The 135,604-nt window shown below is 42.2% G+C and overlaps 9 protein-coding genes, 1 long non-coding RNA gene and 2 other non-coding genes across 17 annotated transcripts; 6 read left to right on the forward strand and 6 right to left on the reverse strand.

Moving 5' to 3' along the window:
• Window positions 1-8,958: 8,958 nt before the first annotated feature.
• LOC131464600 (uncharacterized) lies at window positions 8,959-17,053 on the reverse strand. Its single transcript, XR_009241188.1, has 3 exons — window positions 16,988-17,053; window positions 12,398-12,520; window positions 8,959-9,642 (listed from the first exon to the last, which is right to left on the reverse strand). It is a non-coding gene; the product is annotated as an uncharacterized LOC131464600 (long non-coding RNA).
• ccdc92 (coiled-coil domain containing 92) lies at window positions 12,177-21,543 on the forward strand. 3 transcript variants are annotated; one of them, XM_058637174.1, is made up of 4 exons: window positions 12,177-12,327; window positions 16,793-16,964; window positions 17,418-17,459; window positions 19,139-21,543. In XM_058637174.1, the coding sequence occupies exons 2-4, from the start codon at window positions 16,829-16,831 to the stop codon at window positions 19,948-19,950; spliced, it is 990 nt and encodes a 329-aa protein (XP_058493157.1). In that variant the 5' UTR covers window positions 12,177-12,327; window positions 16,793-16,828; the 3' UTR covers window positions 19,951-21,543. The 3 variants fall into 3 exon arrangements, with proteins under 3 accessions (XP_058493157.1, XP_058493158.1, XP_058493156.1); XM_058637175.1 differs by lacking the exon at window positions 12,177-12,327 and adding an exon at window positions 13,073-13,294; XM_058637173.1 differs by lacking the exon at window positions 12,177-12,327 and adding an exon at window positions 13,076-13,371.
• Window positions 21,544-22,431: 888 nt separating this feature from the next.
• chmp7 (charged multivesicular body protein 7) lies at window positions 22,432-26,718 on the reverse strand. The gene is made up of 10 exons (XM_058637289.1): window positions 26,136-26,718; window positions 25,827-25,992; window positions 25,417-25,602; window positions 25,188-25,315; window positions 24,293-24,341; window positions 24,088-24,207; window positions 23,910-24,008; window positions 23,762-23,819; window positions 23,029-23,250; window positions 22,432-22,946 (listed from the first exon to the last, which is right to left on the reverse strand). Exons 1-10 carry the CDS (start codon window positions 26,396-26,398, stop codon window positions 22,891-22,893), a joined length of 1,347 nt encoding a protein of 448 aa, XP_058493272.1. The 5' UTR covers window positions 26,399-26,718; the 3' UTR covers window positions 22,432-22,890.
• A 3,403-nt stretch (window positions 26,719-30,121) lies between these two features.
• trnaw-cca (transfer RNA tryptophan (anticodon CCA)) lies at window positions 30,122-30,193 on the forward strand. The gene has a single exon. It is a non-coding gene; the product is annotated as a tRNA-Trp (tRNA).
• Window positions 30,194-32,206: 2,013 nt separating this feature from the next.
• trnaw-cca (transfer RNA tryptophan (anticodon CCA)) lies at window positions 32,207-32,278 on the forward strand. The gene has a single exon. It is a non-coding gene; the product is annotated as a tRNA-Trp (tRNA).
• A 1,752-nt stretch (window positions 32,279-34,030) lies between these two features.
• Window positions 34,031-42,015, reverse strand: lgi3 (leucine-rich repeat LGI family, member 3). Its single transcript, XM_058637081.1, has 9 exons — window positions 41,424-42,015; window positions 40,860-40,931; window positions 40,222-40,293; window positions 38,770-38,841; window positions 38,603-38,674; window positions 37,411-37,580; window positions 36,735-36,899; window positions 36,556-36,646; window positions 34,031-35,614 (listed from the first exon to the last, which is right to left on the reverse strand). Exons 1-9 carry the CDS (start codon window positions 41,624-41,626, stop codon window positions 34,885-34,887), a joined length of 1,647 nt encoding a protein of 548 aa, XP_058493064.1. The 5' UTR covers window positions 41,627-42,015; the 3' UTR covers window positions 34,031-34,884.
• Window positions 42,016-51,721: 9,706 nt separating this feature from the next.
• On the reverse strand, window positions 51,722-77,257 carry fgfr1a (fibroblast growth factor receptor 1a). Of its 3 annotated transcripts, none has more exons than XM_058635248.1 (18): window positions 76,705-77,257; window positions 71,475-71,655; window positions 66,619-66,861; window positions 65,905-65,994; window positions 64,633-64,805; window positions 62,901-63,024; window positions 61,863-62,053; window positions 61,444-61,594; window positions 58,357-58,547; window positions 57,719-57,864; window positions 57,035-57,156; window positions 56,824-56,934; window positions 55,991-56,181; window positions 55,785-55,907; window positions 55,621-55,691; window positions 55,390-55,527; window positions 54,211-54,316; window positions 51,722-54,118 (listed from the first exon to the last, which is right to left on the reverse strand). In XM_058635248.1, the coding sequence occupies exons 2-18, from the start codon at window positions 71,626-71,628 to the stop codon at window positions 53,942-53,944; spliced, it is 2,502 nt and encodes an 833-aa protein (XP_058491231.1). In that variant the 5' UTR covers window positions 71,629-71,655; window positions 76,705-77,257; the 3' UTR covers window positions 51,722-53,941. The 3 variants fall into 3 exon arrangements, with proteins under 3 accessions (XP_058491231.1, XP_058491233.1, XP_058491232.1); XM_058635250.1 differs by lacking the exon at window positions 61,444-61,594 and adding an exon at window positions 60,517-60,661 and having other exon boundaries at window positions 76,705-77,256; XM_058635249.1 differs by lacking the exon at window positions 61,444-61,594 and adding an exon at window positions 60,517-60,661 and having other exon boundaries at window positions 57,719-57,863; window positions 58,350-58,547; window positions 76,705-77,256.
• A 9,642-nt stretch (window positions 77,258-86,899) lies between these two features.
• On the reverse strand, window positions 86,900-89,522 carry ankrd39 (ankyrin repeat domain 39). The gene is made up of 4 exons (XM_058636431.1): window positions 89,256-89,522; window positions 88,316-88,419; window positions 88,015-88,218; window positions 86,900-87,915 (listed from the first exon to the last, which is right to left on the reverse strand). Exons 1-4 carry the CDS (start codon window positions 89,353-89,355, stop codon window positions 87,769-87,771), a joined length of 555 nt encoding a protein of 184 aa, XP_058492414.1. The 5' UTR covers window positions 89,356-89,522; the 3' UTR covers window positions 86,900-87,768.
• Window positions 89,523-90,180: 658 nt separating this feature from the next.
• Window positions 90,181-97,143, forward strand: kctd9a (potassium channel tetramerization domain containing 9a). The gene is made up of 12 exons (XM_058635084.1): window positions 90,181-90,361; window positions 91,055-91,176; window positions 91,260-91,303; window positions 92,346-92,442; window positions 92,527-92,585; window positions 92,657-92,785; window positions 92,877-92,944; window positions 93,037-93,132; window positions 93,540-93,689; window positions 94,646-94,751; window positions 94,849-94,982; window positions 95,668-97,143. The coding sequence occupies exons 1-12, from the start codon at window positions 90,314-90,316 to the stop codon at window positions 95,782-95,784; spliced, it is 1,170 nt and encodes a 389-aa protein (XP_058491067.1). The 5' UTR covers window positions 90,181-90,313; the 3' UTR covers window positions 95,785-97,143.
• A 972-nt stretch (window positions 97,144-98,115) lies between these two features.
• LOC131463800 (progonadoliberin-1-like) lies at window positions 98,116-98,582 on the forward strand. The gene is made up of 2 exons (XM_058635841.1): window positions 98,116-98,334; window positions 98,430-98,582. The coding sequence occupies exons 1-2, from the start codon at window positions 98,197-98,199 to the stop codon at window positions 98,580-98,582; spliced, it is 291 nt and encodes a 96-aa protein (XP_058491824.1). The 5' UTR covers window positions 98,116-98,196.
• A 12,621-nt stretch (window positions 98,583-111,203) lies between these two features.
• npy8br (neuropeptide Y receptor Y8b) lies at window positions 111,204-115,625 on the reverse strand. The gene is made up of 3 exons (XM_058636281.1): window positions 115,363-115,625; window positions 114,908-115,031; window positions 111,204-113,386 (listed from the first exon to the last, which is right to left on the reverse strand). The coding sequence occupies exon 3, from the start codon at window positions 113,247-113,249 to the stop codon at window positions 112,146-112,148; it is 1,104 nt and encodes a 367-aa protein (XP_058492264.1). The 5' UTR covers window positions 113,250-113,386; window positions 114,908-115,031; window positions 115,363-115,625; the 3' UTR covers window positions 111,204-112,145.
• A 10,912-nt stretch (window positions 115,626-126,537) lies between these two features.
• klhl22 (kelch-like family member 22) lies at window positions 126,538-132,306 on the forward strand. 2 transcript variants are annotated; one of them, XM_058637189.1, is made up of 7 exons: window positions 126,538-127,225; window positions 128,202-128,367; window positions 128,439-128,762; window positions 128,860-129,269; window positions 130,091-130,283; window positions 130,620-130,853; window positions 131,018-132,306. In XM_058637189.1, the coding sequence occupies exons 1-7, from the start codon at window positions 126,981-126,983 to the stop codon at window positions 131,351-131,353; spliced, it is 1,908 nt and encodes a 635-aa protein (XP_058493172.1). In that variant the 5' UTR covers window positions 126,538-126,980; the 3' UTR covers window positions 131,354-132,306. The 2 variants fall into 2 exon arrangements, with proteins under 2 accessions (XP_058493172.1, XP_058493174.1); XM_058637191.1 differs by having other exon boundaries at window positions 128,439-128,750.
• Window positions 132,307-135,604: the final 3,298 nt, after the last annotated feature.

Consider the following 135,604-nt stretch of genomic DNA (forward strand, 5'->3'; position numbering starts at 1 on the left):
CATTTTTGTCACATTTTGGACGACATACTATACTATGACATTTTTGGGTGATTTTGGACTCCATACTATACTATGACATTTTTGGGTGATTTTGGACGACATACTATACTATGACTTTTTTGGGTGATTTTGGACGACATACTATACTATGACTTTTATGTCACATTTTGGACGACATACTATACTATGACATTTTTGGGTAATTTTGGACGACTTTTTTGGGTGATTTTGGACAACATACTATACTATGACTTTTTTGTCACATTTTGGACGACATACTATACTATGACATTTTTGCGTGATTTTGGACAACATACTATACTAAGACTTTTAAGTCACATTTTGGGAAACTAGCAGTTTGTTTCAGTTGGCCGAGCGGTTTGTAACGCTCCCATTTGGATGTTAACTTGCCCTAGAGAACCCTGGTTCGTATCCCATGGCTGTCAACTAACTTAGATGCTTTTGGACGACATACTATATGATGACATTTTTTACAAATTTTGGACAACATACTATACGATGACATTTTTTTCACATTTTGAACAACATACTATACTATGACATTTTTTTCACATTTTGAACGACATACTATACTATGACTTTTTTGTCATATTTTGGACGACATACTATGCTATGACTTTTTTGGGTCATTTTGGACGACATACTATACTATGACTTTTTTGTCAAATTTTGGACAACATACTATACTATGACATTTTTTACTCATTTTGGACGACATACTATACTATGACATTTTTGGGTGATTTTGGACGCCATACTATACTATGACATTTTTGGGTGATTTTGGACGACATACTATACTATGACTTTTTTGGGTGATTTTGGACGACATACTATACTATGACTTTTATGTCACATTTTGGACGACATACTATACTATGACATTTTTGGGTAATTTTGGACGACTTTTTTGGGTGATTTTGGACAACATACTATACTATGACTTTTTTGTCACATTTTGGACGACATACTATACTATGACATTTTTGCGTGATTTTGGACAACATACTATACTAAGACTTATAAGTCACATTTTGGGAAACTAGCAGTTTGTTTCAGTTGGCCGAGCGGTTTGTAACGCTCCCATTTGGATGTTAACTTGCCCTAGAGAACCCTGGTTCGTATCCCATGGCTGTCAAGTAACTTAGATGCTTTTGGACGACATACTATATGATGACATTTTTTACACATTTTGGACAACATACTATACTATGACATTTTTTTCACATTTTGAACAACATACTATACTATGACATTTTTTTCACATTTTGAACGACATACTATACTATGACTTTTTTGTCATATTTTGGACGACATACTATGCTATGACTTTTTTGGGTCATTTTGGACGACATACTATACTATGACTTTTTTGTCAAATTTTGGACAACATACTATACTATGACATTTTTTACTCATTTTGGACGACATACTATACTATGACATTTTTGGGTGATTTTGGACGCCATACTATACTATGACATTTTTGGGTGATTTTGGACGACATACTATACTATGACTTTTTTGGGTGATTTTGGACGACATACTATACTATGACTTTTATGTCACATTTTGGACGACATACTATACTATGACATTTTTGGGTAATTTTGGACGACTTTTTTGGGTGATTTTGGACAACATACTATACTATGACTTTTTTGTCACATTTTGGACGACATACTATACTATGACATTTTTGCGTGATTTTGGACAACATACTATACTAAGACTTATAAGTCACATTTTGGGAAACTAGCAGTTTGTTTCAGTTGGCCGAGCGGTTTGTAACGCTCCCATTTGGATGTTAACTTGCCCTAGAGAACCCTGGTTCGTATCCCATGGCTGTCAAGTAACTTAGATGCTTTTGGACGACATACTATATGATGACATTTTTTACACATTTTGGACAACATACTATACTATGACATTTTTTTCACATTTTGAACAACATACTATACTATGACTTTTTTGTCATATTTTTGACGACATACTATACTATGATTTTTTTACACATTTTGGACGACATACTATTCTATGACATTTTTGGGTGATTTTGGACGACATACTATACTATGAGTTTTTTGGGTGATTTTGGACGACATACTATACTATGACATTTTTGTCACATTTTGGACGACATACTATACTATGACTTTTTGGTCTCATTTTGGACGACATACTATACTATGACATTTTTGTCACATTTTGGACGACATACTATACTATGAGTTTTTTGGGTGATTTTGAACGACATACTATACCAAAATGTGACAAAAATGTCATAGTATAGTATGTCGTCCAAAATGAGTCAAAAATGTCATAGTATAGTATGGCGTCCAAAATCACCCAAAAAAGTCATAGTATAGTATGTCGTCCAAAATTAGACAAAAATGTCATATTATAGTATGTCGTCCAAAATCACCCAAAAAAGTCATAGTATAGTATGTCGTCCAAAATCACCCAAAAAAGTCATGGTATAGTATGTCGTCCAAAATGAGACAAAAATGTCATAGTATAGTATGTCGTCCAAAATGAGACAAAAACATCATAGTATAGTATATTGTCCAAAATTACCCAAAAATTTCATCGTATAGTTTGTCGTCCAAAATGAGACAAAAAAGTCATAGTATAGTATGTCGTCCAAAATCACCCAAAAAAGTCATGGTATAGTATGTCGTCCAAAATGAGACAAAAATGTCATAGTATAGTATGTCGTCCAAAATGAGACAAAAACATCATAGTATAGTATATTGTCCAAAATTACCCAAAAATGTCATAGTATAGTATGTCGTCCAAAATGTGACAAAAATGTCATGGTATAGTATGTCGTCCAAAATGAGACAAAAATGTCATAGTATAGTATGTCGTCCAAAATGAGACAAAAACATCATAGTATAGTATATTGTCCAAAATTACCCAAAAATGTCATAGTATAGTATGTCGTCCAAAATGTGACAAAAATGTCATCGTATAGTTTGTCGTCCAAAATTACCCAAAAATGTCATAGTATAGTATGTCGTCCAAAATGTGACAAAAATGTCATGGTATAGTATGTCGTCCAAAATGAGACAAAAAAGTCATAGTATAGTTTGTCCTCCAAAATCTCCCAAAAGTGTCATAGTATAGTATGTCGTCCAAAATGAGACAAAAATATCACAGTATAGTATGTTGTCCAAAATCACCCAAAAAAGTCATAGTATAGTATGTCGTCCAAAATGTGACAAAAATGTCATCGTATAGTTTGTCGTCCAAAATGAGACAAAAAAGTCATATTATAGTATGTCGTCCAAAATGTGACAAAAATGTCATAGTATAGTATGTCGTCCAAAATGAGACAAAAAAGTCATAGTATAGTATGTCGTCCAAAATGAGACAAAAAAGTCATAGTATGGTATGTCGCCCGAAATGTGACAAAAAAGTCATAGTATAGTATGTCGTCCAAAATGAGACAAAAAAGTCATAGTATAGTATGTCGTCCGAAATGAGACAAAAAAGTCATAGTATAGTATGTCGTCCGAAATGTGACAAAAAAGTCATAGTATAGTATAACTTTAAAAAAGTCATTTAAAGTTTCAATCCACCCAAAATCAGCAGCAAGAAGCAGGCCTCTCAAATATTGCCACAGAATTCCCTAGCTGATAAATCACATCCTCTCATCCAAACAGGATGTTTTCTTATTTCAAAAAGCAAAATGACAATCACAAAAATCAAGGCTTCAAATCCATTCTTTGTGCTAAACTAAAGCTAACCACCTTTGCCGCCCTAAAGATCTTTATATTTACTGCCTTTAACTCTAAAATAAGTCATTTGTTTCCCCCAAAATGTTCAATGTCTCGTTCATGGTGGAGCAAACACGTACTTGCTCCAGCTGTTTCAGATTCAATGAACTTCATTCATTTCATTTTTGTAAACTGTCCCACTACTGTGAATAAATGAATGGGGTTTAATTAAATGACTATACAAATTAACTACAGTTCATCCATGTTCATGAAATAGTTTTAATGAATTAAATTCAAATAACAATATCATAAATGTGTAAAGTTACACAGTGTAGTCAACCTTTTTCCTCTTGTCCCTCTTGCTCAGTAATTACCATTTTTTTAGACAGGCGCCGTCGATCCGTTGTTGTTCCTGCCATGTTCGGGTTGAAGTGAACATGGCAGGAACAACAACGGATCGACTCGCTCGCTCACTGACTGTTTGCTCAGCAGAGAGCCGGCATTTCAGTTTACACAACCCCCAATTTCAGCTTTCCCCCACCATAAAAGTCTGTCATGTCATACTTTCCTTCATCGCTGGCCGCACCATTCAACGTTTGGTCTACGGCGACCACAATTTTTCAACGCTAAGTAAGTCGGAACACCTCGTCATCACAAAGAGAAAAAAACACACCATGACACAGTGTGCAGGAGTCTAATTATCAGAAATGATCAAATAAACTTTTAATGGCTTTGTTCTTTACGAGAAAGGGCACGGATTTAGTCGGCACAGCAGAGAGATGACACACAATCGTTTCTGGCAAGGTGTCGTTCACTGCAGAGTAACAGCTGAAGATTCTTTTCATTATAGGCTACACACTGTGAAGCACTGAAGTGAGCCTGTCATGACGTTTCACAGTCAGAGCAGTAGTGCCCCAGACTGAATGAAAATCCTGCATGGAAAGAATTTCCTGAAATGAAACTCAAGCGCATTTGCCACTGGAGGAACCATCAGCACAGTCTCGAAGTTTCAATCAAATTGGTTCAAGATGAAAGGGGAAAGCTGAGAGGCAGAAACAATAGCGACATTATAGATAATAAATAAAACACCAAATACAGGTTTCCCGCTTTAAAGTACACCCATTACTTCAGACACATTGATATATTCTGACTTGTTGTGAAAGGGCCTTTCCTTGGAATTGAGACTCGGAGCCAAGGGCAACACTGGCATTACTGAAGACGGTGTGGCATTGGAGGCCATAATCTGCGGCTTTCCTGTGTTGACTGGTCTCACAGAGAGCAGCTGGTGTTAGGTTTCCATCCAAGCAGCTGGGTTGGGGATTTTTCTGTCGTCCTCCTTGAAAGAGGATAGTCAAATTGAGTCCCTCCATGAGACCCTCAGGACCCTGATCCTGCAGCCACACCAAGGAGAGGCGTCCTTGTCGCAGACGTCTACAAAGACTCCGAGAGACACTGGCGACAGGCGAACACTGCACCAGTGTGAAGGAGATATCTGGCTCATGACCTGGACGGTCTTGAAGCAATGTGGGAAGTCTGGGGTGTTGTCGGTATGGATGAAACTGGTCTGACTCAAATGATGGGAAAATATAAGAGACACTTGTTTTCAGTTCAGGGAGGTTTCTCAGACAGGGTGAGGCTCATGGAGCTACTGAGGCACTGCTCCTGCTAAAAGAGGTGCAATGTTTGGTGAAGCTTTTCACTTACTCCCTTTCGAGGAAGTGGACAACTCAAAGAAAGGCCTTGACGGTGTGTTGATTGGGCCTTTTTGTCAATCTCAGTGATCTAGTGTTTCTCGTTGTGGGAAGGTCTCAGGGTTGAACTGGTTTCTTTGTGTTTTGTCTGGCCACACAGATGGTGGAAAATAGCTCTGTAGTGGGTTTTGCTTGGCTAGGCAGCCCTGTTTTATTTGGAGGCCGGGCTAAAGGATGAGTAGCCCAGCTTGACTGGAGAAGGCCCAAGGCCTTTGGAGATCACACAAGCACTAAAATCCATATGTGAGATGTATAAACAGCAGGCAGTGTTTATTTACAGCATTTGATGCTTCAGCGTGGAGCCCATGCTTGCCAACTCCACATTCTGGAAAGAGGAGCTTAAGTCTGACATACCTGGGTGGAGTGAGGGCAATAAATACATAGAATAAACCACAAACTGAAGCAGGTTTCAAACCACAAACTCAATCTGTGTCATTGTATTATAACTTGCTGGAGTTCAACAGCATCTAGTTATTTTGGCAGCAGAATTTGAGGTTAGAGCTATTAAAGGCACATCCTGATCTCATGTAGATTAAAGGAAAAGCTTGACTTTTTTTTGAAAACACACATTTTAATGTTTTACAGAGTGGTACCTGACACATTTAAAGTTTGGGTAGGCAGCATGTTTTGGAGATATGACTGGACATACACTGCCTATGCTGCAAAGCAACCTGAAGGAAAACAGAACTTCAGGGATTGAGCACTTCCCTGGGTCATCTGGATGTCTTTCATCAAACTCTTGACAAAGACAGAAGGAGCAGCATCTGAAAGTGCCAAACCAAAAATGAATGAATGATATTTGCTGTGCAGATAAATAAACCGAGAATGGAGAATTGATACTCTCTTCACTCACCGCAGCTTTGCTTTTTGGAGAATCCTCTCGTTCACAAACTGATTCAGAATCTTCGGGAGGTTCAAAGTTTATTTCAGAGTCGACAAAGACTTACTTCTTTGGACCGTGTATCACGAGATGTGCTGAAAGCACTTTCTATGGAAAGCCGTTTGAGTATTTATTCGATATCCTTGATATCGGACTTAAGGTCCATGTACTAGTAAGCTTTTTGTCCTCAGTAGTAAGGCAATTTGGCGCACTAGTAGACCGTGTCTTACTAGTTTTTCCTTTTGGCCTACTAGTGCGCAATCAAACCTTACTAGTAAACTACTGTGCTGCACTAGTAACACTACTAGGCCCTACTAGCAGGCATGTGTCACCAACTAGTAGCCTCCTGGACCCTACGAGTGGCGCCGAAATGCCCACTACTAGCACTAGTAAGTACCAAAATGCCCACTAGTAGCACTAGTAAGGTATGTTTTACCTTACTAGTACTACTAGTAACATTGAGAATGCCCACTACTAGTACTAGTTGGGCAAAAGTGTCCACTAGTACTACTAGTAAGGTGTTTTTGGCCTACTAGTAGCACTAGTAATGGTCCAAATGTGAATGACATTCTGAGCCTCACTAGTTCTACTATTAAGGTCAAAAACATCTTACTTGTGCTACTAGTGGACATTTAGGTTCTCACTAGTACTATTAATGGGCATTCTTAATGTTACTAGAATTACTAGTAAGGTAAAACATACCTTATTAGTACTAGTGGATATTTTGGTACTCTGGTCAAAAATGCCTTACAAGTGCTACTAGTGGGCATTTTGGTGCTAGTAGTAGGGTCCAGGAGGCAACTAGTGTGTGGCAATAGTTTATTAGTAAGGTTTGATTGTGCACTAGTAGGTCAAAAGTGGCACTAGTAGTGGGAAAAACGTTATTTGTAAGACACGGTTGTTCTACTAGTGCGCCAAATTGTCTTACAAGTGAGGACAAAAAGCTTACTACATGGACCTTAAGGCCGATATCAAGGATATCGAATAAATTCTCAAACATCTTCCCATAACTTTTATTCATTTCAAAAGGTTTTGTTATTTTCATCTTTGTGTGACGCGCCCAGAAAAAACGCCACACGACAATGGACGCATATCATGATTACTGAATGTCACTCTTGTGTGTGTGTGTGTGTGTGTGTCTGACATCAGTCTCCGTTGAAAATAAAGTATTTATGCACAAAAAAAAAGATGCTGCATCTGAACGACTTCTAAACGATGTGGTTTTTGGGGGAACGTGAGCATTTTCACTTGCCAAGTTGCAGAGTTTAACGCTTGTGTTAAGGTGAGCTTTGAAGGGGACGGCTCAGAACCTTTAAAGCTATTACTCTGCAAAACCACAACACCACATCTTACAAGGCTCACTGTGATATAACAGATACCCTGTATATGTATAGATTCCTCTCTGCAAACACATAATTGGCCACAGCAGTAAGAGTTTGACAGCTTTCGGTGCCCTCTCCATGAAGTGTGTTGACCTGAAACTTAGGTCGTCTACACATGCATCACTGCTGGCGGCAAACATGTGCTTTACATTTAAAAGACTCTCTGCTCAGAAATCACTGATTACATACTTCAGCAGTGTTCTGACGCTGGGGAAATGTGGGGACATGGAATGAAGATGTCTGCCGTCTTCTTCTTTTTTTTTTGTGACACCAGGATTAAATGTGTCTAACATACAACCAGTTTCATGTCTTTGGAAAATCAGAGAACCTTTGAGCTGTTTCTTGGAGCAGTGATTATGGTGGCGCAGAGGCGATGGCTGAGGTGGTCGAAATAGGAGCCTGGAGGATTTTATTACTGCTCTGAATCTGGGAAAGGCATGTCTGCCTCTGCTTCTTTTCTGGTTGTCAACCAAACTGGGATATTCTGAGAGAGTAAGAGTGTATCACACTTAGACTATGTGGACTAGAACATCAATATCAACCTCAAACCAAATAGGGCTGAGGCCTGAATCAAAATTATTAAGATTTATTGTATCGTCTGCTACATTTCTTCCTTATAGGATACAGTAAATTGATGGTCCTCACTCTGTGTGTACCTCAAGGATCAGTGTTAGGCCTCTATCTATTTTTTTAGCCTCCATACTTTCTTGATGATCCTCACAGCTGTGTCACGGGACAGAATATAGTTTATAATAAACAGCTGAATCAGCTGCTGCTGCTGCTGCTGCTGCTGTGGAAAGCATCACACTGTGGCCTTTTTTTTTTACCTTAATGATAAGAAATAAAAAACGTTAAATGCAGCTTATTATTATTCTTCATTGTATTGCACAATGTAACCTTGGTACAAGATGACCATTGTCGACTCTGACTTATCAGTTCTTCACGTTTCTCTGACTCTCAGTGTAGTGGTGTTTAAATCTTGTGTCGTCCAGACAGGAAGTGTGCGCGCCGACAAGCGCTCCCTCAGTCAGGTCTGATAGTATTTCTTGACACAATCCCTAATCAGCAGAACACAGCACACAAACAAAAGCAGAGGCAGAATAACAATAATAATATCAACAACAAAAATCACCATAAGTTATACACTGCAACGTTCAACATCAAATAAATAGTCATTAAAAAAATAAACTTTTTTATTCCTATGTTTATTATATGTTGTCTACACATGAGAGAAATGATGATGCTAGTCTCGAGCAGAGTGCACATGACCCTTTCCTCTCATTTCCTGTCCTGTCTATAACTCCTCCCCCTTCTGCGGGAAGGAAAGCTAACATGTTTATTATCGGAGTGAGATCACTACAAGTAATCAGTATCAGTAACAGTATTAGAGCTCATTACCATGTGCAATGACTCTCAATTTCATGTGCAATATTTATTTTTTGTATTTCAATATTATTGGCTTTATTGTGTTTGACAAAGAATGACATCATTACCACTCTTTTTTTTGTATTTCACTTTTGATGCATGAAATCTTGTATTGTTATTGTTATTTTTGTACTTTTGGAGCAACCTGGAACAAGAATTTCCTTCAGGGTTAATAAGGTTCTGTCTTATCTTATCTTATCTGTGAGCTTGTATGTTTTCTTCCTTCACTCGCTCATTGGAGCTGAGTTATGTCTTATCACAGCGTGTCACGCACCAGTATGTTTGGAGGGATCATACCATGGCAAACACGTGTCCCTCGCCGAGGCCCGTGTGTGCGGGCACCTTGACTTACAGCCACATCAAAGTCTGCCATTAGTGGTCCATTAACCGCTCGTGATTAAAGTGTCACTTTAAATGGCATCGAGTGCTGCTGCTGCTGCTCTCTCTGGACTTTAAATAGACTGTAAAAGAGAAGAAAAAGAAGAAAAAAATAAGGTTACATTGAAAGCATGGATTTTCCTGCAGAATAAAGACACTGACAGTTTGGAGTGATTCCATCGCAGGTCTTTCCATGTATGCAACACGCCGGCTGTAATTCCCTGTGTTTTTTTTCCACATAGTAAATTTGTCATGAAGTAATAGAAAGGTGCAAAACGGTGTCAGGGAAGATGATTAAATGTTGAAAATAAGCTTTCATTTAAGTGCTCATTTCACATATTCTGGGCTCTTTATTTTTGAAGTCCAGATGCTACCGGCATTCGGCCTGTAGATCCAGTGCGAGAACTTGAAAGGACAAATACTTTCCATACCGCGCAGGCAACGAGCAAATCAAAATAGAAAAAAAAAAAAAAAATCTCTGGGTCCATTTACCATTGGACAGGGAAGAGGATTCAAAAGTATGTTGTAGACGTGAGACTCGACATCTGGTTAAAATATGACGAGCAGCTCGGTGGAGTGGGCTGCACTCTGTACTCTTATACAATACTCTCAACATCTGATTGTGTCCATTTTTTAAAGCCTAGCTCAGGTCCAATAATAGGTAATATTATGAAAATGTATATACAGTAGATTTAGAGATAAAACAAGTCACTCTTTTACATCGATGACACACTTTACAGTATATATATAAATATATACTATAAAAGGGTCTTGGAAAATTAAATTGGGGTTTCAGTTAAGTTAAGAGTCAACCTGTCTTGCCAAATACAATATAATAACTGTAAAACTATTACAACCTGAGAAGTGTTGGTGTTGGCGGCTCGTCAGCGCAGGGGCAGTAAAACAGAACCGTTTGAAAGGGGCTTACATTTCATCTCAAAACCTGTGCGATCAGCTCATTGTCCAGCAACTATATACCAAGTGGAAAATCTCTGACGACTAAAAGTCCACGAAAAGACTAAAAGGTATACGCTTAAAAAAACAACTTGCAGTCCCATGTCCAGAGCCCTTTCCACTGTCTGCACAGCGTCAACTCTGAGTGCATGTGTCTGAAAGAATGTATTTCTCTTGCCTTCTTCATTAAAAGAAAAATATCAATCTCACACACACAACAGTAAATCACAGACACATTTATGAGGCATTCCAGGTTGTTAAAAGATCCCACTGTGGACACCTCTGCAGGGAGAGAAGCTGCGGTCAGCTCGTGTGAAGGACATTTCTCTGCTGGATTCTTCCCAGCGCCGGATCTCCCGCGAGCAAAGGCCAAAAAAACAACAACCACAAACTCGTCAGAGTCACAGGAGGAGTCCAGAGTCGGTGCCTGTTTGTTTTGTTTGGTCGGTGTCTCTCACTGGGGGCGACTTTACTACCTGTTATGATATATGGAGATTACTAGTGGTGAGTAAGTAAAACAAATCACCAGGAAGGCTGCGGTCGCTGTCGGGGAATTAGTTTTCACCTCACTTCTGCTGAGGTGAAGATAACTTACCTTTCCGTTGGCAGCCGGGCAGTGAGCCAGAAACTCTAAACATAATAAAAGGAGAAAAATTTAATCCCGCCCCCCCCTCCATCACAAACATGCCAAAGCCAGGGGGAGATTAAAAGCTGATTCAGAAAAATAACATCTCTGGAGCTGGACAATAATTTCATTTATTCCATGAGATGTTTTGGTTTGACATGCGAGACTCGTTCCTCAAGTGGGAAATGAAAATGGATGCTTTTGTTTTTGGTTTCTATCGTTATATAGCAGTAGCTGTGTCACCGGGGGGGAATTCCTTTTGCCAGAAATAATTAAAAGGTGATACTTTGGGTCAGTGTGCAAAGGCTACTGTACCCAGACTGACTTACTTCATCACTGTAATCATTTCTGAAGACAAACAAACACGCATATATGAAGATTGTACATGGTACAACACATGAGACATACATACCGTTTGTAATCTGGAAAAAAATTATTCTGGTTGTGTAAAAAAACAACAAAAAAAACACATATTTAAGTATATAATATTGAGATGAGATGTTCAAAACGGTTCAAATCAAAATTGACAATATCCTTGTTGGTTATTATGATATAATCCAGAGATCTGTTTACATGTTTTGTCATGATAAATCTGGCCGGATTGAACCCACAGTGAATTTTATTCATAATTCATAATCTGTACTGGCCAAATGTTTCTTCCTGTTAAAAAATCTCCACTGTTGTCAAGTACTTTCTCTCATAATATGAAACCGCCTTCCAGAGGAGATTAGAAAAGGTTAAATGTGTCATTTAATTTAAGGGTTAAGGGAAAGATTAAAGTTTTAATTTACAGAAAACAAAAGGCAAAAAAACTCAATTATTGGACATGTGGACATTTTATTGAAATAATTCATTAATTATTTAATTTTTCATCTTGATGTTAGGACTGATGTGTGATGGCAGCATGGGAGGAGTTTCCCCCACTATGATGATGATGATGAAGGGCCTTCACTGTAATTAAAGAGCAACATTGCCCTCTGGTGTCCACCCAGACAATTCCATCAATTATCTATTGTATTTTCTTTATTTATTTTTTTTTACTTGATCAAAGCAGTTTGACTCACAGTGGACATGAAAGGACTCACTGAACCCTTTCATTCTCCCACACCAGAGTTCATAGAGAAACTCTGTGTTTTTACCTCACAGCGACACAGAAGCTGCTCCTGCTGCTGCACTCGTGCTCTTCTTGGTAAGTATGTGTCACTGAGGTCAATCTCAACAAATATTCAGAAACATCAAGATAACACGGTTAAACTTACTTGTGGAGGCAGCAGGGGATTAACAATCTCCTTTATGGTTAAATCGCTGATTTTCTCCACGGACTTTGGTGCAGGGAGTGAGCGGCGTACAAACGTGTTTCCAACTGGAAGATTGTTTTCGAACTGCAAGAGAAAAATGCAGTAACTTATGAAGAGCTGCGATACCTTTATGAAGCTCTTTCACAATCGATTAAATTATTAAAAATGCTTTTTTCTCCACATGTTACTGGGGGGCCCCAAGCAGCCACTTAGTTCACTTATGCCTTGGGCCGGCTCTGCTGTCTAATCCACAGTGGATTTTTTCTTTTGTGACAGTGCATTAAATCATTCGTCACAATCAGAATTTTAAGCAACACAATAAAATAAATGCTCCAGAAAATGATCTCTCACCCCACCTTTAAAAAAAAAAAAAAAAAATTATTGCAGTAACGCTATATTGCAAAACTTTCACTAGATGGCGTAAACGCATCGCCATTTACAGGGTTCACAAATACTGTTGCTATGGTGATGACGCTGGTTACTGGGAGCTGTAGGACGTCCGGACAATCGTTTGAGCTAAATTTCATGTCCTATCAGGTCAGGAAATTATTTTTTCACTTGTGTTGGAATCTTTTTTTAATTGTAAGTTTCTAGATATCAAAAGCTGTTGCTGGTATTAAAAGACAAGGTTAATTTAAAAAAAAAAGTGTCCTTTTTAAAAAATGCCTTCAGGCCAAAAGATACTTTCCCTGATTTCCCATCATGCACCGCTTTATTTTGTCTCGTAGCTCAGGGAGATGAGAGGACAGTGACACCGCCTCAGTCTCTGCGCTCTCACCGAGGACCGAGCACCGAGGCGAGGCTCTGTCACACAGCCGCACCGACATGTCCCGCAAGGCGGAATAACGCACTTAGCAGGTGCGGCTCGTCCGTTCAACGACACTTTTACAACCTTATAAAATACTCGACGTTTGCGTCTTTTCAGCCATAATAAGGTAAGCGCCGCTAGCCTTTCAGCGAGGCTAAAGCTAAGTTCATTCATTCAAACACATTTTAAAATGTCCACTGTTTAGTGTTATTTTGAGGACACATGTCATTTATTTCATTAATTCGGCGCCAGTTTAACAGGTTTACTTGAATGACATGTAGCTGTCACAGTGGGTTTGGCTGCTCCTTTGTGAGGTAAATAACCGTTACATTCAGAATTTCTTTTTTTTATTATTATTGTTGCTAGGTAGGTTTCAACATACAAGCCATTTGCGTTGGTGTTTTTGTAACAACACAATATAAAGGAGGCTTAGGGTCACACAATACATGATTTAAGTATGAATGTATTAAAATGGGAGTGGAAATAGGGCAAGCAATATGTGCAACGATGTGTTGATAAACCTCGCACTTTAATTGGAAACATTCCTCGGTACAAATAAATTATATGCCGAATTTTCCAGAACACGTCCCTTATCAAAATAACCAGCGTTTATATTATGCCAATGCCACATTTCCTTGTGTGTGTGTGAGTGAGTGAATGTGTGTCGGATTGTGAAAGGGGCTTTGGTGTGACGTTGTCAAGTAGCGGTTAGCTAGCTTGCTTTGCGGTTGCTGAAAGTGAGCAGCTTCTGCTTGAACACGGCATTAGCTGCAAGGACACCGGGATAATGATGATGATGATATGATGATGATGATGATGATGACATCCTAAAGCACAATAGGTCATAAAAGAACAACAACAACGAACGTCGCCCAAACGCGCCTGGTCCTCTCGTGCTTCTTGATTTACGATCATGAACGTTGTCTCTGGTAGAGATAAAGAAGGTCACGTCACGTCCACGGTGATGCCACTGCTCGAGTCCTGATGAGCTCGTGTCAGTGTCCGCCACGAGCCACGAGCAGCTGCTTTAAAAACAGGAGCCGTGGGTTGTGGGTGCTGTCCGCAATGCAGGTGCTGAAACTGAAGCATCGAACGTCCCTGCCGGCAAACACGTAGCTCTGTGTCCTGTTACAATGCAGCCAGTGTTTGTAACAGTTACACTGGTTTTTGCTTTAGTTTCTTATTTTGACTAAATATCGTTGACGAGGTATATACATTCAATGGCCACTTTATTAGGTACAGGGCAGGGGACACTTGCACCTCATAGGAGTGGCACCTGCAGCCTGATTCAAGGTTTATTAACATGTTGTGTGTGTAGAGATTGTAACAAGTAGTTATTTCTATTGTTAGTCTCCTCTGGCAGAAACATTGTATTTTTGCTTAGGGAACTGCGACTCGATAGATTGGACCGTTTTTGTAAACACTAGGGATGGTTGTTTGTGAAAATCCCAGTAGATCCGACCTGCCCATTTGGCCCAAACAACCATGTTATGTTTAAAGTCACTTTTCTTCCCCTATCTGATGCTCAGTGTATGGAGGTGGTAGGTTGATTTTTCCTTATTGTGTTTTAAGTGCCTTTGATGTAAGGTTGCAATGATTTATCAATTGTTAATCATTTGATAATCGATTCATTGCTTTATCTGATTTTTATATAATATTTTGTGATTTATCTGCTCCATATCATGTGGTTTGTGGATGAAACAAGATTTGAGGACATTGTAATTTTGAGTTTCTGGGAACACTGTTCCTCATTTTCACAACTTATTAATTCATCAAAAGGCTAAAGATGAGTTTAGAAAAGAGAAGCAGTGGATGCTAAGCTTGTGTTAGCTCGGCTACTAGCTCTTGTTTCATGTTGCTGCAATTCATTGATTATTTATGTTTCCTATGAGGGGAAATGCTGGAAAATGAAGACACAGAGTGATGCATCACACTGGCTCCAGACAAAACCTTTCTGTCTTTCAGAGCAGACGACTGTCGATATAACCTGTACATTGTGCCTGAACAAAGGGAGGTAAACTGTAACTGTAACCGCTGGGTTGTGGCCTGAGCTCTGTTGTGAACTTGACTGAGGTGATGATGTCTTTGCAACTGGAAAGCCATCGAAGCTATTCTAGGAAGGGGCTGGGATGAGAGATATGCTTGCGACGCAGGCTTTACCGGAAGAGCACCACATTGCTCATCAATAATAGATTATCTCATCATTCTTTCTGGCACACCAAGTTGCTCTATTTGTGATGGCCACTCTTGTGTTTTGGTTATCATAAGCTTTCCTTCTTGTAACTAATGAAAATTAAGAAAAATATACATAGACAACTTCTCAAACTGGAGAGTGTGTCCAGGGAAATGGGATATACTGGATTATTCATGCTAGTGAGCTGATGATGTAAGGAGGAGAAGCGCTGGGATGTTTTATTCAAGCACACTGAGTGTGTGTGTGTGCAGGGAGAGGCTTGCTCTGCACTTAGGGGGGCGGGTGTTTTGCTTCACTGGGATCAATGTGCTCTGAACTCTCAGCCCATTACAGTTGTGAGGCTGGAGGGTGGAGATGCTGGGATTGTGTGATTGTTGCTCTCGCTCTGGGGCTAAGGCTGACCAGTGAATAGAGGGATGAGCGGGGTGGGGCAAGGCAGACTGGCAACCTCCATGCCACACGCAGTGTCATCGTGATGTCTGTTTGTGTGTCCAGTGATTTTTGTTAGGTGTATGTGTGTGTGTGTGATATTTTCAAGTGGAGGAAGACCCATAGACTACCCATAGATATGTTTTGTATAAGTGGATAATCACTTTGTTTGTAATTGTTTTAGAATAAACCTTTTATGTGTACTTTAATTGTCTCCATCGCAGCCCGAACAGCCAGAGCGTGTGTTTTGAGATGGAAGTTTACTGTGCAAATGAAGAAGAGGAGAAATGAACAAAATGAACAAATGAACAAAACTAAATAAATTATACTTTTCTTTGAAACATCTGTACAGCCGATAGTTCCTCATGCTTATTGACATCCTTCGTCTCAACATTAGATTTTTAAATTGATATTAGCAAATATTGTGTATGTGCCTGATAGAGTATTTCATAATTAAGACTTTCTAATTTGCCAGTTGAATTACAGTTTAAAACGTAGTTTTCCTATCTTTGATGCTAAGGGAGATAGTTTGTTACGGATGTTTTAATATATACAGTGTAGATTAGATTACCATGTATAGTCTATAAGATTAGTGTCACTGTTCAGATGTGCACTGCTCGACATCAGGCTCTCAAATCAGCAGCTTCATTTCAGTGATCGGTCGTAAAATTACTAGAAGACTTTCTCTACCTCAATTACAGTCACATTCTAATTAATTTTCCAGTGGTGATTAGAAAATAGTATTTCATCTAAAAGCAAATTGTGTTGGCCAGTTTGCAGACAACACAGAACTGGAGCACATCCTATAACCCAGATGTCTATTAGCTGAAAGGGTGAGAATTAACAGCCTGTTTGTCAGATCACTTTTTTATTGCCTGCTCTCTCTCTCCCCGTCTCTTGTTTACTCTCTTCTCTTTTTCTGTAGGTTGAAATCCTGGTGTGAGTCCTGACGTTGTTAGCTATGGCATCGGCAAACGTTACTTTGGAAAATCAGCTGCATAGCGCACAGAAGAACCTGCTGTTCCTGCAGCAGGATCACGCCAGTACCCTGAAGGGTCTGCACGCAGAGATCCGCAGATTGCAACAGCAATGCACAGGTGAGCAGCGTGGTCACAAATACCTGCAATTCTTCTCGTCATGTTCCGGTAGAAATCCAGCACGTTCTTCACCTTCTTAGGCGATATCTGAAAACAATAGAGCAAATTGCACATGTTAATAATGAAAATTGGTGTAAATGTACAATTTAAAGGGAAATTTGTGGGACATGACATCACTGTAGTGGTGCAACATGAAATAAATGTAATAAACACAAGCAAAATGGTGACTTAGTTCTCACGAATACCAGACACAGTAGGCTTAAGTCTTGCGTGTGTGTATCCTTCTGACACTAACCTGTCACCAAAGCTACAGCGGAACTCTCACTAATCTTGTCAAATGAATACATCACCATATGGTGGACGATGTGTTTCCCACCACACATCCGTTGCTGTTGTGCGGGTGAAATGTACACACGGCACAGACATGTGAGTAACCCTCCTTTCTCTTCACAGACCTGACATACGAGCTCACTGTGAGAAGCTCCGATCCCTCTGGTAAGACACCATTACACGGTAAAACACTGAAGCACATGAGTTTAAGCAGTAAAAACTCAGTGACTTATTCTCATTAACAGCCATTAATATTTAACTGTCGCTGAGGTGTTGTTATTGTTTAGCTTCTGACGACATTGCTGCGGTATGACTCGACTTATTACTCTTGCAAGGGAGATCGCATCGTTTCCCAGTTTACAACAATAGGTAAACCTGTTAGTGTGTTTGTTTGATTCAGAAATACTTAATATGGTGTACACTAAGCAGCCACTTTATTAGGTACAGTACACCTAATAACACCTGGTACTCTAACTGTCGTGCAAGAACAACCACGCCACATTTTGAAGTCACTTAAATTACTTTTCCTCCCCAATCTGTCAGCAGACAGACCACAATGCAACAGTCAGGGCTTTAAATTTGTGTTTTCTGGACTCGCTTCAGTGGATTCTATCCGTTCCCTGGTAACAAAGTCCCAAGTCCCACCTAAAAAGCATTGCATTGTGGCACTCCCACATAGTCCGCTAGCTACCCCTCCCCCACGTTACCATGGCCGGGACATGGAGTCACAACACTGATGTGATTTAGGACTGGCTTCACTGTCTCAGCACAGTACAGTCATGAAGGCCCCCCCCCCCCCCCAAAGGGCTGCATGAAGTTTAGCTTATTTGCAGGCTACTGATGACCCCACTGATGCGTCTCACCAGGAGTCACAGCATGGTTGGTTAGAAGCTTTGCAACACGGTCCAGCCCAGCCCATAATATCTGAGTAATGTTGGAGTGCAGGAAATTAGATTATCTGCCACTGCGCTAATGCACGGCCGGCAACCTGCTCGGTGCAGCAGGGCTCAGCTGCTCCAGCTGGGCTGAAAGTCTAAAGCAGTAAGATATAGAAGACTGACCGTAGGACATTTACATGTATAAATCAAACATTAAAAACTACGACATACAGAGATGTATATATATGTAAAGCACAACAGACTGTATATGAAAATGGAAATTTTTTCTTGGATTCGTGGATTGATCTCAAGTAGGCTGGACCAGTCAAATAATAGCATAATAACCTATTAACAACAAGCACTCCAAATGTTTCCCTTTGTTTTACATTACATTAAGTATCTTTTTCCAAAACAACTTTCTTGAGAAAAACAAGTGTCATTTCAACAATGTCACACCTGTCTTAACCATTTACAAAGGCGCAAAACATTTAACCACAGCTATCTGTACCTGGGGGCCGGATTGGACCCACTGGTGGGACTGAGAAACCTGTCCAGGGTGTACCCAGCCGGCTCCAGCACAGATTTTTCTAACTGACATTTTGTGACCCAATGCACCACTCTATAGTTTGTTTTGTCATGTGGGCACAGAAGCAGGCACGGTTGCTTCAGCTGTAACAGGGTGGGGCAGCAGTGATGAAGGTCAGAGGAGCGGTGCCCTTGTTTTCTATAGCGCTGTAACGTGAGCCTGATGTTATCTGTCCACTGCAAATGAGTCTCTATAGGATCATATAGTCTCCGTCAGACAGGCTGCACATATTCAGTGGCTGCACCTAATGCACTAATGATCGGTCCAGTCTGGGTGTGCGGGGGTGTCGGTGTTGCTCACCTGACTGTGTATCGCCAGGATGCATCCGTGCAGACAGGTAAGAGGCTGCTGATCTCACTCGTCTTTTACTGTGTGTGCAGACAGCAGCGAGGTCCGCTGCAAGGAGCTGCAAAGGAGGTGCGAGGAGCTTGAGGCCGAGCTGAAGAAGAAGGGGGAGGAGAACACGGAGCTGCTGAGGGACCTGGAGCAGAAGAACGCCATGATCTCTGTCCTGGAAAACACCATCAAGGAGAGAGAGAAGAAGTATTTGGAGGAGCTCAAGATGAAGAGCCATAAGCTGGCGATTCTCTCCGGGGAGCTCGAGCAGAGAGCAAGCACCATTGCTTACCTTACCTCACAACTTCATGCCACTAAAAAGAAGTTGTTAGCTGGCAGCTCCTCTGAAGCCAGCCCCAATGTCAGTCCAGTAGCCTCATACAAGCCCACGCCTCCTCCAGCCAAGGACAGACAGCCTGAGACCCCCCGTCGCCGCATGAAGAAGAGCCTCTCCCAGCCTCTTCACCCAGAGTTAACAGAGGTGTACCGGGTCGGCTCAGACGGAAGGCGGCTGGTTTTGCGGGAGACGGTCGATGCCATGCCTGACCCCACGCCCTTCCTTCAAGCGGGCAGAGAATCCCCAGAACCGCAGGTCGTGCGCGAGCGGCCCGCCGTCATCCCTCCCATCGCCTCTGATCGCTCCTCCGTCCCGTCCCTGGGGGGTGCCATGGCCAGCCCTCGCCACAGCCCCGCTCGAGACCGCCAGTTCAGGGCTCACGTGGGTGTCGCACACCGCATCCCGCACGGCAACCCTCCAGTGGCTCCGCCGCAGGCAGAGCTGGAGACGCTGGCGGTGGACCAGGTCAGCGAGGAGAAGGTCGTGCGGAAGCGCTCGGGAGCCGACAGGACAGTTTGACACTGCTATGCTGACATGCACATCAACGCACACACACACACACACACACACACATCTACTGTATATACACTACTACTGCAAGAGCAGGAAGGAGCCTGACCCACTGTGTAGCCTGCTTTTTACACAACACTGCAATCTAAAAAGAAAACATCACCTTTTTGTTTATGGTATTCCATAAATATTCTTTCAAAGACTACTCTAAAGCATGCCAAATGTTTCTCATACAACAAAATTGAAATCTTGTATTACACACATGTTGATTTTTGTTTTTTGCTTATACCTTATCGTCAAACCCCATTCAGACTTGTTAACATCCGACCAAAGTGACCTGATCACAAGTGGACTGCACCGGGCGCAGGTCTGAAGGTCAGGTCCTCGTGCTTCCTGAATTCGTCTCCACATCTGATCCATCGAGTGTAGAACACGGACAGAGTCCATTAACTTCCTCACTCACTAGTTTCAGAACATGTCAACTTTGTAAACCATGTTCCCATTTCAAGGAAAGTAGATGATACAGCACAGCACACGCGAGTGTGACTGACACCTGGTGCTTATTTGTAGGAGACGTCTATGTCCATTTTATATACAGTCCTCGGGAAGCATTAGAGGACCCCTCCTCTGACCTGCCGCTGCAGTTTCACAGTATTTTGACACTTTTCAGCCCCCTTACATCACAGTAACATTCTTAATTCATGTCGCAGCAGTGAGAATAGTACTTTTCCCGTCTCTCCCACGAGACCGGACTCCGAATCGTACTCCAAAGAAATGATTTTCAAATCGCACCACTTGTGACGGGACGTCTCTGGACGGATGTGGAGTCTGAACGGGGGTCTTCATGTGGTGCACACACACCACACTCTCAGCCAAATATCTGCATCAGTGCCTGCTTGACTGGTTCAACGACAAAAGCTGTGTAGTGTTGGTGACGGCTATAGTAGTTAACTCGACATATCACTGTCTCCTCCGCAAAGGTCCGGGCATAAACAACAAACTATATAACAAGATGTCTGCCGCCTCGTAGGATAGAAACGACATAATCAAACTTAAATGCTTCCGAAAACCTCTCATCTTCTCGTGATATCAGTATAAAAATCGCTATCTTCGGCGGAATCTGCAAACGTGCAATTGAATCCAAAGTGACGGCAAAAACAGAAGCTTGCGTACATGTTTGGATGCAGGACGGTGAAGTGGGAGGATGTTTGTGTGTCTTTGTGTGCGTGTCACAGAGAGAATGGAAGTGTGTGTGTGTGTGTGTGTGTGTGTGTCGGGAGAGAAACAATGAAGGCCATTGAGAGAAGTGGCTTCGACGAAATGCATCGATGTTATTTGTGATATGAGGGCATTTTTGACAACTGCTGTTACATGATTTTGTGATATTATCTGTACTTTATAAAGGCTGTGCATTTGTAATGATTTTTTTTTTTTTTATTTATTGTTAAAGAACAAAAGCACCTCTGATAAATCGACAGTAGTTAACGGCACCGGGAACATGTGATGAGAAATATAATCACTCCATAATCTGCATTTCACTTTAACATCCTTGAAGTATCGGAAATCAATACAATAAAGCTGTGCTTTTTTTGGGTTTGGTTACTTTGTTTCTTGGTTACTTGGAAGTAAAAGACGACATGAGGTGAGGATTTGTTGACCTTCAGGAGTTGGCGCTTGGTAAGTGGACGTTTCACATCGCTGACGTGGCGATAGAGTACCTTTTTAAGAAACATCTACCTGAGTTTGAGAGTCTGCTGTTAATGAAATGGGACGTCTATCTCGGTTTAAGTGCACAAACGTGTGTAGTTCAATCATCTGGCCACTGGGTGTCCTCGTTGAGTCGCAGGGAAAGCAGCGTTATGGTTACAGAAAGAAGTTGCTTAAATCGTGGTGTGGGACAGACTAAAGTCATCCATGTAAACAAATCAAACACTAAACTCACTTGAGAGAACAGACCATGAACCTGCTTTCTACCGTATGTTTACACTGTTTTGCTATATTTAAATAAATCAGTTTACTGCTGCTCGGTGGATGTGGAACAAATTAAAAATATTTACACGTCAGACGAGTTGAATTGTCCTACTTTTTTTTTGTTAGAATATTAGTCGGCTCAGGTTTCTCTCTTGCCAAAACACCACTCAGCTATAAACATCGAAACCAGGTCAGTGTTTTAATCTCGTGTCTCATTTGTGTCTAGATTATTTAGTGAGGTATTTCAGTCAGTGATTGTTAGTGACCTCTGGTGGCCAGTACGCTACAAATACTTGGATTAAACAATGAGGGCAAAAAAAAAAAAAGGTTTTATAGTTGAAACATTCCACCTTACATTACAGTTTAATATGTGCATTGGAGATTTTTAGGCTTTTTTAGGCGAGACGAGATGAGCCGCTGGAAACGCGCCATAAGTGTTACCACCAGTAAAAACACCCACGACCGCTGAGTGGATACCGAGTCTCCTTAACTCCAAACAAACACCACCACAGACAGAGGAGTGATTAAAATAAACTTTACTCTGAGAAACACGCGGGGTTCAACTCACGGGAGATTTAACTTCTCAGTTCACACACACACATTCTGTAAGATGTCGTGAGACTGATCGTACACACATTTAGCACAACATTCTGTTTATATTTACACTTCAAAAAAAGGCCACTTAATTACATTTTATAGAACGACCAAAGACGGACGCTTTCAATCAATACATCACAATAAACCAGAAATGCTGCTGTTTGTAAGAATGAATTGAGAGCCATTTAAAAAAAATAGGCATTTCTAAAATTCCATCCAGATCAATTTACATCATTTTACACACATTTTATTTAGATATTTATTTTTATAAACTCTCTTTTTTCTACTTAAGTGCATTTGTTTAAAAGTGTGGCCCAAACAAGATACAGTTTTTGTTGATGTGTTAATGCAGAGACCTTTTTCGTACGGTCGGTGACGTCGTCACTGCAAAGGCTCTAGTCTCTTGGCAGGCGACGATGCTTTCTTCACTCCAACTCCTGAGTACAGAGGTGACGGCGTTACTTTAAGACATTTATGTGCCATTTGTAGAGGATCTCGATCACTTGCGAAACAACAAACCTGAATCGGTGAGAGTCAAGTGGCTCAGCTCGTCCTCCAGCTGCTCGGTGGTGACGTTGACGGGACAGTGAGGGACAGCGGGCAGTAAGCTGGACAGCTCGTCCACCGAGAGGCCAGGCCCCACGTAGGGTCGCACAGGGTTTTTCGGAACTTCGGGTAAATCGGGCTTTGACTCGTCCAACAAGGCTTTCAGTTCTTCCTCCAAATCATCCAGGTCCACATCTGTAAAAGAAATACACAACATAAGCTCTCATGAGCAGCTCACAGAAGAACGATTTTGACTTCATTTACAATATTTTCATCACACTCTATTGACTAAAAACCTCAGACTAGCGACTGAACTCCTCAGGAAAATGTTTAGTGACTTTAGAAACCGAGTGAAAAGGAGTGGAGTCACCCCCTGGTGGCTATTCAATATATTCTGAATTGACACTGACACAGAGTCAAATGTCGTGGCTGATCAAAGCATAATCTTCTTTATAAATATCTTCTTTAAAAATCTCTGCATATTTGTTTCAATACATTTAACATTCCAATGAGACTTCAAGCGAATTTCATGTTTACTCACACGACTGAGACCTAAATGTGCATCCTGAATATCATAACTCAACTAAACAAATGACATTATAGATCATGTAGCTGTATAATATGTACACATTTGCATAAATAAACAGCTTACTCATGTTTTGGCTGAACTCATTGAATAAAAGTAAACAGTGACAGAAGGACATACCTGCGCTGGACACACCGCTGGATAAAGTCTGATTCACCTCATCTTGGGTGTCACATAACTGGTCAAAAAATAGAAAGGTTGCATGAAGATGCTGGCGTGAAAACATCCATTTAAATTCTTTTTTAAAGTAAAACATGTAAACAGGTACCTCTTGGATTTGATCCACGAGGTTCTCCGCACGTTCCACAGTCACATCCTTCAAAGAGAGCCTGAGGGCAGACACTCCAGCCTGATACGCCTGCATCACCTGCACACGTGGTCATCGCACGCGTTAAATACGGACAACAAACCTGGTCACAGAGTGTTGATACAGGGAGGTTAATTACCGTCTTATCAGTCTGCGACTGGGCTATTCTCTCCAGGATTCCTCGGATCGTCTCCAAACTGGCAAGCAAGTTGTCTGCTCTCTTTTCTAACCTCTTGCAGCCTCTCAGACTCTTCAGTGCCTGGAACATAAATGGTGAATAAGACTTAACTGAACTGAGTGCTATGAGGTACTTGGATTTAGAAAACGTTAGCATTAGTATAAACCTGTGATTTCTTCCCTTGGCGCAGCAGAGCCCTCGCCTCCTCTCTGCACCTGGACAAAGGTGATGTAAAGCAGTTAGAGTTGGCTAAAAACATTTTAAATACTCCTCTGCTTTGACTAAATACAGGGACATGAAGTACTGCGTTTGTGACACATGTGACAGATGCAGACACTGAAAGGTCTGCAGTGAAAGGTCTATTATTGCTTTGAAAAGACCAAACTTTTTTGGGGTAATGCATGTATGACTGTGGGAAAGATCTTAGGATATTCAATTCCTAACAATGTGACGGTCCTCTATTTTTGTGTTTTAAACGAGAATGTGATTATTAAAAAAGACGGGTATCTATGTAAAATACTGTTGATAGCTTGTAAAAAAAAAAAAACTGTAACAAAGTGCTGGTATAAAACTCAATCTCCAACCCTTAACCAATGGATGGACAGAGAGGGACACGGGACATTAAATATAACATTATCAACAGATAATGCATTCATTTTTGTTTATTTTATTTCGTTTTATTTCCTTGTTAGATTGTTGTGCACCCTTAATGTGAATATACGAAATAAAATGTATCAAAAAAACAAGTTGTATTGGTAAGTTCTATCATAACAGTTCGATTGTTTGGTCATTTTTATTACTGTGTACAGATTAGCCACTTTACAGCCTGTATTTGCTATGTTGCCTCTTTTAATAATGCTAAATTTATAACATAGAGCTGAACGCAGTGCAATCAGTCTCCATTGCTTGGAGTAAAGGAGTAATTTAATTCTGAATATGTCATAGAACATGTTTAATACTATTTTCAATAATGATATGATGTTGAATTCACCCTAACAAGCACCAAGTACTTTACTCTTTTAACGGATCAATAATAAAAGGTCATATTTGAGAAGACTTACCTGTCAGACTCCAAGCCCAGTTTGTTCACCTGCTCCTCCAGCAGCTTCTCACTGATCTGCAGCTGGTAGACGCCTATGTCCACATCATTGACTGGAGTGATGCTGAGACGCTGGCGAAATTTAACAATCTGTGAAGAAGACACAGAAAGACTGAAGGATTATACCGTCCTGCGACACCTCCGCGGAGTCTTCGTTAAGAGCCGGTGGGCTGTCAGGTTACACTTCACACCTTTTCGCCTTCGTGCAGTGACACCATCACTTGTTTCTCCCTCTGCAGCTGCAGTAGAGCCATGCACAGGGTGCTTTCATCGGCACAGACTTTAGAGGAGAGAACGCGGAGCTCGTGAAATGACAGGAGGGAGCGACACGCAAACTCACTGCTCTTGTACGCCTGGAGGAGTTCTGCTGCTTTCTCCTGAAAAAACAAAACAAGTCAATTTAAGTCAAGTCGAATTTAACTTTCTTCAATACTTAGTATTGCAATATAAATGCTATACACGAGCATTTGTAATAAATGCATTAATGTGCAGTGAGCTACAGCAATAACTGAAAGCACAACCATGAGAACAACAATGGTGTTGGCTCCACGACATTATGTTGTGGAGCGTCTGAATCGCTCCATCATCACCAGGCACAAACCTTGACAAGTTCGATGACAACAAAGGACTCCTCCATAGAGAGACGTCTGCTTCCAACCAGAGAGGAGAAGGTCCATTTCAGAGGTTTGACCAGGAGCAGGCCGACCGCCCAGGACACCCAGCCACAGTCTACAGCGAACTCTGACTCCCTCTGGATCTTCCCACATCTGACACAAGTCAAAACACAGGCAGTGGAATCAGACTGATGACTGGGGAGGAGACTGGCTGACTGAAATCGTTTTAAAACCTATTCTATAATTTTACTTGAGTAAAACTTAAGTTGAAGGGGGAATATTTCAAGTGACCTGACCTGATCATGGACTGGAGGACAGTGGACAGGCCCAGTGGGGATTTCTCCTTTCTCCTGAAGATGCCGTTGAGCTCCTGCAGACTGACACACACGGTTCTTCTGTCCCTGCAGCTCTTCAGGATCGCAGTTGTCCAGAAGTCCATCTTACTGTCCCAGTCCGTCGTGTTCACGTCTCGATTCTCCTTGAAGTCAGAGAACATGAAGTTCATCCGCTCGTCGTCGTCCCAGTCCGGGGGCAGCGTCGTCCCGGTGGCGTCGGACATTTGTAATGATGATGTGAAACTGGAACCAAACCCGGGTCTCGTTCACTTCGTGTCCACACACCAGGCTCCAGGAGGCACTGGCCACTGACGTTAGCTCGTTTATTAGCCGTTAACCTCCGTTACCGTGTGCTGAGTCACAATTCTGAAGTAACTCAGAACGACGCGGTGAAACTCTCACTTTATCATGGTTTATTTAAACGGAGATACAAGACAAGCTAACACCACGTTACTGACAATCATAACAACAGCTTCTTTTCCCTTTTAATGGCGGTTGGTAAACAGCCTGTTGTTGCATTAGGGCCCCCTGCTGCTCCGGAGTATGTACGACAGTTTACACTACAAGAAGAGAAGTTTTTAAAAAAATGTCGTGTTTTTTTGCAGGAAAATGTCTCTCACCTCATTATTTCTTTCCAAGTGTGTTGGGGGGAATCTATGCAGCCATCAGTCTGCATCAAAGGTCAAAAAGATGATGAGTTTGTCCATTGTGAGTAAATCTATCGAGGTAAATAATGGCTGCCTGGCTCCTGATATAAATGTAGTTGCAGAAACTGCAGTTTCTTCAGTATGTTTTTTGGAATGATTGAACTTTACTACATTTTTAATCCCACAAGTTATTGAGAGGACATTTTAATAAAAAAAAAAAAAAAAAAAAAAAAATGCAAATAGACAGTAAGTTTCCACCGCTTATCATGGGCAGGAGACCAAACTGTTTGTGATGTTGTGATGTGACGCAGTTGTTATGTTTGTGTTCCACCACAAGATGTCACTATGTACATCGTGGGCTCAGAGAAGTGGGGATGTAACACAATAATAAAAGAATCAGTCATTTCTCTTTGTTGCTGTGGCTGTTTACATGCCAATCAGCAACATATCAGAGCAGCAGACAAATGTAGAATAGTCTGAGAAAGATGAGTTAACTATAACCTCTCTAGTCTTTTTTTTTAAAGATATTCACTGAACTCACCTGTTTGATGTACAGAGGCAAGTGTTCCATAGTTTTAGGGCATAATGGACAAAAGCAGCTTCCACTTTGCTTGTGGAGCACTTTGGGTACAATTAAAAGATTATCATTATAAGATCTGAGTTTCCTTTGTGGTTGCTAAGATATTAAAAGCTCAGAGGAATATGAAGGTGCTATGCCATTCAGAGCTTTGTAAGTAATTAGCATAACCTTAAAATTAATTCTATACAAAACAGGGAACCAGGGCAGTTCAGCTAACACAGGTCTAGCAGAGTTCCAATTTCTTTATATATTTATTGGGGAGACCCTTAAAAAATGCTTTGCAGTAGTCTAACCTGCTAGTGATAAAAGCATGGATTCGTTTTTCTGCATTCAGTAGTATGCTAGTTGACGGGCTAGCTTGTTTGTGTTGGATAGCTTGTTAGCAATGTAGCTCCTTAACAAATGAGTCTGTGAACTTCATGACATTTGTTTGGTTACTTCTATGTAAAATCATCAACGTAATAGTACTCGAATAGACCATTTTAGTAGTTTCCAGCTCTGGTTACACGACGGTCTCCGTAACCTGAAAATGCTCACATAAACCAGTTGAATGCTATATAGATTGTGCTGTTTAAATTGGTATGAACTGGTTTTATACTGTAAAATTACATTGTCTTGTATTGCGCTCTTCCTATATTTCTTATTATTGAATTAAAGTAATCGATTAACCTTGCGGCCTATTTTTGTTCCACTTATTTTGCCGCTCCATTACTGACATTATCAAAAAAAGCTGTTTCATCTGTCTACAAGTGCAAATAGAAATATCAAGTTTCGGTGCCCACCCCTATCAGACACTCTTTGTTTATAACAACACCTGCTGAATAGTTATTTTATTTTAAGGTTCTGAGACAGCACCGTCAAGTTACGTAACTAAGTACTGCCACACACTTGAACCAACGTCAGCCAAAAGCGCAGTAACATTGACTGCAATATGGTCAATGATTTTTCAGAAGGCTGTGGTGCCGGAAGTGACGTACTGAGGGCCGTTGTGTGCAGGCCCAAGGACTGAGCTGAACGATATGGCCGCCGACGCCTACGAAATATAGCCATCCCATGTCATCTTGGCCCTAACCCTAACCTCACTTCTTCTCCAGGTCTAACCCTAAACCCCAGGGCGCTCTTTTCCCTGAAATTGAGTTGTTTCTTGTACGTAATACACTTAGAAGCCGTCTCTTCTTCCAATTTTTTGAGATTTCTCTCAAAATCCTCTATTGTAGTGAAAACTTCGGGACTTCTACCTTGGGGAACAGTTGCCGGCGCCCTCAGTACCTAACTTCCGGCACCACAGCCCTCCAAACGAACTAAAATTGTCCCTGCATATTTAAATCAGCCACAAATAGTTACGTTAATTAAACAACCTAACATTAGCTAGTTTAGCCAACTCTCCACACATGCAGTCTTTGCTATTTTACAACAAAATCACCCATCCACATGGACAATGTTAAAAGTTTCCTCTTTCCGACGTTAGCTTATTTAACATATAGAGTTATTGTTAATTACATTACCTTAATGTTATCAGCGTATATGTACTTCAGACCAGTGGTTCTCAAACTTGCATCACCTACACACAAGGTCATCACACACATTAAGTACTGACAACAAACCTGGTTACAGACAGGAGACACAGGGTGTTGATTTCCGGAGGTTTATTATCGTCTTATCAACTTTCTATTGTCAAATATGCTATACACATGCACGACATACAGCACAGATGAAATCAGTCCTCTCGGACCCACGGTGTAAGATATATAAATAATACAATATAATAAAAATAAACACTCAGAAAGACATAAGCACAAGACACAGAGCTGAGAGGTTTGACCAGGAGCAGACCGACCGCCCAGGACACCCAGCCACAGTCTACAGTAACCTTCGACTCCCTCTGGATCTTCCCACATCTGACACAAGTCAAAATACAGGCCGTGTAATCAGACCCAGACGACTGGGGAGGAGGTCATATTCGAGTAGACCTACAGTTGTGTTAAAAATAATAGCAGTGTGTTTAAAAAATGTGAATAAAGGACAACATCCTTAAAATAATTTTTATTTTGATGCATTGAGAACACTGCACATTGTATTCTAAATCAAAACATGAAGAAAAATGTATCCATTTTTTTTAACTACTTTATAGAAACTTAAGAAAATTGAATAATTGGCTGTTCAAAAAAAACAGCAGTCTGCATTTTTCTTTACAAACTGAAATATTTATTGTACAAACTGATCCATGATCCCTGGTATGCGATAAATACTGCTATAATATGGTGTTAGTCGAAAAGATGTGAAGTGTATAACCTGACAGTCCACCAACTCTTAATGAAGAGACCGCAGAGGTGTTGCATGATGGTAATCCTTCAGTCTTTCTGTGTTTTCTTCACAGATAAAATGTTAAATTTCATCAGCGTTTCAGTATCACTCCAGTCCTGGAGCAAGTAAACAAACTGGGCTTGGAGTCAACATGTACAGTAGATAATACTGACAACAATCCTGGTTACAATAGGAGTAATAATGTGTGAACTGTAAACTGGAACCAAACCCGGGTCTTCACTCCGTGTCCACATTATTAGCCGTTAATCCCTGTTACCATGTGCTGAGTCACAATTCAGAAGAGTAACTAACCGACAGGACACTGACGCGTTGAAACACTCACTTTATCATGGTGTGTTTAAATGAAGCTGCAATACAAGCTAACACAACATAGTAGTGTTAGCAACATCTGAACAGACTCTGTGGCGCAACGGTAGCGCGTCTGACTCCAGATCAGAAGGTTGCGTGTTCAAATCACGTCAGGGTCAAAATTCTTGGGCAATGTACATAAACGTCTGTGTCCGTCACAAATTCTAACAAGCCTCTGTAACTCATATTGGCAAGTACGGAAGCACAGAGCGACCAAAAATCAATATTTCACTCCTTTTCCTTGGGGTGAAGTAACAATAGAGCGCTGTTTGCTTCACAAGTCAAAATACAGGCAGTGTAATCAGACTGATGACTGGCTGACTAAAAATCACTGTCCTCTTAACCAAGTACACAGGAGGACACCTGGTGTCATCTGCTGGGACATAACTCATACACTATTATTATCATGTAATGATGTATATGTGTATTATGTACGTATGAGCAAGCACACCACACACTAACAAGTCTGCCAGGGTTTGCATCGTGAGATTTGATGATGATAGTTACTGAAATGTACCAGTAACATCTTTTATCATTTAACGGAGCCCGGTACTCGTTAAATATCGAGTTTCAGTGCCCACCCCTATCAGAAACTCTTTGTTTATAACACCTGCTGAATAGTTTTTTTAATTATAATAATAATTAAAAATATAATATAATATAATAATAATTTTATTTTAAGGTTACTGAGACAACACTGTCAAGTTACGTAACTAAGTACTGCCACACACACATTAGGGGGCTGCCAACATAACGGTAACGTTACTTTGGAGAAAAAATGTAAAAATGTAAATGTATGTAATAAATCCCCGATAATGTGGAGTTGACCATTTACTCTCAGATATCTTCACTGACATGTGTTGAAAACTGTAAATAAAGAAACAAAAATATAAAAACAATCTGCGTTTAAGAAAATATCACATTATAAACAACTGAAAATATGAATTTACATATTTGTAGGCACATTGAGTAACAATAATTTTGTCTTTGTACTAAAAAACTATCGCTATTCATGCTTTTCAACACCTTGAACATCAAACATATACACTTACGGCGTTGCCTGAACACAGTCTCACAGTGGATGGATATGGATCACATTCAGAGCATGTACAGCATGTTAGCCTCATCCTCAGAGCAACCAGAAAGAGGGATACAACAGGAAATTAACTTACACAGGTGATTTTGCAGGAAGTGATGTCATCAGCAACTCCACTGTCAAAATAATATTCCCTTAGATACTTGACATAAATGCATTAGAGGCAACACACTATGTTATGTCCTTTCTAAAGCTTGAAAAAATTAAATATTCATTGAGATCTGATTCTGCTAAATGTTATTCTAAGTGGCATTCTTTCTTAACTTTTTTCAGGTCTCTTCCATCCTTATCTCACGATTGACAGATCCCCCTGTAGTTAGTTAGTTTGATTATATTTTATGTTAGTTTATTTATTTATTTTTCATTTCCTCCTTTTATTTTTTTAAAAATGTATAAGCTTTGTTTGGATTTCGCTCACCTTGAAAGACAAAAAATAGGAAAGTAATATGGTCGTTCTATTGCTCCTTTGTGATGTATGTAAATAAAAATATTAATCAAAAAAAATATAAACAAATAATCTGTGTTTAAGTCAATATCACATTATAAACAACTGAAAATGTGAATTTACATGATTTGAATGAGTAAATAATGTTTTAATGACATCATTAGTCAGCAAATAAATCAGCAGATCATGTGCATAATAGATGATGGTGATAATGATAATGATGATAATTACTGAAACATACCAGTAACGTCGGAGCTTTCATCATTTAACGCAGCCCGGTACTCGTTAAATATCGAGTTTTGGTTAATAACGACACCTGCTGAATAGTTATTTTATTTTAAGGTTACTGAGACAACACTGCCAAGTTAAACGTAGTTAAGTACTGCCACACACACATTAGGGGGCTGCCAAAGTGTTTCACTGCTCTTGTAGGCCTGGAGTAGTTCTGCTTCTTTCTCCTGAAAAAACAAGGCAATCCGAGACGGCAGACTTCACCCCATTCATGCAACAAGCCTCTGTCGGCCTCTGCTGTTGAAGTTAAATATTCTGAGTTTAGACCTAAGATTTCTGATATGTTTTAGATGTATAACAGGCTCTGTGGCGCAACGGTAGCGCGTCTGACTCCAGATCAGAAGGTTGCGTGTTCAAATCACGTCAGGGTCAAAATTATGCATAAACATGTGCCTGGTGTGTGTCTATCACAAGTGTCTGTTGTGCATATTGGCAAGTGTGGATCTTGGCATACAGATACCTTCACCTTTAGCAGTGGTTCCCAAACTTTATCTGTTGGGCCCCCCTTTGGAGGAAGAAATTTCCCGGGGGCCCCGCAACATTTTTGCTTTAGCGAAACAAATAACCTCAATATTTCTTTGTGAGAAAGCAATTTTAAAATAAAAATACAAAATGTGCAATTATAACTATAATAGCATCATTTTTTAAACAATAAATACATTCGGATAACAAAGAATACTTCACACATTAAATTTTTTTGTTTTAACAATACAAATGCTGCCCCCTGCCAATGTTTTGAGACAACACACAGAGAGGTCTTTGGTGGCATTTTCTGGTCTTGGGTTTTGGTCGTCGGGAATCATTGTTCCGTTCGGCTGACGTAGTTGCACAGTTTTCTTTTTGCCCCTCAGAAACTTCTCTATTATCCAAATCTTGTCACCAGTGTAGGTTTTGTTGTGGTACGTCACTTAAATGAGTCCAGCTTATAGCAAGACCAAAAGTTCCGCCTGCTAAACTTTAGTTAGGACTTAAAAAAAAAAGAAACAGAACTCGCGCCCCCCCCCGGAGAGTCTCCACGCCCCCTCCGTTTGAAAAAGGCTGACCTATAGCATTACGCTACAAGACTGGGTATTTTATCTACTGTAAACTCTGCTGAAAGAACTTTGTAAGGAGCAACATGGCTGGGATGACAACGTTGATGAAAAACATGCTGAAGACTGGAAAAGATGGAAAGAAGATGTTGCTCACCTTTCCAACTTCAATGTAAACAGATGTTTGAAACCTTCAGACTTCGGAGGTACAGTCACAGCCCGTCTACATCATTTCTCAGATGCCTCAGAGTATACATACGGCACTGTGTCCTATCTACTGCTAGAAAATACGCACATTGGTCACAATTCCCCGACTTGAGTTGACAGCAGCAGACACTGCTGTGAAGATAGACAAGATGTTACGTCAAGAACTTCAAGTTCCACTGCAACCATCTGTCTTCTGGATCGATATTACAAACGTGCTCAGGTACACTGACAATGACACTACTCAATTCAAAACCTTTGTTGCAAATAGAGTCACATTGATTTGAGAAGGCTTGGAGGCTTCATTGGTACAGCAGAAAATCCTGCAGATCAAGCTAGCAGGGGCCTGAAGGCCAAGAGTTTGGTACAAGGAGGAACATGGATTAATGGACTGGACTGAACGTGATTGGCCAAAACAACCTGTGAAAAGGAATGAAAGCCTTCAAGATGATCCGGGGATCAAAACCACAGTTACAGTCAACGCTATCAAGGTCAAAGAGAACGTGGACCCAATGGATAAGTTGTTCAACAACCACTCGGACTGGAATAAACTAAAGAGGTTGATTGCCTGGATTTTAAAGGCAAAGGAAACTTTGAGGCAATCAGTCAAACTGAAAAGGACCCAGAAAGGCAAAAGTTAAAACTAAAACAGCACATGGAAAAATACAAGATGACAACAGAACGGAAATCACTTACCTTGGATGATCTGGACGCTGCAGAGACGGAGATAATTCAGTTCAGCCAAAGACAACAGTTCAGAGAAGAAATCGAAGCTCTGCAAAAAGGCAAACAAATCCGTGGCAACAGTCGGCTGTTCAAATTAGATGCGATTCTCCAAGATGGTACATAGCAACGATTAAACATTACAAAGAAGATGCCACAACAAAACTATTTTTAAATATAACTTTTATATACATTCCTTAATCTCATAGCTCCCACACATTCCCATTTTCTATCAAAACAAACAAACAGTCAAGCCACGATACAAAGCATTACACTAAACAGACAATACTCAAATAGGTTCACATTTTCAGTTCATTTTGGGGTCCCTTGTTTAGTTCACTAATGTCCCAGGTCAGCTCTGATCCCATGTTATTGTTGAAAGACAAATCTTAAAGGGACAGTTCAGATTTATTGATGTGTTAGGTATTGGACATTTTGTTATCACATTGTTCCCACCTTAACGGGTGGCATGCTTGGCGAAGTCAGTGTTAAATGAAGTAAATTCAAGAACATTTCAAATATAAAGACATACATAATCAAGGATTTTAAGTATTGCTTATTTGAAATAGTTGCATTATTTGTCCATCCATCCATCTTCATTCATTAAACCCGGAGGACACACACACACACATAGGGAGAACATGCAAACTGCATTATTTGTATCATGCAAAATGTGAACTGTTAAACTTCACTGTGTAACTTACAAAATCGTCCTAGTTTTAAAGTTAGTTATCATTTCCAGTCTCATCCAGTGAATAAGGTGCACATGCACACAATTCTAAAGTCAGTAAAGTACAATATACAACATAATACTTTGAAAAATAACAGCCTGTGTGGTTGGCTGTACAGAAGCAGTAATATGACAGTGGCACAGAATCCATGTTGGCATTCACTCAGATTTGAAGGGATAGTGCATAATAGAATTAGTTTCCTCGCTTAAAACAACAAGTGAAACAACAAATCTTTCATTACATGGCTTAGACACGTTGTTTTTGGCACATTACTTGTACAGCGACATGTCTACTTGGCGCTGAGATCCACCACCAGGTGCTGGTAGGCCAGGGTGTTGCCTTTGAAGGTAGCAGCCAGCAGAATGTCCTTGTTGTCAACGGTCACCAAGCTGAACGACCTCGGGGCCCTCATGTTGAGCTCCTGGAAGGGCTGGAAACGCTGCGTGAGGTCATCCCACAGATAAACCCTGGAGAAGGAGAAATCACTTCCAAGAATCAGGTACTGGTGGAGGCCCACGGTGAAAGGATACACGGCCATGGAGCCACGAGACGGCAGAGTCTGGATCTCTGTGAAACGCTGACCTTCCCAGCGGAGGATCTTAGAGTCGCCAATGAAGCGCGTGACGCAAAGGTAAAGCACTCTCCTCACCACAAAGTGCTTAACCATCTGAACGTCCGGCAGCTCAGTGATTTGGGTGAAGAAAGCAAACTGCTTCTGGCTTCGGCTCCACTGGTATACAACCGGGGGTTGGGAAGCGCTGGACAGGATGAGGTGAGGCTTTCCCGCCACATCGAGAAACTCCACATGAGTGTCCCGATGCCAGGGATGGAGGGACTGGTGGGAGTAGAAGCCATTGCTGTTCCAGCGGTAAATGCTGGTGGAGCCCGCCTTGGAGCTGTCTGCGACCACAAAGTACCACTCTTCGTCTATCTGGAAGGTCTCCACAAAGTTTGGCTTCCTCACGCGAGTGGTGTCTATGTCCTGGATCTTCACAAAGCGCAGTGGGCCTTCTTCCCACCTGAGATAACACAGTATTCATGAAGTGTATTAGTTCTTTTTGGAAAATCTGCTTTATTGAGTATAGACTCTGAACTTAGCACGCTAGTCAATAATTAGTACATGACATAATGGACAGTATACATAACATTAAGGCAGTTTTATTAGCCAGAATTAAATATACTATCCACAAGTATGTTTGTTTAAGTGTATAATAAAAATCATGTGATTTTTGTAGCACTAGAATAAACCTTTTATGTGTACTTTAGATCAGTGGTTCTCAAACTTATAAATAAAACATTGAGCTCTTGAAACAACACCATTATCACCAACGTTAAATCACAGTAGTGTGAACAGACCAAGCTTTTCACAGACACAGCTTATCACCCTCCTCTTCCTCACATATACTGTACTTCGCACACTGGTATAGTGGAATTAGGTTAAGATGGAGCGAGAGATAAGAGACTCTAATTATTATTATTTCATTTATTTTCCTCCTGTCAGAATTCCTCAGCTCTACTCCGATCACATACCCTGGTTTATATACAGTAGAACAGTATTTCTGAGTATTTTCCTCCAAGTATCACCACTGGTGGTACACGTACCACAGTTTGAGAACCATGGCTTTAGACAATGGACCTGATTAATGGTCCATACAGCAGCCTGAAGAGATAAACCAGCTAGAGCGTGCATTTCAAGAAGTGCTATCGAAGAAGAACAATATAGTTTCTTGGGAAAGGGAGGGGTGATTTGTTAATAATCTGCAGTCTCATCATAAGAGGTAACTTTTTCTTACACACCAGACCTTTAATAATATATATATACATATATGTATATACTTTGGCATTTATTTTACTTATTTGTTTTTATTGCCCCTTTGTAATATTTAATGCCTATAAACTAAATTTCAGGCAATTTTCCACATTGACAGATGAGCTTTAAAGATTAAAGATCAAGTCTCACTTGTAGATATGAGATCCACCAAAAAGTTGTGCGACGACCATGTAAAGTGTGTTGTTAATCACCACAGGTTTGCAGTACACAGCCGAGCGAGCTGCAACACAAACACCAACGAGTACAAATCACGATCAGTGTTCTCGTGAAAACATTTCACTTCAGATTGTCATACAGTAGCAACTTACAGGTGATGTTGTGAAACTTCCTAAAGACCAACTCCACGTGATCCCAAACATACACGGCGCAGAAGCCCGTGTCAGGCTGAGCAAAGGCCACATACTGATCTCCACCGAACTCATAGGACTCCGCAGACACGGAGTGGAATGGGAAGGTTTCATAAACTGCAAAATCTGCAGGAAGAAACAGGAACAGTGCGGAACTCACATCATACCCTGTGGAAAACACTGCCAGCATATCCACATGACACATAAACAGGAAGACAGAGAGAGCTCTTTGCCTTCTGCTGTGCAAGACATTAGATATTTATTTCTATGTTCTTTTATATGTCGTACATCTGTCATATAATGCAGCATTACCCAGACGGCAGCTAAAAACTTGGAGCTGCGTGGTGCAGGAACAGCAGCAGCTTTAATTGACAAATGCAGGCTTATTTTTAGCAGTAGAATCTAGTTCTTAAACTTTTCATGGGTGCTTCTTGGCATGTTGCAGCCATAGTCCAACTGTATGACATGTGACATACAGTGTGTCACTCTCAGTACAGCCACAGACAGAAAAACAAAAATACTGCTATACTGAGAAACACAGAAAGGCTCATATGGGCTTCATCAGCATTGTGTGAGCTCAGTTTCAATGTAACTGAAATGATTAAAATGTTCAGAAGAGAAAGTACAAAAGCAAAACCTGCGCTGATGCAGCTGAAGTCTCGTGGCACGAGATCCTGGATTCTGCGTCCCTGGAACTCGAAGGGGCTGGCACAGTAGATGGCAGGAACAGACGTGTTGGTCTTCTCCATCCAGTCGACCAACCATTTGATTTTACAGTCACAGCGAAAAGAGTTCCCACGCAGGTCTCTGCGTAACACGCGGAAAAACGCAAGTTTATGCCCTAAAATCACTTAATTTCAATCATGAGGCTAATAATTGACAGATTATACCTCACCCAGTCCTTTGTACTTGTTGGAATACACTTAAAGGGCCAGTACAACTCATAAAATGTACATTCCCACTTGCCAAAAAGTGAATGCAACTCTGACCTTGTGACCTTAAGGGTTCTCTTGCCTTATAATCACTTGGTTTCATTCATGAGGCTACGGTCTGGCAGATTATACCTCACCCAGTCTTTTTTCTACTTTTTGGCATACACTTAAAGGACCACTACAAGCCATAACATGATTTGTTGCACTTGCCAAAAAGTCATTGCAGCTGTGACCTTGTAACCTAAACATTTTCCTGCCCTAAAATCCCTTGAGGCTAATATTTGTCAGATTATACCTCACCCAGTCCTTTGGACTTGTTGGAATACACTTAAAGGGCCAATACAACCCTTAAAATGTACATTTCCACTTACCGAACATTGATTTTGGTATTTATTTTGCCTCAAAATCAATTGGTTTCAATCATGAGGCTAATATTTGTCAGATTACACCTTACCCAGCCCTTTGTACTTGTTGGAATACACTTAAAGAACCAGTACAACTCATAAAATATGCATTCCCACTTGCCAAAAAGTGATTGCAGCTCCTATCTTGCCTCAAAATCACTTTGTTTCTTACATGAGGCTAATATCTGGCAGATTATACCTCACCCATTCCTTTTACGTGTTTGTGTACTGTATAGTAAACGTACTGTAAAGTCACATAATCTTCACTTACACAGTAAACACACAACAGAAAGGGTAAAGAAACCCACACACATAAATCAATCTGCACGATCTGATTCAGAAACAAACCACACACTCGAGCCAGAAGAGTGTGGTTGTCCACTAAACCCTTGTGGGACTCCAGTAGACCAGTGTTTTACAGAGACAGATTGCAGGGTCAAAGCTCTGGGAGACGTCGAGCCATTGTTTTAAACTTCAGTGTCGGCACACTTACAAATCTGTGAGGATGTCGAGGTGTTTGAACAGATCTCTGGGCAGCTGTTGCAGGTTGTTGTTTGAAAGGGATCTGTGTGTGGGGAGGGGGGGGAGAAGACAATGTTCTTATCGTCTATAATTGGCAAAGAAACCGTCTTTATCATCTTAGCCTGAGAAAATACTCACAGATGAGTCAGCGATTTGAGTCCTCTGAAGGTGAACTTTGACAGAGACTGAATGTCATTATTCTCAATGAACCTGGGGACGAGAAGAAAGTGATCACCTGACACACAGTGATGGCAACAGATAGATAGATAGATAGATAGATAGATAGAGAGAGAGAGAGAGATAGCGTTTTGTTTACATTTGTTTATTTAATTATGTTAGCTTGCTATCTAAAATGATGTCATGCTAGCAGATAGATAGATAGCTTTTTGTTTGTTTGTTTATTTAATTATGTTAGCTTGCTAGCTGATAGATAGTGTTTTGTTTATGTTTGTTTATTTAATTATGTTAGCTTGCTAGCTGAAAGTGTTTTGTTTGTGTTTGTTTATTTAATTATGTTAGCTTGCTAGCTGATAGTGTTTTGTTTGTGTTTGTTTATTTAATTAATTATGTTAGCTTGCTAGCTGATAGTGTGTTGTTTGTGTTTGTTTATTTAATTATGTTAGCTTGCTAGCTGATAGATAGTGTTTTGTTTATGTTTGTTTATTTAATATGTTAGCTTGCTAGCTGATAGTGTGTTGTTTGTGTTTGTTTATTTAATTATGTTAGCTTGCTAGCTGATAGATAGTGTTTTGTTTATTTTTGTTTATTTAATTATGTTAGCTTGCTAGCTGATAGATAGTGTTTTGTTTGTTTGTTTATTTAATAATGTTAGCTTGCTAGCTGATAGATAGTGTTTTGTTTATGTTTGTTTATTTAATAATGTTAGCTTGCTAGCTGATAGATAGTGTTTTGTTTATGTTTGTTTATTTAATTATGTTAGCTTGCTAGCCAAAAATGATAGCATGCTAGCAGATAGATAGATAGATAGATAGATAGATAGAAATGAGATGAGATGAGATCATTTCTAATGGTTAAGGTGAATCTCTTGGCTTTAAGGGATGTGATAAAATAATCATAATCGTAGCTGTGGATGTGCAGAATGTTTCCATCCATCTGCTGTTATGAAAATATGACTTTATTAGCATTCACAGCGAGTAGCAACCGTAATGGCAGTGATGCAGTGAGGCCTGATGCTGCAGCCACACACACAGACTGAGAGGGAGGGAGAGAGAGAAGAACACTCTCTAAGATAACTACTTTGTAAAGCTCATCAATTACAGAATATGCAGCTTCATCACTCTGCAGACGCAGCAGGGGAAGATTTACTGTTTCTTTCACTGAAGGCCCTGAAATCTTAGGTTTTTATTCACTATCCACAAATGAGCCGACCTACACTTACTGTCATTTTCACCAGTTCTGTATATATATCACTCGATCTCACTCACTAAGGTGCATAAGTACAGCATCACATGATGCAGCAGCAAGCACAGGAAGAGGGGAGAGTTTTGAGTCTTTGTTAGGAAGTCGTATGGAAGATTCATTTACAGATAGTCATGTTTTTCGTTCAGTATCCGACAGTGAGACACTCACAGGTACTGAAGGTGAGACAGACCAGCGAAGGCATCATCCGATATGGTGGTGAATGTGTTGGAGTTCAATAGCCTGTAAAAGAAAAGGAGAAAATAATGATCAGGACAAGGAAATATGGTGGTTTTAAGTTCAAGTATCTAAAAAATCTATTTCTACAGGTGATCTATAGAACTCAAAATAACCTGCAATGTTAAGTCTAAACAACATAAAACTATGGAATTTAGGGGGAAACCACAAGTGTTAAGTTCCGAACAATAAGAGGAGTGCATTCCAAATGTACACAAACACACACACACACACACACGCGCACATGAAAACACTCTCGTGATCGCATCTGAGGAGATAAACAAGCCTTTGTCTGTGCAGAGCACAAACTGAAGGGAGTCAGTCATTGGCAACGACACTGATACAGAGCCACTTTACACTTATTACTGCTATGTCACCACTGCTTTCAATAACCATTCATTTCAAGCAGCTCAAGTCCTTTCATTGTCACAGCCGGAGACAGAGAGTGTGTGTGTGACTGTATTTTCCTGTGAAGGTAACTTAACTTGTCGTGCGAGAGTTGCTGAGTGAAAAGTTTTTTTTAATGAATGAATGAATGAGAGCTCTGTTGTGTGGATTTCAGCAGCACTCACAGGAACTGCAGCAGGTGCAGGTGCGAGAACGCTCCCTCCGGGATGGCGGTGAAGGCCGCGTTCACCATGGTCCTGTTCAAACAAGCAACATCAGTTACCTTGTAGATAAAGACGACAGAACGCGGCGTCATTGACAGTTAACGGTGTCCTTTTTAATCCCTTCTTGACTCAGGAAAATATCACTTTAATGCACTTTAAATATCAAGGAGTCTTTTTTTTAAAAACTAGGTCACACAACTTCCTTCTTTACTTCTCTTCATTTGTAGAATGAGGCCACCTCCACCAGCCCGTGCTCATCGAGCCCCTTGTGTTCGAGTCCCTGGATACCCCCCCCCCCCCTCCAATGCTTAGCTTTCCATTTTCATTGTCCATTTATCAAAAATGTTTCTGTACTTTCTTCAGCTCTCCTGCAGACCTACCTACATAAGCCTGTAGTCCAGCATGAACTGGCTGCTCTGCATCAGTGTGAAAACACTGCAACATACCTACAGAATGTACAGTATATTCCACGTTGAATAGTGAGGTAGTCACAGTAAAAGACACACAAGGCATTTTTCTACTTACAAAGAGATGATTCCAGGAGGGAAGCTCTTGGGAATGGCCTTGGTGTCCACACAGAAGGCACTGTCTTTGGTGCAGGAGCAGGTGGCAGGGCAGCGGGGAGTCTTCGGGGCTCTCCTGGCGTTCAGCTCCCTCGGCAGGCAGAGACACAGGCACAGGAGGGACAAGCAGATCAGCCTCCATCGCTCGGGTCCGAGCTCCAACATCCTGAGGCAGGAAGGGAAAGGGAAGCGGTGAAGTTTCGGCTCCTGGATGGTGGTTTGTTTAGAGGTGGTGATCAGGACACTTCAGCACTTGTGATAATGCTGAGCACAGATTTAAGAGAGAGGAAGAGAGGGATGGAGTGAGAGCAGTCCTGTGGATCCTCCTCAGTGGGCGTGGGAGCTCTGCTGCTGCTGCTGCAGCTTCTCTCTGTTAGTGCGAGGAGCTGCTGCCAGAGTGCAACACTGCAGGAATGACGAGCACAGCCGTTTCTCCCGCACCAGGACTTGTAAGCAGCGTCGCTGACAATGAATTATTTACTGTTGCACACGCGGAAAGCATTAAAACAACTGCAGCGGGGACTGAGGAGATGAGGAGGAGGAGGGGGAGGAGGAGGTGGTGGTCATATCAGTGCTGGTAGAAGATTAAATTGCCAGGATTCTGCATGTTCTGTGCAAAAGTGTCAAGCTGCTCCAATCAAGGAAGAGCAGACACACACACACACACAAACTTGTTTTTATATTTTAGTGAGCACACACCATAGGCATAATGCATTCCCTAGCCCCTTACCCTAACCTTAGCAATCACAACTAAGTGCCTAACCTTAACCTTTAACCTTAACCTTACCCTGACCTAAACCCAATTATAACCCTAATCCTAAAACCAGGTCTTAACCCTGAAAAAAGCCCTTTAAAGTTGTGGGGCCAAGACAAAATGTCCTCAGAGAGATAGGTTTGTACGTTTTTTTAGACCTCACAATGATATAAATACACACACACACACACACACACACACACAGAATAAACACACTTTCATTTACTTAAAAGGACCAGTGTGGAAGTATTAGTGCCATCTGATTGTAAAATAAATAAATAAGTATTTGTAAACAAAAAATCAAGGCCTTTTCTTAGCGTCTCTTTCTGAGGCTCTGAAAACCAAACTATTCTCATTTTAAAGCAAACATACACTTACACAAGCATACGTATGGATAGTACATTTCATGTCCCTCAATAAACCCTCCTACATGTTACACACTGGCCCTTTAAAACACCTGCGTTTCATAAACAGCCGGGATTTTTCCCGGGGGTTAACGTGCATAAAAACTCCTGAAACTTGGCATGGAGGTCAAGTCCGGCAGAAATGTGATATTGACATAGTTCCCGAAACCCATGCGTGAAACATGGATGGAGCACGCCAACATCAAGTTGCGCCGAATTTCACAAAACTTGGTGGGAAGATTTTATAGCCCAAGACGAACAAAAAAGTCCATTGGGACCACTGCCTCAACTCAACAGGAAGTCAGCCATTTTGAATTTGGCGTCCGTCTTTGCACGCTTCGTCTGAGCGTGTTTATCATACCGACTTAATAAAAATGCGACAATTTGTACTGGACACGTCAAAGGCAAAATGCTATCAATAGGTTTTACGGATTCAAAAGGGCGTGGCCCGGTCAGCCATCGGTAGTTTGGCGAATTTCGACCGTTCGCCACGAAACAGAAAGTGCCCCTATAACTTCGCCATACATTGACCGATCGCCTTGAAACTTCATACGTGACACGAGAGAGCGGCCCTGAATGTGTCTATGCACACAAAGTTCACCCAACGTGATGTTGGCGATTTTGAATTGAGGTCAGGGAACTGCTGCACTCTCCAACTTGCGTGGTGACGCGAGGGCCCTGCAATGACAGTGCGCAGTCCTAGTTTCATATGCAATCTAAGAAGAAAAAAATACTATCAGGAACCAGTTAATCTTTTATACTTTATTTAAAAAAATAATAATAACTCAATGGACTTTTATTTATATATACAGTATATATCAATTGACTAAAGAAATGCCTCTGGTCTTTAGAACCCCTGATGAGGACGTGGTCTGTGCTTGACCCCAGTCGTTGCTGGTTATTCATTAAAATTTAAGAGGTTAAAGATAAAAGGTTAAGATATAATAAAACGGACAAATTAAAAAGTAGGTTGTAGATGGTCACAGATGGTTGAATAAGCTTATGGAAATGTGGATTTTGAAGCCATGCCCAAGTAAGATTATATTCCAGCAGCATGTTGCTTTTCATGTTTTCTGTTATTCCGCAAACTCAAATACCTAAAGACATCTCATCTTACCGGGTGTTACTGACGTAGAACAGCAGAGGGCGCTGTCGCCTGTGAGATAAAGTCAGTTGAGTTCAGGCCACAGTTGAGTCCAGTGAGCGAGTGAGAGGCTGAGTGTCAGTGCCAGGCATCACCAGCCTGTCCTGCACAACCGCTCTGTTGTCTCAGACAGAGACAGGGACACTGTAACTGGTGTGTGTCCACGTCACAGACACACAGACAGAGGTGTTACATATGATGCAAAGCATTCTGGGATGTTTAAATTAGATGATTGTCCAACTTCACATTTCTGAAGCCCCCTGAGTGTTAAGACAGAAAATGATGGGCGGTGCCTCCTTGAGCCTTATCCAGTTAAGGAATGTCATTTCCTGTATGGCAGCTATTTTTATGCTTTATCTTCTTTTTTGCTTTGCTGCAGCGTGCCTGCGTACGCCTCGGCTTCCTCTCTTTTAACTGCATTTGGGAGGGTTTTTTTTTCCCTGTGTAAGCCGTTCTCAGTGAGGAGCAGTTAATGCCCGAGCTTTATTCCTTGCAGAGCTCCACCCAACGCAAACCTCCGGTGGGAACCGGCGTAATTGGCATGGCGCAGAGATTGGAGAGCAGCAGCTGGAGACCCGAACATGCCCTGTGCTGGGCAGAGGAATCTGAAAACACTGCTCGAAATTAATCCACTCCATATAGCCCCCATCCAAGTGTGCTCACTAAATCACATGGAAAATGTGCCGTGTGAAATGAATCAGTTAGACTTTGTGTGCAGAAACAACTGCTTTTACAGAAGCTACTGCAAAGTGATAAAAGTCACAGGTCAATAAAATGCATCATTCACCTTTGACTTATTATTGCTCTTTCAATTTCTTGGGAGAAAGAGAGGAGACAATGGAGAAGGAGAGGAGACAAGGAAGGAAGGGTACAGCAAATTATTGGCTGACATACATGTGACTACAGCACTGTTTGAAATACAGTGGAGGAAATCAGGCAAGACAGATGGAAATGGAAGTTTTTGTTAGTTGACCTCATCTGGCCCTCGACTTGGACAGTTTTTAATTTCGACCCCCTCTCTTATTGAGTTTGACAACCCTGGGTTCCATTCTCTTGACCAAATGTACTCAATTAAGAACATTTGTGATGTAATTCAGTCAAAAAAAGAGAGATTTGCCTTCATAAAGTCAACTGTGCTGCGTTTGGCTTTAACTAAATAAAACAAACTGACGGCATCAACGTCCAGATTAAAACAATGAAACTTGATCTCAAAAACTTGTTCTCACCTAGTTTATCAGGGAGTTTAACTGTTCCCAATAAACTGAGTCTGCATAAGAACCGTATACAAAGAAACCTATAATCCTGTCTATGTCGTCTGTATGTCATTAGGTCACTAAATGTGTCAGCGGCCTTTCCAGCAACAAGGACGCGTGGACAAGTGCGTGTGCTTAATACATCTCTCAGTCAGGTACTGTATAGCATTAACAGCTGCCTTGTTTCATATCAGCGTCTCGAGTAATAAAGGCGAGTTCAGCCAAGTCACCACTCACTCTGAGAGCTCGGCATTACACGGAGCAACTTGGCCGCGCATCACAAAGTGTTCCCGTTTCCCGTGCCAGACTCTGTCTCATCATGTCCTCTGCTGTCTGGCAGGTAAACGTGTTCTAAAATCAGAGCTTTTTACCGTCTGCCTCAGCGCTGTTTAAAGAGCTTTAAGTCTACGTCACCAGCGCTTCATTCGCCTCACTTTCAAACCCACATCCTACTCTGACTGCGGGCCAAGGAGCCTGAAAATACAGAGGCCGCACTGTGTTTTGGGTCGCACTGGAATGACCCAAAACGCATGCAGGAGGAGAAACAAGCTGCATATTCACAAATGCTGCGGATTCCCAAAACACTGGCAAGTCCCAAAACACCGGCAGGTCTCAAAACGCCAGCAAGTCACAAAACGCCAGCAAGTCACAAAACGCCAGCAAGTCGCAAAACGCCAGCAAGTCACAAAACGCCAGCAAGTCACAAAACACCAGCAAGTCACAAAATGCCAGCAAGTCACAAAATGCCAGCAAGTCACAAAACGCCAGCTAGTCACAACACACCAGCAAGTCATAAAACACCGGCATGTCCCAAAACACCAGCAAGTCACAAAACACCGGCAAGTCCCAAAACACCGGCAAGTCTCAAAACGCCAGCAAGTCACAAAACGCCAGCAAGTCACAAAACACCAGCAAGTCACAAAACACCAGCAAGTCACAAAACGCCAGCTAGTCACAACACACCAATAAGTCATAAACCGCCAGCAAGTCATAAACCGCCAGCAAGTCACCAAGCACTGGCAAGTCCCAAAACACCGGCAAGTCCCAAAACACCGGCAAGTCCCAAAACAATAGCAAGTCACAAAACATCAGCAAGTCACAAAACACCAGCAAGTCACAAAACACCAGCAAGTTCTAAAACGCCAGCAAGTCCCAAAACATTTGCGCTTGTCCCTCTGGGCCGACAGAAATGACAACAGAAGGGTACTCAAAAACGGAAGTGCTCGGGTCTGTGGGAGCTCTCATTTTCATGCAGAGGGACTACTTAATTGTTACTTTATTAAAAGGCCTTTATTAAGAGGTTATCCTCCTATAACCCTGAACCTATATAACTGAACTGAACTACAACCCGGCATTTCGGGACTTGCCGGCGTTTTGGGACTTGCTGGCGTTTTAGGACTTGCTGGCGTTTTAGGACTTGCTGGTTTTTTGGGACTTGCTGGTGTTTTAGAAGTTGCTGCCGTTTTGGGAATTGCCGGCATTTTGGGACTTGCTGGCGTTTTGGGACTTGCTGGCTAATCTAAAAATACAAAATCTAAAAATACAAAATTCAAAAACCCAAAGAAATAAAAATGTCCACGAAATGGTTATGTGTGATAAATAGGATCATTTATCATGGGGACTTGCTGGCGTTTTGGGACTTGCTGGCGTTTCGAGACTTGCCAAAGTTTTGGGACTTGCCGGCGTTTTGGGACTTGCTGGCGTTTTAGAACTTGCTGGCGTTTTGGGACTTGCTGGTGTTTTAGAACTTGCTGCCGTTTTGGGAATTGCCGTCATTTTGGGACTTGCTGGCTAATCTAAAAATACAAAATCTAAAAATACGAAATTCAAAAACCCAAAGAAAAAGAAATGTCCACGAAATGGTTATGTGTGATAAATAGGATCATTTGTCATGGGGACTTGCTGGCGTTTTGGGACTTGCCAGTGTTTTGGGAATCCGCAGCGTTTGTGAATATGCAGCTCGTTTCTCCTCCTGCATGTGTTTTGGGTCGTTGCAGTGTGTTTGCCCCTGTCGGCCACCATATGAAAAGGCCTCCGTGTCCGTCTGTCTGTTTCCATTTTCATGGATGAAACAGGAAGCAGGACAAACAAAAATAGGGAAGAGAGGTAAAAAATGTGCTTCACCTCTCTTCTTTTCAGGGAAAGTCCCAAAAGCTCCAGGGAATGTGTCTCACACGGGACTCACAAAGGCGCCAAGCTTTTCAGTCAGACGTGTTTGCACACGTCATGCGGGGTTTCCGTCGTGTTATGGAGGCATTATGTACGATTAACGGAGGTAAACCTGGGCACAAATAAACACTTATTCTCACTTATTCTTCATGTGCCTTCATGAGGCCTCGGGCTGAGGACAAGATGATGTCACATCATGTCGTGTAACTTCTGAAGTGTTTGTCACAGCAAGCGTCGCCGCATGCTCGTCTGTCCCTGCAAACATGGCAATAAAACGCACAATAATTTCATGTGTGAGGGGCGGACGCAGCTTGTAGGAAACCTCCAGGACTCGAGAAAACAACCGACACAAATTGCTGTTATTCCCTCGCTCGCTCTGTAAGTCACCAGAAGGTATGTCAGCCAATCTCATCCCGCGCACAATTCAATTAAAGAGAGTACAAAGACGTACGGGCTGCAGGGCGAGTGATATGATTATGGTGACGCTGTGGCTTTGATTCGTTCCCCAAGATTCGTCCCCAAGATGGCTCACCCTCAGGTGGCTTTTTATCCTCATGACTTAAAGCTTAAACGTTGGGTGATTTTCTGCTGCTGCTTATGTTTAGTCGTTGTGAGAAGAAACAAAGGGGCCTGACTTGAGGGAGCGTTTGTGTGTATACAGCAGCAGCAGCAGTGCAGGGGCAGGCAGGGACAAGAACATGTATCCGGTCAAGCTGCTCAAAGGGTTCCTCTTGTTCCGCGCTCTTCTCCTCAGACAGGGATCGATTCAGGAGAATCCCTTAAACCGCTTCGTTTTCAGCCAGGACAATGCGGAGAGGAGCAACTGTAGCCTTCGCCGTCCATGCAGCCTCCAGCCTTGGGCCGAGCTGCCATAAAGGACAGGCGATCCGCCACTCGGGACACGGACGTGTCAAAGGAATGCGTGTGCAGGTATCCAGCTGCCTGTGGGGACGGTGGAGAAAGGCCCAGTGCACCAGTTGATCCTGTTTGATAAAGGCCCTGACAGACCCCGATTATATGTCTCAGCCTGGAGGAGGTGTCTGTGTCTCATTCCTGCACTGAAGAAAGTCGATCCGGTGGGAAAGAGGCGGGGCCATGCCTTTAGGCGTCAGTTTTTGTATGGACGCCAACACACACACACACACACACACACACACACACACACCTCGTCAGGCAGACACCACTACACACCGCCACCCCCCCTCTCTCTCCATCGCTCCTGCCGCCTCCACACTGAACAAACACCCTCACCCATCTCATTTACCTGACCACACCCGGCCCTCCAGACACCATAAATACCATTTCCACAAGTCATGTCAGATATATACTTTGCAGCGAGAGCGCAGGGACTTTTGCCTCGTTACGGCTCACTCACCCAAGAAACACATTTTCATAACAAGTCATCTTCACTTTTATTTATTTGTTTGTGATTTTAGGAGACAAGGACAAAGGGGTCGGTGATAATGTGGCGACGTTAGCAGCCAGTTCTGCACAAATCTGGTTCACTTCATAAAGAACTGTCACGTGTGTGAGGCTGAAGTGTATTAACTTAGATGAGCACATTAACACAGCTAAATTTTGTCTTGAATGTGTTATATATATATATATACACACATATATAAATATATACATACACACACATATATGTATGTATGTATGTATGTATATATATACATACATACATATATGTATATACATATATACATACATATATACATACACATATATACATACATATATGTATATACATATATACATACATATATACACATATACAGATACATATATACATATATACATACACATATATACAGATACATATACATACAGTGGGTATGGAAAGTATTCAGACCCCTTTAAATTTTTCACTCTTTGTTTCATTTGCAGCCATTTGCTAAAATCAAAAAAGCTCATTTTATTTCTCATTAATGTACACTCAGCACCCCATCTTGACAGAAAAAAAACAGAAATGTAGACATTTTTGCAAATTTCTTAAAAAAGAAAAACTGAAATATCACATGGTCATAAGTATTCAGACCCTTTGCTCAGTATTGAGTAGAAGCACCCTTTTGAGCTAGTACAGCCATGAGTCTTCTTGGGAATGAAGCAACAAGTTTTTTCCACACCTGGATTATGGAGGCCACTGTGCTCTTAGGAACCTTGAGTGCTGCAGAAGTTCTTTTGTAACCTTGGCCAGATCTGTGCCTTGCCACAATTCCGTCTCGGAGCTCCTTGGGCAGTTCCTTCGACCTCATTATTCTTATTTGCTCTGTGAGCTGTAAGGTCTTATATAGACAGGTGTGTGCCTTTCCTAATCAAGTCCAATCAGTTTCATTAAACACAGCTGGACTCCAATGAAGGAGCAGAACCATCTCAAGGAGAATCAGAAGAAATGGACAGCATGCGAGTTAAATATGAGTGTCACAGCAAAGGGTCTGAATACTTCTTTTTTAATAAATTTGTAAACATTTCTACATTTCTGTTTTTTTTCTGTCAAGATGTGGTGCTGAGTGTACATTAATGAGAAATATAATGAACTTTTTTCATTTTAGCAAATGGCTACAATGAAACAAAGAGTGAAAAATTTAAAGGGGTCTGAATACTTTCCGTACCCACTGTATATATACATACACATATATATACACATATACACACACACATATATATACATATATACATACACATATATATACATATATACATACACATATATATACATATATACATACACATATACATACACATACACATATACATATATACATACACATATATATACAAACATACATACACATATACAGTATATACATACACATATATACATACACATATATATACATATATACATACACGTATATATACATACACATATATACATACATACACATATATATACACATACATACATACATACATACACATATACATATATACGTACATATATACACATATATACATATACATACATATATATGTATATGTATATACATATGTATATATATATACGTATATATATACACACATACATATATATATACTGTATATACATATATACACACACATCTTTATATACATACACATATACACGCACATAAATATATACATACATATATATATTTTAGCAACTATGCTTGTTTTTCAGGGACGAGGCACCTGGACAACTGGAGACAGAGGGGGACCATGTTTGGTCTCCTCTGTCTATCACTAGGTGGCTTCTATATTAAGATAGAATACCTAAAATGGGCAAATGTGAGGTCAGATAACTTCTAAAAGCATGGCTCTGCTCTTTCGCGGGCAGAATTGTTCGGCGATTCGGCAGGAACACATTCTCCCGAGCTGCTGCAGAGCTTGGTCTGATGCCTGACTTGTAACCAAATAAAATCCCTTTTGCTCGGTACGAGTCCTGTGTCAGAGGGGTTTCCTTCTACACCATCAACTCATCACGTATCATTCGTAAGAAGGAAGGAGGCCTGACTTAGAAAACGACAAGGCCAGTCTGCATTGAAGCGGGAGATACTGCAGCGAATGAGTGGCTTGAACTCTGCTGTGGATCTTTGTCAATGATGTCAACACTGGGCACGTTCTGATTCTGACTCCTCTCGTCCAATCCTCATGACCACGTATTGATCTGAGACCACAGATCATTCAGACCCCACTTCTGAACGTAGGACAAGCAGCGAGTGTCCCTCTTCACTCCTGTCTGTCCCACAGAGCAGCCAAGGAGTCATGTCCTACAGACAGCAGTCTCACAAAGAGACAGAAACATCACCGGCCACAGAGCACAGGCAGGGAGACAGGGACGGAGACAACTTTGTCTGTCGTCAGCACCGAGACGACAATGGATGTCCACGGACAAAATATGTTTCTTGTTTTCCTGCTGCAACCAGAAGCCGTTTGTCATCTCGGGGCTATTGTTCAAGAGGAATCTGTTGCGTGGGAGAAAAACAGAAAGGAAGAATAAAACGCTTCCTGTCGTGGTTTGAGTAACTTCATGTGTCAACTGTCAACGTGGAGGACAGAGGCGGGTCTTCTCCTCCCTCCTTCCCATAAATAATCAGTTCATGTGTGAGGGGACAGCAGCAGCATCACGAGTGCCATCACCTGCATCCCCACCGCTCTCTTCCAAGGCCGCTGACTCTGTGATGGATGACGTGCCCTCTGTGCCGTTGAAGGGCAGGTCGTCCGTCACCGCTGACGGGAAACACGCCGGGACCAGAGATTAATGCGCCGGCTCTGGCTTCTCTCTGGACACGGGGATGATAATCCTGAACGGGAATAAATCAAACCATCTGTGGTGAACAAGAGAATGAGAGCGACGCACCCGTCGGGCTTCCGTTGCACGTGATGTGGAAGTTAAAAAAAAAGAAGAAATAAAAAATGTGAGGGGGAAAATGAGAGCATTTTTATATCACCACGTCCTGTTTCACTCCCTCACAGTTCGATCGCATTATGAAACCATTAATGACAGTGGTAATAACAACAATATTACACAGCATTAAAATATATTAATAAGTAATAACAGCAAAACTTTTCGAGTTCGGTTGAAAGAAAATTGGGTTTTATTTTGGTAAATTGAATTAAAAATAAAATAAAAATAATGTGCTTTTAATATTTAATTCCTGACCTTGTTCTGTGTGACTTTATTGTCTCGATTCGAGTGCCTTCTCACACATTCTTTCCAAGTCTTTTTCAGCCTTTTTTTATTACTTACAACTATTATTATTGTAGTTTTATGCCTTTTTGGGGGGAGGGGGGGCATTTCAAGACCTCAGCTCTTGCAATTCATTAACGTGCCTCACACACATCCTGCATTTGGCCACAACAGAGCTCTTTAAAAACTGGTTTTCTAGGACATGGCTGAAATTCCAGAATTCCCAAATCAATTTTCCATTCCCTCAGTTCGTCATCAGATAGTCATTCTCACAGCACGTGTACAGACACTTCCCTTCTTTTTTTCCCCCATCTCTGTGATTGATGAGAAACCACTAATTATACTCGTGTCATATTCACCAAAATATAACAACACACACACACGAGTCACAGCTACTGTTGCGTTATTAGATCACGGCCGATGAACTTTGCTCCACACCAAACTCTTCCTGTGCCATCTGTCAGACGTGATAACACCCTCCGCCTGCAGCTCGGCACCATTAGCGGGTTATAAAGCCGGAGCTCTCCTCTGCCTCTTCTATTCCTGAACGCGGCTCTTCATCGTCACCCGAACCACTGCGGCTGGGATGCTTTTCTCTTTTTTTTTTATTACGCCCCCGTTTCCAGGAGTGGATGATATGTCGAAGGGGGAAAACAACAAGGTTATCCTCCCATGTTTGTCTGAATCCTGGCAGCCTGTGTGTGTGTGTGTGTGTGTGTGAAGGCGACCGACGAGATGTGACCTTGCATCCTTGAAGGCCGAGACGTGGTTGCCAGATCCACGGCCTGCACAGCATGAACAGAAACTGGTTCTGTCCTGTTGCGTGGAGACTGCGCTCCAGGTGATGCATCAACCAGTGGCAGGGAGCCAGAGTGAGACACGGGGCGGCTGATGGATGGATGTGTAGCACCAGCCCTCGCCATAAATGACATGTTTACTGCCGGCTGCGGCTCTCCTGGGGGCCGCTGGCCGACATGTGGTTAATGGGTGGGCGATTGGACGCGGGGGCCTGTAAACATGATTTACATCGCGATTAACATTTTATTTATTAAATGTATTTATTTATTTTTTTTCCCTCATTACGTATTCTGCAACTCTTCGTCGGGGAGTTACACGGCAGCGATTGAAGGCGTGTGCACAGCGGAAGTGCGCAACGCCGACGGAAGCGAGCGACATCCGGAAAAAGAACCCGGAATATTTACAGTTGTGGCCGCGCAAACGGATTATCTCGATAAAACCAGATTAAAAACTCAACACACACTCTCTCTCTCTCTCTCTCACACACTCACACACACACAGTCGCATATACAAGAATTTATAAATCCATCTCTTTATGGAGAGACACCCAAACACTGAGCTACACTGTATTGCAGTTGGTGTCATAAAAGTCATGTACAGTTAATAAAAAAAAAAAAACACATATTTTTTTTTAATCCATTGACGACTGGCCGTGTAATCCTCAGCAACTTCTTTTTTCTTTTCTTTTCTTTTTTTTTTAAATCATGTAACAACTGCTACTGACGACTACATTCAATAACGGGTCGAAAAACAAACCTTGTAGAAAAGAAAATAAATCAATTATGGTATTAAAAATAAGAGTACAGTGTAAATATATATTCATATTTATAATTTTCTAACTGTATTTACAAGAAGAGAGTGAATGAATGAATGAATGGTCCTGTTTGTTTGTGTCTGGGTTTGGTGTAGAAAGCGGAACGTTGTCCTCCACTAATGACGGCAAAAAAAACAAAAAAACATAAATCACAGTGGGTCCAGACCGTGGAACGACCAAAGTGAAGCGTTCCTGTGACGCCGTGACCAATCGCCACCTCCCCCGTTAACACAAAGTGCCCCATTAACACCCGTCACCGCCACGAACCCGGGGGAAAAAAAAGACGCGGCACTCTTCAGTCCACGCGATGCGACGTGTTCCACGAGGTGACTCCCAGCTCCTTCCTCGCAGAGCACAGAGTGTTTTCTTGTTTTTTTGTTATAGCTTCATCTCTGGGAATACCAGGTGTGGGTGTGGGGGGGGATAAAGACTCCTACCCTGCGAGGGAGCAAAAGGAAATGTCAAAAGTTTGTCTGAGCGGAGAGATGAGGTATCAGCGTTTCTTAATAGCTGCCCCGTTGGAGTGGGGGGGGAACTTTGGCAGGCACGGCTCCTCGGCGCCGGCGTCGTGGCAGAAGACCGAGTCCTCGCCGGAGGAGCAGGTGGAGCTGCGGGTGTCGGGGTAACTGGGGGAGTATTGGTCCAGAGGCACGGAGAGCTCCAAATACTCCTGGCGAGCACAAGGGAAGGAGAGAGAAATCAACATTTGTGTTCCCACATTTCTGCGACTTGGAGAAAAAAAAACAAAGGAGGAGAACAGACCTGGTTGGAAGTCATGGCCAGGCAGCGATCTAGATCCTCTACCAGCTGTTTGAATGTGGGTCTATGTGAAGGCACGGCGTGCCAGCAGTCCCTCATCATCATATACCTGCAGACATTCACAAAAACGACCGTCAAGATCAATACGATAGAAATCGGCATGCCGAGTGTCCAGAACCCTCTCGTCTGCAGCCGCATAAACAAAGGCTGAACAACATGTTCCAGTGGCCGCTGACTCAGCCCTGGAGCAGGTCATTACACTGGTCATCAAACAATAGTGTGGACCAGCGCGACGTTGCTAAGCACCTGGAATTTCTCTGATATACAAGATGGAGTGGAATATAAATATTGATGCCAACTGTTTTGGGGGCAACGCTGAGACACAGAGCAGAATCTGACTTCTAATGATTCAGGTTTATAGTGTGAACGGTTTTTTGTTTACAAGACAAAACTGTTGTCAAATGAAGGGAGTATTTAAATGTTTCAGCAGACGTGGGTTCTTATTTTGTTACGCCGTCACTCAGTAACTCTCGAACTCTTTAAATAACAAGGAAATGTAAGAGACAGCAGTCAGTCTTGTGTTAGTTTGACTGAAAACATCACATTCCAACTCAAATGCTGCTAAATTTCATTTCTCCCAGGACAGTACACAAAAGAAGAAGAAAAAGAATAAGAAGAAAAGGGAATAATAATAATAATAATAATAAGAGGAATAAGAAGAATACGAAAAAATAAGAATAAAAAGGAATAAGAATGAAAATGAGGTCATGGTCCCAATGCGATACGAATTTCGGCCTGCTCCATAGGCATGTGAACTGAGGGGTCGCTACTGAGCCATTTTGCATCGGTTTTTCGCATTTAAATAAATGAATAAGTAAATAAATAAATTAATAAATTATAAAATAAATTAATAATAAAATAAAATAATTTGAGGCACCTGGAAATAAAAAAAGAATTTGAGCAATTTCAATAGGTCCTCGCTCAGTCTCAGTCTACCATATTCTCAAATGAATGGACAGTAGAAAGACAGCGAATGATGCTGGACAAGCTTAATCAAACATAATCCGTCGACCGGGAAAAGCCTAATCCCAACAAATTGCCACCAAGTGTAGTGGAGACACATTTCATTCACTAAACTGATTCCCTGTCGGCCAATTATACGGCTTAAATTTGATTCCTTACAGCTCGTGTGTGCACGTCGACGGCTTGTCCATGCGGTGACCCTCCTTCAGCAGCTTGAACAGCTCCTCCACAGGGACGCCGGGGTACGGCGAGCCTCCCAGGGTGAAGATCTCCCAAAGCAGCACCCCGAACGACCAGCTGCAGACACAAGCACACACACATGCACACGTTCACCTCGCGTTCCACCGAGGCTGAAGTGGAGAAGCTTAAAAAGTGAACGCGGATACTCACACATCACTTTGGTGCGTGTATATCCGGTCAAACAGAGCCTCGGGGGCCATCCACTTGACTGGCAAGCGACCCTGCAGGAAAAGGAAGGAAAGGTTTGCGCGTTACAGCTTTGAGCGGCAGTTTTATCCACCGTTAACGTCCACGGATTGACGGGGAGCACTCACATTGGTCGTCTTCTTATAGTAATCGATGTGGTGAATGTCTCTCGCGAGGCCGAAGTCGGCTATTTTCATCACGCTGTCCTCGGTTACCAGGACGTTGCGGGCGGCGAGGTCTCTGTGGATGCACTGGACACACACACACACGTTACAACAGATCTGCTTTAAATACAAAGTCTGACGAGTCAAAACACGTTTTTTTTTTTTTTTACCTTTTTAGAAGACAAATACTCCATGCCTCGAGCCACTTGGTAAGCACAGGACACCAGGTCTTTGATGGACATGTTCTCGATGGGGACCTGGTCTGGGTTGTAGCAGTACTCCATGCCCGGGGGCCGCCGAGCTCTCAAGTACTCGCGCAGGTTCCCCTTGGATGCGTATTCCACGATCACATACAGGGGACCTAGGAAAATGGTGACTGTCCATGTTATTTTTGCAGTGAACAAACATCACATCACATCATTAGAGACTCATTTGAAAAGGGAGAGAATGGAAGTGGTGGTGCAACAGTACACAAGGTCACAACTATACAAGGAACGCTGCTAATAAAGTTGCATACACAGTGGATTCACGTTTATTATTATACTTAGAAAATACCAGTAAAAAAATAAATATTGTCTTGACATTAAACCGGGTCCGTGGCGCAAAAAAAGGTCTATGGGAATTTTTGTGTCCCAAGTCAGGCCTCAAAACAACATCGATTGTAGAATATTTAAAAGAAAATGAAACATTATTACATGAGATACCATAAGAATACAAAGCGCTACACTCTTACTATGATATACGAATTGTTTCTAATGCTACACATTTTTAAAAAACACACGGACATAAAACCGGGTCCGTGGCACAAAAAAAGGTCTATGGGAATCTTTGTGTCCCAAGTCAGGCATCAAAACAACATCGATTATAGAATATTTAAAAGAAAATGAAACATTATTACATGAGATACCATAAGAATACAAAGCGCTACACTCTAACTATGATATATGAATTGTTTCTAATGCTACACATTTTTAAAAAACACACGGACATTCTCTGGTCCTACCGTCCTGTGTGCAGGCTCCCAGCAGATTAATGATGTTCTTGTGCTTGCCAATGATCTTCATCATCTCCATCTCTGAGATCAGGTCTGACAGGTCTTTCTCTGTGGCATCAGCTGGAAAAGGAAGCAAGAGAGGGGGGTGGAGTCATAATGAGATGGTGAAAAAGACTAACTTTATCAATCCAAAACTAGAACACATGAAGAACTAACTTACATTTCAACATTTTGACGGCAACCTTGGTCACGCGGTTTGGCTTCTCCTTGTCAAGACCCAGCACCTCCCCCATCACCACCTGACCAAAGCAGCCTTCACCAAGTGGCTTCCCGAGGACGAGTCTGCGAGAGACAGAGAACGTGTGAAGAGTTCATCTTCAAATCTCAGGTAAACTTAGATTTATCCAATTTCTAGTCAAAATATCTCACCCACACTTAATATAAGACAAAATCACAATCAAAGAGTGAGATTTAAGTGAGATAAATGAGCTTGTTTTTGACACGTCAGAAGGTTTTTAAGCTCAGGAATGTCAGGAATGCTATCTTCAAGACATTTTGTCTCAAAATGCCAGTTTCTTATCTTATTAGGTCTAAGTAGGTGTTGGACTCAAATCTAGAACAGTGTCACAACTAAACTAAAAATGAGTTAAATACACTTGAAACAAACAGGAAAGATGCTACTTGAGGGGAAAATACTATTTTTGAGCATCACAAGCTTATTATGAGCCACAAAACCTCACAATATTAGTCAAATATAGCTAAAAATGAGTCACCCTTATCTTGTAAGGCTTAAATATAGTTTTTTTTCATTCATTACAAGCAAAAAACATCTTATATTGTTTTTTTTTTTGCTTATTTAAACATAATTCTACCGCTAGGATGTAAAGTTTTCTGGAGGACAAACCTGCTGCGAGAAAACTCCCAGCGAGGATCCTGGGGCAGTTCGTACTCCGACACCCCCGACAGCATCGGAGATCCACTCGAGGAGAGGCGGGAGGGGCGAACCAGCATCACTCCGGAGTGGATGGAGGCGCTCGAGTCCACGGACACCTGAAGTGAATTAGACTGACATTATTCCCCTCGAAATGAAACGGACGTCGGGGGTACGAGCCGATAACAGCGGAGAAGAAAAAGCTAAAACCCACCCACACACCACATGGCGTCTAACCCTCCTTTGAATAGTCGTACTTACCTGCTGCACAAGACCTCCAGGCTCTACAATGAACTTTAATTATGATTAACTGCAGAGAAATTGTTCAAACAAGTCAAAATGCATCATAAAAAAAGGTCCAGTGTGCAAGAATTACTGTAACAAACACATCAGGAGTAAACCTTAAGTACTTAAATACAATCTTTTCTTTTATTTTAAAGCAATTGTACAGTATGCAAACATATTTATGGGTAGTTTACTCAATTACAGCCCAAAGAAAAATCCAATTAAATGTTACACACTGGACCTTTTAGTGCTGAATTAATAGAAATCTAAGAAGGAAGAGGTGAAAAGGTATAAATGTTCCAAACCCCCTATCTACTTTCTGTTACCTGTCTGCGCAGCGGGATGCTCTTGGCCAGCTTGTGCACGGCCAGCTGACTGTTGAAGTCGCTCTTCTTGGACGACGTGCGGATCTTGACGATGACGGCGATGGCGATCATGACGGCGATGAAGAAGAAGCCCACGCAGTAGATCACCACCTCCAGGTACGTGTGGCTGGCCGGCGGGTAGTGCGTGACGGCTACGTGGGTGGAGGGAGCGCAGGGCGACAGGGAGGGGCTGGGGTCACTTCACATACTTAAGACACACCATTGCCATGCTTTCAAGTACATAACAACACAAATAAACACAACTAAAAACACACACACTGTGGCTAAAAGCCAGAGCCTTTGACACGGACACAAACTCCCCGAGCGTCGGGTTTCACTCCGTCATTGAATCGCAGCTTAATCCAAAGAGCCCAGATCTGGCATTTCACTCATTGTGTGTGTGTGTGTGTGTGCATCAGTGTACAAAGGGTCTGACTTTTACACAAATCAACATTTCACAGTGTTTTGAACTCGCTCGTCTACAAGTCGGGCCTCTTATCGGCTCAACACAGCGATAGCAAGTGCCCATATAATGTTTTTTTTTTTTTTTTCCCTGTGCAGTGTCAAATCTCATCTGTGCATGTTATAGCACGTTTTAAGGCGGAATGCCTAAATGAGTCGACACAGAAAACGCTGCTCCCAAAGAGCATGAGACTACGTGAAAACATCAACGCTCCCCCAAATTAATATCATGAAACCCGGAAATGTACAAAATATAGGCACTTTATTTAATATCCAGTATATCTACTAACTTTTTCATTGTATTTTTTCTTTTTCGGTGTGTTGGTGCTGGTAGTGCAATCATTATATGATTCTTAAATGAAAACCTATTTATTGATGTGCTCATTTTTATTCTCCTTTTTTAAAAAAAAGCCCTAACATTTGTGAAACTATTCAATTCAGATCTTGTTTTTTTCCTCCCACTCAGTGAAAACACCGACATTTATTCATACCAACACAGGGGTGTAACGGACTCCCGGTCGCAGTGGAAATGACACCTTGGCCTGGGATGTGCCCTTGTGTACAGGAAACATCACATTAAGCTCATTTTATTCTGAATTATTCTCTTTAATCCTTGGGGTAACACTTAAGATTAGGGAACACATATTCACCATTAACTAGGCGCTTACTAACATGCATATAAGTAGCCTTTATTAGTAATTATTAAGCACGTATTAATCAGGAAAAATCTTAATTCATGTCGTAATAGAGGTAAAATAAGATTATGTAGTATAAGGTGTTGCTTAATAATTACTAATAAAGGGCTAATGTGCTATTTATGCATGATAGTGAGCACCTAGTTAATAGTGAATATGTGTTCCCTAATCTAAAGTGTTACCATCGCTGGAGACGGAACAGCACATCCCAAACCAAGGGGTCCCAGACTGACCGAAGGGGCGCCTTTACACCCCCCCAAAACCAACACCGGCGACACAAGCTGAGCTGCACTTGTGCGAAAGAGGCTGACTTGACAAGCGGCGCGATCGCTGGACGAATGCCCATTCCCGAACCTTCAGGAATGAGACACCGAGCCAATTATCGACGCCGGCCACCGTGCCCGCGGCAGGAAATGACATCGGGAGTGCGTGTCATTTGCGGCGCTTGTCAAAGGAAATCAGCCTCACACCAAAAATCGAATGCAAACGCCAATTAGGGAGCAGAAGAGCGGCAGAGGCGGTTCAAAGTAAAATCGCATCAGAGCTGCCAAACAACCCCTGGTCAATGTGCAATGAGAAGTCTTTTCTTTTTTAGTAAACCATCAGGGGCAATTTGGGATTCAAAAACAGACAGGGAGCCAGGGATTGAACCACTCAGGTTTTTAAAACATTACCGGCTGGCTGGTTGACGGGCAGCACATAGGTTGTTTGGCGCTCTGCGATTTTATTTATGAAACGGCACAGACATGGCCCGACCTCGTCCATCTACAGAGTCTAGATGGAGCAGGAGCCATGCTGAGAACAGGAGAAGGGGGGGAGGGGGAGGGTTTTAGTTGCACTGGCTTCCTTTGACATTTTCTCAAATGAAGTCAGAAAAAGGACCTCGCTCTGGAAAATGTGACGGGGGAGAGCCAGGCTGGGGTTCGGAGGGAGAAGTTGGAAAAAGAGACAGAACTACTGATACCTTCGTAAACGGTCAACCATGCAGAGTGATGAGAGAACCCGATAGAATTTCCCGCCAAGCAGGTATACTCCCCAGCGTCATCAAAAGACACATTCCTCAGTTGGAGGATTTCCATTTCCTTGTCCGTGGTGTTAAGGCCAGCGGTCTAGAAAATAAAGGAAGCAGACCCAACAACGGGGCGAAGAGGGGGGGGAAAAGGAACCATGAGTAAAGGATTCTGAAAGAGAAAGGCGATGGAGGAGCGTTCTCCTCCACGATCCAACACCATCTGCCCAAAAGGAACCACAGAGCGCCCCCTGCAGGGGTCTCCCAGTATCTGTTAGTGGAGGAGTTGGTTAGGTTGAGTGTGCACTGCTGAACCATACAGTGGTTCACCCCATCACCACATCAAATACCTCAGTCTCATCTCTACATGCAAGAGATGGGCAACATGGAAAATTCCACGGCAGAACAGGTCGCGCTCGGATTTTTTGCTGACGACAAACAACAGGAGGGTCTGTGAAGCATACGTGAGCAGGGGGGAGGACAGCTGGAAAAGAGGAGGAGGAGGAGAGGGAGAGAGAGAGAATCTGTGAGCCAAGCACACAGGACTTTGAAGGGCAAGGGAGCGAGAGTAATAGAAGAAGATGGCAAGAGAGGCCCTTATTAGGAGGGCACAGCACAGGCATGGAGCAGGAATGAAAACAGGTCCAACATAAACCGGAGACTGAACACTTTCAACTGTTCTGCTGGGAATTTTCCATAGCGTCATTTACAGTCAGGAGCACTGAGGCAGGAGGGAGAGACGAAGGGAGGGAGGGAGGGAGGAGAGAAACAACTGAGGTTTTTCTCAAGTTATATGCTCTTAGGTTTTCCAGGTGGTCCCAGAAGTACTTCCAGTGTGGCGTCCCTATGCAGCTGCGTGGTGGTGGTGGTGGTGGTGGTTACCTGTGGGCTTATATTTGGTGACAGTCAGCCAGGCCGACTGATTGGCCTCTCCTATATAATTGGAAACTTTACATATATATTCTCCGCTCTCCTCCTCAGTCACATTGTAGAGGGTCAGCACCTGAGCGTCCAAGCTATTGACCCCAGAATGCTGGAAATAAAAATAGAGTCGTTTGCAGCACAGACAAAACAAGCAGACACAACAGCGTGGATTGGTTCATGTCGGTTATTTACAACAGCCGTATTTAACTGATTTGGACCAAACGTTACACCCTGGACCTTTAAAACGGAGACGTTAGGACCTTGTTTTTAATTCAAACTTAAGCCATTCTCATTTACAGCAAGTGACACGGCCATCAGGGGAAAAACAAACAAATGCATTACAACAAATAAAAAGCTTGGTTAAACTGGACACATACCTTAAGGACACGGACATACGGCAAACCATCGGGACCCACGCGGCTCCCGTTGACCTCGATGTGCTTCAGCCACTGTATGTGAGGCTGAGGGTCACTGAACACCTTGCACTCGAACTCCACGTCGCTTCCCACGGGCACGGTGCGATTGGCCGGCAGACCCGCCTGCAGGATCGGCCTGTGGGGAGAGCGCTCTGCGGGGGGAAGGTGGGGAGACAAAGCTCTGATATGTGCACGTGTCGCAGACTTTATCAAAACCACAGACACCTCAAAGTTTTCACTGGTCAAACCAACTTTGACTGTTAAACAGTATTTTGATGTTTTACATGATGATTAATCGGTTTGAAGCTTTTTTCATGATTAAAACAAGATTTCTGATCTTTTAAGCTTCTTAAATGTGAATATTTTCTTAATTTCTTGGCTCTGGATAACAAAGAAATCATTAAAAGTGAATCATGTTGGTTTGTGGATAAAACAAGACAAGATTTCCAGGGTTGATCAACATTTTTTAAGATTTTCATTTTATGGACCAAACGATTAATCAAGAAAATAATCAACATATTAATCGATTATGAAAATAATCGTCAGTTGCAGCTCTGGTTTTAAATCATATTGACCTGCATGCTGCTCGCGTGGCCATAAAACAGATGATCAAGCACAGTTCACCCGCCTCATCTGGAGCTGCTGCTTTGAAATGAAACCATCTTATAGCCCTTCTGTGATGACCGATGCGTCTCCAAAGTAAACACATGAGCCAAAAACCTGGCCGAGATTCAACAGAGTCCTGTGGGGACTTGGTACGGAAGTGAAGGGATCTCCCCCTTCATCAGGCTCCAGACGTCTGGGGTCGAGGTGGAACGCGAGGGACGGCGCGACCGGGGGAAGCGGAATTTGCGATTTATACGAGCGGTTGTGTAAGAGCAAGGCATGGGGGCAGCTCCTGGGGGAGCAATCGTTTCTTTCTCAGAGTTGATATACTGCTAAAGCCACGAGTACACGGGCTCAGTTCACCCGACATTAATCCAGGATGGAAGTTCTTACCGACTACATCGAGCTGGTAGGTGTGGTTGATGCTGCCGTACTGGTTCTCCACCACACAGGTGTAGTTTCCCTTGTCAGAGGGGACTACAGACTCCATGATGATGGTCCACACGTGGTCCCGGACCTAAACACGTGGGGGAGAAGGCGTTAGACAAAATATTGCAGTTTGTTATCATCCTGTAATTTGTTAGAGCTATAAATCTTTTTTTTTGACATCATTTTAAGCGAGGTCAATGTGAAGATTTCACTTCCTTCCTTTAACAGCCTCCAGTATTTTAAACAGTGGATATTTATTCTGCTTAACAAAGAGTATAAGGAAAAAGAAAGGGTAGTTTTTGTTTTATGTATTCCTGCCTGAACATGTCTTATTAGCGCCAACTCATGTCTGGCTCTCGTCATAATTTTCCTTCCATAAATCTGCCAGGACCGGCAGTATGTGATTAACCGAGCAACCACTAAGGCAGTGGCAACATCAAACATGCGTGCACGCAGCCGACCGCGCCGTACGGTATGGTTTCCCTCATTTAAGGTACAAAACACGATGAGGCCGAGCAGCTGCCACGGCTGCCAGATGTGTTGCGCTTGGCTTCGTATGCATGTGGTCTACATTATTCCCTCCCTCCTGTACGTTCCCCATGTCCACGATATGAACAATAGACTTTCTGGCCATAAAAAGCAAGAGTGTGGGAGGGATGGCGGACGTCCCTGGCCCGCTGATGCAGACCTTTTGCACCAAAAACCCCGAAAAAACAGCAGCCAGGTGGTTAAATGTGCTGCCCGGCTGTGTGGGGGAGAGAGAGGTGCAGGCAGCTGAGAGGAAACTCCTAAATGTGTCCCAGCTGGGAATGGAGACAGGCTAGGGAAGCACAAGACAAGGCTGGACGAGCCCACACCTTGATGCGAGGAGCAGATGTCGGGAAGGCCGACTGTTTGTTTCCGAGTCTCCGAACACGCACAAATATCCCACACCTGTAAGGCAACGGCCACAATTTCGGCAAACAGAGCTCGGCCTCGCGATACGTAATGAACACATCACGCTTTGTCTGATAAGGCTGTGGATGGAGACCATAAATTATATTTGGCAACGGGAAACGACAGTAAAAGGCTGATTAATCATGTTTATCTCTCGCGCGACGCGTGATAGCATTTACAGTAAAAGACAGATAGAATAGATCCTGTCCACACCTCTGCTCTGTAAACCAAGAGACTGGTGTAAACTGTCTTATCGACCTTTACAGCGCCGCACTTTACGAGCAGTTAGCGTCACACTTGAATTCAACCGGTCTGAAAATGGGAAGACGCTGACAAGAGCGATCGCGCACGTCGTATATAACTGATACAGTGGGTATCGGGGTTAATTTACCTCTGCGTGGATGTAATTACAGTAAAAGGCGATGAAATGACGAGCAGAATGAGGGCAGCCAGTGCTAGTTTTCATCCCCGCAGATAGCTAGGATTGCTCACCTGGAGGTACTACACCTATTTGTGGTTTAGGGTTTCATCTTGTATTGTTTGTCAGGTCAAATCTGGAACTCGTCGCTGCGTTCCCAAAGTTCAGAAAGTGTTTCTTACTCCAGGGGAAAGTATAGTCCTCGTAAGTGAGATGTGAAACGCCTGATTCAATATTATAATAATAAAACGACAACAACAACAACAACAACAACAACAACAACAACAACAACAACAGGTTAGGAGAGTGCAGTTAGACTATTTTTAAAATGTAATTATGAACCTTGAAGCCTCCAATACGATGGTCTCTCTTGAACTCCTTGCCGTTTTTGAACCATTTCAGAGTAGGGGCTGGATTGCCGCTGGCCTGGCATCGAAACTTCACCGTCTTACTGGCCGGGACAGCGTGAAGCTTTTTCTCCATTTTCTCTGGGTGAGCCCATTGTGGAGCCATTGCTACAGAACACGAGGAAACAAAAACAGACACAGGATACAATTATGGCTTCAATATATATACACACAGGGAAACGCTGTGCCACTTTATAGAAGGTACATCTGTCCAACGGCTCATTTTCACAAATATCAGCTAATGACATGGCAGCAATTAAATGCATTTAAACATGAACGTTCAAAGCTGGGGTTCAAAAAAATTTACTTTGGTTGGAGTAGCTTTCTTTTTCCCTTTATTGTATTGTCCGTTTAGTTTATTTTTATTTAGAGTTTGCAATTAATGGTGAAGAATGGGGGTAGGACTTGACAAGCCTAGGCTTCTTCCTATCCCTTTCAAATGAGTCAAATGTATTATAGTGAAATTGCCTTTTTTATTATTATTACTATTTTTTTTTTCATTTGTTTATTCATTTTCTTCTATTTTTAATAGTTCGAAATAAAGATATCAAGCAATCAATCGATCAAAATCTCACAACATGGGCTAAAGCAGCAGAAAACTACATCAGGTTCCACTCCTTTCATCCCATTAGGTGTCTTAAGTACCTAATAAAGTGGCAGGTGAGTGTACAGTATATTCACATATATAATATAGTAAATAAAAGGAAATCTTTGTCTTTTGCCTTTGTTACATTTTGGCATGAATTTCAGGGGAGTATGAAACTCAGGGAGTCACAGTGCAAACTCAAGGTCAGCATATTGGCCACACACGGCAGCTGCTGGATTGTCTGTGTGTGTTTGTGTGTGTGTGTGTGGCCATGGTGGGCAACAGTAGCCTGATGATGAAGGCCGAGTGTCTTAATTGCTCTGTGGACAAATTGGAAGACATCTAAGGTTAACCACGGTGAGTCACTGCGGGGACATTCCTCTTGTAAAAGCCGTCACTGAGGTAGTGAAAAGCCTCTGAATCAGAGTGGAATCATTCACCCAGAAGTTACCCACACACACACACACACACACACACACACACACACGCACACAGCATACCTATAATTTAATAACAAAGCTCTTAAATCACTGACTATACGGCACGGTTAGTCATATTCCCGTCACCGTGGCCCGACAAGTCAACAGTAACCATTTGTTACATGAGGAGATGAACACTTACGCAGCAGTTTCTGACTGCCCAGCAGTTTGGCTTCCTCGGATGAGGACTCCTCGTCTTCATCGTCGTCCTCCGACGAGGCCAGGGTATCAACTGGTGAAACCGAAAAGAGAAAAAGAAATCAACACATTTGAAGGCAACTGGACAACAGGTACATTAATCTGCTTCAGCTCAGCGGATGTTCCCCTCTGTACCACTGTAGCCTTACAATAAACCAAAACAGTTTATTTATTTGCGGCTACCGTGACAATAAAAAAACTGACCGCCTCAAAAATCTAATTGTTAAAACCTCATGTCATGGCACAGCCTGAGCACACAGTGCTTTTCATTTTTAGTCACAGCTTCTCCACAACTATTCTTCTCCTCTCTCACCCGCACACACACACACACACACACCTGTACCCTCAGCCAGGTTTAAAACATAATTGTTTTTGCAAACAAGAAAATCACATCTGCGCAACAGGATGGGGAAACTGAGATCTGATCCCAAGTGGTCACGGGGGACGCGTCCAGGATGTGTGGACAGAACACTGTCCACTTGTGATTAGATCTCTCAGGAGAGACGTTAATATCTGAACTCCATGTATGTGTGATGGTGAATCTCAAGGGGTTTATCGTCAAACACATTTTCTAAGACTGTAAATACAACATTATGACAATTTCATGTCTTTATAGTACAATAAGAAGAGTTTTATTAAGACGTATCCGTGTCTTTACCTGTGACGTTAAAATAGAGGCTGTGGTTGCCGAAGGTGGTGCACGCGTACAGACCGGAGTCCGTCAACTCCACGGTCTCAATCTCCAACTGGCCGTTGCGGATGCGCGTGTGCTCCCCGTCCGCTACGGCCATGTGGTCTTTGGTCCAGTTGACGGCGTGGAGCTGCTCCTTGGCAGAGCAGCTCAGCTCCAGACGATCGCCGGGATACCGCGTGAACAGCTCTGCTTGCGTTTCCGCAAGCACTGCAAAAAAAAAAAATACATACATTACATGGTTTGTGTTCCTAGAATAATCCAACAGGATTATTCCTATAGGAATACACTGCGTCACATCAGCTCGATCTGTCCTACAAACCTTAAAGAGAGCAGAAACCGGCTTCTCTGATTAACCCATAAAATGCAATTGCATTAAATTACTCAAGGCCGTATCGTCAGCCGGGGCAAGGAGCTACTTGGGAAAGGAAGGTGAAATTCAATTAGAGGAATGACGAGAGGGGAGGCGTCGGTGAACAGGACACCTGAGCCACACTGTTCTAAATGACTACATAGTCTGCGAGGGGGGAGGGCTAACCTAATTATGCTGACACGTTGTCCGTCACATTGGTGTTGTTTGTCTTGTTACAAAAGGTAAAGATCACTGCTGGTCGACCTGCCTGACACACGGGCTCAAGATCCCACTTGTGAACCGAAAAGGCACACAAGATACGGCGATTAATGACTCAGGATCACCACACACAATCAACTTGTCAATTAGGGCATTTCTGTAATTGTTAGTCTGATTACTTTAAGTCATTCTACATCATAGCAAAACAATCTTTAGATAAACCACTTGACTGGGAAATATTTAGGGCCCTACCCGTGAGAGATTTGGCGTCATTATTAAGGGTGAGTGTGGTCTACTGTGGCAACAGTGCTGCGTTTCCATCATGGTAAGATTGGGTTTGGTACAGTACGGTCCAGTTTGGAATGGTAAAGCCCTGGGTCAGGCTTGCGTTTTTGACGCAGAACAGTACTTTTACCGGCGTGATGACATCCAGCCATGAGTAAAGCCGCACCATACTGTTTCACTCTGGTAAAAGAGTGGTTATTTTGGTATTATTCCTAATGGAGACACAACAAAATCTGTCCGTACTGTCCCAAACCGAACCGTTCCACCCGGTGGAAACACAGCTCAAGTCTGGTTGACTTAACTTTCATCCAAGGAATCAAAAGGATGGAAGGGTTTTTTTTTCATTTTATTTGTACATTACAAAACAAGATCTGTTACACTGTCTCTTGTTGAAAACCAATAAAACAACCTGACCTTAAGGAATCATTTCCTCAAAATGAAATCAATCTGAACACACTGCCTGTTTGTAAACACATTTCCTCCCAACAGGAAGCACATAACACGCAGCACAACCTCAGAACACCGGCAAACCCGACTAATCCCTCCCCACCATCGCAACAAAGACGGCCACACAATGAGGGGAGGGGGGGAGAGAGTGAGCGGGGAGAGCTAACCAGTGAGCATGTGCACAGGAGCGGACGAGAAAGGGCCTGCAGTGGCAGGTTCTAGTGCGAGTTGCTATGGTGACCCCACTTGGGTCTTGTAAAGGTATTTCCTGGATCACATATGTCTGACAGGCTCTTAATCCCAGAAGGAAAAGGGGCCCGGGGTGGGTGGGGGGGCAGGATCAACTTTCTCCTCAAAAACAAAACTAGTAGGGGAGGAGCGAGAGCGGAACAAGTATTTAGAGATGAGCTGAAAGTCTTTAACCCGGACACACGAGGTCTCAACTGTGTGTGAGGCCCGTCGGTGACGTTTCTGTGCCTGCCTGCTAAACGGAGATGCCACTGATAAGGCTGTGTCAACATCCCAGCTGTTAATCTGGCCGCAGACATCGTAAAAAAACGCCCATAAAAGCCGTCAATTTAGCTAGTTGCTTTATTGCGGGGTAGATCAGGACCATTTGTGCTTCTGTGATAACCGGCGGCCCAAACTAGAGCGAGTGATTAAAAACACACCGAGTTTTCTGACTTTTGTCTTTTGTCTCAAATTTTCTTCAAAAGTTTCTTTTGAATCTCAGTAAATCCTACTGCTGTTGCTATGACTGGATTAGAACGGATTAAGAGGACCACATTTTCAGAACATGTGCACTTCCAACCATTTGGGAAAAACTGACTCACATAAATTATAATCAGTGTATAAACTAATATAAATCTTGTAAAAAAAATCTACAGGACAAAAGGCATTGAGAGGTTTTAAAGTGGAGGGGAAATGTCACAGAGTCTGTTAGGAAAGACTTGGCCCCCGTCTATCTATGGGACCGACTACGAGATAGGAAGCAATATGCCGCGTGAATGACCTCTGGGATTTCCTGCTCTCACTGGAGTGATGGTTGAATGCAGTGAAGTCAGGGCGGTGGAGGCCCTGCTGTAGCGCAGTGAAAAATGGCTGTGGCTCGTGTTCTTCTCCACAGTGGAAGTGGAAGGGTGGGTGGGTGACAAAGGGCAGGACTGACAGGAAGCAAAAGGAAAGGGACAATGCCTATTAGCAAGCAAGGAAAACAAAAAAATCTCCCAGTGAGTGTCCCTCCTGAAAGCAACTCCAGTGGAGGATCTTTTCACTCCTAAATGAGCTGCTGGCAATCAGCATGGATTATCACGTGGGAGCTACAAGGATTACTATGCACTGAAAAGTGCTTCCATTGTCATTCAAATGAGTTCACTTACATTTAGACTTAAATTATGCCTTTAATGAACAAACACAGTAAAACCAGGGCAGACTAAATGAACGCAACTGGTGCTTTCTCTCACCCTGACGCAGTTTCAACCCGAGTGATTAGAAAAGTCGCTCCGAACTTGACTTTTCACCATGAGAAAAAGTATCGCGTGAGATCCGAGCGGTTACTTTTAAAACAGAACTTTCCTCTGACGTTTTTAAAGTTTCCACCAAGAACGAGTCAATCGATTATATACAGAGCTCAGTCTCAGAATGTGAACCATTCATTTTAATGTTTAGCATCAATCATAAAGCACTATTCAATTCATATCTTAGTGTTTGAATATTGTTGTAAAATAGTTTTTTCCCTCCTTGTGTCGTTGCCTTTCTACTAAGGGTTGATATGAAAAAAAAACATGAAAGCCTGCCCAAAATAAAAAAGTATATGGGACATAATGTCATTTACAATTAACAGTTATCCTTGATTGATAATGAGTGAGAATCTTGCATTTTGGAGTTAACCCTTAAATTCACACACTGTGTGCTGTACCGGGCCCCACTTCCTCTCTCTGAACAGTCCTTCACTAAAAGGGCCACTGGCTCTTTTACTCTGAGTGACGGCAAAGCATGGAATCGAAAATAAAAATCCTCGGGGGAACAACGAATAAATAATTCACAAACTCTGCAGTGCTTTTGAGACTAAAACGGTTTCTCCGAGAGGTCACACTGAGGAAAAGAGGGCGTGCAATCGTGTGAATGGCTGTCCATGTGGCCCTTGAAGGGACTCAATGAACTGAATTTGTTCAGGGAATATTCTTTTCTTATGTGAACAAGACACAACAACTCCCCCCCCAAGACAAACAATGAAGTACGCATGAAATACGGCCATTTCCATACAACTATTTTGTTTCCTCGCCCAGAACAAAAAGGAATGCAACCAAATGCTTCTGCTGTGATTGTTTGTCGACAGCTGAAGCCATCCGTCACCCAGCAGGGGAGCAGCAAGGGGGGGGGGGGGTGAAGCATTCCCAAGCTAAAGTCTGTGGGGGAGCAGAAGAGGGGGAAAAGCACAGAGGCGCATAGATAGTACCTGGCCATTTGGTGATTAAGAACTTTGTGGTGTGTAAATGTATCACTCCTCCCCCACCCCAGAGGAGATTTATGGCTCACCTTAGAAGACAAACATTCTCCCAATGAAACCCTATCTTTGAGGATAAGGGAGGGCTCAAAGTAGCATCTTCTTTCCTTTTTTTTTTTTTCTTTTTTTAAACGGATAATTTATAGTTTCCCTGGCAGTTAACTCCTCTCTCAGTGACAACAAATACCTTTTCATTACAAAAGGAGGAGAGGAGCAGGGACTGCTCAGTAGTGGGGCTGCCCTTGGGCTACACATGGGAGTCATTTTCTCCTCCCTGTCCCACTGTTGGCTTAAACACAGCCGCACCGGGTTTATTTTAGGGCTTACAGCCTAAAAAGAGACCCTCTTGCTTAATTACTCTAATTATAATGCCGAGGCTTTATCATATTCTTCTGCTGCTCCCCACTTCCGACTGTGGAGCGTAAACATCCAAACCCGTCTGCCCACAAGTCCAGGCAGCTATTACACTGCTGGACGAAATCCAAGAGACACATTTTTAAGGATTCAATTTCAGTGCCGTTTTCCTCCTTTTCAGGAGTGAACTTGTGCAGGAGCCGGGGCGAGGCTCACGTCTCAGAGTTGTGCGGTTTACAAAATCAAAAACCATTTGGACCAAACTTCTGTCAGTAAGATTTACAGGGAGTTCATTTGTAATGTTTCCAGGAGGTGTGAATTTGTTCCGTTAGGGCGAACAAAGGTTTTTTACTAATGGTCAGAGACAGAGTTGTGCTACATCTGGCAAATTCAAATGCACAACATCAGACTCGGGGGGGAAAATGGGGATGTGGGGGGAACGGTAACGCTACAAAGGACAGATTTCACCAAAGCCTGGAGTGCGTTAGAATTACATTCCTGCACCAAGAACAAAGCTTTGATTATGAAGGGACTGTTTCTTAAAGGCAAGAGTCAAAAGAAGTCCGACTTTTAAGTGTATTAGTTCAAAGAGTTACACAGTATTTATTAATACGGCAACCAGGACCAGAGTAGCTGGGAGTTATTAAGCCGTCAACTTACCTTCATCGGTGTTGGCCGGTCGACACTGGGTCTTTAAAACTTGGGCAAATAAAGCCAGGATCAGAAGTACACTTTGCCTCATCAGCATTCTGCTGAGGGAGCTACAACTTAAGGCTCCGCTGCGACTTGAACTCCATTCAGACCTTTGGGGCATCAGCAGCGGCTCATTCGCAGTGCTCGCCTAAACACAAACAAACAAACAAATAAATACATTAGAACGTAAATAAAAACACAATCCCACACATTTTCTAGAAACTACACAAAATAATACATTCTCCGCATGTAGTTTTTTGAAATTCCTTGGTCATCTGAAAAGAAGAAGAGAATATTCTGTACTTCTGCAAGGTTGGGAGGTGGGTGCTTCAGCAGTTAGGGCTGATTGAAGAAAAACCACAGATAAGAAACCACACGGTCGAGAGTCAGCATGGCCTCAAGTCTGATATCTCAAGTCAATGCCATGCCCCGTTCCTCGGAATAAAACGTCTTGTTTTTGAAACTTCAAAACAACTATTAAAAGGTCTGAACTCCTTAAGTAGGCTATCACACTATCAAGTTTCTGGGTTGTTTTTGTCCTTGTTGTTGCTGGACCACTTTTAGAGTTCAACGATGTAATGTAACGGGACATAGAGTGGTTGACCACCACGTGCACATCTGCTCACATCATCGCCTCCACAGCATCTGACCACAGAGATTTACAGTTGCCCCTCAACCCCTTAACCCCCCCCCCCCCCCCTTGAGAAATTCGTTTAAGGCCAAAAAAACAAACCTACTGCCTGCTACATGACACCCTTGTAGAAAGAGACCTTCATGCCACCATTTCCACACTGAGAGATCTATCACCTCACAGTTGGTTTTGGTCCTCCAGCCTAAAATGACCCTCCTGCAGCCATTTGCTAACACGAGTTGACAAGAAGTGTCAAACCAAATGCTGGTTTCATTTCTCGTCTTAATTCACTCTTGAAAACATGATAAATGGAGCCATGAATACATTTAAAAATATTGCCCGTGTGATAACGCAACACATCTGGATCCAAGAAAAACCCTGACCCGTGATGTTTTCCACACAAAGACGTGTACAGATGCAGCTGTGGTCATTGTTTGTGTGAGCACTCATCACTGAAACGTCATTGTGTTCTCCTCAAAACCAATTCAATTTCTCTTTCCAAGAAAGGTCTAGTGTTCTAGCAGCTGAGCAAGGTCGGGGGGGTCTGACATGGGGGATAAAGAAGCTTGGTCATCGCAGCCTTGTATGCAGTGAGTCAGTGTTTGGGAGGCCTCCAAGAAAGTTTGTCCGCTGCCAGACAGAAGGAACTGCGAAGAGCAGCCGAATCCAAGTTCCCCGGGACCTCGTTTCTATAATCGACGATTGAAACGGGGAGGAAGTAGGTCCTTAAGCGTATGACACAACACTCAGTCATACTCCGCTCCCATGGGATCACAGGTCAAACATACTCCGCGTCTTACTATCCACACACACACACAACAGCAGGTTCAGCTTACACAATTTACACTGGTGAGTGGGTCTGTGAGCAGAGACTGAGTCACACACACACTGGCAGGGACATAATATTGGTGAGAATCCTTTTAACAGGGATACTAGTGTTAGAATTAGAGCTGAAACGATGAATCGATTACTAAATTAATCGACAACTATTTTGATAATAGATGAATCGGTTTGAAGCCTTTTTTATGATTAAAACAAGATTTACGTTTGTTTAAGCTTCTTAAATGTAAGTATTTTCTCCATTACTTTGCTCTGGATAACAAAGAAATCATTAAAAAAGGGACAAAACAAGACATTTGAGACCGTCACCATTTCCAGGTTTGACAAACCCCGATCAACATTTTTTAAGGTTTTCTGATATTTTTTGGACCAAACGATTAATCGATAAAATAATCGACAGATTAATCGATTATGAAAGTAATCGTTAGTTGCGGCTCTAGTTAGAATAACACACATTTCACACCACGATGCACTGAAGCTAAAATTCAACCACTGCTTCAGGTGGATAAACATGTAGTCAAAGGTTTTACTTGAGGCATCATTGGACTGAACTCAAAAGCGAGGGTAAACTTTCCAGCAGTGGGAGGTTTAAAGTGGAATATAAAGACGGTGTGTTCGTGTGTAAACACATTCAGTTAGTTTTCCGAGGTGTCTAAAAGGAAGAAATAAAGGCTCAAAAGTAGAACTCATGGGGAAATATTCCAGAGCTATTAGTAATGTTGGGTTCCTATAATTTCCAGAGAAGAAAACCTGAAAAATAAATGGGGTTAAACTAAACAGATTAGAAGATGCAAGACCCATTTCGCTTCTCTCATTATACAAAGACAAAGGCCACAGGCCTTACCCATAACATGACCTGCACCATAATTACTGTTCACCGCCATCCATGCAGAAAATTCCTCCGCTCCCAAACTCTGTACCCCCTTCCATCCCCGGCTCAGTGTGCACTCTGAGCCGCCAACATGACAGTCTGCAGCGCCGGGGAAGATAAGAGCATCAGAGTATTTCCCTAAGGCTACTGTTTTTACAAAAACACACACTTTTTTTTCCCCCCTCTCCCCTTTGCAGCCTCGCAGTCTGAACCAGTGGTTCACCAGCAGCGTGTCACGGCAGGAGATCAAGTGTCATGTGCAAGACTACACTCAAATGTGGGGACTCAAGTTATTTGATTCTGTGCCATTTTTGGTTCGCACTCAAAGTGGAGGTTTTTGCCGCCTGTGGATAGATCAATCGAACCTGGAGACGTTACAGAAACACGCAGTTAAATCTGATTATTTTCCAGACACAAAAGCAACGTACCAATGTTTTATTAATTAAAACAAGCTCTCTGTTAAGAGTTAGTTATGAGAACATTGTTTCAAAGTTTTGGGAATCACAGATGAACATTTCCTGACAATAAGATAGTGGCAGACCTATGAGTGATTATGTTCACTTGCTAGTAAAAACTAACACCCACAACAACACATATTTATACTCATTTGCTTTACAAAGATTCCACTCAAATGGAGCCGTCATGTATAAGGAAGAGCAGGACTATTCTAACCCTCGGTTCAGGAGAAAACTGTTTTTCCTCTCTGTGGACATTTTGCTTTTTTAAAACTTCTATTGTTTATAACACAACATTAGAGCTTCATATAACACCAGGCCTGTCCCTGAAGAACAACACTTCATGACAGATGCAGAAATGATGGGATGTCCTCTGAGAGTTTAAACAGATGATGTGGACTGAAATTAACTGTTGAGGTTTGGTAGTTTGACACCCAAAAAAAAAAAAAAAACTAGAGCCTGATTTACATTGTTTTGACGAAATAAATAACACTGATATACATTTAGTGGTTTACCAGCTGTCAGACAAAAGATAAATAAAGGAATAAACAAGAAGGGCTAATAATCCACAACATTGTATCACAGCTTTTATGGTGTTGTGCTTATGTGTGCATGAATATTTCTTAAAAGATATTATGATGATAAAAAGATCTGCGCAATTTTGTGTATCAATGTGTCAATTCTTTATCAAAGAAACCCAAACATGCTCACAGTGAACGGGCTGATGTCGGTGGTGTTCAATTTAATAATTAACTAGCAAGGAGAAAATCAATCACACGTTGGTTCCTCTTCCTTTCACAACGTGTTCAACACATTTCCTCAGCTGTTCTTGTTCCAACGTCAAAACAATGCACAAGCTGTGTTTCGTCTCTGCCGTCTCCGTCTCTCTCCAAACAAACAGGACGCTGAGAGCAGTCACTGAGGCCAGATTCATACTTTCTGTGTCATCATCTGCAGTTCGCGCTGACCCTGTGCCGAAGCATACACCAGCACTCCCACATTTTTGTCTGATCCAGTTGGTGGCGCACTCTTCTGATTGAAGAGAAGACCGTGAAGAGGACAGTAACCATGGACACATGGTGTGCCAGACACATGAAAAGCGACTGGAATATGAGACCAAGTCCATGTGTGGTGGAAGACTCCACTGATGTAGACCCTAATGTTTGCCAGTGTAGCAAAACTCTGTGGACATAAAATGTGGAAGGTATGGACGAACCCAAACACTCCCCTACTTGAATGTTCCCTTTAAAGATAAGGGCTACGATGAATGGATAACAACGTGTAGTCCAGACTTTCAAAGACCTGCTCTGGATCCATGAAGCAAACATCTCAGGCTACGTTCAGACAGCAGGACGGATTGTATTTTAACTGCGAGGGATCAAATCAGATTTATGTATCCAGACAAAACCAATCCGTCTGCCTGGGTCGGTTTGGTAATGACGCAGGTGTACCCCCTGTTTATTTTATGGCACGGCTTTCAAACAAGGCTGGAAGAAAGATGGAGGCGAATCGTCTCGTTCTCCAAACAAATCGATTTGTCAAGTTGCGACGCAGAACTCCCGGAGACCACTGTGTTGTGTGATAACAAAACGGTTTCCAGGGGCAAAATGTTAAAACGTGATTTGAGCAGCCAAATGGTTCAGACTAATGTGCACCAGTGAAACATCTGATTTGAATTGTATTTAAAACTGAAAACACACACACACAATATTTCATGTGTTGTGTGTTTGTATGTTTTTGATGTCCAGACTTTCAAGAAAAAACATTCTGGATCAGATCAGGATATGCAACAAATCAAGGCCTTGCATTTGTGTTTCTAACATGAAAAGATCAGATTCAAAAGAGACCTTTGCTGTTCACACTGCACACACATACTAAAATGATCCAAATCATGGGGCATCTGCTGTTTACATTGTTTACACAAGTGATCCCAATTGATAAAGACAGAGAAACAAACAACAAATCCATTTTAGCTCCACTTTCGGGAACTTTGAATAAAACAAATAACATCACCATGTGTGGCTTTAATCTACCACATTTCACAGTATTTATATAAAAAGGTAAAATAGTTGATGTGAACAAAAGCAAATCAAAGGTGTTTAAAGCAGGAGTCCATGCAACATTTGGGCCTTTGTGCTTTAAACCCCCTCAGTGTCGAGAAACAGTAGATGAAGCAGATGCAAAAGAAAAAGGAACCTTTTTATTTTTACTCATTTCCAGAGCACATTAACATTTACCACAGAAAAACAAGCTTAATGTGAATTCAACATCTACTTGTCAGTTTAAGAGCCACATTTTTATTCATTTTTTAATTATCCCGGTCAATAAATGCAGACAATTAAAAACATTTGTTTTCGTGCGAGTAAACACACAAGAACCAGAGTAACAGCAGCTCCTCACCTTCAGACTGGGCCGGTGAAACACTCCGTGCTGGGCTGAAACTTGAGGAAAACGGTAAATCCAGGCATAAACGTGTGCAGCTCACGTACTCCGGGCACCTAGCTAACAAGTTTGCGCATACTTTTGCCAAACTTAACGGGGAGAAGAAAAGAATGTGCGTCCCCCTCCACCCCCGAAAGAGCCAGATAAGCGACAGAGCGGGGAAAAACTCGCTAAATAAAGCCAATTTAAATCACCTTTTAACAACGGGGTCTATTTTCCTTGACGACGAGCTTCTTTTATCCTACCGGGCTAACCTGGAGAGAGCGGCGCTTTTCTTTCGTCCCTTTATCCCCAAAAGGTTCCGTTCGCGATGAAACCAAGTGTCCCCGAAAACTGTGTCCTAAAGTAGACTTAAAGACTCTGACAAAAGAGCTCTTGTTCTTTTTCTTATTCGTCTTCACAAACTGAGGTGCTTTTGAAGAAAATCTTAGAAAGTGTTTCGCTCATTCCTGTCGGAGAAACGCTGTGAGACACCGCGAGTCCAGGCTGCTCCAAACCTCCCCCCTTAAATCTGGGAGTATGTGCATCCTCCGGACCACAGTCAAGTTACACGGCGGCACGCACACACAAAACATCCGGTCTCTTTTAACAAAATAAAAGCCCACATGAGCAGCTCACTACAAAGTGTATCACTGAATACTTTTACAGGACTGAAGTAAACAGGGCTAATTAAAAGCACAGTGTGCACTATTTAAGAGGTTTTACTGGCAGAAATTTAATATTTATTTAATATTTATGTTAATAATCCTTCCCACACCAAATATGTGGAATTCATTTACATGAGAAAAAGACGATTAAAAACATTTTAAATGGTGATTGTAAGAAACAAACAAACAGTGTCACGGGGCCTAATAGGCCAAAACAAAAGTGAAATAACTTGGGTAAAATGCACACAGGAGAGTAATTAAAACAAGTAATTACACAATATTGCACACAGTGGTGAATGTACTATATGAATAATGAATAATGAATGACTGATTAATCTGCTCTGTACTCAGATTCGAGTAGCATTTTTTTCAGAACGATGTCTATTTTGTTTCATATTCTTATTCTTCTTTGTTAATGTCTTACTTTACAAGGGCTTAAACTGGAATAAATGTGTGTGTTTTCAAACTTCTTTAGTTGTCAGTTACTAAATTTAGCTCTATAGAAAAGCACTTAGTGTCCATTACATGATCCAATACTAAACAAGGTTTCTTTCCCCATGTGACTTAATTGAAGCTTTTATTTTGAAGGACAAATCACAGGAATTCTTATAATATTCGGGCTTTTACTTTGCAACATGACGCAGGTTTGGTCAGACTGAGGAGACCTGGCTCCCCTGGCTGACCGACCAACTCTCCTCAGTGTGGGGTTGGAAACTTTAGTAAACACCGAGACATAAACAATTAGAAACATGTAACCATTTAAGTTACATAACCTCAGATTACAACAAAACACTGTGAGAAATAGGTGTGAACCTGGACTGATAATATATGGAAAAAAGACATTGTATTTCAAATAATTGGCCTAAAAATACCAATTATACTTTAAAAGAAAACTTTAAAATATTCACCAACTGAATGAGCAGATATTGTGTCTTTTATGTACAGAGTTACACTAATTCACCAACAGTAAACAAGCACTTTCATGGACGTACAGTACTGAGCTTCATTGTGCCCCTGACCTGCTGGTGCGTAAAGATCATATGCGTTGGCTGCATTTCAAAGAGCGTCAGAAATTCAAATGTGTTCGCCAACTCAGCACAAACACACGTTTAGCGCTGTGTCCTCAAACACATCGCTCATATCTGAGCAGCTCATGTGGCTCTTTGATTTCATGTCACAATTGACAGATGACTGATGACTGAAGCTGCACAGACACATGAAGGCCAGCTTGGTAGTTAGATTAAAGAAAAAGGGAAACAAAAGGACAGATCTGTTTCAACATGTGTTGGCCTTTCATCCTCCACAGAACGTTAACCTCGTGTGATGTTATAGACGTTCACAGAATGAGGTGATCGCTCTTATTTGCTTTACCTCCAACAACGGGGCATCACAAGAAGACATACTTGCTTTTGTTGATGCTGCACCTTTATCTTATTGCTCTTACATTATAACATTAATGTATTAGGGGAATAACAAACCAAGCTCCAATCAGCAAACACACAAGGATCCCGTGGTAATGTCATAATAGTCTATATTTGACTCAGTTTTAGATGCTTTTTAATTTTACAAATCTCTGTTTAGTTTCAATATTTCTTCTCTAAGGAGAACGCTGCTGGTTTTACGCGTTTTGTCTGCACACAGGTGTTGATCAACTGATATGTGAAAAGAGTTGGATCGAGACTTTAGTGGTTCCAGAGAAAGCTGTGTGAAGTCTGATAAATGGCCTCCAGGCGTCACCTGATGCCGTTAGTCTGACTTTAGCATTTGTGGAGTCTGAAAAAAAAAAGATCCGGCAATCTGAAATTAAGACGAACATCTGTCGCACAGTCGAGGCCACATTGGCTGTAACGAGCACAACACGCTTCAGTCTTGGTGCATTGTTTGGTTTTGATTCACAAAAATGATAAAACAATAAAAACCATCATATCTTTTCATTAAACCATCCAAAAATGTCGCTTAGTGTGTGGTCTACTCCTTTACAGGAAGTTAAATGCATTTGTTGTCATAGCTAGCTATGAAGCTAAAATGAACAACTAGCTAGCTTAGCAGTAAGACTGGAAACCGCAGTGTTTTTACGGTAAATCTCTCAGCTGGACTGAAGGGTTAGACAAAACACCCAATAGTGTATTGTTTTTACAATGTGTTATTATCATTATTATTATTATTTGAAAAACACACAAACAACATACAGGGTTTGGAAACCGCATTGCATTGTGGGATATGCCATCCATGTTTGGGGCTAGCGGTGTCGGGGGTGAACGTACACAGTCACTTAGACTGTTTATCATGCTTAAAAACATCTTTGCGTGCCTTATTTGTGGTGTTTGTGCGTACGCAACATCAGATCCGTTTAAAAATTACAAATCTTTAGCCTCTTAATGTACCTTTAGTTTACTTACAGCTGAGAACATCGTCATTCGGACTCAAATACGTGGAGCTAAACCTAGTAGCATGTGTGTTTTGCTTAGATGAGGGTCGGTGTGAAGGCAGCAGACGAGTCCAGACGTGAGGCGTGAAGATAAACATTAAAGAAATAAGATTATGATTAAAAGATATGAAGGCATTTAGCTCCATTGAACGATGCAAAACTCAGTCCGTTAGCCACGTAGCACAGCAACGTTTCACCGTATTTACACAGGGCTGAGAAAATTTTGTTAACAATATAGTAAGAGTAAAATACTGTTGGGGTTAGGGTTAGAGCGCACGTCCAAGCTGCAGCAACGTAAACAACAACTCCGATAGCCCCCAACATGGCCGACACATCCATGATGCAACGTGATCGAACGCAATCCCGTTCCCTAGTGAGTGTTCATTGTTGAGTTCTTCTTTTTCTAATAATAATTTCTGGCAGGCCGTACAATAGTTCAGTGTTCTCGATCACTCGGTCCCTGTGGTTCACATTTGTGTCATGACCTCTATGAAAGTGCTTTTAGAAGTGTGGATAAGCAGAGGTCATTGTGATGTCAAATTTGAGTAATTTTGTCTACCTGACACCAAATGTGACTCAATTTAGAACACAAACAAATGACTTATCCACCTGAAATAACTACATAGGGACAGAAAAGTTGCATTAGATAAAAACACATATCTTTTTCTTAAATTCTACGTTGTCTTTTTTGTTGTCTAACACTCTCTCAACTCACAGTTTCAAAGACAACTTTTAACTATACGAAGCACAGTCTGTGTAAATCTGACAAGCGTGTATACATACCAGAGACAAAAACAAACACGTTTATGAGGGTGACGAATAGTGAGAGTCAAATGTGCATCAGCCACATCTTACGAAATCCACAGCAGCGACTGGGACGGAGGAGATCTTTGATGCAACGGCAGCGTTTTATAGACTTTTTCTTTTTGTGCCTCTGATAAAGTGTTCCCTCGAGATGTGCATCGAGCTGTAAATGATATCTGAAATAAAGTTCTCCACATGAAAAGCCGCGGCAGAATCCCTTACACATGGTAATTGTTTATTCATCTGGTTGCCTATTGATGTTTAAGCTGATACGGGATGAGTGGTATATCTCGGAGTTGGGGGAGAGAGCTTAAGGTGGTAAACTTCATGCAAAACAGATGAGACAAAATTGCAGACCAATAAAAGATGGCCTTTGGTTGTTTATGGCAGCACTGGGGAGACATACAGTCTATATTTCTAGTTCACTAGCACACATGAGACAATAAAGGCTTGTATAATCTGGGGCTAATTTAAGGAAAAGAAAAAAGAAAAAACCTCATCGTTAATCATTAACCTGGCCCAGCGATGTGTACATACCATGGTAGCTCAACAATGATATAGTTTAGCTTAACAACAGGGCTCACCGAAAGGCTATAAAATGACGGCTTTAAATAAGTATGAGATTTATTAATAATTACACTGTGCAGTTATTTATCAACTGTGAAGAAACGCTTAAATTATCCACAGGGTGTACATATATATATATATATATGTATATATACATATATACATATATATATATATATATATATATAAATATACATATATATGTATATGTATATATATATATGTATATATATGTATATGTATATATATATATATATATATATATATATATATATATATATATATATATATATACATATATATATGTATATATACAACAGGACTGTGTGGGTTTTAAAGTCAGTTGAACCATAGACATCCGCTGACAAAAGCTCAGCCTACACACAGATGAGGTGGGGCATCACTCCACACTTCCTTTTCAGCGTAAGGAAATGTGCCGGCCGGACACTGTTAAAGCCAGGAATACCTTATGCAAAAGCAAACCAAAGGCAAACCAAAGCCACTGATCTGCATGAGAACTAACCCCGAGTCATGCAATCCTCACAGTGAACAATATCTCTCCCCCCCCCCCACCGGAATGCTTTGCATGATGATTTCCCTCTCAGCTCATCATTGCCCTAAAATGGGTGTTTTATTTGTCCCCGGCATATGTGTTTGCATTCCAGTTTTACTTTGCGAGTACAAATATCACCCTTTATGCACAGAAACCACAGACAGGCCTTAAGTTCCACTGCGTCCTGCCCTCGTCCTGCCCTCGTCCATCCATCCATCAGCAGAGCCCTTCTACACTGGGGGCCTCCAAGCTCTGCTCACCCCCCACCCCCCACCCCCTCCTCCATCCTACTCTTTGACATAACGCAATTGTGGCTTTCCGGGCCTTTATGCTGCCTGTTGTCTTAGGTAGATTGAAGACCCTTTGTGTGCGTCAGCCGCTGCCCTGACTGAGTGGCCAGGAGGAACCTGCTGAGCTGCAAGTGGAGAGACAGGAATGCGCATATGAATGGGCCAGTGTGTGCTGGGCACTCACTGACAGAGGGGCTGCGTGTCTCCATATGAGTCTTAATTCATCAATGTAACCATGTTGCTCAATTACTCGTGCGGCGTGCAGTGCTTACGTTCCCTGGACGTTAGCGCTGAATGGGAGTGTTGCCCCTGCAGCTGTGAACACCTGTGATTAAGTGTTACAAAAGCATCCTGATGGGGAAATGGACTCCATTTGTGATGTTACCTCATCATCAAAAACAGCAGAGCAAGTGCATTTTAAAGGGATATTCCGAGGGGGGGGGGTCAAAAAAGTGAGGTACTCGCACATTGTCACTGGTCAAAAATCCCAGGTTTAAAAGGGGATTTGACGAGAGAAAAAGGGTTGAATTAGCATTCAATCCCAGGTGAGATTACTCTGCTATGCACGCAGGCTTTTAATCAGCTCAGACTTGCATTCATGGAAGACCTGAGTGAACATGTTCATTTCGACTTTGTCTGCATCCTTTTAGGCAGCGATGAATCATTTCTTAAGCAATGTCAGGACACGCATTCGTCTTCCGGCTGTCAGTGTGGCCATTACCCAGAGGTGGAAGTAAAAATACCTTAAGTTGAAGTAAAAGTACTGGTCTCAAATTGTACTCAAGATAAAGTAGCTTGTTTAAATTTTATAAACACCTTTATAAAGGTGTTATTTAAATAAACTTTTATTTTTTTAACAAGGTTTCTTGTGTAGTAAGGACAAATCTCTCATGAGTTGTTCTTAATTAAAGGCGAACCTTTACAAATGACAGTGCTGACAAAAAAAAATATGTAAACACATAACATTTTTTAACATTTTTACTCAGTAACATATGTGATTTAAAATGTAGCCCAAAAAAAACACACACTTCAGTAAAAGTAAAATTACAAATTGCAGGAAGTGTTACAAAGCTGCTCAAACTTCCATATTCTGTACGGCACGATAAAGTGGCACATTTTTAGGGAGACTCACAACCTCGCTGTTGCTGTGAGATTCCGTGTTTTATTTTTCCTCTGAATTCACCCCAGCATGTAACAAACGCCACTGTTTGTCATCTTTATGTGCGTCATCGAGCCCAGGGTCCAGCCCCTCGTCCTTCTAACGTCATTACATCCATCGGGATGATTGGTGGGCTCAGGTACCATCGTGTCGTCCTTCATATATATATATATGAAATCACCTTATCTGACGAAAAGGATGGCGCAGTCTGATCTCAGAGAACACAAAAAACAAAACCCTGAACTATTCCTTTATTTAACAGGATCAGGGTTCAGGGGCATCAGAAACCAGTTCCAGTCAACAAAGTGGTTTTCAAGGAAATCAAAGCAACAGCAGCCGGGAAAAGAGAAATGCAAATTACACGTCGATATGTTGGAAGACGTATGCATGTGAACAAAAGCTCCAGCCGCACTGAACTTCAGCGTACAGTAGATCTGAGAGTTCCTTTGCAGATTTGGCAGATGACGCATAATAAGCTGATTTATAACAACACTGCAGCGTGATGGGATGGAGATATATGATCACGCCGGCATCCATGATTGTCCACTGACTCATATGGTACAGCTTATGCTTTGTTTTTCCTGGTCATGCTTTTGAGAAGATTACATCTCCATAATCAATAAAAAAAAAGAAACTTAACAATCCACCACAGGGTCTGACAAAAACATCTGGAACAATAAACTCTCCCCTCTGAACATACTCAAAATAACACACACACATACAAAAAGAGCCCATCTGCGGGAGCACAATTTCCTGGAGAAACGTTTTCACGACGAGTCGGGTCACAGGTAGCAACATTTAGACATTTTCCAGAAGTGCATTTTTAGTCCAAGCACGGCTAGACAAACCTAAATTGAGATTACTTCCTTCCCATTTACACTGTAAAAAAAACAACTGTTGTTTTTACTGTAAAAAAAACCTGCCAGAATTCTCCCGTAATAAATAGGGTAGAACTTTTTCTTACGTTACGGTAAAAGGATATAGTACTGCTGTTTTTACCGTAAAGGTAGGTTTTTCCACATTCTATCATATAAATAACATTGTTTTTAATTGAAAGTAAAAGTTAGTTAAGGATAAGTAAAGGATTTCTCCATGAAATAAAACAGCATTTATTAACATAAAATTCTACTTTATTCTGTAAAAAAAAAAAAACACTTGGTTTTTACGATAAAACTGGCAGCTGTGGTTGCCAGAAGTTTGAAGAATGGTATTTTTACGTAATTAACACAATGGTTTGGTAAAAAATAAGTTTAACAGTAAGAAAATGTATTTTTTACAAAAAAAACCCGCAAAAGATACAGGTTTGGGATATTTCCGTAATTAATACGGCACAGTTATTTAACAATAGATTAATGTAATTTTTACAGGAAAATAATAAAAAAAAATGTTTGTTTCGGCAACTACATATATATATTTACGGTATTTCACTGTAACAAAAACTGTAATAAACTCATTTTAAGTCTTTTTCTGTCATGGTTTGACAGTTTTTCCCTGTAAAATCTATGGATATTTTTTACAGTGTATAATGTGTACGCTCAAAAAACTACACAAACAACAAAATGATGGTCCTGTACGTGTTTGGCTGAACATTTCCAACAGTCGTGCCCTGTACTCGTGGCTCTCGTCACACACTGACCTGCAGACAATGTGCTGTTTTGAAGTGGAAGTGGACCTAAATTGGATTATGGAGCATCTCTGAGGAGCGGCTCCCATAGATTTGATTACACACACCTCACCCACCACCGACACCCCTGCCTCCCGACAGCAGATGAGACAGTGCAGGGCGGAGCTAGAGTCTGCTACTGCACTTTTTAAATGGCTGCCCACTTGCCAGCCATTTACCTGATTACCCTTGAATAACTGGGACGGCTCAGGCCCTGCACAGAGGACAGATAAGGACCATGTGACCCTTTTTGGAACAATAGAACAAGCTTAAACCATGTTCTCTGTGTGGAGCAATAAAGATATTTGTTTTTGTTCATCATTTACACTCTGGTTAAGGTGCTGTTTAAAATAAAATCCCAAGCACAGGCTACACATCCTCCACACAAGCATGTTGTTACACAGACCACCTTCTATTTCTGAGGAAAATAACATCCAGTCCTGGTTTAACTTGGGCTCATTATGGTGGAAGTGGGTTCCAGGGCCAGGAAGTTTCATTGCTTTCCAAATAAATCTCACTAAACAGAGCTGTAATCCAAATTCGTCGTCCTGTGGAGTCCTCCCTGAGTTCTCACATTACGTGAGAGCTCCCAGGAACTCCAGGCACAAAAAAACCACACTCTGTCCCCCTTCGATGTCACTCACAGCAACATTTTGTGCTGACAAAATGGAGTGAGGTCGCACAGTTGTCGAGTAACTTTTTAAAAATGGAAGGGGGAAAAATGTTTGTCTTCTCCTTTCCGTGACACAGCTGCTCGTTTTCACGCAACGCCGGCCACTCTCTGATTGTTTCCACATAACGGAGCAGAGCGGCTCTCAAATTCAAACCAGCTCATGAAAAATTATCAAAAAAAAAAAAAGAAGGAGAATGAGGCCCTCGAACATTCCTCCGGTTTTACTGAGCGACGCAGAGGGTTTTCATTACCTTGCTCGCTGCTTGCAAATCTAAGACATCACCTTTGATTATGTTACATAAAACCTGGCAAAGGAACAATGAGAGGCTGGTGTGGGCGGGTGGGTGTGATAGTCAGGGTGCTGTTACAAAATTACTGGTTTAATTCAATCAGCGTAACGTGCCTTTGTGTGCCGTGCCATTTAGATAGAAAAGAGGCTTAAACACGGCCGTTTACTGACATGTCGCACTCAAGTCGACTGATCCTGGAAATAGCAACTCAGCTGTGTGGAAGGAGGAACTTGTCAGTGAGCGTAAACAGCTCTCTTGGCTTAGTTCTCGGAGCTAAAATACCCCCCCCAACCACCCCGACACCCCATCTCTTTGTGCTGTGTGGCGTCAGCTGCAATGAGCTCCAGATGTGGCCTGGCACCCCTCCAGTCATGGCGCTGGATGTGGTTTTGAAGGTAGTTTGGAAACACCACCCACCAGCGGACCCAATGAAAGTTACTCAGACTGCAGTCGGGGGCTTTGTGTCGCGGGCTCGTACTTGTGCGGCCTGTGGGGCGGCGGGAGAAGCGAGGCACAGGGACTTGTGTTCTGCACATCTGTGGAGGACTGGAGAGGGAAAGATGTCCGCCTCTTGTATGTGCATGTGTTCCTTATTGAGCACGCTTTGAATAAATGATTATGGGAGAAAGCAGTTGAAAGTGTCCCCATCTGTTTCGGTAGATATGGAAATATCAACATCCTTCCTTCTCTTTGCACTCACACAATGAGCTCTGCTGTTGATGACCTGGCATTCACAAAAAGCTAGTAACTGCTTATCCTCATGCGAACTTTCAAATAGTAGGTCACCATGACAAAAAGTGTGGTAAGACAAAATTGAATATGAGTTGTTGGAAAGTTTCAGGTTTCTGGTCATTAACTCTCTAAAAATACAAAAAAGCATCATCCTACTTTCCATCAGGCCTCGCACGAGAAGCAGAGGGACTCGATTCTTTGTTACAACACTCACACAGACACATAAATCTAGAACAGAGCGAGTCGTGGAGACTTGTTGCCTGCACTTCTGTTTGTAGACGTTCCTTAAGAGCACAAGGAATTCATTAATGCTCCGAATCACACGGAAAAGTTAGCAGCTCAAGAAAAAGAGGAAGGAAATGTGTTTTTTTTTTATTAACGATCGCTTCAATTATACAAATAATCCACAATAGTCCATGATTTTTCCATTAGCTGACACGGGCACTTTTCTTTTTCTTCCCTGCTAACACTTACTTATGTTTTCTAAAATAAAAAATGAGTTGAGTGACAGGATCCAATGAGGTCACCATTATGAGCTGCCAGTAACATCATATGCTGTGTGCCAGAAAAACACGTGCTGCTCATGAGACAATGGCGCCCCCTGCTGTCAGAGATGTGAAAATCCTATTACCGCCAGGCAGGGGAGATTTTCTGGTGAATACAGGATGCTGTCGACTCAACATATTTCACTTTTTGTAAATAATTCATAAAAGCCATTAAAATCAAATCATTATCTTGTTCCTGTCTGTCTGTCTGTCTGTAGCTAACATGTAAACCTGGTCTGTTCTGACATGTGCTAAATCAGTGCAGCTGCAAAGCACTACAAATAACATCCAACGTGTTAAATGAGGCAGCGAGTCTCTGAAAGAAACATTAAAGCACCGTCTTCAAATGAAACTTCATTATTAGTTTATTCCTTTGAAATAAAAGGGAAACGTGTAATAAATAATGTTATTTGAAATGAATGCCGAGCATAGGAAAATCAAACGATCAAATATTCAGAAACAGAGTGATGTTCGCGGTTGCGGGCTACGCAACATCATTACCTTTCATTCAGTGGCTCAATGCTGATGTTTAATGGAGGAAAATGTGTTTGAATCCAGTCCCCATCCAGGTCACCGTGACCTATGTGGCCATCAAATGGCATGTTTTAAATTCACGTCATTTGATCTTCACATCACGGCATGTTCCAGACTCAGCGTGGTCGTCGTCGTCGTCACCGCGGTGCTTTTAAGAGCTCCTGCAGAGCTCCCTGTTGCGCCAGCTGGTGGGGGAGCTGGAGCCTCTTGTTCATCTGGCTGCAAAGTGCTGGACAGTGTTCAAGAAGCAGCCGACACACCTCCTCGTGACCCCGTTCCGCAGCCTGCGCAGGCAGTTAACAGAGCGACACGTGGGGAAACACAGTTCACATGGTCGTTAACACATCTCTCTGCAAAGACTGTTAGTGCTGCCACTTCTGTACCTTGTGTAAAGGGGACGCGCCGTCGTCGTCGCAAACCGTCGGATCTGCCTGGTGTCGCAGGAGGAGTCCAACCACGTCCAGGTGGCCGCAGTAAGCCGATCTGTGCAGAGGTGTGGCACCACCTGGTGTCTGGGGAGACGCACAGCCTCCGCTCTCAAGTATGAATTTGCATACAGCGAAATGACCGCTTCGACTTGCATAGTGCTGAGAAGAAACGCACAAAAAATAAGCCTCAAGTTACATAATTAAACACAGTGGATGTTGTGACATTTATAGACAGGCATTTTCCCAGCAAACACACCAGGGCTGTGTATCCAGATGAGTCTCTCAGGTTTGGGTCTGTGCCCTTCTGGACTATTGACACAACCCTGTCCAAGTTTCCATCCACTGCAGCAGACCAGATACCTGCACAGATTTAAATGGGATTTCAGAAAGTGGTGATCGCACACAACCATCTCTACAGTATTTTATGAACAATACCAACACAAAATAATGTATAATTTAGATTTATTACAGCTATTACAGTCTTTTGGGCTATGTCTTTACACATCTAGAGTAGGGCTGAAATAATTACTCATATAATCTATTATTAATCGATTACTAAATTAATCGTCAACTATTTCGATAATAGACTGATCAGTCTGAAACAATCATGATATCTGATTGTTTCAGCTTCTTAAATTTGAGTATTTTGTGGTTTCTTTGCTCCATAAAAACAAAGAAATCATTCAAACGGAATCATTTTGGTTTGTGGACAAAACAAGACATTTGAGAACATCCACACTGATCAATATTTTCTGACATTTTATGAACCGAACTCGATTAATAGAGGAAAAACTCAATAGATTCATCGATCTTGAAAATAATCGTTAGTTGCAGCGCTAATCTACAGACTGACATTAAGAACTATTTTTCTTAATGCAAAATAGTTCAAGCTCAGTCAGATTGGATGGAAACCATCTATGAACAGCAGTTTCTTGCTACAGGGCTTTGGCAGGGCCATTCTGAGACACTAATATACTTTTAAGCTAATCTAAATTGTGTTTTCTGTATATGTCCAGTTTTTAAGGACATGTCAAACCTTGAAGCAGCAAAACACCACACCGGGTGCCACTTCCTTAGGTGTATTTACACACATTGAAGCACTGAGTCTTTCTGAGAAGTAAATAATACTGTACTTTGAATAATTCAATCTAAAATAAACGTGCATTTATGGGTTGTTATATAACTGCAATGCAAACCTCGTTCAAAATCCATTTCATGTATCGTCTGGTAAACACTGGGAGAGGAGGCTGGGTGCGAGCAACACGCGCAGTGATGTCTGTCAGACGCCATTTCCATGAATAAAAGCCACAGACTGGAAGAGAAATGACTTAATCACATGTGAAACTTTGTTCTTCTGAAGAAAAACGTCATGGCAGAAAGTTTATACAACGGGAAGATGAGAGAAGTTCACATTCTCCTCAACAACATGCCGCTGTTTGACACACACTTCCGTCTTTCTTCTTCTGTCTTCTGCCGCAACAGCAGCCCAACTGTGCAATACCGCCACCAACAGGCGAAGCACTTAAAACACGCATATGGAATGCAACCTTCAGGTGCTTCCTCACATGTACGGCTCACTGGTAACTAATAACAGTCTAATTATGCGAATATACACTTATTTCTCTCTCTTTATTCAGTTTTCATGAAAATAAAACATTTTCAGAGAACAATAAATGACAGCAGTTGAATCGCTCTAAGGTTGTAAGTATACTTTCAATACAAAACAAGGCAAGATATAGCATATTATCATACAAAGTGGTAATTCAATATGCGTTTACAGAGATAACACAAGCACAAAGTGGCACAAAGGGGCATTTAAAATGACTGAACTGAGAGAGAGGAGGGACATATAAGAATCCTATTTAAAGAATGATTGCAAACAAAGTACAACAATAGGCTTTGTCCTTTTCCTTTTCTGAAAATAAAAATAACATCCTGGATCTATTAATTAGACAGTGGGGAGATTACATTCACACTATTACAGCAGCAAAGGGTTCAGAGATAGGCATACGTTCTCTCTTATTCATTCATGCATACTTCCACCGCTTTATCCTACCTTCAGAACCTCATGAAGTCTACATTTACACTTGTAGCTGTGTTTTCCCATGTTCTCCCCTGGCCCCTGAATGTGTCTCCTGGCTCGCGTTGTTGTCTGATGCAGTAAGCTAGCCCTCAGCAGACGAGCAGCTGCTAACAGACGGAGCCGCGTTCAACGCAGTTATAACAAAGTACTTACAACCAAAGCGCGTAAAGAATGAGAAGAGTGACGTTATTTATTAACGGGACTTGTAAAAATGGCAAGGTGAGTGAGTGTGGCTGTGACGAGGCAGCTCCGTGTGGCTGCCTGGGCCGCTGAATGACTGCGTTTTTCCATCGCACTGACGTTTCCTTATTACATCTTTATCACTCATTTGTGTATGATAACGTCTACACATTATCATTCACATCATCACCATTATGATTATTATTATTATGCTATAATTAAAGTTTACTTTTCACCAGGAAAGACAGTTAAGGCAGACAACACAAAACAAGGGATTAAAGAAAGGTAAAACAGGAAAAAAAGGACTACAGTCTATGTGCGTTATGAACATTATATACAGTGAGTGAAGGCTATAGAAATATTGCACATTGCAGGTAGATGCGTAAATAAATGTAGTGTTTATTGTGTTTACAGACTTGGTAAGAAAATAAATACTTTATAAACTTTATGACTACTGCACAGGATAATGCACTGTATAGGCAGAATTAGGCAGTGTGGTGAAGACTCAGAACTGTCTTGTCTATACTTATAACGTGATCAAATTGTTGTATATTTGCTCCTGGCTTCTCTCTTTTCTATCTCGATGTCACCTCCCTCTTGTCCATTTTTCCTTTCACCCCAACCGGTCGAGGCAGATGAGATTTCTTCTGTTAAAAGCTAGTTTTTAGTTGGAGTTGGGATGTTTTCAGACTTAAATTCCTCACATATTCTTTTCACATTTTTCCTCCGTAGGTTGTAGCAGTGTACGGCACCTTTTCCGACTTACTCTCTGTAGCCAGCAATAAGTTAGGAATAAAAGCCTCATGTTTATACAATGGTAAGGGCGGTCTTATAGATGACATTGCTCTTATAAGGTAAGATATTAAATATTAAACACATTGCTGACGCATAGCGAGCGTTTCACCTCATCCTGTGTTTCATATGTTTATCTGTACAGAGATGACGATGTCCTGTATGTGTCAGAGGGAGATCCATTTATCGGTGAGTGCTGTCATGTCTCACCCGCTGTCAGTGACAGCACACAGTACACAAGGCACTTCATTAAGATCCTAAGTGAAGGTTTAAATGCACCCAATGCACAAAAAACACATTTGTAGGTGGTTAAAGATGCTCCTGAAACATTAGAGACCGCCTCCTCAGCTGACGCCCTTTGACCCTTTACATGAATCCGTGCTCATACATCATTTGAAGCAACCACCTCATTATTAACACTGATAAACATCGGTGCACACAAACATGTTGACAGCAGACACATCTGTACAGTCAGTCTCACTAGCCCGTCTATGTGCTATTGAGTAGAGGGTGGCAGAAGTCAGATCCAATCTCATGATGGAATGGTGTGTGTCACTCCTACTTGGAGCTAAGCACAGCTAAGTGGATATTTTCTTAAACCCTGGAAACCCCAGAGATAGCCGTGTGTGAAAATCCCACAAAATACTCAGACCAACGACTATGTCAACTTCAAAGTCCCTTTAATCACCTTAATTCCTTACTCTCATGCAAAGACTTTAACGTCAGCGGGCCTTCCCCAGCGTGTCTACATGCCGACATGCATTCCATGTGATTAGTTGATTAAGTTTGAATTCAGACAACTTTATTGATCCCAGGAGGACAATTCATTTGCATTTTACTACATCCACAATCACATAAACAACTGTCTATATTTACATGTCACAGGCAAGATCAGATATCTAAGATGAAATAGACTACTAACCATCAACTATTTTGATAATCAATTAATTGATTTAAGTTTTTTCTGGTTTTCCAGCTTCGTAAATGTGCATTTTTCCAGGTTTCTTTGCTCCATATAAGAAAGAAATCATTCAATCTGAGTGATTTTTTTTTTTTTTTAGGTTCGATAATCACTGATCAACATTTTTCAACACTTTCACGGCGCAAACAAGTACTTGATTGATCGAGAAGATAATTGACAGAAATAATTGCTTGTTGCAGCCGTTAAAAGCTGTTAAATTGTTGTAGTGGGGGCTCATCGTTTCACCAACTCTTCTTCTTTATGTCACAGATCCTCAAAATGAAACCAAGGTTAGATCTGATCCACACGGAGCACACACCGACTGGCTGACCCTCAATATCGGTGGCCGTCTCTTCACCACCACCAGGTATCTGTGGATTGAATTCACCTTTCCCTGGTATTTCATATCATAGTGTATGATTATGGTATGTTTTTATGTGACCATGTCTAGGAGCACATTGGTCAGCAAGGAGCCAGAGAGTATGCTTGCTCACATGTTTCGAGACAAAGGTAACGTGTCGCTGCGGATTATTATTATTTTAATGTCAGCTTTTTCACTGAATGAGTTGTGTTTGCTGCAGATGTGTGGGGGAACAGGCAGGACGCGCATGGGGCTTACCTAATCGACCGCAGCCCCGAATACTTTGAGCCTATTCTCAACTACTTGAGGCATGGACAGCTCATTATCAATGAAGGCATAAATATAAGAGGTAGGTTTGTAAATAAACGCGTCAAGTCTCCCAGAATCACTCTTAAGAGACTTTCAAATCCAAAGAGCAAATTATTGAAAATGTCTTGCAGGTGTCCTCGAGGAGGCTCGCTTCTTTGGAATTGAGCAGCTTGCTGAGCAGCTGGAGGTCGCAATCAAGGTAATATGAAGTGATGAAGGAGGCAAATGTCTTACATTTATAATGTGATCATCATCCCTGCAACGCGATGTGACTGACTCGCATGTTCACAGAACTCACAGCCTCCGGAAGACCACTCGCCCATCTCCCGCAAGGAGTTAGTTCGGTTTCTTCTGGCGACGCCCACCAAGTCAGAGCTCCGCTGTCAGGTTAATATTTCCCTCACTACGTTAGTTATAACGTCTCAAAAGGGGAACCAGAGAGAAAAAAAAATAAATTGGTCCTTCAGAAAACTCCAAGATACACTGGATTTGTTGAAGTTTAAATTATTTTAAAATGACTTACGTGTTGTGAAGGTCTTCGTCAACTCCCGTTCCTGCACTTTGCAACACTAATGAGCTCAGTGTAGACGTTGTCCCTGGTCAATATGTGAGCCTGCTGTTAAAAAATACAACCCCAAAAATAATGAAAGGAAAATGCACTAAATAATAAAAAAAGGAGAGGAGGGTTTTGAAACAGGGTGGTGAAATAAAAAACTAGGAGAGTAGAGGGAGGCCAGGAGCTGCAGTAAACCTATTTTATTTGATTTTTACACTGTTCCTGTCGCTGTTTTTAGGGGCTGAATTTCAGTGGTGCTGATTTGTCCCGACTCGATCTGCGCTACATCAACTTTAAAATGGCTAATCTGAGCCGCTGCAATCTGACACACGCCAACCTGTGCTGCTCCAATCTGGAGCGGGCGGATCTCTCTGGAGCCAACCTGGACGTGAGTCTGGAAACACTTTTCTTTGTAAATAATTCATGCAGACACACACAAACACACAGTGAGTGTCAGGTGATAGAAAGTAAGTGCCTAAGCCACTTTGGGGAAGCTCATATTTCCTCCTTCTAACTTGTGTGTATTATGTTGTTGGCCTTTCTTTCTTTTGATTTGCAGCCATTTTGCATGAGCTGTCCCCTCAGTTGTGTGAAACAAGACCACTATGTACTATTGTGATTGGCTCTGATAAGATTTCATGGACGTGTGTGTAGGGATGTCACGATTATAGACTTTCTTGGTACGACTTGTCATCTATACCAAATGTTTAAGTTTATTTTAATCGTTTTGATAATTTATCTTATTTGTATGTGGCCAGATATAAAACGTGTCTATTACCTTGGTTTGTTTATTTCATGTTTAAATTACAATGACTCGTAATAAATGAAACCGACATCACATGGTGTGTAACGTTAAGTGAATGCCGTTTTACTCCGAACAAATGCAAATGACACGCTAACATTTAATTTCTTACCAATTTAAAGTTACGTTAGTTGAACATTGACGCTATTTAACCCAGTTACTGTGCGTTTACCTTTACTTTTAAGCCGAAAAACTCCCACACGGCTGATTTGATGCGCTTTGTTCCTCTGAAACAAAAACAAAGCAACACAAGCGGTAACGCACGGCTGTTGTGTAACTTTGTTATCGTTCCGTTTGAGTTGCGCTGAACTACCTGTATGGTTCCGGCCTTCCGCAATAATCTTTTGTGACGGCATTGAGGAAACGTCACGAATAACATACCGCAGCGTTTAATATCGCGATTAATTGTGAAATCAAGTCATCGTGACATCCCGTGTAATCGCGTGTAAATGCAAATACACACGTACGTTGTTGCTGTTCACAGAGACCGAATGACGGACGACTGCGTGAGTTAGTATTGACTTTTCATGCGTCTCTTGAAGGGTGGGAACTTACAGGGGGTGAAGATGCTCTGCTCCAATGCAGAGGGAGCCTCTCTGAGAGGGTGCAACTTTGAAGATCCATCTGGACTGAAGGCAAACCTGGAAGGTAACCGACCTGCCTTCAATTCCAAATCCAAGACCGTCATGTATTTATGTTCCTACTCACAGTGTCATCATCTCCAGTGTCCTGCTTTTGTTACCAGGTGCCAACCTGAAAGGAGTTGACATGGAAGGAAGTCAAATGACCGGTATCAACCTGCGTGTGGCCACTCTGAAAAATGCAAAGCTGAAGAACTGCAACCTCCGGGGAGCCACTTTAGCGGGGACCGATCTGGAGGTGAATTAACGCCGCCGTAAAAAGGATTAGCCCTAAAAGCACCCACTCTGACTCAGCTGCAAATCTGATCATTCGTTTTCTGTGGCACGTCCCAAACCCTCTGCCAGATGGTTTTTGTCCGATAATAATATTTAGTTTTCCATTAAAATGGATGTGAAATAAGCAGGAGGTGAGACAAAATCCATATCAGCAAAGAAGGATAACGAGACACTACGTGGTCACGTAAATGAAGAGCACCAATAGATGTTGATATATGATCACTACAGTCCATTTCTTAGTAATAAAGCCTTAACCGAGCTCCTCTCACCTGCTGTATATCCGCCGTATATCCAATGTGGAATTAGGGAGAGACGTTTCATTCATGTGATTTCTAAACAGCTGCTAAAAGAGTTTCCATTGCACCCGCAACTTTTCCACCCTCCTCAAGTGAAAGAAAACATTTCTAAATTGTCTGTGTTTTCCATTTCAAACTCACTTACTGCTAAACTCCATAAATTGTTGTCGAATTTCCAGCTAAATCCAGCTAAAGGTGCGGTATATAGCTTTCCCAGTTTTCCCTAATTCCTGGTAACCGGTCAGTTTGCAGCTCGATGTAGGACGTGGACAGAGATAGAATTAAAAGTCAAGATTCCACTGTGTGCTATACGTTATATAGTTCATAGTTATTTCCTTTCTTTTCATCCAGAACTGTGACCTCTCCGGCTGTGACCTACAAGAAGCCAACCTGAGAGGGTCCAATGTGAAAGGAGCCATATTTGAAGAGATGCTGACTCCGCTGCACATGTCACAGAGCGTCAGATAACTCCTCATACACACCCACTCACACACCCACACACACACGTGTCCAGTGTGACCACAGCTGGCTTCTTTAATGCTCTTTCCTTCCAGTCAGCCTCTCTCAGGCTCCACTCACCTGTCTGCTGCACAGGTACTCGTATGCACACCCCTGGCATTCCACCGACGTTCTGTCAGCTTTAAATATCTTGCACTAGAATGAATCCAGGGTGGCTGATGTAAGTTTGTATGACGGGACGTTTCCCGCTCGCCGTATATCACCAAAAAAAACGAAAGCGGAAAAAACTGCACTCGTGTGATAGTTCACATCGTTTAGAATCCTGTCGTGTGTGTGTGTGTGTGTGTGCAGTGAAGTCCACAGCACTGGACTCCTCTGAATGCTGCTGAAGCGTCAATTGAAGGAGACACTCGTATAGAAGTGTGTAACGTGATGTCGCTGGATTCAAATATGTTGCGATGAAGCAATGCAAGCCAAAGCCATACAACAGCACAGTCTAAAAGCTCAAAAAAACTATGCGTCAACACAGCTTGGTATGCAATACGTGGTTTACAGCTGTGCAGTTGTTTCTCCTTTTTTTAATTTGTAATTATTGTGTTCTTTGGTTCTGACAAAGGTCCCTGTTCTACGCTCGGTGAATCTACCTCTTTTGTTTATCCGGCGTGTGAGTCACCCACAGTTGCATGCATTTAACTGTGGCACTGCTCGGTGTTACGTTTATATTCTTCCCATAACGAGAAAAACGATGCTTTAATTTCTTTTTTTTTTATGTCGTCAGTGTGGGTTTACCTGGAAACATTCTCTCTATATATATATCAACATGTATCACTTAATCATGCTTTGATCTTCTTTGCACAATATATATATGTTAAATTATAACAATGTTGTACCTTTTTCACCAAAAAAAAAAAGCTTGGTGCTTGTAAATCAAATCCAGTGCTTCCCAGAAAAAAAGAAATCACTTTAAAGAGTGGGGCAGGAGTCTTGGATCTCTTGGTGTGCGTCTGCATGTGTTCGCCGCGTCGAGCTGCACTCGTCCTTTCTGAAGAAGTTTCTCTCTGTAGCTCAAAAGCTGCTCCGACGCGACGCCGTTGAAGAGCGAGGTACTCTTACGCCTTGTGAGAATGAACGATGAAGGCAATCATTCTGCGCGCGCGCGCGTCACCTTAAGTGTGCGACTCGATTGAAGCGCCGTAGCTATTTATTTTAATACATCTCACTGAATGCAATATGGGGTAAAGGTTAGTTTGTTGTTTGGGGGAGAGAGGTGAGCGACGTTGTTCTCCCCATTTATGATGATTGCACTCAACCGTGGAAGTATATTTCCATAAATGACTGTTATAAATAAATTACCATGATGAAGAACAAGCCTTTGTTTACCGTGTCTCTTTATGAATCATTCATGGCACCTGTGATTCTCAACGTGAGGACAGTCTGTCCCGAAAACATCAGGAACATAAAGGATGAACTGGTTGTAATTTGGTGGGCAAAGGTCAAGGTCGCTGTGACCTCACCACACAGATGCAACCAGGAAAATAATAGTATAATAGCCTATAAACAACAACAAATCCTAAAATATTATGAACACATGAATATTATGTGCTTAATTTACCCATTTACACATGTGCATTACAACGTACAGATCACAGTGGACAAAAAAAACATGTCTCACTCACAGTGCCGTGTGAGTGAGAGGGGGAGTGGCTGCAGTAGAGCCCATGTGCGCTTCTTTTACCGATATCTTTTGCATCACTTATCCAAACAACATCAGACATGACGTTCCTGGAATTTATAGATAGATTCATCCCGTGGGCCGGATTGGACCCTCTGGTGGGCCGGTTCTCGTCTGCGGGCCATACGTTTGACACCCCTGCTTTAGACACACAAATGAACCGGTAAGTTTGGGGTCAGAGGTGAAGGTCACAGTGGCATTGACCGATATTTTGTTGGTGTGTATGTTTTGCTCAGTCTTTTATTTTGAAAATGTTTTTTTTTTTAAAGAAATCTATACACCAAATATGAAATAAATGGTTTGCAGGTTGTCAAGAAGCTAAACTTTGATAAAAAAATGATAGTTTTGATGCATTATCCATTAAATCTAATTAATATTAATCAATAGGTGCATGTTTGAATGTGGAAAATATCGTCCAGACTGAAACTTCCACTTGGCGGTAATTATAGTGCTTTTTAATGTGTGTAATCTTTTAAACAGCTCTGTGTGGCGTGGTCTAATCCCACTTTGTGACCCCCCCCTGTAGTGCAGCGTTGGTTCATATAAACCCTGAGAAACTGTGCAGGAGCAAAGAAGACAGAACAGGTCAGAAAATAACAAGCACTGTTTCATCCACACAAGGTAAATAAAGCTCAAGAAGTGTAAATATGTGCTAAATTCTACATTTATTTGAGATTTTTCCCCTCAGAATGGCTGTAAAATCTCTGGCTCTGTGGCTGCTGATCGTGGGGACGCTGGCGCCTCAGCTCTGCTGTCAACACTGGTCGTACGGACTGAGCCCAGGAGGGAAGAGGGAAGTGGACGGCCTGTCAGAGACACTGGGCAATGTCAGTATATTTAGCTCCCTCTTGGCTCTGCACACATTTTATTTTCTTTCTTTTTTTTTTGTAGACTTCTCTTGTGCTGTTCTCCTCTCGGGCAGGTCGATGTGGCGTTTCCTCACATGGACTCACCCTGCGGCGTTTCAGGCTGTGCAGAGGAGCCACCTTTTGGCCGCGTTTACAGGATGAAGGGCTTTCTTGTAAGTTTGTTTTCAGTAAGTTTGATCACCGATACATCACTGTCACAGACTTGAACGGGCTGTTGTCTTCCAGGGCAGAGGAAATGGACACAGGACGTATAAGAAATGATGAGCACGGGATTCTGCGATAAATAAATCATTATATCTGCATGACAAAGGTGTTTGTGTTGTTTTCTTCTAAAGTTACTCCATGTTCTTTATCTCTCCTTTATCCATATTTCCTCCCTTCATCCTTTTGTTTCACATGCTTTCTTTTATTCATCCACAATCTCCTTTACTCATCTCCCTCCTTTGAACTCTTTTCTTCACATTGATGAAGAACCTCAGTTGTTCAGGGCTCGGCCACTAGAGGGCACTAAAAACCACTGAGATCTTATGTATGTATGGGTGCCTGCTGGTTCTTCTATCTTGACTGTTTGATTTATTGAGGAAAACCGCAGACTGAGATGTTATCTCCACTTCATCTGCAGGTTCCTTTTCGGTGTTCCTTTAGTTCCCGCTCCCGCTTTTTTATCTCTTTAACACTTTTTATAAACCTGGATCAAACGCTGGCAATTTATTCTTAATTTACTGTACTCGGCCGTGTTTGTTCACCATGATGACGACAATATATTGTATTGTAATAGCTCACTGTTTGCTTGGCTTGTCTCACACACACACACACACCCTGAATTATATAAGATTATTAAAGGATGGATAAACAAAATGAAAGGTGTCGGAGCAGGAGAAACACCCGTGTTTGCAGATCCAATATGAAATACAACGCTGTGTAATATCCTGCTGACCAGTGTGTGTGTGTACACCGTCCATTAATGAATGGAAAGTGTGTTTCATTTTTAAATAATTCATTCAGAGACTTAAGAAAGGGAAGCGTGACTTTATGATTACACATTAGAGCTAACAACATACAATAAGTACGCAATTAATCATTAGGTAATGATTACCTAATCAGTCAATAATCATTCATTAATGATTAACCAATCATCAACTATCCTTTATGGCGTCTTAACGACGCTCTCCACATGTTCCCCCGTCCACAGGGAGTTCTGTTCCCGCTCAGACGAGCGTTCATGCTGGAGTGGCCTTTTGGGAGATGCAGAAAATAGGGGTTGATATTTAGAAAATGGCACGGAGAAATGAAATGTCACGGGTGCGATCGTTGGGTTTATTCAGCGACCCAGATGGGAGGGGTTTCCCTTTTCACACGGTCCTCGGTTTGTTTACGCAGCCATGTTGGCAGGAAAAACCATCACAGTTAGCTACACGCTCTAAGTCCACCAAGATCGAGCAATGCAGGTCGCAGAACTTGACAGACGTGATAGAACAATGCCCCCGGGTGTGGAAACAGCCGGATTAGACATTATCTCAGACCTGAAGTTCATCTTCAACTTTCTCCCTCCTCCTACTCCTACAGAGAACAGGTGCACGTCACAATAAAAGCACACAAAGCTAAGATGAAGTGACCACTGCACAAGCTGAATCCTTTGCCTGTGGGTTGCCTTCTGCGGCAGTGAGCCAATTTATGACAGTGAGCCAACTTAGTATGGCCCGTTTCCACTATGGTGCCGGATCGCCTCGGCACGGCACGGCACGGCACGGCCATGGGCGGAGTGTGTTTTATGAGCCAACTTATGGTCCTCTTCCACTATGGTGCCAGATCACCTCGGCACGACACGACACGGGACGGCACGGAACGGCACGGCACGGCACGGCCATGGGCGTAGTGTGTTTTATGAGCCAACTTATGGTCCTCTTCCACTATGGTGCCAGATCACCTCGGCACGACACGACACGGGAGGGCACGGAACGGCACGGCACGGCCATGGGCGTAGTGTGTTTTATGAGCCAACTTATGGTCCTCTTCCACTATGGTGCCAGATCACCTCGGCACGACACGGGACGGCACGGAGCGGAACGGCACGGCACGGCACGGCACGGCCATGGGCGGAGTGTGTTTTATGAGCCAACTTATGGTCCTCTTCCACTATGGTGCCAGATCACCTCGGCACGACACGGGACGGCACGACATGGGACGGCACGACACGGGACGGTACGACATGGCACGGCACGGCATTGCACGGTTCAGTTTGCATCTCCACTACAAAAATAGTACCTACTCAACGTGGGCGGAGTGTATTTAGTGGTGTCACTAAATACATCAGATTCCTGTGTTAAATTTTGAGATTTTAGACATTTCCCTGGTAATTGTTGGAAATTAACCCACGTTTTTAGGATTGTTCAGTATTTTTAACTGATCTACAGTTTGGCTTGATTCTTGTGTCGGACGTCTCTTCCTGTGACGGCACTCTGACCAATCAGTGTCTGGCGACATCACGCATAGTATCGCCTCAGCGCACTTGGAACCTCAGCAGAGCAGGTACTAAAAAAAGTACTTGGTACTAGGTACTATGCTAGTGGAAATGCAACTTAACAGGTGCCGTGCCGTGCCGTGCCGTGCCGAGGCGAGTAGAGCCAGTGGAAACACGCCATTAGTGATCTGGTAAAATGCTCTATGACCTGGTGTTTACGCTAAATGGCGTTGTTCTGGTGCTGAATGTTGCACGACAGGATTGTGTTTCTCAGGCTGCTCCCTCTGGACTGAACTGAAGCAATGACGCAAGCAAAGCCCCCCCAAAGGATCACACAACGAGATGCAGAGCCCCAAGTCCTGTCTCACTCAGAGGGCCTGGAATTAAGAAGGGATTGAGGCTGTTGCGATACAGAAATGTATTTGTATTGTTATAGTATTTCCTCAGCAACAGCTACAGCGTTTGTCCCCATAGCTGCTCCACATCTTCTCCACCTGGCGCAGATTAAGCCACGGATGCTCAAACGGATGCATTTATTTGTGCCTTTGTTTCCTTTTCCTGGCAAACGCTGAGAGAAACTATGCAAACACGCTCACAAACTTCAACACGGCAACAGAACAATATAAACAAAAGGCACGAGAGACATGAGCAGTCTGGTGAATGTCTTCTTGCAACTATTCCTGCCGGCACATGGGCGCTGAGGAAGCCGTGGATGATTCAGATGATGCAGGTGGACGTCATGAGTCCATGAAGTGGCAGAATGAGAAGATTATGGGATGGATTTGTTGTCAAACGGGTTGCGAGGGAGCAAGGAGAGGGTGATTGGAACCACTATGGAGATGAACATTGTGTTGACCTTCATGGAACCCCTTGTTTTTTCATCTGAGGATGTCAGAGCACGACCGATGTTCGTCTCACTGTGACATGACATGTTTTACTTGGAATAGTCCATCTCGTATTCACGCCCCGGTTTGATCTATCCGTGTTCACCTCTGAGCGGGGAAATGACTCCAGGAATTTCACGGCTGGAAAAGCCGTCCGACGCGTTCTCAATCACCGCACAGCATGTTGTCATTTTCTGTCTGCAAAAATGAAAAGTTTTCACACATTTCCGGGGTTTGGGCCATCGCTCAAATTGAAATATAGCTCGTGTGGAAAAAATTGTACCATGAAGAGAAATTGACCCTCCTTCATCAGACTGTGACCTTTTTTTAAATTAGGACATGAGGAGGACAGTGATTCTTTTAAATCCACAGCTTTGCTGCATGGAGTTTTTGATTTTTTTGGATTAAGGGGACGTGTTTGCTGGTCTAATTGAGGTTTTGTGCACACTTGACAGGAGATTTATAGAAGGAGCGACTCGTGTTTGCGCAGCTATGATGAGGCTGTGGTGCAGACCCGTCGAGCACGGCCTGTGAGAACAGTTAATGACATAATCTGCGTTGATGACATGCCATCAACGCGAGAGCGCAGATTATGAAGCATCACTGTAATGGCGCCGCCATCTGAAATCCCACAGTCGTGTTGATAATGACCCGTCTTTCAGAGACAATCGTTTTCTTGACTGTTTCCGAGCCATAAAAGAAGACATTTTCAGAGACACAGTGTCATTACCCCGACACTGTGTACACGGTATCTGCAGGTTTAAGACTTTTTAAGACCTTTTTAATGCCTCCTTGAATGAAATTTAAGACTGAAAACACTATAAATATAGGCGATAGTTGGGGGATCCCGCTGTATTACAAGCCAAGCATAGCATGTGAGTCATTCAATGAGACTCGTCGAGTTGCTTATTTTTAGGAGCGTGGTTCAAAGTCTCGTCAAAACATTAAAACAAAAAAAGACGCCGCATATTAGTTTGCTTCTACGGAAGAGGATGAGGGCCACAGAGGGAAAAAATATTTGAGTTCTGACTTTAAACTCAGAATTCTGAGTTAAATCTCAATATTTATTTTTTAAATAAATATAGTCAGAATTCTGAGTTTAAAGTCAGAATTCTGAGAATAAAGTCAGAATTCTGAGAATAAAGTCAGAATTCTGAGAATAAAGTCAGAATTCTGAATTTTTTAAATAAATAAAGTCAGAATTCTGAGTTTAAAGTCAGAATTCTGAGAATAAAGTCAGAATTCTGAGAATAAAGTCAGAGTTCTGAGTTTTTTAAATAAATAGTCAGAATTCTGAGTTTTTTAAATAAATAAAGTCAGAATTCTGAGTTTAAAGTCAGAATTCTGAGAATAAAGTCAGAATTCTGAGTTTTTTTAAATAAATAAAGTCAGAATGCTGAGTTTAAAGTCAGAATTCTGAGAATAAAGTCAGAATTCTGAGTTTTAAGTCAGAATATTGAGTTTTAAGTCAGAATTCTGAGTTAAATCTCAGAATTCTGAGTTTAAAGTGATTGTAAGATTTGAATTGTGGTTAGGTTAAGGTTAGGCTTAGGCAGTGACTGGTTGTGGTTTAATCAGGGGTCTGCAACCCATGGCTCTACAGCCGCATGTGGCTCTTCAGCCCTTCTGCAGTGGCTCCTTGAATAAAAAAGGTTTGAATATGAATTTTATTTTTTTTGCAAAGGTTGCAGAGCCATGCAGAGGCGCTGCTTGCCAACAGGCAAGACAGGCAAATGCTTGGGGCCCCAGGCCAGAAAATGGCCCCTGAGTGCTGACCAGCAAGAAAGCAAGACAATTTATGTTTTTATTGCTTTACAGAATTCTATTTTTAAATTGCACATTGTAAATGTTTATATTCTTATTTTGGGAAGATACTAATGTGCACTTTTCAAATCAAATTTTTTTTTACATTTCACATTTTTTGTGAGTGTCAGATTATTTATCATATATGGGGGAACACTGGTTGGAGGGGCCTCCTGTGAATTTTTGCCTAGGGCCCCGAGGGACTCTAGAATCGCCTCTGGAGCTGTGGTTTGGGCTGGAAGTCTGTGCCGTGTCCTAACAAGAATAGCTGCACAAACGTGTGTGTGTGTGTGTGTGTGTTCTTGTATTTATATCATTGTGAGGTCTAAAAAACGTACAAACTTATCTTTATGAGGACATTTTGACCTTGTGGGGACATCACTCACAACTTTAAAGGGCTTTTTCAGGGTTGAGACCTGGTTTTAGGATTAGGGTTAGAATTGGGTTTAGGTCAGGGTAAGGTTAAAGGTTAAGTTTAGGCACTTGCATCTATTAGTGTCCTCACTGAGGATGTTATACGAGAAAGTGTGCATGTGATGAAATAATTGGCAACAGTGAATACAGAACAGATTAACCAAGATGTTTTGCCCGCGGCAGGAATCAGGAGGATCTATTGTTCCTAACCGACGACTCCTTAACAATGACAAACGCCGAGCGAGCAGGACATCAGCTGCTCGTGGCTGCCGCTGCTAACGAGCATTAATGTCATTATGATGTTCTGTTTCATCTGAGGTACTTACAGCCACAGCCAGATTTCAGATTTATGCAAATAAACACGCAGGGCTATAAATACAGCGACGCCCCTCGAGTTGCTTTGTGCTTTTTCTGTTCAGATCTGCAGGTAATCAATTCTCTCTTTTGGGTCTGTGGCTGCAGATCCTGTCCACGCTGCAGCCTTGATGCTGATAATTTACAGCGGGGATTGGACCCCCGAAGGTAACGCACGGCTCTCATGTTGTGTCTGCTGTTCAAGAGTTCAAGAAAAGGACACTAAAAACAGGACGGAGTGTAACAAATGATGCTCATCACTCACACACATTAGAGGCAATTGCCCACAGAAGCGAGCAAAGTGGGAAACGGGGATGTTTGTGAAATGAAAAGGGAGCAGGGACTCCAGAAAAACCTGGACCAGCTGCACTGCAGGTCTCAGTGAGTCTGAAATATGTGTGACATCAAATAGTTTTTTAGCTCCATTTCTAAAGATTGGGACTGAAAGACGTGCAATTTGGAGAATTTCTTGTCAAATTCAACATTTAATTGGTCTTTGATGCATCATTATTTTCTTTGTCGTTCACCGCTGAGTCCATTTCCGGCAAATTGTTTTCAAGTGGTTCCGTCGTACCTCCAACTAAACCCACACACGCTGTGTTCCCAGAGTGAAGGACAGTCTCCCCTGCGGTATTTCAGCGCTTTATATGAGCCCTGACTGAAGTGATCCTTGACACCGTCACTGAAACACGGTCCCATAATCCCCCCCCCGCGGGGGCCTTGAATAACCCTAAGAACAAGAACAAATGCCACGCCTGCCTCGGGGTCGTCGCGGATGACAAACAACACCCAGCAGTGGCACACGTCGCTTGTGACGCAGGCGCTCACCCTGATGCTCTTCTGTTTAAACGTGAGTTACCAGTCGATCCTAAACACTCGCCAGCAGTTGTATTGTTTGGAGCAGTGGTGTCAAACTGGCGGCCCGTGGGCCATATGCGGCCCACCGATCCATTACATGTGGCCCGCCACTTAATATCATGTCTTTAACCACAATTTAATACTAAATATTTTTGCTTTTTTAAGACTTTTGGTTGTTATTATCACAGTATTATATGTGTTGCCTTTATCATGACATTTCATTAGTAATTACATACATATAAAATTAGTAATTACATACATATAAAATTAGTAATTACATATAAATTAGTAATTACATACATATAAATTAGTAATTACATACATATAAATTAGTAATTACATACATATAAAATTAGTAATTACATACATATAAATTAGTAATTACATACATATCAAATTGGTAATTACATACATATAAATTAGTAATTACATATAAATTAGTAATTACATACATATAAATTAGTAATTACATACATATAAAATTAGTAATTACATACATATAAATTAGTAATTACATACATATCAAATTGGTAATTACATACATATAAATTAGTAATTACATATAAATTAGTAATTACATACATATAAATTAGTAATTACATACATATAAATTAGTAATTACATACATATAAAATTAGTAATTACATACATATAAAATTAGTAATTACATATAAATTAGTAATTACATACATATAAATTAGTAATTACATACATATAAAATTAGTAATTACATACATATAAATGAGTAATTACATACATATAAAATGAGTAATTACATACATATAAATTAGTAATTACATACATATAAAATTAGTAATTACATACATATAAATTAGTAATTACATACATATAAAATTAGTAATTACATAAATATAAAAGCCTGTTGAAATATTATGAGGAATATCTAAGTTTTAGCTCATATTGCCCACCCACTACTGAACAGTTGTGTCTTCCCACTTGTTTTTCCCCTCTTGACCAGATTGGACGCTCATTGGGGAGAGGGACAGAGCTGAGGGACAGGGACAGAGCTGAGGGACAGGGACAGGTTGACGATGGCTTGTGAAAATGCTGCTAACTGGTGGCTATGGTTGGGCACAGGCCTCTGAGACCCGGGCCATCTGGGCCAGCCGCTGTGTGTGGGTTGATCTGCTGGCGAATGCCAAACCCAATGACTGTCCTGTTTTTTCTCATGAAAACACAATCATAATAATTCAGAATATTATCATTTGGAGTGTTTTTTGGCCATTTTGCCAAATGATTTAAACACAGCAATTTGTTTCTCCTTAAATTCAAACGTCTGTGTCTGTGCACACTCGGTGGACGCGGCCATTAACAGCTCTCTCTCTGCAAAGATGATCTTGTGTTATTGTTGCTAGTAAACACTAGAGAAGGAATGTAACCAAGTTTGGGGTACTGAATCGGGTTTTCAAAGGTCAAAGTCAGTGACTATAATAATCATAATAACGATAATGATGATGTATTTTATTCACGGAGCGCCTTTCAAGACACTTTAGGAGACCCCACAGAGCAAAGTAATGAAGCAATAACAATAAAACAAAGATTAAAAACGGAATATAAAGTAAACAAACAATAATTGGTATTAAAAGTATGATTTTGAAGGTGGGAAAGGAGTCGTTTGTGCGGCAGCGAGTTCCAGAGTAAAGGAGCTGCACGACTGAAGGCTCTTGACCTCAGAGAGGATGAACGGGTACAGGAGGAGGAGGAGGAGGAGGAGTGAGAAGCACGGATGATCTGACAAGATCTGAGAGCACAGGAACCTATAGAGGAGGTCAGAGATATTTAAAGAACACATGTTGTTCTTGTGACTGTGATTTGAAATTTCTCCATATTTGGACTCAGAGGGAAAGTGACCGAGGACAAAGGTCGAGGTTTCTGTGATCGCTCACATGTTTGGCCATAATTCAAAAAGTGGTCATATTATATATATATATATCACGTCAAATTAAGGCTGCAGTGTTCTATAAATACAGATTTACTGTATCTATCTCAGAGCTGAGTGCCCGGCCTCTAGAGGGCACTAGAAACCAACATTAAAACTGCATCCTTTTTTACAAAATAATCCCCAAAATCCAAACTTTGCAGTTTTCTGCATCTCCTGAGATTTTTTTTTTTTTATCTACACATGTATTTCCATAAAACCTGGCATCAAATACTGCTAATTCGTTGTTATAACCAATGTATTGTCCGTTCGCCATGACGACACGAAGTCTGAGGCCAATTTATTGTATTGCGATAAGTCACTTTTTTGCTTGCCTCGTTTCACGCCCGCTACACAATCTCCTCTGAATTATGAAAGACATTATTAAAGCGTGGATAAACAAGGGGAGAACGCAGTGACGAAGTGTTCATCGGGAAGATTTGACAGTGATGCAACAGTCAGCAATATCCCGCTGACCAGTGACTGTCGTTTTCTCTGCCTGTTATTCAGCTTTACTCGTTGATGACGAGACTACAGACACTTTCATTGAACGTACGTGTGACACCACACGTGGGTCAAGTGTTGTCTTTTATCGACATTGGTTTGATAATGGGCAAATATGAGATGTTATAAAGTAGGACACATTAAGTCAAGATCAATAATGTCTCTCTTTATTCACCTGCCCTCCATTTTTAAAAATCATAACTGGAGCTTTCAGTTGCAGACGGAATTAGCCAAGTTCACAACACACACAAAACCTCTTTCACGAAATCCACTTTTTGTCATTTCATTTATTGAACCATGTGTATATTACTTCCTTGTCTGTACAGGTATACTTTTGATGTTCACACGTTACATAACATTTATTTTATATGTACAGAGTAAAAAATGACTGCTTTTTCCACTGTTGTTGTTTTTTTATTAGTATAGTATATAGGCTGTGCAGCAGTAAATGTTCCTGTGACAGTCTACTTTCTGTGTCAGTGTGTAATACGGAGCCTTTAATAGTGTGGTGCTCTGTGTCACTTTGAAGGAAACCCAGTGAAACACTCACACAAGCTGTAACCAGGCAACTAAAGCAGAGGCTGCTCTACCTCCTTTTCTTCTGATTAAAGAACATGAGAGGTCAGACACAAAGGCCATGTCCCAAATCTATCTATCTATCTATCTATCTATCTATCTATCTATCTATCTATCTGCTCATATACTATTACTTAAACTAGCAAGCTAACATAATTAAATAAACAAACAAATATCTATCTGTCTATCTATCTATCTATCAGCTAGCATGCTATAATTTTAGTTAGCAAGCTAACATAATTAAATAAACAAATGTAAACAAAAAGCTATCTATCTATCTATCTATCTATCTATCTATCTATCTATCTATCTATCTATCTATCTATCTATCTATCTATCTGCTAGCAGGCTATCACTTAAGCTAGTAAGCTAACATTAAATAAACAAACATAAACAAATATCTATCTATCAGCTAGCATGCTATAATTTTAGTTAGCAAGCTAACATAATTAAATAAACAAATGTAAACAAAAAGCTATCTATCTATCTATCTATCTATCTATCTATCTATCTATCTATCTATCTATCTACCTACCTACCTATCTATCTATCTATCTATCTATCTATCTATCTGCTAGCAGGCTATCACTTAAGCTAGCAAGCTAACATTAAATAAACAAACATAAACAAATATCTAGCTATCAGCTAGCATGCTATAATTTTAGTTAGCAAGCTAACATAATTAAATAAACAAATGTAAACAAAAAGCTATCTATCTATCTATCTATTTATCTATCTATCTATCTATCTGCTAGCAGGCTATCACTTAAGCTAGCAAGCTAACATAATTAAATAAACAAACATAAACAAATATCTATCTATCTATCTATCTATCTATCTGTGCAAACACAATATGTATATGCAAATATGTCAATTATTATTACATTATGGAGATTTTAATCTGGAGGATTACGTGTGTTTGTGTGTGTACGTGTGGATTGTGTGTGTGTGTGTGAGTGTCACACATGTCTGGGACATAAATGGCTGTTGTGTTATTATTCTGTTGTGTTATCCAAACTAATAAAGATGTAAAACTGGGATAAAACAACAGGAAAATGAGCACATCCCTGATGCATCTGATGACTCAGGAAGTGCCTGATGCAAGGTGGAACAATCAGGGCAATACAAGAAGTGACAGATAAGACAACAAGGACGTTATCAACTGAGCTCATCAATGTTTTTCCCCCTGCATTATTGGTGTGTGTGTGTGTGTGTGTGCGTCCCACAGATGTCAGTATCCATGCTACACTGAGCTTTTCATGTCCCAAAACAAAAGCTTTCCTGTCACAAAGGAAATGAAAGAATGAGCTCAACGTATGGTTGTGAAATACAGCCAAAGTCATGTTGAAGCAAGCCACGCGGTACGGCAATGGCATTGTTGCGTCACAGCAAGAAGGTAACCAGGTTCTCCAGGTTCTCCAGGTTCTCCGGTTTCCTTCCACAATCCAAATTGTCCAAATCTAAATTGACTGCAGATGTGAATAAGTGAATGGATTGTTGTCCGTCTATGTATATTGGCCCCGGGGACAATTCATCTTATACTTGACGCTGTAAACCTCACGTGGAGGATAAAGCTGTGCACACTGAGAGAGAGTGAGTGAGTCCCCCGGGGGGGGCCGTTTTTCTTATCACCGTTTCTTTGGCTCATTGTGGATTCTGCAGACCGACATATTGTGTGATCCTCTTCCAGCGTCGTTACCTTTAAAATCCCCTCACACAAAAGGTGGGACTTCCTCCACAAAGCAAAACTACGAGCTTTTATTGCTCACTTTTGCACATTTCCCGGCCGTGTTGAAAGTTGTTCAACGGGAAAAAGTGCAGCCTTGTACTTTTCCCGGTGATTGTAATCAAGATCTCAGCCGGCACTCGACATCAAAAACACTTAGCGTCATAAAAACCAGGACAAACATTCTTTGACTATCAAGCCTGCAATCAGTGACACAGAGACGTGTCATTCCGGCGACACTGACACATCCATTGACATAAATATTGACTTCTTAGAGATAAGCTCCAGAGAAGGTGACATAGTTTCTGTCTGTACTGACTGAAAGTGCACCCACTGCTCTGCAAATATTGAGGATAATTAAAAAAAAATAATGTGCCAATGCGACCGGGAATACCTTATTATAGACTCGCGCTTACACAACACACGACGACATGATAATGTGTGTCTAGAGAGAATTTAAAAAAGCTCAAAACAACAGCTTGAGGACATCTTTGGCCAGATATGCAGTCCATGTTGTTCCTGTGAGCTGCTCATACAAGAATCTGTCTAAGATAAAAAAGCACAGAGCCAAGATGCTAATCGTTCTGGAACTCCTCCACTGAAAAAGGAAAGTCGGGCCCCGTGGAGTCAATAAAGCTTTGTTTCCAGCTGAGATTCATTATAAAAAAAGACATTAACGCGCCCGTGGTCCCTTAACATTTACCCGGGTGAACGTCGCTCATTGTCATTGTGTGCTCTCTGGATTCCTGCGCCTTTTATCCGCAACGGGGAAAAAAAAGGATGCAAGTGGTGCTTTGGAAGGAAAAGACGGAGGGGGGGTGAGAGGAAGGTTAAGGGGCGAGGGCACTGACAGCTGGTAAAGGTTACATTAGGGCAAGTCAAATATGCCGAGGAAAACATTGTCGAGGCAGAAAAACATCGAAATGGTCCCCGGAGGCGTAAAAACTTAGCTCCTCTCCGTCACGGCGAGACAGATAGAAGTGAAACACGGTGTTCTCTCCGCATGAATATTCATCACAATTCCCACTGATCTCTCATATACAGGTTGCCCCCCCCACCCCCCCTTCTTTTCCCAGCTGTTTAACATTCACGCTGATTTATTCAACATAAATATGTCGCGAGCTCAGACCTCGCCATAAATAATGGACTTTGACCTCAGACAGGAATAAATCTTTTAAAAAACATTTTATACATTCATTACCGCACAATGGAGTGCTGATTGTTGCGTTTAAACGCCGTTATCGCTGCGTCTGGTGGCAACACATGAAATCAAGTCGAGATGAACATAAAAGGCCGGGTATAGTAATAAATATTTTTATTTCAGTTCAGAAGTGACAAACAACAAGTTTGGTAGGAAATGTATCTGCGACGCTTCGCAGTTGCTCTTTATTGCCAAAAACACCATAAACTATGACTGTGACACATCTTTTACAGGCCATACATGTATTTAGTGACGTTATATATATATATATATATACAGTAAAATGAAGCCTCCACTGGCAATTTTGTTGTCGTCGTTTTATGGCACTTGATATAGAGTAAAAGTTTGTCGCATGGAAAATGTCATGAGGGAAAAAAAAAAACCCACCCCACACACAATATACTGGAACACGGACCATGGAAGAGGGAAATGTGGCTCTTTCCGATGGTTTTTATGAAATTATTATATAGTTTGTGGTGATTTTAGATAATAATCGATGCTGGTAAATTCAGCTAAATGAAAGGCTGAAGCGTTTAGTGCACTAATGTGCTCGCGTGATGAGCTACTACGGTGATAATCTCTAAAACATCACAGTTCCACGATCATTTAAATATCTTGTAATCAATATGTAAGCATACAACAACAACGGTGACAACGCTTCGTCTTTGTCGGTACACGGTGGTTTTATCAGGAGATCTCGGTACTCGGGAAGAAAAAAAACAGGTGAAATTTGTATAACAGATTAAATGCTGATTCTTCAGTCCAACAGCACACTGGGAGCGGGACGGACGAGAGTCACGCTAAGTGTCTGCAGTCGCTCGACAACCTTTGCACCATCGCGTTGTTATCTGCCTGCTCGTTAATTTTGAATTGCGGGCTCGGTGCCACGTCGATGGCACGCGGCGTCTTCAGTCTGCTCTCACTGGACCGCTGTCGTGAGGTTTGTATCTTTGCAAAAAATGTCAGCCTTGCTTGGATGACACAGTGAGAGCTGCAGAGGCCCCCCCCCCCCGGGTCGTGTCTTTGTCTTTTATTAAAAAGGCCTGGGATTAAGAATTGATGGTGATGGATCCGTTGCTCAGGATTGACGCCTTGGTGACTTCCGTGCTGACGGTGGAGAGCGGGATGCTCTCGTATCTCTCTGCCGCCGGCCAGCAGCGGCAGTGCAACAGCGTGGACTTGAGGTGCTTCTGGAAATTGCTGTTGAGGAAGCCGTAGACGATGGGGTTGATGCAGGTGGAGGCCATGGCGATGAGGTGGCAGAAGGAGAAGATGGTGTTGTGACTGCAGGACGGGATGGCCTCGTGGTTCCAGTCAAACACGGTGTTGAAGACGTTGAGCGGGAGCCAGGAGACGGTGAACGCCACCACTAAGGAAAACAACATGGCGTTGATCCGCGTGGAGCCCTTGTTTTTCTTTTGAGTGGCGTTCCTGCCGCGCTCCACCATGTCCTTCCTCCTCCTGAGGCGCAGGTAGATGTGTAGGTAGCAGACCATGATGAGGACGAGCGGGAGGAAGTACTGGAAGACGAGCAGGGAGGTGGTGTAGGTTCTCCGCTCCTGAAGCGACGGCCACTGCTCCATACAAACAAGGTGATCGCTGACGAGGAAAGGGACGCTTAGGTTCTGGAAAGGCAGGGTGAGCACACTGTATGACAGGAAAGGCACTGAGATAAGGCAAGCCACGAACCAGGTGACAGCCACAGCCAGATAGGACTGGCTGACCACGGGCTTCCATCCGGTCGGGTGGACAATGAGCTGATAGCGCTCCATGGCGATAAGAATGAGGGTAAAGATGGAAACGGTGACCGAGATGCACTGGATGAAGGGTGTGAGCTTACACAGGGCCTCGCCTAAGATCCAGTGGTCCATCAGAGTGTAGATGATGGTGACCGGCAGGCAGAAGATGCACATGAGGATGTCGGAGCAGGACAGGTTGACGATCAAGATGTTGGTCACGTTTTGCATCTCCTTGTGCCGCGTGATGACAAACACCAGGCACGAGTTCCCGATGAGACCCACGGCCATGACGGTGCTGTAAGCGATGATGAGGAAAGTGGTGCCACTCACTGAGAGCGAGCAGTCCTCTGTGAAGTCCCACGGTATCTCTTTCCACAAGGCTTGGTTGTGATTAGTGTTGTGCTCCAGCTCCATAATGGGTTTTCCCTTGGTTCACAAAAAGCGAATTAAAATATTATGTCGTTTACTTCATAAAACGAGTATTTGCCGTTTTCACAGTTTTCCTTCATCCTCGGCGTGGGAAAGACGACACAGCAGTCACCATTTTGTGGCTGCAAGGAAAGGGAAACATTCATTATTAACTCTGAACAAAAGGAAAGTTTATTTTTAACGTTTATACACCAGGCCAGGTCAAGTTCAGACACATCACAACAGGCCGTTGACCTTCGCTCGTTCAAAAGCCTTATTCTACACTTACAGCCTTTTAAAATGAGCACGTGAGGCAGAAAGTAAATATTTTGCTACGGAATAGGATTTGAATTTCACTTTCACGTGAGGCAGACGTGAATTTGCTGAGCACATTTCCCCCTCGGTGCACACCGGACAAGAGATTTGGCGGTATCATGAGTGCAGGCTATGAGAATACAGTTAATGACGCGCTGATGGCATATCATCAAGATAACAGCGCAGACTCTGTGGCATCACCGTAATGGCACAGTGATCGAAATTGCCACCACAATAACGATGATAATGACCCGTCTTATAGAGACACAATCGTTCCTTTTCGAGTGTTTTCCTCCCTCTGTTTACCTCCATAAAAGAACACACACTTCACATACGCTCCTCATTTGGGCCTTAATGCGTTCAAACAAAGTACATCCATATGCACGCGTGGCGATTAACCGAGATGTTCTGCTCCCGGGCCAGAAATGAGTTCTGCCACACGGCTACGCAAACAGAATTCAATCTACGGGCGTCAGAGGATTTATTGTTTTTAACCCGGCAACTCCTTAACAATGACAGATGCTGACAAGCAGGACATCAGCTGCTTGTGGCTGCCTCTGTTAATGAGCTAGTAATGTCATTATAATGTTCTGTTTCGTCTGCGGTGATTACAATAAACAAACCGGGGGCTATAAATACGGCGACACCACCTGAATTCCTTTATGGTGTTTCGTGTTTCTCTGTTTGGTGATCAATAATTATCTTCTGGGTGTCTGAGTTTCTGGACCTGTGGCCATTGGACCCCGGAGATGCATTGCTTCGCGTTGTGTCCGCTACGCTAGGGAAGTTCAAGCGATAGGGCATCATGTGCCGGGAGGAAATAAAAAATGTGTGCTCCTGGGAAAACGACATGTGCTTTAATCAGGTGCTCTGCTTGTTAAAGCAAATATCTAATCTGTCAATCACGAGGCAGCAACTCAGTGCATTAAGGCGTGAAGACATGGTCAAATCAACCTGCTGAAGTTCAAGCCATAATGAGGGAGAAAGGTGATTTAAGTGGCTCTGACTGTGGCACAGAGGGGGGGGGGGGTTTTCGTGTTGACAGAGTTTTACAGAGAATGCTCTGAAAAGAGAAGCCGCCAGAGCTGCAGTTGCTCCGAGGAGAATGACCAGACTGGATGGAGATGATGTAAGGTCGTGGTAACTCAAATACAATCCATTCAGACCACCTCTGAACATCACAACACATCAAAAGCTTGAAGCAGATGCCGAGAGAGGACCGCACCTGCCACGTTCTGCATTATTTAAATGATCTGTCACCTCACTCAATCACTTTAACACGAGAGGAAGGGGGGGAAAAATGCCACATATACATACAAAAAAATGAACAGATTAATAAGATCACGCACCGGGAAGACCACATGTGAGAGTGGTCAGTGCGCGCTCTGCAGCTTTCCTTGGATCCTCAGCACAGATGTGGTGCACCCTCTCAGCTCCGGACAGGTGGAGGAGATGTCTGCTCTACCACAGCTCCTGTCCGAGGAGGAGGAGGAGGAGGAGGACACCCATCATCAATCACCCCCACAAAACCAACAATACATGCCGAAACGTGCACTTGGAGAGCAGACTGTGCCAGTGGGTCCCGTGCAAATACATGTCAATGCAAATGCGTTACTGTGCGCAAAAATGACAGCAGAAACTCCACATGCGCACATTAAAAAGTCTATGAAGAAATAATAGAATACTTGAGTCACTGCAGCGTCGCCAAATTGCAACAAACAGAAGAAGAAAAATCATGTCTTTACCCCACAATAAAAAAAGAGAGGGGGATTTCAATCAGCCGTCGGTCTCCATGGTTTCTTACCTGAACGGTGCTTCCTCTGGGACTTGGCGCGCGCTGCCTCACGTCAAGTGAGACACAGCAGTTTGTGTTGGAGGAGAAAACACAAACCTGCGCGGATTCTCTGACAGCAGCTGAGATAGCTCTTAAAGCGACCTCACACTCGGCCGTGCGGGGATGTGCTTGCGAACGCGTTACATAATGAATTCTCTCCGCGGGTACACGCGCGCGAAGGCACGCGCGAACATGAGGGTGGGTGGTTTCGGCGGTGGGGACGCGGAGAAATGTGCACACACACGTGGTGCGTTTCACCCCACCTGAAGCCCAGCGACGTGCGAGACGGCGACGATACAGAGACTTTACCGTCTTTCAGAGGGACAATGCCCTCGCGCAGTGACGCACATCCAAGTGTAAAATATCACTGCAATATGATTATGGTTTTATAGCATATATCATAAGATTTAGGGCTTTCTTGTCTTTATAGCCAATAAAGACAGGTTAAATGTATCATTTTCTTTTCTTCTTTCCACACAAGAGTGGACTGTACATGTTACCTGTGGACAGACTCATCATGTCTGTCAGATTCTGTGTTTAAAGCTTCAATTAGAAAAAGAGACAGTTGTCAATTACAGAGGATTGGCCCATGATGAACTTTGTTTAAAGCCGCAGTAAGTGACCTTTGGCGACGTCTGTTGTGACCTCATCGGCTGCAAGTTTCTGCGCGTCCATGTCCCTGGGGACCTCTTTTGGACCCTCAACACCTCTACCCACGACGAAGACGCCTCACCAGCGTCTCTTCTTCCTGAGGAGACTAAAGAACCCGTCTCCTCAGGTCCTGGTGAACGTCTACCGCTGTATCATCGAGAGCATCCTCCTGCCTATGACCCGCAAAAACACCTGCAGAGGGTGACGAAACGTGCCCGACGCATCACCGGGTCCCTCACTCCCCTCCCTCGAGGCCATCCACGGCAAGGCGTCATCAAAGACTGTTCCCACCCGAACCACAGACTGGCCACCCCTGGCGTTACAGGTCTCTGCGCACCAGAAACCAGCAGGAAAATAGCACTAACGTACCCCACCTATAGTGCTCTATTTATTAACACTGTAATTACATGTATACTTAGCCATATTCTACTGCGCCTCATACTATTCATCCTACACATATTCTTACTACTCTTATAATGTTACTGTTTCTGCATCTGTCTATTTTGGTTCATACTGAATATCCCCATTTATATATACTGTATATCTGTGCTATTACAATGTTACTGCTACTACATACTACTTTTTTTGCACTTCTGGTTAGACGCAAACTGTATTTCGTCCTTTGCACAATGACTATAACGTTGAATCTAATCTAATCTAATAAATTATGGATGCACCATATTATCGGCACACTACCGTGCAGATATTGGCTTAAAAATGCATTATTTTTATATATGTGTGAATGTGAGCGTGAGCGGTTGTGGACTGGAGACCCTACTGTCCTCCCTGTGTCAGATGGGATTGGCTCCACATCTCCCCACTTGTGGAGGATAAAGTGGTAGACAATGAATGAATGAATAAATGATTCATATACACTGAACCTTTAACCAGGAAAGCCTCATCGAGACAAAAAAAGAATATATTACAGAATAATTTACCGCAAAATATGAGCCATGAAACTGTCAGAATTTAGTCTAACCACACAGCAGGTCCCACATTCTCAGTAGATGCAGTGCGATATGCACCAATTGCATGATCTCATTTCTCACATTCAAACAGACTGAAACGCCATCACAATTAAAATCTCTCTCCCGATCCCACAGCAGATAACACCCAAGAACTATTTTAAACTCGTCTTTTTGCGCCTCTCTCTGTCTCCCTCTCTCTCGCACGCGCGTGTGCAACAGATTGTTAACTGCTTCTTCACACCGTCTCCCCACACACTCCTGTTTCAAGTGGAAGCTGCACGCTAGAACAGTAATAGCTGTTTGTCTGAGAGCCAGAGCGGTGAAATGACTCTCAGCTCAGCTCTGTGAGCGTTCACTCGACGCCGTGTCACTCAAGGCGACTGATCTGTATGCAAGTGTAGGATATGGATCCTGTTTCTGGAAATGTTGTAGTCAGATTCGTTGTTCTCGCTCACCCTCTTGTGCAACCTCCACTGCTGTCAGAGTCACTTGATTTAGTGGCGTTTTGACAGAAGAAAGGGAAAGATTTTCTTTGTCCTAAATGTCAGGCAACTTGAGAAGCATAGTGAAATTAAATGGTTTTCTGACAGCATGTCCACCGGGTTTAATAGGATTGATAAGTGACAAAGAAATAGGCCGGAGGACATTCAGCAGAGCGACGTGTGGCCCGTAACCTTTGCGTAATCTGGAAGAATTCCTCGAATTGAGAAAGGAAGAAAAGGAGCGTCTGTAAAACTAATATTTCTGTCAAAAGAACACATGTTTATAAGCTGAAAGAAAGCAGATTGGTTTTGTTTCACCGCAGCTGATAAGAAGCGCCAAACATTTACGAAACATTATCTCACTGTCCCATGAAATATTTGATTGGTCTGTGAGGAATTGTTTGTATCCAGCACATTCTATCGTCCGAGTACACCCGTGTCTTTCTGACGGACATAATGATCCTTGGTTCACTTATGGCCATATTTGGATCCAGACACAGGCGCGTTATTACACAAGACATTTGCAAAACGGGTTCTTGTGGGAAAATTGTTTAGAGTTTCATGTGTCACTGGCAGTGTAAATCAATAAATAACCCTGCGCCATTAATAATGAATTGTTACCCTGCTGTAGCCCCCCACCCCACCCACACTGTTTGTGGGAACAATTTGTAGTGTGTATTTTTATGTGCAAGGTCTGTCATGTATGTTTTTTTTTTTTTTATCTTGAAATTCTATCTGCAAGTATGCTATCATTTGAACAACAAGCTACATAATTAAATAAACAAAAATCTATCTATCTATCTATCTATCTATCTATCTATCTATCTATCTTAAATAAACAAACAAACAAAAAGCTATCTATCAGCTAGCATGCTATCATTTGAGTTAGCAAGCTACATAATTAAATAAACAAACATAAACAAAAAGCTATCTATCAGCTAGCATGTTATCATTTTAGCTAGCAAGCTAACATAATTAAATAAACAAACAAACAACAAAAAGCTATCTGTCAGCTAGCATGCTATCATTTTAGCTAGCAAGCAACATAATTAAATAAACAAACATCTATCTATCTATCTATCTATCTAACATAATTAAATAAACAAACAAACAAAAAGCTATCTATCAGCTAGCATCATGCTATCATTTTAGCTAGCAAGCTAACATAATTAAAAAAACAAACACACAAAAAGCTATCTATCAGCTAGCATGCTAGCATTTTAGCTAGCAAGCTAACATAATTAAATAAACAAACAAAAAGCTATCTATCAGCTAGCATGCTATCATTTTAACTAGCAAGCCAACATAATTAAATAAACAAACAAACATTAACAAAAAGCTATCTATCTATCTATCTATCTATCTATCTACCTATCTATCTATAAATATGGGCATATGAGGCCAAAAGTCTTATGCAACAGTAATTAATGTAAATAGGACAGAAACTCAACATATTCAGACTTCTCACAGTGAGGACACTGGATGGAAGTCGTAAATAATAGTGTACTAAGTTATAATTCACGGCTGAATGTAGATTTAACTAGTTCCTGTAATTGAGGTCAAGGTCCGGCCTCAGTGCTTCTGCTTCCAGCTCATATACGGAGTGAAAAGATTTACAGCTGCTCGCCACCGTGCCATGCACAGGATAGTCTGTGCCAACACACTGTGCCGCGTAGACATAAGCATATGTCGTGCAGTGATAAGGAACCTTGTGCATACATGTTTACCTGTACGTGCAAACTGTATTAGGCGGAGGACATATTAAGTGCACTCATCAATCAACGAGGCTTCACGTAATGTTCCTGTAGCTGTTGGAGTGCTGCGGGAGTCTAATTCTGCTTTTTGAGGACGGGTGACACATGCTACGTCTTTTGAAACTGCTCCGTCACTCTCTCTTGGGATTTCTATGGACTAGAGCTGTGTTTATAATGAATGATTATGATGATGTGGTGCACTTGACATATTCAGTTTGATGTAATGATGATATGTATGACGATATGAAGGAAAGAAAGAAAAAAAACATCCTAAAGTTGAATGTGAGAAAAACTGGGTTAGGGTCAACAAAAGCGATCGATCCGCCTTTCAAATTTTTAGGTCAATGATAAGCAAGCAGTGAAACCTATTGATCAAGTGGCTCATTTATACCTTGAACTAAATCCATACACGCTGTGTTCACAGAGGAGCTCATCGAGTGAAGGACAGTCTCCCTGGCAGTATCTCTGTCCTTTCTATGAGCCAGACTGAAGTGATCCTTGACACCATCACGGAAACACAGTCCTATAAATCCCAGAGGCCTTAAATAACCCCGGCTAAGAACAAATGCCACGCCGCCTCAGGTAGTCATGGATGACAAACAACCCCCAGCAGTCGCACATATCACATCTGACGCAGGAGCTCACCCTGATGCTCTTCTGCTTAAATGTGAGATTGGGGGGAGCGACTTGTTAAAGAACACAGTTCACGGAGCGGCGCAGTAAATATTCCTTACAGCGTCGTTCTCATTTTCTCTCAGTCGCTTTTATTTTGCTCCCCGTGTGATAAGTTTGTGAGTCAATAGTCACCACTTAGAGGGACACACACAGGGTCATTCAGAATGAGGACACCGCAACATCAATCACTGGACTCTGCACTTCCCCGCAGTTGGGAGCTTATTAGTGTCTTTCGGCTCATTGTTTTGGTTCAGGGTGCACGCTGTCACTGTGAAACCGCGTCATCCTCCTATCAGTGGAATGCAGGGGAGACGCTGTGCTGAGGAAACGGCAAAGAAAGCAAATAAAGTTGGCCTTTGCTGGAGCAGGTTACCACATCGTCCCCTCATTGGCCTCATTAGTGGAGACTAATAATGGGGAATCAATAAATTCACGTGGTAAACACACCTTTAAGCAACTAATAATGCTGGTGGCTGAACTTAAGTGGTGAACGTCCAGATTGCTCACAGCCTCCTTGATTCTCCCTAGTAACAAAAGGTTAGGGATTGTAGGATTTCAGAGGCTAAATATAATTATTCATCTTCTACCGCTTTATCCTCCACTGGAGGGTCACGGGGTCACCAGTCCATCACAGGGACACAAACAGCCATCCACTCTCACTCTCACACCTAAGGTCAATTTGGAGCAGGGGTGTCAAACTCAAATGGCCTGAGGGGAGCCAATGAGTATCTAGTCTGGAAAGAAAAGTAGAAAACAATAACTTTAGTAGCGGGTGGTGCGATATGAGTTAAAATTGTAATAGAATATTCCATCATATTCGATGATGTTTCACAGAATTTCAAAGTAAAAGTGCTTGTTTTCATGTAGAACGATGTATACGCGTCACCATAAAGACAGAATAAAAATATTCATATCAGAAACAGACATAAATAAATAGAAATGTATTGAATAATAATTCAAGGTAAGGTAATTAAAACACGTTTATATACATTTAAAGTGTAGTTTATACTGTATAGTATAGTGATCTTTATTACGAGTGAAGGAAATTACTGTATATTGCAATAGGCAAATTATTGAGTTTAAGCTTCTTATCTTGCTGTATTTCCCAGTTTCTCTAAACCAAGTAAACGTCTGTATTTATACAACACTTTTCTAGTCTCGGTCACCACTCAAAGCTGCTTTACACTTCAGTTTTTTGCCATTCATCCAGTCACTCATCTTTCATACCGCCGCAGCCGTCAGGAGCAACGCGAGGTTAAGCGTCTATGCCCGAGGACACTCGCCCAAGGAAATCGAACGCCACAACCTTCGAGTTGAAAGACGACTCGCCACTCTACCACTCGGTTCCCGTCGCCCCCGAGGTTCATCGGTGAAGTTATGGACCATAAAGGTAAGTGCTACTTCAGAATTACATGTAACAGAATACACTTTCTTAGAAATGTCCAGCGAGAGCGAGAGGCTGCTACTGTGGTTTATTAAAACACAATTGCATTAGCAGCCCAAATGGTAGAATCAATCCAGTGTGCATTAGACCTGCTGAGCCTTCTCTTTTGATTCTTATAAATGTTCTTCATGTCTTTGTAGAGCTCCATATACGTATTCTACTCAGGCCTACAGCACAGACCACGCCGCCTGTGTTCCTCCGCGGAGGCCTGATGATGATTCAGAGTTTACGCTGACATTGTCACAGCGAATAAGACGGCGCATGTCACATACCAAAAGCAGCGAGAGGCACAAACAGAGGAAACAGAACAGAGGGAGGACAGCGAGTTGCATATTGATCCCCAGAAGCCTTGTTCAGTCAGAGTCCAGCTCTGCTGACATCAGGGCAGAAATGATCAATCATCCGAGCAGATTCTTGGCCTCGCGAACGTCATACAATTTAAAATGTGATCCACTATCAGCCCCCATTCTGCTTGGCGAGGCAGTTACCAGGGTTACAATATGGCTATTTCTTAACTATTTCTGGGTGAGAAATGGTTTTATGTCAGTGTGGAACAAGAGGAAAGCGGTATCGAGGCTGCTGATTTCATCCTCCAACAAAACCGTCTCCTTTGAGAGCAGCTGTCAAAGCACGGCCCGGCCCGAGCTACACTGTGTGTCAAGTCTCTGCATGCTCTCTCGTATAATACTTTCCATGAGGCGATGGCAGGTTCCAAACCGCGCGGGGGGCATGTGAGAAAGTGATGAGCCAACCCCTTTGTGTTTCCGCGACAGTGTGGGGAACGTCCACGAACAAGCATGCGGAACGTGGAGCGGCTCTGAAGACTCTGATCTATGAGACCACACTTTCTGACTCCAAATCTATTTTCCTCACAAAAATGACTCATAATCACAAGAAAATATACGTAGGCAGTATATTTTATTAATCATCTTCGGCTGAGGCGTGATCAAACCCGCAGTCACGGGTCATTCTAATGCAGGGCGTCGGTGCAAATGAATAACTTGCGTCACAATCACCGAAAGCCCACGGCATAATTGCACCTGGCAGGACAGCAGCTCAATCACTTTACCACAACATAGGAATCACAGAGCAGGCACAGGTTTCAGCTCTCCTGTCAATCAAAGGTTGGATGATTTTTGCAATGCTTTACCAGTCAAATCTACTGTGCAACCCTTGGCGGTTAGTTGGCATGGAAACCATGTTAAATGGGCTACGAGCAGATTGAATGACACCACTGGAGCTCTGCTGTCCCAAACTAATCAGTTGTATTGTGCTTTCATTCTTTTCTTATCGGATCTCGGATATGGGACCCGTGATGCGGAGCGTTTACCTTTTTTTCCCAAGCAACAGGCTGCGCTGCACTCCTTCCTCTCAGAGCCTGTTTGTTTGCTCATACACTCGTCACACAATGACCAGTAATGGCTTTGTTAGACGGTCTCCTTCAACAATTACATGAATGAAGGTTAAGGGTCTTACAGTTGCAGGATTCTTGACTAAGCTCACAGTCATGTCCGGGTAACATCCCCCCTTCTGTAAAGTGTGTTTTTGTAGCACAGGTCTGACAGTTCATTTAGTAAATGCAGTCCATTTATTGTCATTTGTTGCCGTCATGTCTCCCTGTGTCCCCTGATGAGAGGAGACGGTCTGAGGCTAATGCACTGGAATGCTCTTGTCCCGGCGAAACCCTAAACTCTCCGCGATCTCCGGGAGCCGCACGTTCAAGCCTTTTACACAGACTGACAACCCAACAGCGGCACTAACACAATCAGTGCTTCTCAACGTCAAGGATCCTTCCTTAAGTATAGAGGAGCCGTCCAAGTCAGGCAAGAGTCCTTTGCCGATGTCATTTTTTTACAAACGTAGCTATTACAGCTTGAGTTAGTAGTTTCTAGCTGAGTATTAATGTAAAAGCTGTTGGGTATAACTTTAAAATATCAACAAAAGGTACATTATCAAAACCATTACAGCAACATAGTGAAGCAAACACAAAAACACAAACATACACTGCTAAAAATAGTAATAATAATTCGAGCAACTCTTCTCTTGTTTATGATGCCATTTCCAATTATAAGTTTACAGATTTTTTCAATTTCCTAAGTGCTGTATATATTTATTTCATAATGCCTTTATTTTCTAGATCTCAGGGGGTGCCATTGCAATCTGTACAATAACAATAAAGAAGAATACTGTTAGAAAATAAGAAATAATAACGACGCATATAGGTACCAGCAGCTTTATTGTCTCTGGTTGATGCGTAAATCTGGTTTATGTCTCTTGCTCATTGTAACACTACCATAATATTCCTGTCAGTATATGGTTATGTGCAAAATACAGCTTGTGCTCTGCACTCTATAATGTTGAAGACAGAGAAGGTAAAAGTGAAGCTAAAATGACTCATCAAATGTCTGCTCAATTAATAAAATATATGTGTTATGTCACTTACTGAACATGATGTTACATTTAGCATTGAAGCATTTAGCAGACACTTTTATCCAAAGCAACTTAAAAAAAAGAGAGGAATAAGCTACATAGAAGTAATCTTGGAAAGAAATCCACTTGATAGGAACAGTGGTCTGACAGAGGGTGAGGGTGCCAAGGTGGATTCAAGTGCAGGGAGGAGGTAAATGGTAAGTGCTAGGGCAGAAGAAGCTCTTGGAAGAGCCGGGTCTTCAAAACACCTGTTCTGCTAGCACTCAGTAGGTCATTCCACCAGCGTGGAACGACACATGAAAAGAGTCTGGATCGCCTAGTGCGTGGTTTTGGCACCGGATGAACGGAGTAGAGGGGTAACATAAGCCTTTAGGAGAGCATTTAAGTAGACATGGGAGAAGAACCATGAAGCACTTTGTAGGCTAGCATCAGTGATTTGAAGTTGACACGGGCGGCTAAGGGTAGCCAGTGGAGCTCAATGAACAGAGGGGTGACATGTACCCTTTTAGGGTTGATTGAAGACCAGGCACGCCGGCGCGTTCTGGACCATCTGTAGTGGTTTCACAGCACAGGTGTGGAGACCTGTTAGCGGCGCACTGCTGTAGTTAAGGAGGGAGACGACCAAAGCGTCGGAGGTGCCAAGGTGGATTCAAGTGAAGGGAGGAGGTAAAAGGTAAGTGCTAGGGCAGAAGAAGCTCTTGTAAGAGCCGGGTCTCCAAGAGCTCCTGTTCTGCTAGCACTCGGTAGGTCATTCCACCAGCGTGGAACGACACATGAAAAGAGTCTGGATCGCCTAGTGCGTGGTTTTGGCACCGGATGAACGGAGTAGAGGGGTAACATAAGCCTTTAGGAGAGCATTTAAGTAGACATGGGAGCAGAACCAAAACATTGTAGGCTAGCATCAGTGATTTGAAGTTGACGCGGGCGGCTAAGGGTAGCCAGTTGAGCTCAATGAACAGAGGGGTGACATGTACCCTTTAATGGTTGATTGAAGACCAGGCACACCGGCGCGTTCTGGACCATCTGTAGTGGTTTCACAGCACAGTGTGGAGGCCTGTTAGCAGGGCACTGCTGTAGGTAAGGAGGGAGATGACCAAAGCGTCGGAGGTGCCAAGGTGGATTCAAGTGCAGGGAGGAGGTAAAAGGTAAGTGCTAGGGCAGAAGAAGCTCATGGAAGAGCCGGGTCTTCAAGAGCTCCTGTTCTGTTAGCACTCGGTAAGTCATTCCACCAGCGTGGAACGACACATGAAAAGAGTCTGGATCGGAGTCTGGAGACCAGGCACGCCGGCGCGTTCTGGACCATCTGTAGTGGTTTCACAGCACAGGTGGGGAGGTCTGTTAGCGGGGCACTGCTGTAGTTAAGGCGGGAGACGACCAAAGCCTGTACTAGGAGCTGGGGAGCCCATTGAGTTAGTCATCAATCATGACACCCAAGTTTGTCGCTATCTTGGAAGGATCCAGAGATAGGGAGTAAATATTAATGCAAAGAATTATAATTCCTACAAAGCATGTAAATCCCAGACAGTAGGGGGCACCCAGAGTTGAACTCTTGATCTGCAGTCAAACACTATACTCCCTGTAGAGAGTGAGAGAGAAGAGAGTGCATGTTGTGAAACAGCATCCTTTCTATCACAGAGACTGAAGGATCACATGTCAAGCACAAACAAAACAAACAAAACAAAACAAAAATGTAATGCAAAACTAAAAAAAAAAAGACAATCATTTGGAAGAGAATTTTCTGCACCTAAGACAAAAACCCGCTGGGACTTTACCCTCATCAATTTCCCCTGAGCTTTCCACCGCAGTGTATATGAGAATAGAGAATAAATCAAATGATGGATGATTCCAGGGGTGTTTTTGCAGGTTGGAAAAATCCCTTCTCTTTATGTCAGGAAATTATATATGCAAATGGAATCCTTGGCATGAAGATGAATGGTATTATAAAACCCGAGCAATCATATGGAAGCTTCAATTTTATTGAAAAACAAAACCAAAATCATAACTGCCTGCCAGAAATCTAGCTGGGTAATCTATTTGGCAGCTTATGAAGTTATCAAACTGGTCAAATCAATCTGGATTGTTGTCACCAGGAGATGGTGGTGATTTATATATGAATAAATACAAAGATATTTTAAATAAACATGTATACAGTTGTAAGTATTTACAATAAAACTACATTTACTACTTTCAGCAGGACTATGGTTGCTCATTAGACTGTGTCCTTTAACTGGAGACATTATCAAAGCACAGGTCTGTGGTACAAATATAGCAGGGATGTTGTACACAGACACAGGAAACAGCCTCCTCTTGTGTTAAAAAGGAAGAGTCACAGCATCTATTACATTTCTGAATAATCATTATCTTAAAAAGAAAAACTCAAACTATTTTGACAGTTTTAATCACACCTGGGTTTTATATTAACTCCCATTTTTAATTCAAAACTTTATTGGCTCATGTATTTCATTTATTCTTTAAGAGCTCACTTTAATTTTTACGTTTTTTTAATTAATTTAATTTCTTGTTATTGTTATTATTACTATTATTATTACCGTTCTTATTATTACTATTATTATATTTGTATTATTATTACTATTATTTGTGTTATTAGTACATTATTATTGTTATTTCGCTGTTATATGACGCCACCCCTCCTTTGACTCAAAGCAGCTTGTGATTGGCTTGTTTTCAGATGTGGGCGGGTCAACACGAGCGCTTTGGTCACCTGATTCCTGACAGCAGAACGTAAACAGGAGTTGTTTTGATCTGTCACAGAATCAGGCGACTGTGTTCGTGATTCCGCAGCCCGCCCGTGTCACCGTGAAACAAACCATTTCACCACGAACGCTTCTTTTGTTTGGGCAAAACGCAATTCGGCTCGCTCGGTCGAGCCGTTTTAGGGTTTTAAAAGTCTAAAAAAAACTGTTTTTGGAGCGCGTTACGTCAGCGTAACGCACCGTGGTTACCGAGCTAGCTCGTGTTTCCAGATATTAACATTAGCTGACAATTTAGCGGCGTTTGAATGCTAATATATTGTTTAAAAGCTCCGTTTATTTAGTCGCGTTGTCATCGTGTTTTAGCTTTAACTACCCAGCTTTAGCCGCAAGCCTGTCCCTGCTCCATCAGTGACAGATTGACAAACATGTGAAGAGGTAGCGATGTTTGCACCGGAGACATAAGCGCGGTCATGCCTCAACACCAGTGTCTGTCCATGGCTGACGGTGGAGAGCTGCGTCGAGTGGTGGGACGCGCCGGCCCCTCGGACTGTCCGGGCCGGCGAACCTACCGAAGTTCAGCCCATTTCCGCAGCCTGCTGGACGGCCTGCTGGCGCTCAGACAAGGCGGCGTCCTGTTCGATGTGGTGCTGCTGGTGGAAGCGCGACCTATCCAAGCCCACCGTATACTGCTGGCAGCCTCCTGCGATTATTTTAGGTAAATGAATGAAACAGCTCAATATTCCCAATAAGTTTCCATCATCGGTATTATTGTGATTGGAGGGTCACAATAATGCACGTGAATACAGTCTATCTGCCCATTTGTTTATTTGTGATACACCATCAGCAAAGACTTTCCACCACTCTTCCTCCTTGTTTCTGCATATATCATTTACAGTATATACACACCAGTCGTATTTTGATTTATTTTGATTTAATTTGATTCCTGTGGTTTATTTACACACTGAAGCACAATCTAATCAGTGAGCTCAGGTGTCTCAAACCCTGGTCACGCCATTCATCCCCCTTTTTATCAACTTTGACACATGATCACTGACCATTTTCAGTGATTTTTGTTCTTGTGTTGACTTATCTGCCTGTGCCGTGACATCAGTCCGCCTTTATCTCTTGTACATGACATGAAACCTGGTACCGATGACGTGTGTCCACGTACACAACGGTGTATACAGGACACGGGTGTACTGACTATGTGATGTCATCACACCTATGTATAGGATTGTGCTTTAGATGCTTCTCTTGTGTTCAGCTAAACCAGAGCTCCATTTTTTATTGTCATTATGAGGACATAACGAGATTTTGCAGGCACACAAATAAATAACAAAAGCACTTAAATAAGACACAACAAAATATACAACTTCAAGTAAGAGTAAGGTTTAAAATATAAGACTTCAAGTAAGTACATTTGTTCACACTTAAAAAAGATGTTTCCATACAAAGGTTTAATTGACAAACCTGTTTATTACCAGTTTCAAGTATTAAAATTTAGTTAATACGTAATTTCTTGGGTTAGTTATGCAATTTTAGCTGTTATTTAACCGTCATTTGGTCAAATCTTCATCAGCTGAAAATCTGAACGTGCCACAGAAAAACCCAACGTCGAGAAGACTTGAATTGCTGTGACATTTCGTGTTAATATAAGCTAATAACTTCCTTTCTGTTCGTTTTTCCACCAGGGGAATGTTTGCTGGTGGCCTGCGGGAGACAAAGGAAACAGAGATTCCAATTCATGGTGTTTCCTACATGGCCATGAAAAAAATACTGGACTACATTTACACCTCGGAGATGGAATTAGACCTGGAGAGTGTTCAGGAAGTCCTGATAGCTGCCACACTGGTACAGGTAAGCATTCTTTTTCCTTGTTTTGCTTTAAATGAAGCTGTTTTTAATGTTTTTAATTGTTTGTTTTACAGCTGGAGAACGTGATCGGCTTCTGCTGCGATTTCCTCTTCTCCTGGCTGGACGAGAGCAACATCTTGGAGGTGCATCACCTGGCCGACCTGTACGAACTGCGGCAGCTTAAAGCCATGGTCCACGCCTACATCCTCAGGAACATCCAGACTCTGTCCCGGACGGACGTTTACCGGCAGCTCCCTCAAGACGAGGTCTTCAGAGCGCTGAGCAGTGACGAGCTGGAGGTGAACAGTGAGAACGAGGTGTACGAGGCCGCTCTTCACTACCACTACAGTCCTGAGCAGGTGGAAACTGACCAGGTGTACTTGCAGGTCAGTTCCAAGGTGTGTCTGCATTTTCTTTTGCTCAGTATTTCTAGTGGAAGATAGTTGTAACGTGTTCTTTTACACTCATCTCTCTCTTATTTCAATGACCTAAAAGGACAATCTCAAGATGGTTGATGCTGTGCGCTTCAGCCTGATTGAGAAGCAGGTGTTGCAGAAACTGTGCGACCGTCTGGACCAGTGTCCGCTGAAGGACTCGGTGTCGGCCGCCCTGCGCTACCACGAGCAGGAGATCTGGCAGCCCGTCCTGCAGACTCCTCTCACCCAGCCCCGCTCCACCTTCCACTGCCTCCTGGGCTTCGGCGGGATGTTCTCCTCCAGCTCCCACGCCAACAACGAGCACCTGTTTCAGGTGTTCCACCCGAGCTGGGGCGAATGGAGGACTCTTGATGCGACGCCCGCCCCCCGAATGTCCAACCAGGGCATCGCTGTGCTCAACAACTTTGTTTATCTCATCGGAGGAGACAAGAACACCAACGGGTTTCGTGCCGAGACCCGATGCTGGAGGTGAGAACACAGACCCGCTTTTCCACTACATGGTCCCAGCACAGGTCGACTCTAGACGGTTTGGTTGGTTTTCCATTACAATATAGCTCCTCCTCAATGTGGGTGGAGTCATCACGGCACGGCTGCATGAAACTAGCTGTAAAACTCTACTAGTGACTTGTAAAGCAGTTGTTTTTCGATCAACTGAATCATTAGACTCAGTTAACCGGAGCACAGGCTTGCGATCGCAGGCTTTCAGCAGTGTTGTCGCTAAAAACACCCGAGTCCTCTCTTAAATATTGAGATTTTAGACATTTCCTTTGCTAAATGTTGGAGATGAACGCACTTTTTCAGGATTGTTGAGTCTTTTTAACTGATCTGCAGTTCGGCTTTGTTCGCTTTGATTCTTTTTGTTCGGCATTGTTCGCTTTGATTCTTTTTGTCGGACTTTTGCTCGCAACTCTTCCCGTGACGACTTCACGCATAGTATCGGCTCAGCTCGCTTGGAACCTCGCCAGAGCAGGTACTAAAAAAATCACTGATGGAAAAGCAAAAAAAAAAACGTGCCGCGCTGTCACGAGGCGAGGCGAGGCGAGCTGGGACCATGTAGTGGAAAAGCAGCATTAGCCATTCGACTCTCTCTCCCTCTCCTTCCATTGTTTATGCATGGAACAATCTACTATCTTTTTTTTTTATTATTATATATATAATTATTATTTAATATATATTATTAATTATTTAGTGTACGAAATGTCAGAAAAACAAAAAAAAAAGTCAAAGTGAAAGTTTCCGTTAGTTCTTGTACAGAGGTTCTGGAGTTTGAGTATTTCTTCTCCTCTCAGGTACGACCCTCGTCACAACGCGTGGTGCACGATCCAGTCGCTGCAGCAGCAGCACGCTGACCACTGTGTGTGTGTGGTGGGAGGCCACATTTATGCCATCGGAGGGAGAGACTACAGCAATGAACTGGACTCAGTGGAGCGCTACGACCCGCACACCAACACGTGGGAGTGTGTGTCGCCACTAAAAAGAGAGGTATGTGTGGAAGCCCATTTCTTGATAATAATAAAAAATATCCTCAAAGAGATAAAAAGTCGAAATGATGAGATAAAAAGTTGAAATGATGAGATAAAAGTTGAAATTAAAGTCGAAATTATGAGATAACGTCATAATTATGAGATAAAAAGTCATAATTATGATATCCATAGGATATGAGGCAGAAAAACAACCCTGGGTGTAATACTGATACCAACCACATGGTGCTGCTACGTGTTCACCTGAGGGCAGTAGATTGGACCTTCCTGCTTTTTTAAAACCAGGTATCCCCCATTCTGTGACATTTCTCTCATGCGAGTCCAACCTTCTCTGCAGGTGTATGCACATGCCGGAGCGGTGACGGGTGGTAAGATTTATATAACCTGCGGGCGCAGAGGGATGGCCTACCTCCGAGAGACCTACTGCTTTGACCCCGTGGCAAATCAGTGGACGGCGTGCGCCGATGGCCCAGTGGAGCGCGCCTGGCACGGCATGGCGGGTGTCAACGGATGCGTTTACGTGATTGGGGGAAGCAACGACCAGCGCGGATATCGGCGCGACGTCCTGAAGGTACGATGTCAGGAGCCATGCAGAGGATTTTATAAGCTTTAGTGGCAGAAATTGAATGTGCTACCCATATTTGTGTAAATATCCAACTGAATGTTTTCATGCAGAGGCCGAGAGGAGCCTTTCAACAGATGTTTTCTGTCTCTCTTTAATTTGCTTTCCTTCAGGTGGCGCGCTTTGACCCGTCCGTAAACTCTTGGTCTCTGGTGACCCCGCTTCCCGGCGGACACGGAGAACCCGGCGTCACCGTGCTGGACAATCGCATCTACGTCCTGGGCGGACGCTCTCACGACAAGAGCAACCGGATGAAGTACGTCCACGCGTACAACGCCGACGCGGACGAGTGGGAGAGCGAGACTGAGTTCAAGGACCGCGTGTCCGGCATGGCGGCCTGCGTCGCGCTCATGCCTCCCGCTGTCATCGCCCAGGCCAGGAGCTGGGAGCAGCGCATCAAGGCCTCATGGGAAGACATGGAAGACTCGGAGGACTCGAGCGAGGACTGAAGCGGAGGACATATAAGCACTGGAGACTTTTTAAAAAAAAAAAAGCAGCATGTTAAATCTGTTAAATTTGTTGCAGCAGCATTGGGTGTTTTTTTTGCACGCTGATCACTTTGAGTGCCTCTGAGTGTGATCCACAATCTTTGCACAGCTAACTCCTACACCACTACTGTGACTGTCTGTTGCTGCTCCTTCGTTATTTCCTCTCACTTTTTCTGTTTGTGTGTCATTTTTTTCACAGAGAAACGATTTCCCGTCTCTGGGCAATATAAAATAACGATAATAAGACTACTGGCTATGCAATAACACGGTGTTGTGGGCAACTCTTAGCTGCGTGTGTTGATTATTTCAAGACTCAATGGGATAATAACTGGGATTTTCCGGCAGCTCTCACACGTCTTATGTGAATCTCTATCTAATGAGTAACATTTTTGGGAAGTGAAGACGTTTTTTTTGTGGGTTTCATATGCGTTCGCTTAATTGTTATAGCGAGGAAGTGAACGTGTCCAGATTATAAAATATAGAATAATCCAGTTGATTTATTTATTTATTCTCGTGAGCAAAACTGCAATGATCATCACATCGTCTCAAGTCACTGAAAGACATTTTAACATTGTGCCTTTTTTTGTGTTTACGTGTGAATTTGAATTCATCAATGTGTGTTCAGTCGGATTCTGAGCCTCTGAGATTATTCTATTATTATTATTCACACTTCGTTGCTGTGTGTGTGTGTGTAGGAAGTCTTGATGTCTGTCATCTCAACCAAACCATTTAATTTGCCAAGTCCAGCTATAAGCTTCTGTTTTCCCCCCCTCACTCTTGATTCACAATAACATGTGTGACGACACGGATGAATTCTGTCTTAAGAAGGAACGTGTTGAAACTCGTGTTACACAGGAAGTGCAAATGTTCTCATACTGGATAACTTTTCAAAAATAAATAACATCTCAATAGTTCTTTCTGGACTTTGTCTTGTTCACTGAGGTCACGATAAAAAACACAACTCTTTGCTTCCCTGAAGGTGTTGAAGTTTCCAGCCTTCAGAGACACTCTGACACTGGCACTCGCATTTATAACGTAGGTCACTCCTACTTGTCACATGTGCTGGTGATCACAGTAATTAACCTCCACCTGTTGGGCGGCAGCAAACAATCAAGGGTGATTTTGATCGTTTTTACATGCATAAAAGCAGATTATAGCGGTATAAAAGGATGTAAGGCGAGGTTTTAACCCGAGTAAACACTGTACAACGATACACCAAAGGAGAAAATGAAAAATAAAGCCACAACAAAAACATTTATAACAGAATACTCAAAAGGTGCAGAATGTAGAAAAGGAATAAAACCAAAACATTTCCATACATTGTAATCTAATACTCACCCTCAAGGATGTATTTAAAGGGTTAGGGTCGGATTATTTTCTGGAGCATTTTTTTTTTTGTAACTGTTTTTTAACTTGAACTTTAACTTAAAATCCTCTTCACAATTCGATTAGAACCTTTTAATTAAAGCTAAAGTCACAGAGATGAAAAATTTCCACGACACGGTTTACGTTGCTTTTCCACTTACAAAACAGTACCTCTTCAACGTGGGCGGAGTCACCGCTGCACGGCTGCATGAAACGGTCGTGACTTTATTTACACGCGACACACACAAACGAGTGACTTCTAAAGCAGTTGTAACTGAATCATTAGAATCAGTTCATTAAAAACTATTCGTTCAGTTCTTCGCGAGTATCGACCTCGCCAGAGCAGGTACTGGAAAAATACCAGGTACCAGGTGCTGTGCTAGTGGGAACACGAAATAACCGTGTTGAGTCGAGTCGAGTCGAGTCGGTGGAAACGCTCCAAAAGTTATATCCAAAAAAACTTAGTACCCAAAGTTACCGATGCTGCGCAGCGCTCATGAATCCGTGTTTGTTGCGTGTTCCTGCGCTCTGGAGGCGGAGCTTCGGAGGGAAGTCTGAAGAAAGGGACTTCTTGTACTTTTGAATTAAAAAATGTTTGCTTTTCAAAAGGGGCAAAAATCATCTGAGTGACCATTACGCTGCAATTTGACCTCAAGTGGGCGGGGCCAGTAAAATAACCGCATAATAACCTAGAAACAAGAACTCAAAATTTTTTGTGTAATTTCAACAATATTATGCCAGTTTTACAACGTGGTGCATCTACACAGGCTGAATTTAGCCCTGCATGTTATTTATATAGCATAATAATGTTTTACAAACGTTATTAACCCTGTACCTTTCAACTGTGAATCATGCGCTTGTCCAAGTAAAGTGTCACAACTGAGCCATTCTCCTTATGCTAATTAGACAATTTAAATGAGTAGAAATTCAGCAAACCTTACCTTCTGTCCAAAAGTCACGTTCCCTGTGTTGAGACTATTTATGAATAACAAAAATATGAGCTGTCCAATAGCAGCACACGCTGTTGAATTTAACCTATGGGCATTTAATATATGTTTGCACAGTTAAAAAGGTATTTATCATATGTTTAAAACCTTTTAGAAATCCTTTTTCTATCTATGTTAACATTGAAACATCACCCTTGATTGTTTGCTGCCTCTCAACAGGTGGAGGCTAATTACTGTGATCAGCGGCACATGTGTGAAGTGGGCGTGGCCTAACGTTATAAATGTGAGTGCCAGTGAAGGCTCGCACTGGAACGCTGAAAGTGAAATGTGCTTGTGTGGAAGACTCCTTGTTTCCTTGCCCTCAGTTACCTGTTTCACTGCACACGCTGACATGTTACTGGCTTTAAAGGGGGCAGGGGATTTTAAAAAAGATGTCATTTAAAGGGTTCAGATGGCTGAGACCACATTTCCACAGGAAGTGCACAAAACGAGGGGTTTAGCATCCAATAATTCTTCTCTAAATGACGTAGTAACGTAAGAGAAGACACGATAAATCAAATATTATTCAGCTTTAAATGAGGTGGCACGTTCTAATTGAAACAGAGCTGTTGTACATGTTCAAACATATAGAGCCAAATCTCCGCCCTGCTTGTTTAGACTGCTGCATCCTGCCCTTTACTCCGCCCCATGTCTCTATCAGTTCCTCTCCATTTGGCCTCCCAACTCCGTCAGCTTCATGAAGGCCGACTGCCACTTTCCTCTGTTTCATCTGCATCTGTTGCCCCCCCACTGGCCCTAAGTGAGTGCCCCCCCCGCCCCCTCCTCTGTTTCACACTATCGTGTCAGCAGCCCCTGCCAGAGTCTGGACAGATCTGCTGACACCGGCCACTGGACGTCCAAGCGTCCTTTTCATTCCAGAGCTGCACGAGCGCCGCGGGGACACTTAAGACATATTAAGACACACTTAACTCTGTCGGCTGCCTTAACAAACATCGGAGTCCAGGTCGATGTGCAGCCATTACTGGAGCAATTTAAGGCCCCAAATCACCCACTGACACTGAGCTATGACGATTAAACCCAGTGGAGTTGTGGACGTGTGGGAGGGGGAAGTACTTTAAGTGAACCACTTTGATTCTTGAAGACGAGGGGGTCCAGAGATGAGTCGATGAAGGACAGGGAATGTCACCTGTGGATGGGAACAATGTTCGGGCCACTGTGAAGCATTTAACATGTATTTTTTATATAATATATGGAACATATAGATGCTCTTCTGGTTGGTTACCAATAAATAACCTGTGGTTATTTGAGCAGCTGTTGACTAACATCAGCAGTTTCTGAAAAATGTTGTTTTGTGGCTCCTTTTTTAAACAGTTGTACCTAATAAAGTGGCGGATGAGTGTAAATCCTATTGTATCTACCTTTTTAACAAGCAGAAATAAAACAAAAACATGTATTCCTGCCTTAACATAAGTTAATAAGTTTGACTGGGGTTCCTTAATAAAACTGCAGTGAATTGTTTGTCATTTAAGTCGAAGCTCTTCTATGAATAAGATATTGTTGATCATTTCGTTCCTATTCCTGTTTGACTATGAAAAACTCAATGGACAAGAAACATCGAACCAAACTTCATATCAGGATCCAGAGATAAGTTTAATTTAATAATATATATATATATATATGTATAATATAATAAAGAGATGTGAGTATTTGAGAAGTCTATACGCGACCACTGAAAGATTCCAGGAAACTTCTTCCGGAGTCGTTTTACATGATTTCTGTAATCTAAATCTAAAATGATGTTTTAAGGAAATGCTGTTTAAAATCCTAAATAGTAAATTCTCCCAGTTTCTCACACTGTGGTTTTATATTTACTAATATATATATATATATATATATATAT

This window comes from Solea solea, chromosome 8, assembly GCF_958295425.1.
Source record: "Solea solea chromosome 8, fSolSol10.1, whole genome shotgun sequence".
In the NCBI taxonomy this organism is placed as follows: domain Eukaryota; kingdom Metazoa; phylum Chordata; class Actinopteri; order Pleuronectiformes; family Soleidae; genus Solea; species Solea solea.

Coding starts and splice junctions, on each gene's coding strand:
- ccdc92 (XM_058637174.1), top strand. CDS start 16,829: ATGGCATCGGCAAACGTTACTTTGGAAAATCAGCTGCATAGCGCACAG. Junction 16,965..17,417: donor ATTGCAACAGCAATGCACAG/GTGAGCAGCGTG, acceptor TTCTCTTCACAG/ACCTGACATACGAGCTCACT. Junction 17,460..19,138: donor GAGAAGCTCCGATCCCTCTG/GTAAGACACCAT, acceptor CTGTGTGTGCAG/ACAGCAGCGAGGTCCGCTGC.
- chmp7 (XM_058637289.1), bottom strand. CDS start 26,398: ATGTCCGACGCCACCGGGACGACGCTGCCCCCGGACTGGGACGACGAC. Junction 24,208..24,292: donor GCCAAGGGAAGAAATCACAG/GTTTATACTAAT, acceptor TTTATGTTCCAG/GCACTGAAGAGTCTGAGAGG. Junction 22,947..23,028: donor CTTGACTCTCACCGATTCAG/GTTTGTTGTTTC, acceptor CTCTGTACTCAG/GAGTTGGAGTGAAGAAAGCA.
- lgi3 (XM_058637081.1), bottom strand. CDS start 41,626: ATGTTGGAGCTCGGACCCGAGCGATGGAGGCTGATCTGCTTGTCCCTC. Junction 40,932..41,423: donor CCTCCTGGAATCATCTCTTT/GTAAGTAGAAAA, acceptor TTGTTTGAACAG/GACCATGGTGAACGCGGCCT. Junction 38,842..40,221: donor CTGTCTCACCTTCAGTACCT/GTGAGTGTCTCA, acceptor TCTCGTCCCCAG/GTTCATTGAGAATAATGACA.
- fgfr1a (XM_058635248.1), bottom strand. CDS start 71,628: ATGCCCCAAAGGTCTGAATGGAGTTCAAGTCGCAGCGGAGCCTTAAGT. Junction 63,025..64,632: donor ATCGTATTGGAGGCTTCAAG/GTTCATAATTAC, acceptor CCACGTGTTTAG/GTCCGGGACCACGTGTGGAC. Junction 55,908..55,990: donor AGTATTTGTCTTCTAAAAAG/GTAAAAAAAAAA, acceptor GTGTGTGTCCAG/TGCATCCACAGAGACCTCGC.
- ankrd39 (XM_058636431.1), bottom strand. CDS start 89,355: ATGGAAATGGCGTCTGACAGACATCACTGCGCGTGTTGCTCGCACCCA. Junction 88,420..89,255: donor TGAAATGGATTTTGAACGAG/GTTTGCATTGCA, acceptor AAATCTGTGCAG/GTATCTGGTCTGCTGCAGTG. Junction 87,916..88,014: donor GCGCGTCCCCTTTACACAAG/GTACAGAAGTGG, acceptor CTGCCTGCGCAG/GCTGCGGAACGGGGTCACGA.
- kctd9a (XM_058635084.1), top strand. CDS start 90,314: ATGAGAAGAGTGACGTTATTTATTAACGGGACTTGTAAAAATGGCAAG. Junction 91,177..91,259: donor GATGACATTGCTCTTATAAG/GTAAGATATTAA, acceptor TTATCTGTACAG/AGATGACGATGTCCTGTATG. Junction 92,945..93,036: donor AGCTGGAGGTCGCAATCAAG/GTAATATGAAGT, acceptor GCATGTTCACAG/AACTCACAGCCTCCGGAAGA.
- LOC131463800 (XM_058635841.1), top strand. CDS start 98,197: ATGGCTGTAAAATCTCTGGCTCTGTGGCTGCTGATCGTGGGGACGCTG. Junction 98,335..98,429: donor TGTCAGAGACACTGGGCAAT/GTCAGTATATTT, acceptor CCTCTCGGGCAG/GTCGATGTGGCGTTTCCTCA.
- npy8br (XM_058636281.1), bottom strand. CDS start 113,249: ATGGAGCTGGAGCACAACACTAATCACAACCAAGCCTTGTGGAAAGAG.
- klhl22 (XM_058637189.1), top strand. CDS start 126,981: ATGCCTCAACACCAGTGTCTGTCCATGGCTGACGGTGGAGAGCTGCGT. Junction 130,284..130,619: donor TGTCGCCACTAAAAAGAGAG/GTATGTGTGGAA, acceptor CCTTCTCTGCAG/GTGTATGCACATGCCGGAGC. Junction 130,854..131,017: donor ATCGGCGCGACGTCCTGAAG/GTACGATGTCAG, acceptor GCTTTCCTTCAG/GTGGCGCGCTTTGACCCGTC.